The 137,724-nt window shown below is 55.6% G+C and overlaps 16 protein-coding genes and 1 non-coding gene across 17 annotated transcripts in view; 5 read left to right on the forward strand and 12 right to left on the reverse strand.

Moving 5' to 3' along the window:
* Positions 1 to 2,736: 2,736 nt before the first annotated feature.
* NCLIV_052770 (U1 like C2H2 zinc finger, related) lies at positions 2,737 to 5,731 on the reverse strand (the record flags this gene model as incomplete). The annotated part of the gene is made up of 4 exons (XM_003884831.1): positions 2,737 to 3,230; positions 3,463 to 3,551; positions 4,012 to 4,226; positions 4,697 to 5,731. 4 exons carry the CDS (start codon positions 5,729 to 5,731, stop codon positions 2,737 to 2,739), a joined length of 1,833 nt encoding a protein of 610 aa, XP_003884880.1.
* Positions 5,732 to 8,072: 2,341 nt separating this feature from the next.
* On the forward strand, positions 8,073 to 19,265 carry NCLIV_052780 (putative penicillin amidase domain-containing protein; the record flags this gene model as incomplete). Its single annotated transcript, XM_003884832.1, has 19 exons — positions 8,073 to 8,165; positions 9,054 to 9,126; positions 9,592 to 9,633; positions 10,772 to 10,992; positions 11,323 to 11,592; positions 11,994 to 12,087; positions 12,501 to 12,766; positions 13,338 to 13,464; positions 13,840 to 13,913; positions 14,266 to 14,421; positions 14,899 to 15,020; positions 15,605 to 15,689; positions 16,119 to 16,366; positions 16,804 to 16,994; positions 17,246 to 17,332; positions 17,665 to 17,913; positions 18,262 to 18,329; positions 18,875 to 18,989; positions 19,132 to 19,265. 19 exons carry the CDS (start codon positions 8,073 to 8,075, stop codon positions 19,263 to 19,265), a joined length of 2,715 nt encoding a protein of 904 aa, XP_003884881.1.
* Positions 19,266 to 27,436: 8,171 nt separating this feature from the next.
* On the reverse strand, positions 27,437 to 27,518 carry NCLIV_t120012. The gene has a single exon. It is a non-coding gene; the product is annotated as a tRNA-Ser (tRNA).
* Positions 27,519 to 30,371: 2,853 nt separating this feature from the next.
* Positions 30,372 to 33,944, forward strand: NCLIV_052790 (hypothetical protein; the record flags this gene model as incomplete). Its single annotated transcript, XM_003884833.1, has 3 exons — positions 30,372 to 32,368; positions 32,878 to 32,997; positions 33,251 to 33,944. The coding sequence occupies 3 exons, from the start codon at positions 30,372 to 30,374 to the stop codon at positions 33,942 to 33,944; spliced, it is 2,811 nt and encodes a 936-aa protein (XP_003884882.1).
* Positions 33,945 to 36,531: 2,587 nt separating this feature from the next.
* NCLIV_052800 (SRS domain-containing protein) lies at positions 36,532 to 37,984 on the reverse strand (the record flags this gene model as incomplete). The annotated part of the gene is made up of 2 exons (XM_003884834.1): positions 36,532 to 36,861; positions 37,406 to 37,984. The coding sequence occupies 2 exons, from the start codon at positions 37,982 to 37,984 to the stop codon at positions 36,532 to 36,534; spliced, it is 909 nt and encodes a 302-aa protein (XP_003884883.1).
* A 1,551-nt stretch (positions 37,985 to 39,535) lies between these two features.
* NCLIV_052810 (SRS domain-containing protein) lies at positions 39,536 to 41,207 on the reverse strand (the record flags this gene model as incomplete). Its single annotated transcript, XM_003884835.1, has 2 exons — positions 39,536 to 40,062; positions 40,655 to 41,207. 2 exons carry the CDS (start codon positions 41,205 to 41,207, stop codon positions 39,536 to 39,538), a joined length of 1,080 nt encoding a protein of 359 aa, XP_003884884.1.
* A 2,356-nt stretch (positions 41,208 to 43,563) lies between these two features.
* On the reverse strand, positions 43,564 to 45,304 carry NCLIV_052820 (SRS domain-containing protein; the record flags this gene model as incomplete). Its single annotated transcript, XM_003884836.1, has 2 exons — positions 43,564 to 44,075; positions 44,740 to 45,304. 2 exons carry the CDS (start codon positions 45,302 to 45,304, stop codon positions 43,564 to 43,566), a joined length of 1,077 nt encoding a protein of 358 aa, XP_003884885.1.
* Positions 45,305 to 47,501: 2,197 nt separating this feature from the next.
* On the reverse strand, positions 47,502 to 49,195 carry NCLIV_052830 (SRS domain-containing protein; the record flags this gene model as incomplete). Its single annotated transcript, XM_003884837.1, has 2 exons — positions 47,502 to 48,016; positions 48,631 to 49,195. 2 exons carry the CDS (start codon positions 49,193 to 49,195, stop codon positions 47,502 to 47,504), a joined length of 1,080 nt encoding a protein of 359 aa, XP_003884886.1.
* A 2,197-nt stretch (positions 49,196 to 51,392) lies between these two features.
* Positions 51,393 to 53,086, reverse strand: NCLIV_052840 (SRS domain-containing protein; the record flags this gene model as incomplete). Its single annotated transcript, XM_003884838.1, has 2 exons — positions 51,393 to 51,907; positions 52,522 to 53,086. 2 exons carry the CDS (start codon positions 53,084 to 53,086, stop codon positions 51,393 to 51,395), a joined length of 1,080 nt encoding a protein of 359 aa, XP_003884887.1.
* A 3,483-nt stretch (positions 53,087 to 56,569) lies between these two features.
* NCLIV_052850 (conserved hypothetical protein) lies at positions 56,570 to 72,674 on the forward strand (the record flags this gene model as incomplete). Its single annotated transcript, XM_003884839.1, has 6 exons — positions 56,570 to 56,652; positions 57,519 to 57,577; positions 57,704 to 57,810; positions 58,499 to 61,012; positions 61,561 to 68,310; positions 68,973 to 72,674. 6 exons carry the CDS (start codon positions 56,570 to 56,572, stop codon positions 72,672 to 72,674), a joined length of 13,215 nt encoding a protein of 4,404 aa, XP_003884888.1.
* A 2,563-nt stretch (positions 72,675 to 75,237) lies between these two features.
* NCLIV_052860 (putative flavin-containing amine oxidase domain-containing protein) lies at positions 75,238 to 86,336 on the reverse strand (the record flags this gene model as incomplete). Its single annotated transcript, XM_003884840.1, has 9 exons — positions 75,238 to 76,081; positions 76,240 to 76,758; positions 77,177 to 77,280; positions 77,814 to 77,896; positions 78,221 to 78,313; positions 78,597 to 78,783; positions 79,153 to 81,788; positions 82,060 to 82,264; positions 82,707 to 86,336. The coding sequence occupies 9 exons, from the start codon at positions 86,334 to 86,336 to the stop codon at positions 75,238 to 75,240; spliced, it is 8,301 nt and encodes a 2,766-aa protein (XP_003884889.1).
* A 2,914-nt stretch (positions 86,337 to 89,250) lies between these two features.
* On the forward strand, positions 89,251 to 103,406 carry NCLIV_052870 (conserved hypothetical protein; the record flags this gene model as incomplete). The annotated part of the gene is made up of 17 exons (XM_003884841.1): positions 89,251 to 90,492; positions 90,944 to 91,120; positions 91,507 to 91,752; positions 92,071 to 92,162; positions 92,850 to 93,018; positions 93,496 to 93,608; positions 93,706 to 93,868; positions 94,085 to 94,223; positions 94,803 to 94,966; positions 95,483 to 96,232; positions 96,509 to 97,210; positions 97,726 to 98,436; positions 98,726 to 99,355; positions 99,477 to 100,047; positions 100,460 to 100,569; positions 101,102 to 102,847; positions 103,392 to 103,406. 17 exons carry the CDS (start codon positions 89,251 to 89,253, stop codon positions 103,404 to 103,406), a joined length of 7,740 nt encoding a protein of 2,579 aa, XP_003884890.1.
* Positions 103,407 to 105,092: 1,686 nt separating this feature from the next.
* NCLIV_052880 (uncharacterized protein) lies at positions 105,093 to 105,674 on the reverse strand (the record flags this gene model as incomplete). The annotated part of the gene is made up of 1 exon (XM_003884842.1): positions 105,093 to 105,674. The coding sequence occupies one exon, from the start codon at positions 105,672 to 105,674 to the stop codon at positions 105,093 to 105,095; it is 582 nt and encodes a 193-aa protein (XP_003884891.1).
* Positions 105,675 to 107,617: 1,943 nt separating this feature from the next.
* On the reverse strand, positions 107,618 to 110,959 carry NCLIV_052890 (conserved hypothetical protein; the record flags this gene model as incomplete). The annotated part of the gene is made up of 2 exons (XM_003884843.1): positions 107,618 to 107,731; positions 108,275 to 110,959. Coding segments are annotated over 2 exons (2,799 nt in total), but the record flags the coding sequence as incomplete, so codon positions are not given.
* Positions 110,960 to 116,314: 5,355 nt separating this feature from the next.
* Positions 116,315 to 117,274, forward strand: NCLIV_052900 (conserved hypothetical protein; the record flags this gene model as incomplete). Its single annotated transcript, XM_003884844.1, has 1 exon — positions 116,315 to 117,274. The coding sequence occupies one exon, from the start codon at positions 116,315 to 116,317 to the stop codon at positions 117,272 to 117,274; it is 960 nt and encodes a 319-aa protein (XP_003884893.1).
* Positions 117,275 to 124,010: 6,736 nt separating this feature from the next.
* NCLIV_052910 (Myb1 protein, related) lies at positions 124,011 to 134,291 on the reverse strand (the record flags this gene model as incomplete). Its single annotated transcript, XM_003884845.1, has 20 exons — positions 124,011 to 124,208; positions 124,697 to 124,845; positions 125,170 to 125,348; positions 125,792 to 125,937; positions 126,117 to 126,167; positions 126,647 to 126,697; positions 126,999 to 127,334; positions 127,809 to 127,944; positions 128,465 to 128,540; positions 128,816 to 128,990; positions 129,372 to 129,487; positions 130,041 to 130,140; positions 130,448 to 130,646; positions 130,790 to 130,937; positions 131,249 to 131,321; positions 131,574 to 131,665; positions 132,274 to 132,355; positions 132,795 to 132,871; positions 133,439 to 133,614; positions 134,143 to 134,291. The coding sequence occupies 20 exons, from the start codon at positions 134,289 to 134,291 to the stop codon at positions 124,011 to 124,013; spliced, it is 2,709 nt and encodes a 902-aa protein (XP_003884894.1).
* Positions 134,292 to 137,354: 3,063 nt separating this feature from the next.
* NCLIV_052920 (conserved hypothetical protein) overlaps positions 137,355 to 137,724 on the reverse strand; it is a gene marked incomplete at both ends in the record, with an annotated part of 11,408 nt that continues 11,038 nt past the window's right edge. Inside the window, one exon of the mRNA XM_003884846.1 lies at positions 137,355 to 137,724. This exon is cut by the window's right edge and continues 666 nt beyond it. Within this exon, the coding sequence (XP_003884895.1) occupies positions 137,355 to 137,724 (370 nt within the window).

The raw sequence follows: 137,724 nt of genomic DNA on the forward strand, positions 1-137,724 counted from the left end.
CGCGATGTGACCACGTATTTGAGATGCGGCTGTACCTAGCACAACGCAGTAAAGGACCGAACCCTGTGCCCGAACAATTGCACAGCTGTCACGTGGCGAGACTCCGTAATGAGCGGCTTTTCTTCCTTCGCTAAGAGACATGCAAGTGGAAAGAAGAAAAAAAGGAGGAAAGGAAAGGTTTAAAATCCCTTCTTTTCCCTCACGAGGCAATTCATTCTTTTCTTCGTCGACGGGTCTTGGGGCTACAGACCCAGGCGGGCCGCGCTCTCACGCAGTCGTCGTCGGGGTAACGATCAGGGGAACGCAACTGCACACAGACTGCTGAAAGTTTCTAACGGTTCCCTTGCACAACACCAAACTCGACCGAAAAGAAACCATCCTCTTCCGCATAATGTTAGGGACCCAGAAGACCAAGTTACAGAACTATCTCGTCGTCAAAAAAGACTGTCTCTCTGTATTCGTTGGCTCGGTCCCACAAGCGCTACACGCCAACGGAAGATGTCTTCTGGGGGGGGTCTGACAATTTTGTCGCTTGGCCTCGGAAGTGATATCAGAATCAAATCAAATTTCTCATTTTCCTGTTGTCGTTGTAAAGTCCGTTGGTGGACAGCAGCGCCAACAATTAAATTTTCCGTCTAGCTACTCACTACCTTTCCTACAAGGCGCTGGTTCCAGTTCCACTGCAACGGCTTTATCCAGCTGTCTGAAAAGAAAGTGCTTATATCCCTCATAATCGAGCGGTTTGCTTCACCCTTATATTCTTGGTCGTGTGTGAGCTTCTCACTAGAAGAATCCTAAACTGGGAATGCGCTGAGAAGAAAGAGGCGTAGAAACACTGCATGACGGAGAAGTCCTCTAGGTCTCGGGTTCTCTAACCCGTACACCGTTTTTATCTCTCCAGTTCCTTTTTCTCTTGGAGAGCAAACAGAACTGAGCAGAAGCTAGATCTGCGTTTTGTGTTAGGGTCCGCACAGCGTCTGCATCTTACCATCTGCGCAGGGTCCTTCCTATTCACCTGTTTCTCTCTGCATTATACAGCTTTTTCGTTTTCGGCTAGTGATGGTGTAAATCATTAGAAGCAAAAGCTCTCGGGGGATCTGAAGCACGGTTAGCCACGGTCTCAACGAACGCAGCGTTCAATACGCATCCTTCACTTGAAATGGAAATTTTCGAACGGATAGTGACCCCTGTTTCTGTGCATTCTTCTTCAGTTCCTCGCTTCTTTCTGCCAAACGTCCCGGTTTTTCCGGTGGGTCGAGCTCTCACTGGGCTGAGGGCCGACTGACTTAACCGGCGACACAGCACAGTCAAACGTCTTTTCACCTCGTTTGTTCTTGTTGACGAAACCATCTCGAGTTGCTTTCTCCGTAAGAGAAGTGAACTGTCAGGCGCAACTCTCTGAACTGAGTCTATCTCTGTCTGCCCCCACCACACGTAAATAGGGTTCCTCCTGATGAGAACAGAGAGCCGCTCGTCTGGTCACCATTGAAGCGCAAGCATAGGAGCACACGAGATGCTGAGCAACTCCTCCGCCGTTTCCTTTGCACCAGCAAGGCGTTCATCTAAATCAACGATGAAATGTCCCCGGACACCTGAATCCGGATGTCCCCACCCGAAAGCGCTGCACCACCTTTTCGTGCCACGCCTGCATCTGAAACCTCTTGGCATCTGTTTCCACCCTTGAACTCGACACAGGCGAACATGCCAAATCACCTGTGCTACATCCGCCGCCTCACCGAACAGAGATTCCTTCAGACTAGCGAGAGGGGAAAAGAGCGTGAGCAGAACACTTCAGGCAGTATCAAGTCACTGGGGTTGTCTCTGCCTCTTGCAGATCAGATCACAAGGAGAGAAACAAAAGAAGAGGTGAGGCGAAACAGCGGCTGAGAGGGTGGGAAACGAGAGGGACGAGACGCTGGAGAACGAATAAAGCAGAGCAGAGAGCCTACTTATGTGTGTGAAAGAGGTAGAGACAAACCGGCAGCCACCCAGGAAAACGTTTCGAGGTTCCACGCGACCATTCACTGTCGAGCCCCTGTCTGGGCGCGTGCTTTTTGTGAATGGCAGAACTTTCCTGCTCTTTTTCCGCTCAACGGGTTGCGACGGAAGCAGGCCCACTCATCGTCGTAGAGATTCAGAAATCAACTCAAAAGCCCTTTACGCCCCGTCAACCCTATGTCGACATTTTCGCTAACTGGAGCCTTCTACTGAGTGTGTCGCGAATCAAATGAGAAACACATTGAGGGAGAAGAGGCCAGGCAGTCGCCGAACACAACTGACGCTCGGCGCGAAGAAAGGACGAAGACACAGTAAGAAACGAGACTAAAGAAGTGTGAAAAAAAGACAGTGCCATGAATGCGCAGTGATATTGAGTGACAGAAGGGGACTGCCAGCCATCCCAGGTGGTTTGCAGGCTTTTCAAATTGGTGACAGTCTGAGGTGCAGAAGGAAAAAAGTGCGAAGGAACGAAACGCAATGAGTGTCTCTCTGCGTGCGCAAATAAGCGAGGAAACAATCGAAACATCACGTTTGGGACATTTCTCTCGAAAAGAGAACCCTACGCAAATGATTTATACAAATGTCCATGACTCTGTGTACTCCAGAAGGCATGCGCCTGTGTTACATTGAAGGATCCGCAGGCATATATCCAGGCGTCTACAAAACCTGTCGTATCATTCTGTGTCATCGTTAACTCGTATTTGACTCGTGTCCCGTTTTTTGTGGAAACCCCGATTTTCAACTGCCGACAAATGACGAGGGTAAGCCCATGGCTTTGAGCATTTTTTGTTCTTCGTCTTCCTCTGGTTCGTGTTTAACGCCTTCGGCCGCCGAAGCAGCGCCCCCTGCAGTATCCTCGTCCTTATCACCGGTCTTTTTCCCATCCTCGTTTGCGCCTGCCTTCTTTTTCTTCTTCAACTTCTTCCGCATCTTCCTCTCCTCCTCCTGTTTCTGGAGCTCCTCGAGTCGTCTTTTGATCCGGTCGATATCGTCGTAGTTTTCCTCAATCACTCCAGGTGCACCGCTCGCGCCTGCTGCAGCTGCACGGCTGCCTGACCCTCGTTGAGTCGCCCCCGGAGCGTCGGAGCTCTGCTGGCCTTTCACGTCTCCGGGGCCAGAGCCCGCCTCGCCCTCGTCGTCGCCTCCCAGCTCCAGCTGCGATTGCCTCTGCATTTCTCTAAGCTTGCTGACTACGCTGCTCGGCGCCGCTCTCTCCACGCGCATTGTCATGCCTGCGGAACGGCAAGGTAACAAGATGGCAGACGTGCGTGGACAGCCGGCGAGGCTTCATGGACGAGGCTCATGCACGCCCGGTGCCTGCTCTAGATCAGAAAGAGGCGCTGAGCGTCGCTAGTCTCAGCCGAAGGAACAGCCCCAAAAAGGATGGAGAACGCCCAGGAGGCACACAGAGACAAGATAGCTCCACCCCCAAGCTCCAAAGAGACGCTTCCTTATCTTCCTCACCCAGCATCCTGTTGTGATTCCGGCCGTTGATGTGATCCATGTACGCTGCTGAATCTTTGATGAGGCACTCGCAGACGTCGCACCAAAACCTAGAGAAGCACATGAAACAAGCACTCGCTCGAGATTTCCTTGTCCGTCGGAAACACGGTGTCAGAATCCGTATAGGAACGGAACAGAGGACTTAGCCGTCGCGTCCCGGAACCTGGAGCACAATCCCAAAACCGTGTAGAACGTTCTTTCTGCTGTGTCTCCAAACATTAACAGTTAAGTGCGTAACCGCGGAATGACCTCTCTCTAGAAGGACTCTGTCCCTTCTTCGAAGTCCCCGCGAACACTTCTCATTGAGCAACTTTTCGTCCATGAAAGGCCTTTCCGGAGCCACACGGAATAAAAAATACACAAATATGTACAAGTATATATCTACATATATACATGCAGTTCCTTGTATATGTTTCTAGTGTATATACCCGTCTATGTATCCTTTTTTTGGAAACAGCTGCGGCACGTGGCCCATCTGCACTCTGTGTTTTCCCGGTCTACGGTTCTCACCCTCCCTGTTGCATGCGAGGCGTTTGAAGTGTGACGATCTTTGTTTTTCCCAGCTCCTTGGTCAGATCAATCGCAAAGTCTCTTCTCTGCAAGGCCTTGCGGTGCTCCACTGGCGGCGCGACCTTTTTCTGTTTCGGCTGGGGGAGATACGAAAGGAAATCGTCTTCTTCCTCCTTGGCCTGTGCGAGCGATTGATAGTACGCTTTATCCCAGACCTGCAGCAGCCAAAATAAATTCCCAACGGGACACAGAACAGGAGATCGAGACCAGCGCTGGACAGACATCACATCTTACGACAAAAAACAGATGAACCGCACTCCCCACGTGTTACTATCCTCGTTTCCAGCATGTTATCCCTACCCACCAACCTCCGCATAACCTCGGCGAGGCTGCTTTTCCCTCCGCGTTTCCCTCCTTTTCTTTTCCTTAGGGCTTCCCTTCCGCACGAGCTGTTGCCGTGTGTCTCTCTAGTTCCCCTTTGCAACGCCGCAGGCTCTTCGTTCTGGATTTTCTCGCGTTTCCTTGGCTAGAGGCTTGGAGGCGGACTGGGGTGGTGCTGTGTGGAATGCGAATCCGACTCTTCACCCTTTCTGCGGCCCCTATGGAGCGCCTCTCGACCGCTCACCGGTCGTCAGGTCTCTCTTCGTTTCCCGCGATTCCTGTTCTGGAGTTTCAAAGCGCTCACCTTCCGTCCGAGTTCATCCGTGCTGTTCACAGGTTCCACGTTCACTTCCGCAGTCTCTGGGCGTCTCGCATTGGTCGCCGATCCCGACTTTTCTCCCTTGGTGGAAGCAGCGGCTGAAACGATTTGGGGCGCACTCGAGACCGTTGACGGGGCCTCGGGACGCGAGAACCCCCGCGCCGCATTTCTGGAAATCGACGCGCCTGCCGCAATCGCAGCAATTGACGCGTGGGCATCTACAGCTGCTGCGGCATTGCTGACGCTGCTTCCTCCGAGAGGCCTTCCGTCCTTTGCGCGCTCTCGCTGCGCAGCTGCCGCCGCCGCAAACACACTTGCTTGTGGCTCCTCGTCTTCAGTTTCCTGCCGAGACGCAGCAGGAGGCTGAGGCGCCGGAGCAGAGAAGGCAGGTGCTGGAGGAAAGCTAGATAGAGGCCCCGAAGAAAAGTTAGAAACGCGAGGAGGCGCTGAAGAAAAGTTCGATGGAGGTGCGGGAGAAAAGCTCGACGAGGGAGGAGGCGCGGGAGAAAAGTTCGACGAGGGAGGAGGCGCGGGAGAAAAGTTCGACGAGGGAGGAGGCGCGGGAGAAAAGTTCGATGAGGGAGGAGGAGAAGGAGAAAAGTTCGATGAGGGAAAAGGAGAAGGAGAAAAGTTCGACGAAGAAGGAGGCGCGGGAGAAAAGTTCGATGAGGGAGGAGGCGCGGGAGAAAAGTTCGATGAGGGAGGAGGCGCGGGAGAAAAGTTCGATGAGGGAGGAGGCGCGGGAGAAAAGTTCGATGAGGGAGGAGGCGCGGGAGAAAAGTTCGATGAGGGAGGAGGCGCGGGAGAAAAGTTCGATGAGGAAGGAGGAGAAGGAGAACAGTTCAACAGCGAGGCAGAATGCGGCGTCAGTGTCCCTCCTGCTCGTGACGCAGCAGCTGTAGCTACGGCAGCCTGGACAGCGGCAACTGCATGTGCGGACACGCTCTTCTCTCCAGGAGTAACTGCACTCGAAGAAGATGAAGAGGCAGGTGGAGGGTTCGGGGATGAAGAGAACGCCATTGTGTATATTCCAAGGCAAAGCACACCGACGGAAGTCCGTGTTTTAAGTCGGGCGCTGCGTCTTGGCTCGTCGACGGGCCGGGAGCTCAGAGGCAAAAAGAGAGAGGTAGGAAAAACGCGGTTGGATTTCCTCAAATGAAGCGGTACGATGCGTGCAAACGTGAAGCCTTGCCGATGGTCAGTGGCGCACAGGGCTGAGCGGCAAAAAACAGTCTCACACTTGTTTCGTTGCCGCGCTGCCGGCTCCCGCCCGTTCCTGGTCGCTTGCCACCGAAGAAGTCCCACGAGGGTTAAGTTGAAGGCCTTTCCAAGTGTTTCTTTCCGGCAAAAGGTGGGAAAGAGAAATGCGCGGAAAACAAAGACAAAAGAGCAAATACGAGATCGGTTGTCTGCGCCTGTGGCCGCGAAGGGGGCAACGCGCCCCCCGAAGGGAAAACGACGAAAAGGCCCTGTCACTCTTTACAGTGAACGGAACACCAGTGGCTTCAACAGCCGCTTTCTGGGAAGACAAGATGCAACATTAAAGAGAGGAAATTTCCCGGTACCTCAGAAAACTCCCTCGTTTCCACCGCCAGGATCCGAGACTGGTGCTCGCGTGCGGGCAGCAGCCGAAAAGATCTGAGAGAAAAGGGGGAAACTGAAAGCAATATCAGGCAGAAAGGCAGCTTTCATTCGAGGTATCCAAGTGAAAATGATCCTTTGCCGTCTTCACGGAGACTGAAATCTTCTCACGGTTCGTGTCTGTCCCCTGCAAAGTCGTTCTGCTTCGCTTCTTTGCATGCGCCGCCCGTCCCTCGGCGATTCTCTTGGCACGCGTCTCGCCTGTGGCGAGGCTGTGCCGGCTTGAACGTTGCCGTCGGTCGAGTAGGCAATCGCTGTCTGCCTTTTCGTAGCTCTGTTTCTGCTTTTCTCTGAGTATGGAGTGCAGCTTTCTTGCACGTATGCTTCACTCTACAGCTACCCCTACACACAGCGTCAATCAACAAAACGACATCACAACGAGGGAAACCCGACTCCAGCTGCCTGTCATTCGCACTTCCTGCGAGACGCGGCTCGCGAAACGGCAACGGAGGGGGTCGAGAGAGCCGCCGCGCTCGCTTTTCTCGTGTTCTTTAGACTTTTCTCCAAGGTTCAGAACCCCTGCACTTAGGAGGTATAAACCAACTATCTGGGCACGTTATTCACGAGCGTTTTTCTTTGAGTCTTGTCTCGTCGGGGGAGAGGCCTCGAGCCTGTCTCGCTCTCTCGGAGCCTGCCACGCAGCGGGAGCCTCAGTCGCACGGACTTCTTCCCTCCCTGGTGTCGCAAGGGGGGGGGCGCCATCTCGCTCACAGTCAGCAGCCTCTCTCTCCTGTCTAGCTAGGTAGAAACGGTTGCATTCACCTTTGGGTGATTGGCAGAACCGTGCCTTTCTCGTTCTCCGGCCAGCTTGCTCCGATCTCGGGTTGAGACAGGCACAAGTTCCTCGATATAGCAAGCCTAGACTATCACCTGCATACGCACCACCAACGCCGGTACGGAAAGACCGGTGGACACGTACCCCCTGGCAGGTGCTCTGTTCGCTCCCCTCCGATGTCTTGTCATGCAAGTCTCCTCCACCGCCTTTTCTTTTGCGGTACCGTAGTGAACAGTCTCGTCCGAGGCGCGACAGGGACCTCAGTAGGTCTCGGATTACCGAGTTTGTTTCCGGATGAGGCGGAGGAATATTCAGCCGAAGCAGAGAAAAAGAAACAAATGAAGGCACTTGGCCTGCGAGCAGTTGCTTGCCTTCTCTCTATCCCGACCAGCTTTGCCGTGCCCAGGCGTCTCCTTGTACATGAACGTACGACTTTCTCGCGCGAAAGCCTGCGATACCCAGAGAAGTCAGAGCGGGGATGCAGACGGCGAGGAAGAAGAAGGCGCGGGGGCGCGGAGTCGGGCCTTGGCGCAGAATGGTGCGGAGCTGTCCAGTATGAGCACACATAGTTGACAACCGCAGGAGAGACTCACGTGATGGAGCGTGCTGCGCGTCTCCGCTTCGGTTGCCGGGTTTCGCGTTCCGGACCGCGCAAGAAGAAAGGTAGACGAGGTTTTATCTTTGGCCCTTAAGAAAAACGATGCATTCCTTCTTTCAGGACTACTGGCGTCCTTGCCATTCGCGGTCTTCAGCGGCCAGGTGCGTGCGTGTGTGTTGTGTGTGTGTTGTGCGTGTCTTTTCCACGTTCTCGAGCGCCAGCAATCTTGCAGGCCATCGGAAACCACGTCCTTCAGTTGAGAGAAGCTCTATAACTGTGACCGCAACTGAAGTTTGCGCTGGAGTTGTTTTTTTTTTTCATCAGAACGCCTCAGAAAGTCCCTCTTCATGGCGCGATTCGGCGGGCACGTGTTCCTCGCGTGTGGGGCGGTGAGCCTCGTGGGTTTCGCTGTCCTCGTGCAGGACTACGTCCAAAACCAAGTGAGAAAACGCCTTTTGTGGAAGGAAAGCGGAGAATCCTCGTTTCCGGCGGTCCGCCTCGTCTCCAGTAAAGCCTGGCTTGCCAAGCACGCCAGCGTGCTAGATCGAGAACTGGTGGCGAGCTCCCGACTCGATTCCTCCGACACAGACATCAAATCCCTCCCTGTGTTCGCAGACGCAGCTGGGATCAAGTCCGTACCGATTTTTAGAATAAACTGATTGTGGTTTTCTGATGAACAACGACAACGAGTCAATGACCTAACCGTCCGCGGGACTCAGTGGTTTCCTTCTCCCAATTTTTCTAATTCGCTCGTGTGCTTGGTCCTTTCCTCTGCTGACACCAAGTTTCCTGTACATAGGTCAGGAAACATAGTGGTCGACTTTCTCTCGTATCTCCTCTCCTTCTTGACCCTCCCCGTCATCCGCCAGATCTTCACTATCAATGAAACGTTCTGGAATAGCGACCACGAGGTACGCTTTTCATGCCGTTTGCAGTGTTCCTGTCTGGCTGTGGTTTTCTGCTGTCTCTGCTTCTCCTGTACCCATTCTCATTCCTCTCTTCTTCTCTTAGGCAACTCCGTAGTCTGTTTCTTTCGCCTCTCCCTTGTTTCTTGTCTCTCCTGCCTCTTGCCTTCGGTACGCTGGTCCCCCTCTTCTCCGCCTGCATCCTCCATGTACACTCTCTTTCACACCTGCCTTCTCTCAGCGTGCTGTGACCCCTCCGGCTCCGCGTTAATCGCAGTGGCAAGCGAAGCCTTCTTTTGTCTGTCGTCGGTGACTGCTCCACTCGCATCCTTCCTCAACTATAAACAGTGCCTTTTCTTTGCGCATCAATTCTTGTGTGGAAGAAAACTGCGGTACTGCGTCGTCGACTGGGCGTGTGCTCAGCTGCAAGGGATCAAAACAGGTGTAGATGTGTACCGGGATGAACATGGCATTCCATATATCTTTGGTCAAAATGGTAAGACTCTCTCCTTTCACCTTTCTTTCCCTCCAACTAATCGCCGCCCCCCCTTACGCGCGTAGAGTCTCAGCCATCACATAACAGTACATGCAAGGACTCGTCCTTCGTTGTGGAAGCGCGTAGGCACGTTCGAGAATCTGAATGCTGCAAGCCAAGAAGCTTAATGCATACTGGGGAAATGGGAGGCCTTTTTCATTTGATTTGTGCTTCTCTCTCTTGTGCCAGTTTCCCGCGGAAGAGCGATTGAAAAGGAAACAGTAGCCGCGCTTCGTCGCTGATGCATCTTGCGTCTGCGCTTGAATCTCAAGACAAAAGGAACAAATCAATCAGTGATGTCCGGAATGCTCTGCTCCTAATTATTCCGTTTTCTTCTCTTTCATCCGCAGTTTTCATTCAGAGTGGCAGAAGACGCCGGCGTTCAGAGGCAATTTTCTTATCTGGTCTGGCTGTTTTCCTTGTCAGCGGACGATGCCAGCTACGTCCAAGCTTTTATTGAATATACAGGTAACGCATGACGCCTTCACGTTCTTAAAGCCTCACGCAGAAAGATGCAGTGGTATAAATCACGGCCTTCGCCTCATGATTGAGTACGATCGCCGCAGCTTTACAAGCTCTCCTCTGGAAGGGAAAGAAAGGGGAAAAATAACTGTTAGCGGTTTGTCAGGATTTACGAATTTGACAATATGCTTTTCTATGCGTAAAAAAATCTATGCACAGGACTTCCTACACATCCATCCACAAAAAGCACCAACAGGCATCCCTGTCCAGCGTTTCACATGTGTAAATGGATGCATGCATATATATATATATATATATATATATATATATATGTACATGTGTGATGCCACCTGGTTGTTGGTATTCCTACATGAATCAGAGTATAAAGGCTAAACCGTTTGATGGCTCATGGTCGAAAGTTTTCTCTTAACTTTCGTTTTTCGAAACCACCTGCAGAGCGACCCTTCCAACTTGAGTTTTTCCGGCGCGTTGCCTCTGGCAGTCTTGCGGCGACATTAGGCGAAGACCTAGTTGCCACTGATCACATTTCCAGGTGACGACCGAAATCATGGCCCAGGTAGCGTGAAAGAGCTCTCATGCTCCTCGTTTCGCGTTTCAATTCAGTACGCTATCTCGTTCATTTTCGGTAATGGCTTCTTCAACTCGAATGACGTGATTCTTTGGTTCATTTTTTCTGTTCTAGAGCTCACAAAGTCACACCCGTTCTGCGTACCAATCGCTTCTGTCGCCCCGATTCGTTCGTTTTTCTCCAATCTCTTTCTTTTCCAGGCTCCTAGTTGACCGCGAAGCTATCGAAAAGAAACTCGAAACGATCCCACCAGACACTCTCTACAAGCTCCGTCGGCTTGCCCAAGGTGGTCAATTGTTCTTGGTGGTTTAGAATGAACAGAGAGACTCCGCAGCAGACCTGAAGATAGTGATACACCCTGGGCTTCCTTTTCGTCCCCTGGTTCTCGATATCCGTCTCTGTGAGCGGCTCTACCACTCTGGCGTGCATTACGTCGTATTCCGGGCATTTTAGTTGCTTCATTCCGGACGCTGGTTGCTGTTTAGGAACTTGATGTGGCGAGAAACGCGCCGACCAAAACGTGTGTCGTAATTTCTTGTGTCTCAACTGTTCCAGTGGTCATGGGTGCTGCTATTTCATCAGCCTGGAGCGAAGCCGCTGCGAAGCTGCCAGCGAGGCCGATCGAGTTTGCGCTTCTCGACTGGGAGCCGTACACGGCGTGGACGCCTAATGACGTTCTCCAAATTTCCGTGGCTTTCACGCTCTTCCTCAATCGAGGATTTACGGTCGATTTCTGCCGGGTGCTCCTAAAGAAGGAATTGGGTCGCTACTGGAAGGTACACACAGGCTTACATGGACATTCTGTTCAGGTGTCTTTTTCCATCTCTGTGTCTAAGCTCGCTCATCACTTGTTCCGTCTGTTTGCTCTCTTCCGTCGACCTGTCCCGCCCACAGCTCAAGCGATCTGCCTACGTCGCTCTCTGCATGCATATACTATTGAATTGCCCACGTATATAGATTTGGAAATGGTTCCCAACTTAGGTTTCCAAACGCATGGCCTTCCAAATGCTCTTTCGATTACGCCTGCCTTGCGTGTTCCTCTGTGACTCACCTTTTGCATCGCGCCCTCCTTTCGCCTTTTCTCTCCTCTTTTCCTCGACCACCAGGCCTTTGACATTCGCGTGACCGACCCGCGGATTCCATTCGTGAATTCGGAGGGAATCTTTCCTTCGCTCTTTGACCAAAACGGCTTCCGCATTTCTCTTCCCCCTGAGGAAAGAAGAGACGATGCTTGGGCTCGGCGCCGGCCGGAGCGAGACGGGGCAGAACAGAGACAGGAAGTCGGGAGTGAGGGGCCAGAAGCCGGAGAGCCTGGACATGGCGGAGGCAGTACAAGAGACGACGAGAAGGATCCTAAGATCACAGCGGGAAAATGGGTAAGCGCAGAAAAATTGAGAGCCAACAACGCGCGGGAAGAAAAGAAGAATCAAGTGACTCAGAGGCAAGAAGGAACACGATTGGAGCTGCGGATCTCTGCAAAGGCATATGCATGCAAATGAGTATGCCCGGTGATGGGACCTAGGATGTGTCGATCATGACCACCGGGCGCTGGAAACGAACTTGCGGGTTCAATCGAATCGTATGGAACAGTCTGTCATCCTCTTACCCCCCCAAGCTATACATGCATACACTTGTATATATATATATATATATATATACATTCTATATCCCCTTATAGATACGCATCCCGTGACAGGATTGCGGAGATTTCACCGTCTTGTCTGCCACATCACGGCGCATTCTCCTCTATTTCGCGACGGACGTGTCTCAATTTTAGGGAGGCAGCAACAGTTGGGCTGTGTCAGGAAAGTATACAGCATCCGGGTTTCCGATTCTCGCTGGAGACCCTCATCTGGAGGCGCATGCTCCTGGTAAGATCCGCAGGCTAGGCTTAGCATTCGATAGAGCGCAGCAACCAGAAATACGCAGAACACCTCTGTACATGGACGTTATGGAGATACGTCCGTATACGTATATACGTGCTGGCGCAGATGTCTTCATAGTTATGTACGAGTGGTTGTATGTGGACATACGAATGAAGCTCTCTACCTGTTGCTGCGTATTCAGATACATCTGCGTCTCTACGTCTTTGCATCCCTTATAGAGCTGTCTCTCGATCGTGCTCGCTTCTGTGTTACGTCTCACCGTGTCTCGCTGCTCGAGGTTTTCCCCCCGCTTCACTCGGCTTCTCCCTGTGTCCACTGCGCAGGTTTTTGGTTGCCACTCTTTCGTTCCGTCGGGCCGTCTTCTCTCTTGACGACTCACTCTGACTCTCCGCGAGCAGGAGCTGGGAGCGGAAGCAGTCGAGGCGAAGAGGAGGCGAGACAAGCAGCCGAGAAAAAAAAACCATCGCGCCTCATCGGTGCAGCCTTCGTCGGGACTGGCACGATTTTCGTCGGACACAATGGCGACTCTGCGTGGAGTCACACGATCGCGCACACAGACATTGAAGACCTTTTTCTAATCAAGTTGGATCCTTCCGGGAAGAATTACCTGTACGATGGACAGTGGATTCCTCTGCGTACGCGTGTCGAAGAGATCGCCGTGAAGGTAACAGACGCCAGAAACAAAGGAAAAATCGAGGAACCGGTGATTGTGGGGGCACCCAGGCGAGCTGCATGCCTTGACTGAGGAAAGTCAACCTTCGATCTTTCCGCGCCATAACTGTGGAAGCAGACAGCTACACACTTGCACGCGTCTAGTGAGGAGGTCACTGTATGCGTCTATCTACATCGACGTGCTAACATTGCGAGATACCAAGGACTAGAAGAGTAGTCGTGTGATGAAACGTTTCCCGTTCTGCGTGATGATGAGTTAAAGGAATTAAGGAAGAACAATTACGTGTCCGCCACTTGCATTTCCATCTTCAGTGTTTTCCTGAAGGAAGTGGCATCTTGCTACATATATATATATATATATATATATATATATATATATTATATGTATGTATGAATATAGTATACATGTTTCTGCCCCCGAGAACGCGGATGTATAAAAACTGTATACACATGATGGTACACATTTTCCGTGCACATCTAGACGTATGGTTTTGTTAGAGAACAGGGTTTGAGTTGTCCATTTTCCTTAATGCTTTGCTATTTTATCTCTCTCTTGGTTTTAGGGTGTGGCGAAGCCTGTCAAGCGTTTGCTTCGTTTCACCCACCATGGTCCACTGGTCACCGATCTGTACAAGGAGCTCCGCGAACTCGTGAAAGAGGATGAGGCGCTTGCCTTCGCTTCTGTTGCAGGTGAGTCTCGGTTTTTCTTCCAAATGCAATATAACCAACCTATTAAGGCTTTCCTCACGCGTATGCTCAGGTTTTGCGTTGCTTCTTGTTCCGTCCTTCGTGGAGTTGCCTTCCCCCTGCTGTAGGTCCGCTCCGGCGTCCTTCTCTGTAATGTGATTCTTCCCATGTCTTTGGCACTTCTCTTCCCTTTCTTTTCCTTCTTCGTAGTTCGTGTTTTTCCTCATATCAGCGCATGAGCACGCCCTCTCGTCATCTTTCCGCTTGTCTGTCGTTCCGGCGGTGTTTGTGCCCCACCGCCTTCTCACTGGGTTCTCCCTGATCTTCATGTTGACCCTTCAAGGACAACTTGTTCGGTCGCTCTTTTCTGTCCTTCAGTTCGTTCACCCGCCGCCGTCGACTTCACAGAGCAGTTGAACTCCGCGAAGAACTGGAAAGACCTTGTGACACTGGTGCGTCCCGGTCGCCGTCCCGCCGACCCTGAAGGGAAGAGCAGCTGAAGGCACAGGGCGGGAAGGGTGGGAAGAGCATTCAAATGCGAGGAAGTCGAAAAAAAAGCAGCAAACCACGCAGCTGAAAATGCCAAAAGGAAGCGCAAAAGAGAGAGACGAGGGTGCACGAGATGAACAAAAGGACGAAACTCAGGAGGAACGAAGCGGAGGCGACGAACCCAGAAGAATCCACGAACGTTGCTACAGGGACAAATGTTGTAGGCTTCCAGTGGCGCGGCAACTCGTTCTGGGTTTGCCACTTACAATGCCTCTGGTCCTCATTGTTCAAATTTCCTCTCGCTGTCCTCGTCAGGGACGTGTGAACCAGCAGATTGAGTTCGTCACAGTCTGGGCAACGAGAGAAGGGGACATTGGAGCCTCACTCACGGGAGGCGTCCCCGAACGATCCCCAGCACCAGACGGCGGAGGCGATTTCCGTGATGGATCCAAGTCGTCTTCCGACTGGAATGTGAGGCATGCCTTTGCACATCTGTTGATTATATATACGTATATGTAAAGGTATATGGACATGGTACATCGATTATGACCTAGAAGTCGAAAACTGTCTGCCTTTTCGCAACTGGGTAGAGTTATTTGTATCCCGTTTGGGCCCAAGGTGATGGACGGAAGGGGACCCGTGAACGTCGTCGCGCGAATTCTGTATCGTTCCTGAGAAAGTGAGACACACGCAGTTTTCTGTCTTTTCAACGGTGGGCTTTCTGCAGCCGCGTCCGGTTTTGTTTCTCCTCTCTGTTTTGCGTCGATCTGCCGCCTCTCTCCCCTTGGCCTGTCTTCATTTCCCCGCATTCTGTAGCTTTCCAAGGGTCGCCTGTCTCTCACCGACTGTTCGCGTTCCTTGCACCGCTGGCTGGTCGGGTTTCGACACGTTCTTTCTCTCTCATCTGCATGCAGCGGTTTCTCTGTTTCCGCTTCCGATTTTCCCCAGGGTGCGGTGCCAACCGAGACGTTGCCGCACGTCATGAACCCGCCGCAAGGCTTCGTCGCCACAGCAAACTGTCAAATCGCGCCCGACGCAGAGGACGTTCTCGGCCAGGCCTATGTTCCAGGGTGAGGCCTAGAAAGGCCGAGCTAGAGGTTCGCCGCCCCAGAGGGTGTCTGAGGTTGCTGTGTTCCGAATGCTCGCTTTGGGGGACCCTAAACTCGGGACCCGAGAAGACGAACGCCACCTCAAAGAATGGGCATCGAAGCACAAAGAAGACAAGGGGGAAAAGGGGAAAAGGGGAAGAGACGAGAGATGAGGAGACCGGAGACCGCTGCAGTTTGCTCGCGCGAGTCTTTTCCACAAATGCAGCGTCGAGGATCTCGGGGGCTTTGCCGCCGCGCAGGAACGAGATCCTTGCAGGACAGAGGACGACCCAGCTCAGAACCGGAAGCAAGGCGCCGAGCGGGGAATGGAGGGAGGGGAAAAAGAGAAGGCGAACTTACGGTCCGGAAGAAGGGGAAACGAAAACGCGCTGAAGGAACGTAGATCGCCCAGACAGGAAGGGAGAGAAAGAGGGAAAATGGAAGGCCATCAGGGGCGCGAACCTATCGGAGAATCGGCTCTGGTGTCAGCCTCATGTCCCTGTCGTCTTCATTTTTCCGACTGTTTCTCGTTAGATGCCATGCTTTGTGTGTGGGGGTTCGCACAGCAATCGAATCAGAAGAATCCACGAGAGACTCAACGCGTTGATCAAAAGGAAGAAGGTCACCGTGCAGGACATGATGGATGTGCAAGTGAGCCGCAGGAGAAGCAGAAAGGACAAAGAGAGAGTTGAGAAGAAGAGAAAAGAACGGGGAGAGAAAAGAGGAAGAAGGGAGACAAGGCGAGCAGGATCTTGCCAGGTCATGAGGCAGAGAGAGACCTAGTAGAGAGACAGCACTTTCGAGTTGCAGAACCGGACTCATACAGAGCATGCAACGTGAGTGAAAGGCGGTGAACAGAATTAAGGAGAAGCGAATTCTCCAGACATCTCTCTCACCTCTCTCTTCCTGCAACCTAACAAACATTTGGCTTCTTTCTTTCTCCCGGCACTTCCGGACGCAGATGTACCGAGGGGACCAGCCCGAGCCTGTTTCCGTCCTATGTTTTCTCCACTTTGGTTGTGATTGTCTTTTCTCATTTTCTTTGCGTCTTTTCCCTTTTTTCTCTTGCTGCGGCGCCAGCTTGATGTGGAAAGTGTGAACGGCCGGGAATTCCGAGATTATGTCCTGCGCACTGTCCTCTTCGCCTTCACCACGTCTCCTTTAGCCGACTCTGAGAAGAACGGAGAGGGGAGCAGCGAAGCCAGCAAGGCGACACAAGGAGCAAGACAAGGTGAAGAAAGAGACCATTCTTCCCACATCAGCCCCGAGGCACGGCGAGTCCAAGAGATGTGCTCCAAAGAGGGCGTAACCCAACAGGACGGAAAGCTGTAAGCGTTTTTGCGGGGGAATCGAGACACGCTCCAGAAGTGTAAGTTGAGAATGGTGCGTGCCCATGTCCAGGCATTTTCTGTGGCCGAGAGTTTGCCAAAAAGAGTGTCGTTCATCGATGTTCTGAGGCGTCGAGGCGTGAGCCCCTCTTGAGTCATAGAGGCAGCAGCGGAACACGCAGTGTGGTAACTCGTTGTTCTGTATACCTCTCGAGACGTCTCGTGCTAGAGGTACGTCGTCACATATGCAGCTTCGTTGATAGAGGCATTTGTGTCTGAAAATCCACCTTCGAATTGGGCACTCGAACGAGGGCTGGAGATTGACGCTCGCCGAGCCTGTAGACGTACGCTTGCATGAGGATGAGCGCAGTGTCGATGGGTTGTGGAGTCTGCTCCTTTCAACGCTTTTCGTTTTCCCTTCTGGTCTTCTTCCTCAGCCTGGCAGACATCTTTCGCAAGTGGGACGGGAGAATGAACGTCGAGTCGATTGGGGCGACCGTCTATGAGGTGTGGATGCAGTGGCTGCTCCAGGACCTCTTCAAGCTCCACAAATTCTCCGACCACGCTCTCTTTGTTGTTGCAGGAAAGTCTTCAGTCTTCAGGCTCGATTTAACTGTCGTGGCATTCAGTTTCTCTGTTTGATCTCACCGCCTCTCCACGGCTCCTGTCTTGTTTCGGGTTGCATACAAGTATATATATATATATATATATATATATATCAAATCTACACCAGTTCACGCAAAAATTGTAGAGCCGTACAAGTCTGTGTGTGGCACTGTTTGAGCGAGGCGTCGACGTGACTTGCTTTCTTTGCCAGGAGCTGCGCGCTTTTCGTCGCTGTCACACTCTCGGTTTGCGCCCTGTGTGTTTCTTGATCAGGAGGAGGGTTTCATTCGACCTGGCTGCCTCGCACAGAAATGCTGAATCACTGGAGGGACAATATCTTGCGTGCCCTGGAAAACAACGGTAGGGCTTCCGACCGAGAGCAAAAGGAGTCTGCCGATCTCCAAGATTTTTTTTGCGTCTTTCTCTTCAAGCGACACACCAAACCATTTAGTTCGTACCTCGATTTATGGACGGAAGTCTTCGCGTTGTCCCTCCTGACTCTTTTCTCATCCTCATCCTCTTACGGACACTTTCGAAAGACGCCCTTGAAAAACAAGTGGAGAGACGCGTCAAAACTTCCGGCGTCCAGGAGAAAAAACTGTGGGGGGCTTTGATCGCTACTATATATCTGGCTTCGTTGGTGCGTGGCGTTGCGGGCTACTTGAATGTTTTCTTGTCTGGTCCCTTTCTAGATAACTTAATTTCCGATGTCACGACGCCGGTCTCGCTTCTCTGCATGGGCGCCTCCTCGGCTCTACGGTGGCTGCGCGTACGCTACGGAGAGGCCGGGACTCTCTGGTTCTGGGGCTCCGTCCGAGCCCGCTTTTTCACCCACGCGCTCGGCGAGGCAGTTCCTCTGCTGCGGCACACTGCGTCCATCGGTCCGCTGAGGTGGGGAGGCAATTACGGGACAATTCGAGCTCACCACAATGAACCGCATGGTAAGGATCGGGCACAGTGCCCGCACAGTGCGCGGAAGAACGAGGAACGGCAGCCGTCCGGCAAGAACGGCGGATGTGGCGTCAAGAGGCGAGAGCAGGAAAGGCGAAGAATGAAGAGGCAACAGACAACGAACGAGAATGGGCCAAGTCAAAAGGTTAACAACGATCTTGACGACGAGGATAGCGACAAGCGGTGGAGAAAGAAGATGAAAGGGACAGACTTCTCGGCTCATGTACTTGATTGCCACACAAGCTTGCGTGTCTTGGTGTTTCTGTAGATATACACAGAAGGATGCAGATGTACTAGAGTTTCCTTGTCGCTGTGTGTGTGTGTGTGTGTGTGTGCAGTCCTAAGTCACGAGACGCCCCGGGAAAGTCAATACACGAAAGGGCTCGATACTCCAACTTTTCGCATGGTGAGGGAGGCGAAGGACTGAGCGGCAAAGAGGCTCACTGACGCGAAGGCACAGAAATATAGTTCTGCTAAAAAAAGTCCGTGTAACCTCCTTGTGTGACAGAAGTGGAAAGGTAGCAAGAACTGCAAATACTGGCAAAGAGCCCAGGCACGGCTCACGCACGTTCGCGGATACACGCCGATTTCCGATTATACCAGCATGTGAGGATGCAGACGTGAACAGCATTCCTCAGGGCGGTACGTCCTTTTATTCACCTGTGGCTGGGAGCTTGCCCATCAAGAGTTCTCTGAGAGTCCACAAAGACGCATGACATGAAGCTAAATGTTCTTGCTTGGTCATGCATAGAAGCGTAATTATGCAGATATCTAGAAGCTTGTATATTTGTATGTAGTTATATATACATGTAGATAGATAGATGTGGAAATGGTAGACTATACTGGCATTAGTGACGCTCCAATAGAAGGCCACAACAAAGTCCAAGTGCGGAGATTGATCGACGCGTGCGGACACGAATTGTGTCGAAGTTCAGACTCCTGTTTGTGCAGGTTGTCGATACAGGAGACTTCACGAACTGCTACTGGGCCTTTTCACCGGGGGTCTCTGGGTGGGTCGGCAGTCGCCACTACAGTGATATGGCGCAGTCCATGGCAGAAGGATCAGGTGCGGAACGAAAAAAACAGAGAGGACTCTTCCAATCGTTTTTTCGGTTCGGTTACTGTTTCTCTTAGTGTCTTTCCCTCTGTTTCGCCACCTTGTTTGGCATCGGGTTTCTGCATTGCTTGTCTGCTTACTGTTCCTTCAGAATTCATGCTTCCGATGCTGTGGACGGACGAGCAGATCGCTGGTGCTGCCGTCACGCACGCTCGGTTTCTCCCTGTGGGCTTTAAGGCACCCAGACGCACAGAAGTCGACCGCCGAAAAGAGACGGAATTATAGAAGGGACACACAAGAGGGAAGAACACAACAGTCGACGGTGGAGACGAAGGCGAGGAAGAGAAGAGGGACGGGGACGCAGAATTGAAAAAAGAAGGAACGGGGTGGAGAAATTTTTGAGGAACTGAAAGACACTAGCTGCCAATTGTACTTGATGCGGTCGGGATGCATCCTCATGGTAAGTGCTTCGCAGCGGTGACTCCTCCTTGCTTCTGCTAATGGGGCTTCTTCGTTTTTTCGGTTTTTTGGGAAGAAGAGCAGGAACTGAACCCAAGCGGCCTTGCGTATATAATAGGAGTGATAACACTAATCCACGTATTTAACGTCCATTGCCTCTCCTCGCGCAGCAGCACAAAGAAGCCTCGTTTTTTTTCCAGTTCACCTTTCATGTGATGTTGCCAGTGTGCGCCTTTAGAGTAGATACCAATGTTCACGGGGTATTTCTTGTTCTTTGGGATTAGCGTCGCTTGTTAACCACTACTGGTAGATCGTGTGCCTGTCGAGGAGCGTGTTTACTTGTGCGGGAAGACTATATGTCCGCGCGACAGGGCCTGACATCAGGTTATTCTCTGCCGTATCGAGGGCACATGTTTACTTTACAATCCATGTTCGTCGACAACAAAAACAGGTTTTCAAGTTCTTTCCTCGCTGCTGCTGTAAAGGGCACGACGGACGTTTCAGTTCCGGCTACAAACTGGGTAGCCTTGCATGCATACGCAACTACATACAGATATAGAGTGATAGTTGCATAAAATACGTGGAACATGCAAAGACGCTGAATGCCTATATGTGTATTTATACGCGTACACAGCAAAGTGTACATGCAGATATATTTTGTGCCACAGGTATATACACCTGTGGACAGACAGAATCCTGGTAGGGTCTGTGTCTTTCATGCAGATAAGCACACATGCTTTGCTGGGATGCGCGTGCCTGAACTCGCATCGCCCCAGGTGTTAAAACCGAAATCTTTCCTTCTCGTCCAAAGAAGAGCTTTAAGTTTTTTCAACCGGTGGAACTCCGGCTTGAGGAACGAAACACTCCTCGGTCGCCCTCCTAGACGCCACAAGGCACCCTCATCGTCCACAAACCCGGACACAAAGAGAGGCTGTTTCGGAAAGAGGGGACACGAACACGTCCCCAGAAGACCGCACAGAAAGAGTCAGTAGCCCGGGAGGACTCTTACAGCGGGGACAAAGCAGGGAAGACACGTTCGAACAAAAAAAGATATCGGACGCCGGATTACAGTAGAAAATCGGAGGCACCCTCCACAATGGGGAATTGCATAGGTCGCTCAACTTCTCTTTTCCCCCCTTCCCGGTTTGTGTCAGTGAGTTGTCTACTTATCTCTTCACAGTCTCAAGCGGCCCGCTCATTTCGTTGGAGTTCGCCTCCCATCGTCCCTCGTTTCTTCGCCTCCCTGGCATAGGCTTAAAGAAGGAAACCGCCATCATGTGCTCAGGGCGGATCTCGTCCATCAAGACGCGTCGAAACACGAGGGACAGCGGCGGTAGAATTCCGCGCAGTTTGCTTTAAAAGTCAAGACGTCTCCGAGTTCCCCTTTCTGGGCAGCCCCTTCGTCCCCCCCTTTGTGATCCAGAGTAGAAACACCGAGAAGACCTGAATTTCGTGCTTCTTGACCTGCAGCAGCAAGGGTCGATCTCTCTTTCCTGTGTAGCAGCCACTCGCTCGTCCCGGAGCCGCATTCAGGAAAGCAAGATACGTCATAAATATTGCGAGCAATGCCTGCCTTCCCGTGGCGCTTACTTTGCTTTTTTTTGAGGCCTCCAGACAACACAGAGACCACGACCCAAATTGACTGCATGCTTGGCCACGTGTACGCCCCGTTACCGCCTGTTAGTCTGAATCGTGCGCGTGTCGTCTTGTTCACGGACATCCACAAAACTCCAAAGAAAACACACTGATAGGCACTCGATCGTCCCTCCCAGTCTGTGCTGTCCCAGGGCCCAATCTGTCCACAGACAAACAAACGCCCCGACAGGTGTAGCCTCTCTGTTATCTTGCTTCCTCGTGGCTGCCCTCGCATTTCGTCGAAAAACATAAAAGGAAAATTGTCACCCTTTCCCAAGCTTCACCCTCATTTCGGTACTCGCCCTGACCCCGTCCTTTAGGCTTCGCTTCAGACGAAGACACTCCCAGATTCTAGTTTGCTGTTTCCCCTCCACTGGACTGTGTACATCTTTGCCTTCTGAATAAAAACAACAACATGCGTGCTCCTCTCCTTCGTTACCTGTTCCGCTGCCCACAGTCTGTTCTCTCCCTCAAACGTTCCTCTACCTTTCCCCTCCTCTTCTCCCTCTTATCGACTCTCTCCTCTCTCTACGCACAAAACAATGATATGCATATATATGACGAGGCAGACATATATATATATATATATATATATATATATGCATGTTTACACGAACTAAAACTGCCGAATGTGCACGTGGCTGTGGATTCACCTGTGCACGTGCGTAACACATGAGCATGTATACTTTTGTGTGTTCAGTCTCTCTAGCCGCAGGTAAGCCCCTGGACTGGTCTTGCAATGTGGCGTGCCTTTGTCCGTTGTCTCCGAGCAGTTTCCCAGAGTTGGCGAGCCCTCTAAGGTCTTCCTGTCCCTGGCAAAGACGGCTGCCGGTCTTCACGCTGCGCATCAAGCACCAGCAGCTGTCCTTTGCTTCCAGAACACAGAGAGAGCGTCGATGGAGCAACCTCTCGCTCTGCATGCGGATGGACCCGACGCCCAGACGAGGGAGGATCCCCGAAACGGGGGGGATCGTCGTCGCTGCCGCGAATTCGGATGCGAGTTTTTGAAAGACGGAACGGGGAGAGAAGGGCGAAGCGGAGAGGCGAAAAGAAAGAGACGTCTTCGAGAGGAAGAAACCCGTGGAGGCAGATGAGCAACTGGGGAGGCATACGAGAAGGAAGACAGGGGTGTGGAAAAAGCTAGGACAGACGAAGCCGCCGAACGCGAGACGGAAGAAGAGACAGAGAGGAAGGGAGAGAAGGACCAGCGTGCAGGGCTGACGCTCCTGGCCTGCCGCCCTTCTTTGCCATACCAGAAGACGAAACGCTTCGTTCTCGAACAGACGAAACCTCGACTCGCGGGACTGCCGTCTCTTTCTCCCCTTCCCTCATCGTTTATGGCTGCTCGCCGCTTTTTGGCGCTTCGTTTCTGTCTCGCCACCCTTTCCTCTCTGAGAATTTCCTGTCTCTTGGTCGCCTTTACCCGGCCGCGCAACGTACCCTTTCGCCCGTGTTGTTCTTTCTTCTTTCCCGGCGTTCCTGCTGCCTTCGTCTCGCGTGTGCTTCCTTTTCTGCGCCTCCCCCGCACCGCCTGCAGTAACACCCTCTGTCGGTGTCCCTGCCTCATGTTTCTTCCCCGGTGATTTTTCGGAGACAGGCAGAAGAGGCGATGCCGCTGCAGACGACAGAGTCGAACGAGACGACCGTTTCTTGGCAGGTGAATGCCCTTGCTGTGTCGCGGTAGTGCCTTCCTTCTCAGGGCGTGTGTCCACTCCCGACTCTTTCCCATGTTTTCCTTTGCTTCCCCACTCTGCCTTCGTCTGCTCCGAGATGCACAGAGACGCCTCTGGGTTTTCCTTCACCGTCGTCGGTTCCTCGTGCTGTCGCTCGGCCCCCGCGGTCACTTTTTTTACTGCCTCCACTCCTCTCTCTGGTTCTCTCGGCTTCCTGTCGCTCTCCACTTCCACCTTCAGGGAAGACTCTCGGCCCTGCGTTGCGCGCGACTCTTTCACTGCCGACAGACCACCTGAAGACGAACGAGGCCGCTCAACAGGTGAAGAAGATGCAGAACCAGGAGAGGAAGGATACGCAGAACCACGAGGCGACGCAGAACCAGGAGAGGAACGAGAAGAAAGAGCGGCAGCGGGGGCGGAAGAGGCCCGCGACGGTTCTGTACTAGCGGAAGTAGAAAGACGCGTTTTGCTATGTGAAGCCGGGGCAGACGAACGCGGGGAAGAGAGAGAAGCAGCTAACCGAGACACAGAGTCCCTAGAGGGAGGGGAAGCGAGCGGAGACGATGAGGTGTCTGTTTTCGCATTCCCGCTCTCCAGGCGACTCTCCGCGGCCGAAACCGAACTTGCAGCTGGCTGAGAAGGTCCGCCGCAGGTCGCAACGGGAGTATCAGCCACAAGCGGGCTCCGTTGCCACGGGTCGATGTCTTTGTGAAGTCCGAGGTGCCTCTCGTAGCGAATCGTCAGCAGTTGCGCGAGGTAGTGCCGCGCTTCCTTCAGGAAGTGCGGCTTATATTCCGTGCTGTACGCGCGTTTCAATAGCTCCAGACGGGCAATCTCCTGCCGCGTCAAAAGAATCTCCTGACAAATCCGGGAAGAGCAGCAGCGCAAAAACAAACTGCCAGTTGCAGCAAAAAGAGGGGAAAGAAAAGAGACACAACGCGCAGCTCTCACGCGCCTCTCCTCGCGGATGGAGAGTCCATTCTACATTCGGATCCAAGTGAGCGTCTAGCGAACAAACAGACGAAGCGTTCACGCTTTTGGCTTCGCAGACAGAAAAGATCGCGTCCCGAGCGACGAACCGCTTCTTTCCCTCAAAAAAAAGAAAGGGACACAAACAGAGTGCGACTGCAATACAAACAGGAAAGGAACCGACTCAGTCTTGCTGTGAGTGGACCTACAATTCTCTCTCTCTCTCTCTCTATATATATATATATATAGATATATATATATATATATATATATGGAGACCAGCACATACCATTGTTGACATTATATATATATATATATATATATATATATATATATACGCGTGCATACGCGTTTCGATGTCTGTGCAAATAGATATTATATATATATATATATATATATATATATATGCATACAACTGGGCACGTTTGCTTTTCCTTGGTCGCGTGTGTATATAATGCCGCGTTCTTCTTCTCTCTCGGTCATGTCGTTTTAGATGTGTGCCTGCATTTGCCGTTTCGTGACTTCTCTCGTTCCTTCCGTCCTCTCCTCCTCTCTGCTTCTTCTCCCTCTTCGTCTTCCCCTTCTCCATCTCCTCTGTGATTCGACGAGAAGAAAAATCGCTGTCTTGTCTCGTGACGCATCGCCGGACAAGAACACTTTTTTCGCTCTCTCTGCCTTTTGTTCTTACGCGTTCAATTTCCGGAGTAGACAGCTCCCGTATTTCTTTCCCTTTCCGCACTTTCATTTCAATCGAGCCGAGCCCCAGTCTTTTTCGTGCACTGGCAAAGGCGGTCCGTCCTTGCCAGTCTTCTCCGGGCTGCTGAAGGGGCCAGTGTCTCCGTCGGCGTTTCTCCTCCCGAGTCTGTCCTCTGCCTGTCTCGGACACAATTTGAAGCTTTACCACGAGAGACGAAGGCGAGTCTGTGTGTCTCGCGGAGTCGCCTAGCTCTCCCCAGTGCATCCCGGCATTCCCATCTCCGAGGAGCGCGATGACTGGGACTCCAAGGTCGTCTAGTCTTGTGTTCTTCTGGAAGCCTCGTGAGGGCGAGGAGAGCACTGAAGCGTACGTGGACGAATGAAGCCTATTGTTTCCAGAAGCCAAGCGCTGGAGAAAAATCGTCCGCGAGTGGTGCAGAGAATAGTTTGCGTGTATCTCGGGCGTCGACTGGGAAATGACCGCTGGAGAGGACGCCGCACTCTCACACACTGGCGGGCCAGTTACTCCTGCTGAGGTGTATGTACAGTTCGTCCACCTCGATAACGTCGGCGTCACACCTGACTCCGCGGCTTTTCGAGGAACGAGGAACCCCAACGGAGCACGTGGCCGTCTTTGCCACACGCGCGATGCGGAGACAGATGCCTTCGTGTGTCGATGAGGACGACTTTGATTTGCATGCGCACCCTCTTGGCACATGAATGGAAGTTCCCCCAAGCCGCTCCCGCGCACATCTGCGCATGCGTCCTTCTGCGCCTCCTGCTGTATCCCCCGGTCTTGTGCCTCTCTGCCATGGCCGTCACTCAGAGAGGGCAGTCCTGTCCGCTTCCTCACCGGAGACCAGGAACTCGTAGACAGCGCGAGAGAAGACGAAGGAGACGACGCAGAAGAGGAGGGAGAAGATGAAGTGGGCAGAACCGGGGGCCTGCTCACAGGGCAGAGTGAGACTGGCACAGAGAGAGACGCCGCGGTGGACTGAAGAGGCAAGCGAGAAGATGGGGAGGGACGCGCGCACGGCCCAAAGCGGGTCCCCGAAAGTTCGGCTCTGTCTCCATTTGAAGGGTGCACGGTGTCAACAGAAGGCAGTGCGAGAGGAGTCAGTCTCCGAGAAGCGGGGAACGAATGCGCCTCGACGCAGGAAAGGCAGATGAGGAAAGTGGCAAGAAGAGAAAACGGGGACACGGAGGCGAAGAGAGAAAGAAAAAAGGAGACACCGCAGAGGCACACAGAAGGGCGCTGCTCGGCCCTTCTGCCGCGCAGAGGATTCGCCGCCATTCAGCTCTGGACATGCGCCTCTCTCCAGTGACCACAGAGCAACGGAGAGACTCCGTTGCCGCGGGAGGAACGCGACATATGGAAGATTTCCTCTGCGGCAAGGAGAAGAAACGCGGAAAATTTCCTACGCGCCCACAGGACGGCAAGATCACCGCTCATGCGAGACGGGGGGGAGTGGAGGGGGAAAAACAGGGTGCCTTGCAGAGACAGTGCGTTTGTAGGAGACCAGTCGAGTAGAAGACGACGACCTCGTCGAAGAAAGAGATCCGAGGATCATCGCCAAAAACGCGGAAGATTTTCGGAGCTCTGTGTGTGCAGATGCAGGCGGCGCAGACCGGGGGTCACAGACGGAAGGGAAAGAGATTTGACTCGGCGACGGGGAGAGACTCTCCCCCGCTAACTTTCCTCGAACGGAAACGGGAAGACGGAAAAATACCTTTTTTGGTGCCTAAACGAAAACGAGACGGCGAGAAAGGGGATTGACGGGGCGAAGAGAACCTGTGCTGGTAGACGAGGCGGCGGAAGATACGGCGAACACGCATCTGTCCCTGACGACTCACCGCCCTGCGTTCGCGTTTTGACCACCTCTCACAAAAGTGAAGGACATTCTTCGCTCTAAAAAAAGACGAAAGGGTCATCTGTTCAATCCACTTTGCGTCGGTGAGACTACAGAGGTACGGGAGAACTTCTGTCAACGTTTTTCTCGCGCGCCTACTGACACCCGCCTCCCAGTTCAGGCGCCTTTGCACACCCGCTCATTCGGATTACCTTAGATGGGAAATAGATGGGAGGTGGATGCCTTCATCTGCTTCCTATAAAAAATAAATTAGAATATTTCCGTGGGTCAACTCACCGTCTAACTGCTGTCTTCTGCTTGTTCGATGTTTTCCGTCGTTCGTCAGTTGTCTCCAGCTATGCAAATAAGATTCTAGCTGTACCCTTCATCAGCGCACAAGGATACCTGGTAGTGTCCGTTGAGGGTTTCGTCCCTGGTAGAGAAGCCAGCACAAGCAGTCTGACAAAATCCACAGTGATCTCCTGTTGTCGTATCGCGTCCAGCTTGTCGTTTAGATTCTCGCCTCAAGCACTGACTCGGGGCTGTCCGCTGCGGGCGGAGTTCCTCGGCGATGTTCCGGGTTTCCATTCTGCGAAGCGCAGCAGGTTTCCAGAACTCGACAGATTCGTGGTCAATGACAGGACCCCACGAACCGAGACTCGGGAAGGGGAAACACAGACACACAACACAGAGGCGAGAAAAGCAAGACAAACAAAAAGTTGGGAAGGGTTGCGAAAATACAGCCCGTCCACGCTGCGGTACGCACGTAACAGAGCTACGAACAGATAACCGCGAACCATGTGCGCCTTATTGGGGCGGGTTGGCCCTGAAAGAGAGACAATGTGCCAAGGCAGAAACAGCCATCCCCTATACTGACTTGAAGGCAATTTCGATGCTGCTTACACGTTTTACATTGTGAAAACAAGGCCATGAAATTCATGGATGGAGTCTTCCTCCGTAGTTGATTTTTGGTCAAGACGCTGTGGTGGGTCTAGAACTCCAGGGCTGCAGTCGCTCGAGCGACGTCGCCGCCCTCGCGAATAATTCAAGATCGAGACCGAAAATGCAAAGTCTCCGACCAAAAGATATGTGAACATTCAACATATTGATTAATCGCACGTTTTTTTTTCCAATTTTCTTATAAAAGAGAAGCACGCTACTGAAATTTCAAGTACGACGGCTGCAGGGTTCGAACCTGCGCGGGCACAGCCCATTGGATTTCAAGTCCAACTCCTTAACCACTCGGACAAACCGCCAGAAGACAAGCCGGTGCCTCTGGCCGTTATGTTTCTGTCTTGTCTTCTTAGGTCGTTTCTAAAGAAACCCTCTGCATCCTCCCGACTAGAGCAAGAGCATCTGATTTGTCAAGTTTTTGAGTAAAGTACATGCAATTCCTTGCTGCAGAAAAATCCACAGCTTGTGTGGCAAGGATCCAGCGGCACTTGGCTGTACAGTTCTTTTCACCGCACGCGTCACCGGAGTTACAAGCGACAAGTGCAACTCGACAAGCTGTCACGGGGCTCGTTTGCGGAAGTGTTTGTGGAAGACACCAATGTGAAAAGTTCTTGTCCGAGGCTGCTTTGACTGTTGGAACACCAAGGCGGTGACGAGGTCCTCACATGCTCGTACGTACTGGTGAATTATGAATGACTGGCTCTGGTAGGGTAAGTCAAATCCATAAGATAGCTCCTTCCTTCGCATGCCCTGATGAATATTCCACGTAATTCTGCCGTATACCTGTTGTGAGGTTGGATGTGATGCGACTACGCTAGTTAAGTGCACGGTCATTCCGCCTCAGTTCGGTGCAAATGCTTCATTGATTGGGCCTTGAGAGGGATACAGGGTATATTTATCTATCGAAGGTTGGCTCTGGTGTCCCGTCATACTATAGAGATCACGTGGGTTTCGGTACTTTGAGATCATACCAACGGAGACAAGGGATTGTGTTTCACAGAAAGGGATGATTCGCCATGAAGTTAGCGTCTAGCGGGGTCGTGGTGTACAGCAATCACACGAGTTGCATGTCTGTATCTCATAACTGGAGTCATATTCAGTATCCTCTGTTCCATTTCCACAATAGCTATCATCTTTACTATGTCCTGCTAACAACATAGAACTAGGACCCAGAGAGACTGGAAAACAGAGATGTACGAGGTCAACGATGTCAGGCCTTCTGTCCACGTAAACTCCTGGACGCACGTGGGAGCACCTTTTCTCGATGAAGCCCTAGCTGTACAGGGATTTGTCGGAATCGCTGCAAACTCCTCTTCAACTCGGTGGAATCACACACCGTCGACCCCACAGAGGACCTCGCTGCCTCAATTATCCAAATCGCTTTCGCAGTGGACGGCTACAGGGCGTGGATTTTTGCTTGGGGAAGAAGGGGGGGGGGGGGGGGTGGGGCATTTCCCAAGTCGTACATTCAGGCACCGGCTTGGGATTCTTCCCCTTTGCTTTACCCAGGCTCGCCGTGATGCCAGTCGTCAAAAAAAAAGAGTCCTTCGCAGACCAGAGAAAGGAAACAAACACGACCTTGAGCACGACAGTGGCTAGTCTGCTGATGGAGAGACGTGCTGTTGAGTGTAGCTGAAGGGAACTCACACGATCCACTCTTGCCCATGCCAGAGCTCTCGATAACAGTCTATCAAGACTCGGGAGAGAGAGAAGGGAACGCATCAGAACCGCACCCCTTCATGGCCTGACAAGAGCCCACTGTCAGTACTAAAAGGAATCTCTGGGATTGGCCCCTTCCGCAATTTGTGGCGTGTCGATAACACTGTACCTGGACGCGCGTGAGACAAGCTGTCAGTTGCACTTAACATGAATGTGTCACGGCGGGGGAGACTGTGGAACGGCAGGGCACGGTTTCTGCTTCCTTGCGAGTATCTAAAGAAACGGGCCGACAGAGAAGGCGAAAGGACAGTCCCGGTGTCTTGCGACAACGAAAAAAGAAGAGATGCAGGGTTGAAGTTTGTCGGGTCCCATCCGCTTCCCGAAAATAAGCCGTGGCAACCGACACCTGAGAGCCCTCGATGTTCCAGAGGCGGGATGTGTCGGATGACACACGAAGGGGAAGAGAGTCGGAAGCAAATATCCTTTGTTCTCAGAAAGACGCTCCCAGGAAAACTCGGTGCATGTCGATAACAAAAGGAGGAATCATCTTCAATAACGGAAGGAGATAAGCTTTCTGTGCGGTGTGCAGCGAGGGAACTTCGCCCGCCTCGACGCCTCCCCCAGCGGTGTTTATGCCCCGAGGCAGCCCTGCAGATGTAACTGGTTCGTTCGCTTGTTAAACGGTAACGTTTCTCGATTCTCGCTGTCCCGTCTTGTGCACAGCCACCGTTGAGGCTTTTCCGAGTTTTCTCGGACCGGTGAACGTCTGAAAGAAGAGACGTCAATTTGGCTGGTGACGCCGAAACAGACGCGACATCTGAAGGCGAGGAGCTAGCAGAACACCCAAACTTCCGAGTCGGCTGTGTTACGAGGTCTGCGTGTCAGGTCATGCGGATGTCGCACACCGGTGTGAGGCCAAACTTTGTCTTTTTTCGGCGCAAAAGTTTCGCCAAGACACAGATACACTTCGAAAGGTGGAGGTCTTCACTTGACTGAGGACATGTTTCTCTCTCACTTCTTTCCACGCTACCGTCTGTTGCTTCTTCGATCGCGTGTGTCGCTTTTTCGTCCACCGGCCGCATTCTCGAGTCTTTCCTGTCCCTCTTTCTACCTTTCTCTTTCGTCTACGGTGCCAAGAGAACCCTCCTCTCTCGTTGGCTTCCTGAGAAAGCGTCACGTTGTTAGTGTCGTCTCTGTTGTGAGAACCAGGCATGCCAGACAACCCGCAAGCGGAACGGAACGAAGCGTCCCTTTTTATCAGGCGAGAGACAGCCCGGATATCTTATTTGTTTTTTTGGAGACCCCGGGCTACACTGGAGAGCGACGACTTCGGATCAGAACTGTTCTGTGAGGTTCGTTCCACCGAGAAAGACGCGTCTTTCGGCTAGTTGGTCACAGGGGCATATGGAATTTGCCCGTTCGGTTCCCCGTCACTCCGAGCTTTCCTCTGGCCGAGGTTTTCCGAACTTCTGCCGCCGTCTTTCCCTTCTCTCGCCATGTCGTCTCCGTCAGTTTTTTCGGAGGGAGGGGCGAGTGCGCCTCAGACCGGCGTGGGCTCCTGTCCAGCAGACACCTCCTTTCTCGTCGGCGAAGACGACGACGGGTTGCCTCCTCTCACTGTCTCTGAAGTTTCCCGCCTGTTTGAAGCTCTCACGGCACTTCCCCTTGGCGATCAAGCGAAACAAGTGCTTGCGACGAGACGGTCAGATGAGGAACCGTCTTCGGGTCTCTGCTCCGAATCGCTCTCGGCGTCTTCTCCGTTTCTTCGCCGCATCCTCTGGCCGCGATACCTTGGCCTGTTGGAGGGGGCCGAACCTTCTGCCTGGGCTGCGCAGGTGGACCTTCACAGAAAAAAATATTTCCAGCTGCGAGAAGAACAGAAGCTGAGCGCAAAGAGGCTGACCGCGCTTGATCCGCAGAAGTTCCACCCTCTAGCGTCAACGGCAGATAACCCTTGGAGTCAGAAGCAACAAAACGACAGTTTGATGGAGGAAATCTGGAAAGACATCGAGCGCACCTTCGCGGACCGCACGCTCTTCTGTCGGGACTCCACGCGAAAAGCTCTCCAGCGCATCCTCTTCACGTGGAGTCGGCAGAACCCGGACGTGTCGTATAAACAGGGAATGAATGAACTTCTCGCGATCTTTTTCCTCGTTTGCGTCAGAGAACAAGTGCCTGTGTCTTCCGACTCCGGCTCTTTCCCAGAGAATGTGTCGCCACATGTGCGCGTCCTTCTTTCTGCGAACGCGACCGACATCGAAGCCGACGCGTTCTCGCTCTTCAACGCCCTCATGAACGACTTTCTGATGCGCGCCGCATACATCCCGCCCCCCGCTGCGCCCAAACCGGTCGCCTCTCCCATGGGAAATATCCTGGGCAAAGGAGCCGCTGGAGCCCTGGGAGGACTTGTGGGTACGACCTCTCCGGCTCCGCAGACCCACCAGTCAGCGATTTTGTGGCGCTGCAGCCACATCTTCCATTCGCTCCTGCGGAAAGCCGACAGCACGCTGTATGAACACCTCGTCGGGGTGGATATACAGCCGCAGCTGTTTCTTCTTCGCTGGCTCCGACTCCTCTTCAGCCGGGAGTTCCACGTTCAAGACACGATCTTCATCTGGGACGCCATCTTCGCCGACGCCTACCTGCGCAACCGAGCCTCTGCAGCTGCCTCTTCCTCGCCTTCTGTCTCGTCTTCGTCTGGATCGGCCATTCCATCCAGAGAAGGCACAGATCTCCTGAGCAGTGGCCGCGCGTCGCTTGCCTCCGGAGCTTCGCCGCCGGGCGAAGGGTCGTCTTCTGGACCTTCCTATGTCCCTGAGAGACTGGGAGCCTCTGCGTCTTCTCGGCTTCCCCTAACCGATTACTTTGCGCTGGCCATGCTCGTGTTTGTTCGTGAAAACCTCTTGGCCAGCGACGAGACGCTGTGCCTCCGACGTCTGCTCAAGTTTCCCCCCATCGAGTCCCTCCAGCCGCTCATTCTCCTGGCCCTTTCCCTCCGCTCGCCGCAAAAGCCCAGAGTCCTTGCTGTGTCCAAGCCACCTGGCTCTTCCCCATCGTCTTCGCGCCACGCGTCTTCTCTTCTTGAAGACGGACCGCACAAACCACCTCATCACTCCCCCGCATCTGCCTTTGAAGAAGGGAGAGACGTAGATGGAACCGGCGTGAAGGGACCTCGGAACTTCCCCTCATCGTCGCGCGCGCGGCACTCGTCGTCGACAGAGGCTCCCCACAACGTCTCTGCTTCGACGCCTGTCCCTTCTCTCAACTGCGGTCGGGCTCTGCCCCCAACCCGCGGGGACTTGTACCACGTAACGACACCCCAGGCAGCAAGTGGCGCGTCCCCCACTCAGACGGCAGGCCCCGAGAAGGCTGAGCCGCATCACATGCAACAGGCACAGGCGAAGCAGCGGTCGGGGTCGGGAGGTGAAGAAGGAAGCAGTACAGAACACCGGGCGCTGCCGCGCGTCGGGGTCTCAGTCGGAAACAGAGACAGGTATACAGTAAGACAGCAGGAAGAGACACAGAGGCCGAGGGGACGAATCATCAAGTCGGCAGTATCAAGGGCAGTATCAAGCGAGTCAAAGAAGACAGAAGATCTGTGGGCGGGAAAAAGAAGGAGGTGGTGGGGGACACATGGAGCGGAGACAGGCAGACGGTGAGAAGGGTAAATAAAGGTCGCGTGGGGGAGCGTGGAAAGAAGGGACAGCAAAGACTGTAGGATCCTCGGCAATACCATACGTTTACATGACTGAATACGGAGAGAAACGTGTATTACATTCTTTATACTTCTACCGGTGTACATTCTTGTGTGGATACAGATTTGCACTTACGGGTATTCCTGCCTGTGATAAGGACACTTTTTTTCTCAGTGGAGCGGGAAGGCCCCCGCATGGCTCTTCTTTTTTATTTCCGCAGTGGCGCGAGGGGAATGAGGCGCATGGTGCATTCCGTTTTTCCTTCGCTGTCATGTTGCCTTTTTCTTCGCTGTTCTTTGTCCTTCAGCAGTGAAGCCAGCGTCGATGGAGTGTTACTTGGACGCCACGTCGAAGACATTGTGGCGACCCTCAAGGCGGCAGCGGTCTCAGAGGCAGCTGCGGCAGCCGAGGGATCCCCCAGTGGGCGGTGAGAAAAAACCATCTTGTCCCTGTGAACCGTTTCGTTGCCCCCTTTCGTAGATTTTTCTTGTTATCCTTGGCATGCGTTTTCCTGAAAGCACCTGGTTTCGGTCTAACTGAGTGTCTGCGATGTTGCCGCATTATGCCCCTCGAGAGCGACTGGTCTCTCTCTAGAACTGTCCGGTCTCTGCTCTTCTGCGGCCGGTGGGCACTGTCAGGCGCTTCGGTTTCCCATCCCTTTTCTGGAATTGTGCCTGCAGTTCATCGTCGTCTTCTTCCGCTCCCTCCCCTTCGTGTGCCCGATCCTTCTCCACCCAGGTTGCGCTGTCTTCCGCAATCTCTCGTTTGAGTCTTCTGCAACGTATTCTTGTCGGCGAATTGCCGTACAGTCCGTCTTTGTTCATGGCAGAGGAGGAGGCGTTGCTGTCCGTTTCGTCGCCCGCAAGGGCTCTTTCGGCACAGGAGAAACGCCCACAGCCTTCCCGCGCATCTCAGCTGCCTTCAGGGGCGTCTCGCGCCTTCAGAGATTCCTCAGACGGTTTTGTTGATGAGGGCAGACAAAGCCGCTTTGTGGCGGCTCGCGCAGAAAGGCAGCCGAGCGAAAAGAGAAGAGACGGAGAAATCAGGGTAAGCGAGGAACAGAGACTGCCTGATGAACAGTTTTATCGCGGCCGAGGTGAGTACCGAGAACCGGACGCACGCGAGTGTGAAAAGGCGCATGGAGTTCGCGGTTTCGGCACCGGCGTAACGCGAGGGAGGAATGGGGATGACGAGGACGGAAACAAAGGAGGTACCTTCTTCTCTCCTTCCTCGCTGCCTGTTGTTGGAGACTCGCACCGCAATTTTGCTCATGCCAATAATAGCCATAACGCAAGCTATTCGCCAGACGGCGGTCTGGAGGCGGGATCACATGATGGACGCGTTTCAGGCGGTATACGAGCAACGGTCCTATAGAGAAAGGGAGATAGCAGAGATAGAGCGTTCCTAATGCAGATGGAGTAGGCGCGGCAGGAAAAAAGGGGTACGACACAAAAGGAGCGCAAGAAACAGGGCGAGATGGTCGTCGAAAAAGTTTCCTACCAGGAGTTCAGAAGAGGAGACAGAGACGAGAGATCCTAGGGGCGACTGTTTTAAGAACGATGAAAAGACGGGATTTGACGGAAAGTGCAGGCGCCCTTGAATCTGTGCCACTGAGTTTTTTCCGGCAACTGTGTTAGACATGGCATCCTTTTTACAGACTCCTTCTTCACTTAAACTTCATTTACGTTTCTACGCCATCTGTTTCTGTCGCTCTGAATTTGTCGAGGTTGTGTGTATGTTGTGTGTAAGCGGGAGCGTCTTCTCACTCTCCATTTTCGTATCTGCGCCTCCCTCTGAACAGCGTCGCATGATACACTACTTCGAGACACTGGCGAAGCCCATCAGAGGGGCGAATCCGAGAGAGATAAGACGGGGAATAGCGATGAAGAAGGCAACGAAACGGAAACGGTGTTTATCGCTGTTTTGAGTTTTAGCTGTTTTTCCTATGGCACCATCTCCCAGCCTCAATTTTCCGACTCGCTGCTACAGAAGGAGAAAGGAAGAACAGGACAATGAAACAGAAACACCGAGAAGCGGCTTTGCTCGTCTTCAGTGCTTGAGCAAGAAAAAGAAAGCAGGACGTATAGGCCTGGACCCTGCAGGAAAAACGCTGTTCTTCGTTTTTGTGTATTTTTGGATGAACCCCGCCCTAGCGCAAGCGAATTAAGAAATGCAGTGGAAAAGACAGAAAAAGTCGAACTGGCGGTGCTCGGTGTTTCACGACATATTGAAAGGAGGCCACTCGGCCACGTTTCTTCATTTGCCCTGATTCAGACCAGCACTGCCGGCATCCGATGTGAATACGTGGAAAGCCTGAATATATTTGTAGACGCAGAGTAGCACGTCGTCGCGTTACTCGGCCTGCGTCATCTCCAGCAGTGAGGACATCTCCTTGCCGTGTTCGGAAACAGACAAGGGAGATCGGGGTGTAGTTCCGCGGCTGTTGTGTCGAGGTTATACCGGAAAACCAAACATATATATATATATATATATATATATATATCCTGAGGTTCCATCTGGCCATTCATCCCAGTTATCCGGCGGTGAGGGCCAGTCTGTAGTCAGAACCGACACGACCTGAACGCTGGCCTGCGTTTTCCACGGATCCGTTGCGCGGTGCTCCATTGGACTGATGGCAAACCTAAACAATGCACGCGAGAGACTTCCGAACTTTGGAAGTAATTCTTATCCGTGGGGTCTGGGCGCTACCTCGGTGCAGGAACAACAAAACTACTCCCGACTTCAAAAAGCTTTTTATGCAATAGCGAATAAACAGCGGTCGGCGCGTGCTCCGAGTCCGGAAACTGCGTTCGATGATGTACGAGGTTCGGTGCTGCTGACGGCTGTAGGCCTTTGCCGTTGTCTACATCTGGGTATATAAACACATGCAGATTGACTGCCACTCTTGCGGTAACCTGTAACGCCCTTGTTGCCAGCTGATTACTGCAACCGCTTGATGCGAAGTGAGCGCCCTTCTTTCAGCGGTTCCAGCTCGATGTGTCCCCGATGTGCGGTATGGCGACTGAGTGGTCCGGAATGCCTTGCAGTCACTGCCCGAAGTTGATGTTAACTGAGGGCACATATTCCATTCGCTCTAGAACTTCCGAACAACTCCTGGTGCCATGGCCTTCAACAATTGGTATTAGCTGCTCTGATAGAAACAGATATTCGGAGCCGTTGCTTTTCTTGCTCAAAATTTGTCGGCAGACAGGACTCGCTCGGAGTTTTGCAAGGATCGAGAACCGCGCCGGCGTATCTCTCAAAGAGATCGACACCTTGGGGAGCACGGTGACAATCAATGCATACCTTGTTCAGAATCAAATTTGTCTCGTGCCTGGAAGACGGAGACCGTCTTGTCTCCATTACATGCGAGGCTGCAGCCCTCTCTTTCCACGACCGTGTTGTTCTTCTAACTACTGCAATACATGCACGAAAACGCATCCCGTCACCGACGTTTGATGTGTCTCCGGCTTGTATCCAGGTTGATGGGGAAGCGTGTACGTCACGAAGACGTAGTGGTCCACAAGACTGTCAACCTGAACGTCTTGTCTTGTGTGGCAGGGATTTGTGGAAGCCGTTTGCGGGCACTTGTAGGCTGGAGGCACCTTTGAGAGGGAGGAAGCAGAATGCAACACGGGGCTCTGGAATCCGAAAAACGTTTCGTTCCCAGGGATAGCGTACCGCGACAGGCAGCGAGAACTGCCGCCTCACACCATTATGATCACAATGCTCGCCTACACACCAATATGTCTTTTTATGCAGCAGTCTAAATCGGATGAATCAGAGTCTACATGACCAACGCGGGGGGAAGAGACTGTTTCTCCGTCTATACGGTTGGATTTACGGCGAGAGCAGAGGAAAGGAGAAAGGCACATGCTGTGAGCAAAAGGCCTGCGGTATGGTCTGTTGCACATCTCGCCGAATTTTCATACGATTTTGGTACGACGTCGATCCGCATTTTTCACTCCGTGCCGGACTTTTGTTGCGCCTGTTTTCCGTCGGTAGAATCGATGTTACACTTGTAGCACAGGCTGACAGGAGCATCTGTTGGAAACTTTGAGACCTCTAACGTGTAGGCGACAGCAGAATTCTCTGAAGCGGAACGGCCTACTACGAGAGTAGCACCCAAACCGAGTTGCGTGAGGCTCTCTTCTTTGGAACATTCTTCTCCATTGAAAGCATTCTCGATATTTCCGGGCAACAAGTCCCCAATGTCACCACACCGAAATGATACCTTATTAGACGTGGAAGTAAGGGTGGTGACTGGCACGGTCCGACCAATGGTACACTCCTCTGAAAAAAGCAAACAAACATCACAGCTTTTGATGAAGGAGAGAAGACGTACATCCAAATAAACAGGGAAGAAAGGAAGTGAAAAGAAGTAAAAACCGGTACAGCCTTGTGAACGTATTACTGGGGGAAGAACCCACAAAAGCGTAGGTAGGACAGAAAATGAGATTAAGGGTTGAAGCACGATTGAAGAAGGAAACGATTCTACATCTTACCAGCAAGTGGCCTCATGCAGGAAGAGTTGAAGCACCTGATGCACAATTTCCGTCATGACCGTCGTTTCTGAGTACTGTGCGAGACGAAACATGAACTAGAGTCCTTTCCGCCTGTCATGGGACATGGTGGGGCACTACTGAGAAAGCGCCTTGAGTCACGAAGTTGCACACGAAAGCCGCCTCATGCTACGATGCTGCTGAGCGTTCTGGAGGCGATTCAAAATGTTCGAATCTTGGTAGAGAGCACAGGGCCGGAACAATTCAGGACAAAGAGCACAATGGTGGAGCATAGCTGAGTGTCGCAATGTCGGGCCGCGGAAACAAGGGTACCAGGTTGGTATCTTGCTCACTTTCTGATTCTTTATCGGATGCAGGCTTCGAACCGAATGCTGCAACCAGAACCGTGCACGTTGTGTCCGTTGTTTCAGTAGCAGTTTTTGCACCTCCTGAACCTGTATCTTCAGACTGAGCCTTTGTTGCCTTGCAGAGGAAATATAGGTTTTTGGAGCTCTCAAGTTCTCGTGTCATCTGTAATGTGTAGGTCTTGGACTCTTGTGTCTTCTTGCGTCCATTTTCAACCTCTGCTGAAAGTCTAAATGAATCACCCAACGTGGCTTGTCGGGTGCACGACGAATCCTCACAAAACTTTGTCAGTTGTCCACCTGCTTCGCCTGGTTCACCTGGGAACAGAACTGAGCCTTCCGGACACTTGAACTTGGCTGTTGTCTTTGTATCCTTCAGCGGCAGCTGAACCAACACCGCGTCGTCCCGCCCGCATACGGCTAGAATAGAATCGTCCGTGGCCGCCGCCCCGACTTTGGATAAACAGAGCACGCCGACAAGCACGATTCCGACTGCATATCGGAGGCCTCTCAAGGCCTGAAAGCCTCCAGACGCCTTGTTTGACATGCTGACGAACCAAGAACTTTCCCGGTGACCAGTTAATTGCGGGATGCGGAAGATATCTCTCCTGGAGAAGCGAACTCTCCGCACTGTCTTCTCTGTACCTGACACCTCCAACGATCAGAGGACGCGACACGATATCCAATGAATCTGAGTCACTTTTAGTCTCTCTCTCCAGTGAATCAGGATAAAATCACGTTGTTCCGTAGATGGACACAAAATCTCGAACCAGGACTGGTTCACTGGTGCATTCATGAAGGGAAGGAGTCCCCTGTAGGACGCCCCCGGGGGGTTGGTGCAAAAACTGAATCAGCAAGGAGGCTGACTTCCCAGACGGAATTCAGGCCTGTCGCCCGTCGGTCCCTAGCGGCTAATTTTGCCCCGTGGAGGGCAGGATCTCAATCTCTTTAGATGTAGAGTCACAGGCTGACTGGTTTCACTGCATTAGGGCAAAGGCATTGTTTAAAAGGGAGTGGAGTGTATTTTTAAGCATGACAATGCATATATTCACGTGTATTTCCACATGCTTGTGTGTAGGTCTACGTGAAATCAACCCGGATTGATCCGGAGCAGTGTGCTCGGGCGCGCTCGTCTAAATTCGCCGTGGCCGAGTAGCGTGATTGTCCCTTTGCGGCATCCTCCCGCACGAAGCCGGAGATTATCCCTAGCAAGAAAGGCCACTTCTGCCCTCACACACACGCGAGTGACCCAAGAACGATGGATCTGTAACCAGACTCCCATTTAGAGCACGGAAGAGCGCCACCGCTGTCGGCTATTTCGCCCAACACCATCGTTTGCGGCGCCGCACTCACTTGAGGACGGGGGTGACCTCACAGCGACTCGGCCGGACTGTATGCCGAACGTCACACGGTGGCACCGTAGATCTAATTGATTGGGGAAAGTAAGTTTGGGCAAGCCCATGGCCTGGTGGAATATTGTGCAACCTAGCCACGAACCTGTGTGTTTCTTTGTGTTAACGGCCTACGTCCCAGATATCAAGGACCCCTAGCCACCGTAAGGTATCGTTCACGTGAACACTGTGCAGTTCAACCTCCCACCGAGTTGGATTGCCGGAAGTAGTGCTTCGTTGTTCGGCGTGTGAGAGAGAAAAATTGTTGGGAGATCTGCAAGAAGGGCTAAGAGAAAGCGCCGACATCTCTCAAGCGGTGTTCGGCTCCTCTGGGGCCAACGTAACACTAAACACACAAAATGTACACAATCAAATACGTCACTTGCCTTCCAGGGGAAGGAGGGCGTCTTGCTTCAGATAGTTACGGTTCTCCAGCACGATCAAAAACCATAATGTGCGTCGAACTCTAGTCCGCTACGGATACGGAAACGCGTCCATCGCCGACGTAGCAGGTCTCTTCGACGTTGATCCTGGTCACAAATGGTGACGACTAGAACGTCATGTCTTCTGGCAGAGTGGAAGATCTGCAGATAATTTTCGCCGGCACGTGGAGAAGAAAGGAGACTATGAGAGGCGGGCCAAATAGCACGAGGTTCCCCAAGGTAACAGACACGTCCCTCAGGACCATCAGGGCCAGCGAAAACTGCTCACTCGCCAAGACCGCCAAAGTGCATTAGGGCTTCGTTCAGGCCGAGAGCTGCGGTGAGGACGATGACACCGGATAGAACAAAGTTGACTCCAGTATGTTCCGTTGCATCGCTTGTAGCAGGCTCATCATCGTCAGGTTTGTCATCGCCCGTTTCAGAATCAGGTGCCACATTAATCACAACTTTACACTCGGAAGCCGTTGTGTCACCGGCAGGATCTTTCTGCTTGCTTGGCTGGTGACACTTGTAGCAGACCCGGGCGGAGTCGGGTCCTGCTGGAAACTCCGATACCTCCAAGGTGTATGCAGGAACCTTTGCAGCGTCTTTTGAAGCCGATTTTCCTTCTAGGAGAGTCGCACGCAAACCGAGAGTAGCAAGGCTCGTTTCTGTTGAGCACGGTTCCCCTGCGAACGCATTTTCGAAATTCACAGGCGACAGCGTACCGCCGTCTCCGCACCGGAACGTGACCTTGTTGGACGTGGAGTTGAGGGTGACATCCTCCAGGCTGCTGCCGAGCGTACAGACCCCTGAGACAACAAAAGGTAAAGGGAAGAGACCAATTTTTAGATTCAAGCAGGGACGTGAATTGATGAATAAACAGGAAGACGCCAGACTAAAACGAAAGAGGACACAGTCCCACATTGTGGCGATTCGCTGTGGAGAGGAAAAGCAGGGGATCGCGAGGGAGCGCGACGACTGAAATTGCAGCATTTGAATGGACGATATGGTGAGACGGGCAGTAGACGCACGGGGGGAGAACTCCATCTTTTTTTGTAGAAATGAGTTGAATCACGCCGGAAAGCACGCTAGATGGACAACTGCCACGGGTGTTTTCTTGAGTATTGGCGAAGCAGAGTCGCAACAGGGGGATTCATTTCCACCTGCCTTGGGTGGTCCTTCGACACGAGTCAGCAAGTTCCTTGAGTAAAGGCACGCTGCAGTCACGGTTTACTGGAAACCATGTGTTTTGCAAATGAGTCGGGATGGTCAAACCTAGATTGACTTAAGCTGGAAAGGAACTCCTCAAAATGAACAACCAGCTGATTGGTGCGATCTAGCTGAGTTTCGCAAGATTGGAATGTCCAAGCACAAGCCGTTTTTGGGTGACTTGAGGCTCACTTTCTGATGCTGCATCGGAGAGGGCTTGTGCGCCGTAGACGGCGACCTGAATTATGCAACTTGTTGACTTGTCAGACGAGGTTTCTGCCGTTTCTTCCCGCTCCTCCTCGGGGGCCGCCGCTGTCGATTTGCACAGGAAATATAGAGTTTGTGACTTCTCTGGCTGTCTCGTCAGTGTGAGCGTGTAGGTTGGTGATTCTCCCGTTCTCAGGCTCTTTAGATGTGAACTACCCGTAGCCCCTGGTTGTTGCGACAGATTATACGACTCGCCCAAGTCGACTTCCTGTCGGCACATCGAATCCACGCAAAACTTGTTGTTGTTGTCCGACACCGTTGGGTACAGACTTGAATTCTGGGCACACTTGAACTTGACCGATTTCGTTGTCTCCTTGAGTGCGAGTGAAACGACGGCCGCGCTCGATTCGCAGGGGACAACCTCAAGGTCGGCCGCTACTCCGCGTCTGGATAAACAGACGAACAAGACAATCGCAAGTGCAACGGCATACCGAATGCCTCTCAAGGCCTGGAAATTTCTGAACGCTCTGCTCGGCATTCTGATGAACCAGGAAACTCTTCATGCGATTGCGTGTGTCGGAAGGTTTTTTGTTATCCTTGTGTAGGCAGGGCCCGGAGAGGTGTTTCCCCGCTACCGGCCACCTCAGCAGGTCACAAGATGAGAGAGAGTATCTGGAAATTTGACACGATTCTAGTCTCTCCTCAACGAAGCGAGAGAAATCCATGTGACTGAATAGCTGGACAAAAACGTTGCAGCTTGACAAGGAGGGCTCTACTGTCGTTCGCTGGGGCAGGAGGGTGGCGGGGAAGACGCCCCCCGCGGTTCGTCAGTTGCAGATCCACGCGGTGTGCCGAGCAGAGAACCTGAAGCATGCGCCCGTCGGCGCGCAAAAGGAACGGCTGTGCTGTCCACGGAACGTCTTCGAGTCAGAAATAGGTTGCACGACGGAAAACGTAGGTCTACTCGTAAGAGGCAGGAGGCGGACTCAAGTGGGAATCACGGAGATAAACAATCAACACGGGTCCGACCGCAGGCTAAATCAAGTACCGGCGGGAGTCGGACCGGGATCGCTAGCACCAGATGCTGACCCTTGGGATTCAGACCCCAGGTCCTCTTAAGATGCAAAGGTAGCGACCAACGACTCCAACTCGACTGTGGAAGTAAACGTCCAGAGACAAATTAAGTGCTCCTTGTCTCGAAGAAGACAGTGCACACTGCGTGTGTACTTCCCTGAACGTACGCAGAAGCTAACTGGGAAACCGCATGGGCCAGATAAAACCTGAAAAATGTGCCCGCCCCGCATCCTAATACTGCCGCTCAGAGTGGCAATCATTCAAGGTGCAGATCCGCTTATGTGGTGCACAGAACACGAAACATATGTGCAGAAACCCTCACAAGGGAACTGTAGTCTTCGTACCACGGCATGGTGTGTGCGCCACTGGGAAGTGAGGCCTAGCCACTCGACAAATTCCCGTCCAAGGAAATTACAACAACTGACCAAGCTTGGCAAGTGGCGTGTTATACGCGAACTGAAGTGGAAACCCAGAGAGAGACACGTTTAACACAGAAGCGGAGCTCAGCGACCGAATGAGGGTTTCAAGTACATCGGGCCACGGTGGCTACCGGGCGATGTTGACCCATGGAATTCGGGTTGTGAGTCGCGGTAGAATGGAGAACAACTGCTAACGGACTGGCTAAAGTGGAGTATGAACTTAATAATAATCACAGGAATTTGTTGCGCCGTGTGCCTCTCGAATAGCACATGTGACGGACGATTATCCGTCTACACATGGTCCGAATCTGGCAGCTTCGTCCTATGATCTAGCTCGCTCCGATCTACTGACGCCTGTGGATATTTGCCCTGTCCGGCATAGAATTGTCAAATAATCCACCGTTGCCTTCTTGAAATCATCAACGCTCTCGTTGCACACCGGTTTGCTCAGCTCCATCGCTCGCGACGCCTGACTCCCTCAGGGACTGCCTTGACCCCGCAGCGACTCGGGCCCTTTTGTAGGCCAAAATCCAGACGATTTCATTATGGACCTTATTCCTCGGGGGGGAGAAACATGGGAAAGGGACGTCTTGGTGGAATCTTGTTCGCCCTAGATACGAATAGGCTTCAACTACTTATTTTCGAGGCCAACCTTCCAGTCCGCCAAGGACGCCTAGCCATCGAACTAACGCCTTCCACTTGAATAGTGTGTGGACAAATGCGACAGGGCGGGTTCGTGTGAAAAGTGCGCTATTTCTCAACAGATGTCAACAGAGAGGACGTGTCAGGAGAGTTGTAAGAATGACTGAGAAGGCCACCGATTGCTGGAAAAAAGTGTTGAACGAGTTTTGGGGCGAACGTGGGACACAACGCATACCTTGCTCAGAATCAAATACATTCCCGGACTGGCAGACGCAGGATGGCGTCTCACCTCCTCTGGTTGCAACTTTCCCACCCGTTCCAAAACTATGGTTCGAATCTACAGAATCACGGGGAAGGAGGTAACGTCATCCCGTCAGCGCTATCTCAGTCGTCTTGGTCGTCAGCCACGATAGGGAGCGAGCGCATCACGAAGGTGGAGCGGTCCGCATGTTGCCATGTCGAGCTTGACGTGTTGTGACGGATGAGAGAATTGCAAAAGGCTTTTGCGTGGGCACTTGCATACAGTAGGAGACTTCGACAAGTGGGATCAAATGACACACGGATGGACGGAGGGAGGAATAACTGCTCTTCTCCAGGGGTCTCGGGTCAGCAGGAGTAGCGAAAACAGCCGTCACTCTCATAGAAAAGTATCTATCATGCTGCATTTCTGCGCAACCTATTCGCGTTCCTAGGATATGGAGAAATGCATACGAACAACGTCAACAGGAGCACGGAGTGAGTCGAGCATTGCTGCGCCTTCTACACAGCTTGGCTCAAGGCAAGCACAGAGGACAGCAAAAGGACGCCAACACAAACGATGTTGTGCTTGGGAAGGTCACTTGCATCGCCTGCCGGAGGCTTTCCATCCATTTGCCCGTCCTCTTCATTATCACCTTCGGTTTGGGATTTTGGTTCAACGTTGATTCTAATCGTACACTCATCGGCAGACGAAAGCGCTGCAGGGCGATCTACCTGAGACAGCCTTTTACATTTGTAACACAGCCTAACGCGGCTTGAACCAGCTGGAAACTCGGAGACCTCCAAAGCGTAGGCGGGACCCTTTGCTGTCTCATCGGATGATTCCCCCTCTACGCGAAACGCAGCCAAACCGAGACTGGCAAGACTTACTTCTTCTGTACATGCTTCGCCTTCGAATGCATTCTCGAAATTCAATGGCCACACGAATCCTTTGTCACCGCATCGAAACGTGACCTTGTTTGATTTCGGGTTGAGGGTGACCTCCTTCATGGTGTTGCCGAACTCACACACCTCTGAGGTAATATGCAGAACAAGAAACAGTCCGGTGTGCATTTCCAAGCAAGGAGGCGAATTCGCCAATAACCATGGGGAAGAGTCGAGTATTATCCATACATACCAGGCGTAAAAAGCGTTCATCGAGAAGACAGACTGAAGCAAATAGGTTCAATCAGGCTGGTTCTGTGGCATTAGGTTCGGCAGAGGAAATAACGGAGATCAAAGAGAACCGTGGCCGCAGCCGAAATGGCAACATTTCGATGGACGATACAGTGAGGTGGTAAATAGAGAAGAGAGAGAGGAATTCGGTCGCGTCGGAGCGAACAAATTACAGACAGCACAAGGAGAAGAGACGTTGAATCGGCAGTTCCTCCCACCAATGTCATCTCTGGACTACTACTGGAGCAGGGTCGTGACACGGATTTTCCAGCTTTCATGGGAGTTCCCACTGCAGTCGTCAGAAAACTTCGTTAATCAAGACATACTACAACCAGCGGTTACCTAAAGCCACGCTGCTGGCATGCGTAGTGCAAGCGAGTCAGGATGTCAGAACCTCTATCGCTCTAAACTGGGTACCAACCCTTCAAAACTGAGCAGACAACGAAGCGGTGACGCCTAGCATAGCTCCATATGGCTCGATTTCAACAAGCTGCCTCTACAGTGACTTGAATCGAGGCTCACTTTCTGATGCGGCGTCGGACAGGGGTTTTCTACTGAAAACAGCCACCTGAAACGTGCAAGTTGATTCCATAGTGTCAGAAGTGCTTCTTGCCTCTGTTGTAGCAAGAGATTCGGTCGCCCTGTCCTGTGTTGACTTGCAAAGGAAATAAAGGGTTGTTGGAAACTCTGGCTGTGTAAGTACTACGAGTTCGTACACCTTTGTTTGTGCTCCTGCTGACACGGGCACTACTCGGTCGTCTCCAGCTTCCGCCTCTCGAAGAGTATACGCAGTGCCCAACTCCGCTTGATTTGTACAGGACGAATTCCGACAGAAGGTTTTGAAATTCCCATCTGACGCAGTTGGAAACAAAGATGAACCTTCCGGGCATTTGAAAAAGAAAGGGATGCCTTCCAGTGGCCACACCGGAAGAAAATTTGTCTCTGGCGGACACGTCACAGGCTCTTTCGCCGAGGTCTCCCCCCTGCATCCTGAGAGGAACACGAAGCCGACCACAATCGAAACCCCAAATGTACACCGAAGGCCTCTCCAGACCTGAGACCCTCCAAATGCACAGACAGGCATCATAAAAACCTGAAAAAGCTTGCGGCAATCCGCTGCTTAATGATGCACACTGTTTTCACCTTCGGAAAGCGCGTCCCGGGGCGGTGTTTGATCCTGGCTTCTCCCCTCCAAGCACAACATCAAAGGATGCAACACTGTTTCCAGCAGGGCCGATACGCCTTAAATTCTTCACCGAGATATCCAAAGAAAACCGTTTTTTTCGTGGCCGGAGAAAACATCACATCTTGACCAGATTGCATCAACAGCCGACCACCACTCTCGGCAACGCCATTTGCTGCTCCAGACGGCCCCCTGCGGCTCGTTGCAGATGGCGGGTCCCCGCGATGTGATACGCAGAACTCGGAAAAGACAAGTTTGTGCGGTAGCGCGTAACAAAGGGAGCTCTGGGCTTTCCGCTAGGTCGCTCGCTTCGTGCGTTACTGGGGGGCTTGGCGGAGAAACCCCCCGGCAACTTCCAGTACAGAAATATTACCGCAACGTAAAAATTACATTTACCAGTAGCATATCATACACGCACACGAATAGGAAATGCAGACAGTCCGAAGGAATACGGATTCGGAGCTCAGTGACCGAATTGACGCTTCAAGTGAATCAATTGGTCCAGGATGTCTGCCTGGCAGTGTCCACCGGCGGGATTCGGCCCGTGGGCCGTGCTATAGGAATGGAGAAAAGATGCTGGTGGCGTATTTCAGTCGGATTAGAATCTTAATGTCGGACACAAGAATTAGTTGAGGTGAGTCAGGGTCAGACAGTTCTGGGGCGATTGTGGATTCCTGCGTTTGTTTGTGAAGGCTTACCGTGCTAATATGCCTTCACACCCAGGCTGCGGGGTACGTGCTGAACCCTTACCTCCTCTCGTCGGCGCTGAGTGGCAGGCTTCATTCTAAAACGACGGTCTCAATAAGCGTCTGAATTTCCCCAGTCTAGAACAGTCGTGTTGGGACGTCACTCTGAGTCGAGCGCTCAATGACCGCTGCCTCTGGAATTCGACAGGATCTCGAACATTTGCTCGGAACATAGCGGCGAAATGACCACCAACGCCGCGGAATACCAGCAGAAAGCCTTAAATCGCTGAAACGTCTGTTTTGTCGAATAATATATCGGATGGACGATTATCCGACAAGGAGACCTCCGAGTCTGTCAACTGTGACCCAGGGTATAGTTTGTTCGGATGCGCTAACGCCTGTGGCCCTTCGCCTTGCTCGACATTGACTTGTCGGTTCACTGCGCCTCCGAGAATTATCAGCGCTCTCCCTACCCGCCGGTTCCTTCATTGCCCTCGATCACACCCCATGCCGAAATCGGTGACGGGCGTTACTACGCAGCAGCTCTACTTGTTTTTCGTGGGATAAATGTCAGACGATGGCCCCGTGGATCCGTGCGTTCGGTGAGATGAAGTGCGGAGAGAAGGGTAAGGTCTGGTGGAATCTGGTCGGACCTTGCCACGAACTCTTTTTTTTATTTACTTCGGGGCCTGGGTACCATGCCACCAAGGACACCCGGGCAGCACACACGGCTCCACCCACTTCAACATTTTTTTTAACAACGTTGACTGAGTTGGTTTGTCGCAAGCAGTGCTTTGTTGGGCGCGGTGTGTTGACAAGAGTAATTGCGAGTTTTGCAAGGACTGAGGAACCCGCCGATGTCTCTCAAAACGAACAAATTCAGGGCGAACCTGGAACTCAATGCGCACCTTGTTCAGAATCAAACTCGCGCCCTTCCTGCAGCTGCAGGTGGGCGTCTCGGCTCCGAAAGCTGCGTTTTCGCACCAGGTTCCAGAACTATGTTCTGCTTCCAAGTGTACAAATGCCGATATGGAACGTCGTCGCGTCTCCCGACATCTCGAGCGCCTGTGACTATCATCCCGGCTGATGTACCGCCACGCGCCCCAAGCAAGATTGGTCCTATGGTCACCACGATGGCCTCCTCGTCTCTTGATAGAGAGGGTATCGCAGATGTTTTGTAGCTCCACTTGTAGAAGAGAGAATTTCTTGCGAGGCGCCAGCAAATGACGCAATGATGGAATGAGGGAGATTGACTTCGCTTGTTCTGCGGTCCAGGACAACTACGTGCAGGGAGAACTGTCGCCTCACACCAATAGGATCACACGGTCCATCTACACGCCTACGCACTTGCCAGTGGCCTAGTGCAGACAAAGCAGTTTCTCGAACAAAAAGCGAAGCAGACAGAGATGTTCAGCTCACAGGGCGTGCTTAATTGCGACGGCACAGGAGAGGAAGGTGCCGCAGGCAATAATTAAACTGTGAGTTGCAAGACCTATGGTATCGCCAGTCGAAGGTTGGTCACCGCTTGTGGGAGGCCTGTCATCACCTGGTTTACCATCTTCTGTCTCGGACTTGGGAGCCACATTGATTAGCACTTTACAGACATCTGACTCCGATTTCTGTTCGATCTCTTGCTCAGGTGGCTTGGTATACTTGTAGCACAGCTGGACGGGGCCAGTGCCTGTTGGAAACTCGGAGACCTCCAAAGTATAGGCGGGAGCCTTTGCTGTCTCATCGGATGATTCCCCCTCTACGCGAAACGCACCCAAACCGAGACTGGCAAGACTTACTTCTTCTGTACATGCTTCGCCTTTGAACGCATTCTCGAAATTCAATGGCCACACGACTCCGGTGTCACCGCATCGAAACGTGACCTTGTTTGATTTCGGGTTGAGGGTGATCTTCATGGTGTTGCCGAACTCACACACCTCTGAGGTAATATGCAGAACAAGAAACAGTCCGGTGTGCATTTCCAAGCAAGGAGGCGAATTCGCCAATAACCATGGAGAAGACAGACTGAAACAAATAGGTTCAATCAGGCTGGTTCTGTGGCATTAGGTTCGGCAGAGGAAATAGCGGAGATCAAAGAGAACCGTGGCCGCAGCCGAAATGGCGACATTTCGATGGACGATACAGTGAGGTGGTAAATAGAGAAGAGAGAGAGGAATTCGGTCGCGTCGGAGCGAACAAATTACAGACAGCACAAGGAGAAGAGACGTTGAATCGGCAGTTCCTCCCACCAATGTCATCTCTGGACTACTACTGGAGCAGGGTCGTGACACGGATTTTCCAGCTTTCATGGGAGTTCCCACTACAGTCGTCAGAAAACTTCGTTAATCAAGACATACTACAACCAGCGGTTACCTAAAGCCACGCTGCTGGCATGCGTAGTGCAAGCGAGTCAGGATGTCAGAACCTCTATCGCTCTAAACTGGGTACCAACCCTTCAAAACTGAGCAGACAGCGAAGCGGTGACGCCTAGCATAGCTCCATATGGCTCGATTTCAACAAGCTGCCTCTACAGTGACTTGAATCGAGGCTCACTTTCTGATGCGGCGTCGGACAGGGGTTTTCTACTGAAAACAGCCACCTGAAACGTGCAAGTTGATTCCATAGTGTCAGAAGTGCTTCTTGCCTCTGTTGTAGCAAGAGATTCGGTCGCCCTGTCCTGTGTTGACTTGCAAAGGAAATAAAGGGTTGTTGGAAACTCTGGCTCTGTATGTACTTCGAGCTCGTACACCTTTGTTTGTGCTCCCGCTGGCGCGGGCACTACTCGTTCGTCTCCAGCTGCCGCCTCTTGAAGAGTAGTATACACAGTGTCCAACTCCGCTTGATTTGTACAGGACGAATTCCGACAGAAGGTTTTAAACTTCCCATCTGACGCAGTTGGAAACAAAGATGAACCTTCCGGGCATTTGAAAAAGAAAGGGATGCCTTCCACTGTCCACACCGGAAGAAAATTTGTCGTTGGCGGACACGTCACAGGCTCTTTCGCCGAGGTCTCCCCCCTGCATGAGAGGAACACGAAGCCGACCACAATCGAAACCCCAAATGCACACCGAAGGCCTCTCCAGACCTGAGACCCTCCAAATGCACAGACAGGCATCATAAAAACCTGAAAAAGCTTGCGGCAATCCGCTGCTTAATGATGCACACTGTTTTCACCTTCGGAAAGCGCGTCCCGGGGCGGTGTTTGATCCTGGCTTCTCCCCTCCAAGCACAACATCAAAGGATGCAACACTGTTTCCAGCAGGGCCGATACGCCTTAAATTCTTCACCGAGATATCCAAAGAAAACCGTTTTTTTCGTGGCAGGAGAAAACATCACATCTTGACCAGATTGCATCAACAGCCGACCACCACTCTCGGCAACGCCATTTGCTGCTCCAGACGGCCCCCTGCGGCTCGTTGCAGATGGCGGGTCCCCGCGATGTGATACGCAGAACTCGGAAAAGACAAGTTTGTGCGGTAGCGCGTAACAAAGGGAGCTCTGGGCTTTCCGCTAGGTCGCTCGCTTCGTGCGTTACTGGGGGGCTTGGCGGAGAAACCCCCCGGCAACTTCCAGTACAGAAATATTACCGCAACGTAAAAATTACATTTACCAGTAGCATATCATACACGCACACGAATGGGAAATGCAGACAGTCCGAAGGAATACGGATTCGGAGCTCAGTGACCGAATTGACGCTTCAAGTGAATCAATTGGTCCAGGATGTCTGCCTGGCAGTGTCCACCGGCGGGATTCGGCCCGTGGGTCGTGCTATAGGAATGGAGAAAAGATGCTGGTGGCGTATTTCAGTCGGATTAGAATCTTAATGTCGGACACAAGAATTAGTTGAGGTGAGTCAGGGTCAGACAGTTCTGGGGCGATTGTGGATTCCTGCGTTTGTTTGTGAAGGCTTACCGTGCTAATATGCCTTCACACCCAGGCTGCGGGGTACGTGCTGAACCCTTACCTCCTCTCGTCGGCGCTGAGTGGCAGGCTTCATTCTAAAACGACGGTCTCAATAAGCGTCTGAATTTCCCCAGTCTAGAACAGTCGTGTTGGGACGTCACTCTGAGTCGAGCGCTCAATGACCGCTGCCTCTGGAATTCGACAGGATCTCGAACATTTGCTCGGAACATAGCGGCGAAATGACCACCAACGCCGCGGAATACCAGCAGAAAGCCTTAAATCGCTGAAACGTCTGTTTTGTCGAATAATATATCGGATGGACGATTATCCGACAAGGAGACCTCCGAGTCTGTCAACTGTGACCCAGGGTATAGTTTGTTCGGATGCGCTAACGCCTGTGGCCCTTCGCCTTGCTCGACATTGACTTGTCGGTTCACTGCGCCTCAGAGAATTATCAGCGCTCTCCCTACCCGCCGGTTCCTTCATTGCCCTCGATCACACCCCATGCCGAAATCGGTGACGGGCGTTACTACGCAGCAGCTCTACTTGTTTTTCGTGGGATAAATGTCAGACGATGGCCCCGTGGATCCGTGCGTTCGGTGAGATGAAGTGCGGAGAGAAGGGTAAGGTCTGGTGGAATCTGGTCGGACCTTGCCACGAACTCTTTTTTTTATTTACTTCGGGGCCTGGGTACCATGCCACCAAGGACACCCGGGCAGCACACACGGCTCCACCCACTTCAACATTTTTTTTAACAACGTTGACTGAGTTGGTTTGTCGCAAGCAGTGCTTTGTTGGGCGCGGTGTGTTGACAAGAGTAATTGCGAGTTTTGCAAGGACTGAGGAACCCGCCGATGTCTCTCAAAACGAACAAATTCAGGGCGAACCTGGAACTCAATGCGCACCTTGTTCAGAATCAAACTCGCGCCCTTCCTGCAGCTGCAGGTGGGCGTCTCGGCTCCGAAAGCTGCGTTTTCGCACCAGGTTCCAGAACTATGTTCTGCTTCCAAGTGTACAAATGCCGATATGGAACGTCGTCGCGTCTCCCGACATCTCGAGCGCCTGTGACTATCATCCCGGCTGATGTACCGCCACGCGCCCCAAGCAAGATTGGTCCTATGGTCACCACGATGGCCTCCTCGTCTCTTGATAGAGAGGGTATCGCAGATGTTTTGTAGCTCCACTTGTAGAAGAGAGAATTTCTTGCGAGGCGCCAGCAAATGACGCAATGATGGAATGAGGGAGATTGACTTCGCTTGTTCTGCGGTCCAGGACAACTACGTGCAGGGAGAACTGTCGCCTCACACCAATAGGATCACACGGTCCATCTACACGCCTACGCACTTGCCAGTGGCCTAGTGCAGACAAAGCAGTTTCTCGAACAAAAAGCGAAGCAGACAGAGATGTTCAGCTCACAGGGCGTGCTTAATTGCGACGGCACAGGAGAGGAAGGTGCCGCAGGCAATAATTAAACTGTGAGTTGCAAGACCTATGGTATCGCCAGTCGAAGGTTGGTCACCGCTTGTGGGAGGCCTGTCATCACCTGGTTTACCATCTTCGGTCTCGGACTTGGGAGCCACATTGATTAGCACTTTACAGACATCTGACTCCGATTTCTGTTCGGTCTCCTGCTCAGGTGTCTTGGTATACTTGTAGCACAGCTGGACGGGGCCAGTGCCTGTTGGAAACTCGGAGACCTCCAAAGTATAGGCGGGAGCCTTTGCTCTCTGATCGGATGATTCCCCCTCTACGCGAAACGCACCCAAACCGAGACTGGCAAGACTTACTTCTTCTGTACATGCTTCGCCTTTGAACGCATTCTCGAAATTCAATGGCCACACGAATCCGTTGTCACCGCATCGAAACGTGACCTTGTTTGATTTCGGGTTGAGGGTGATCTTCATGGTGTTGCCGAACTCACACACCTCTGAGGTAATATGCAGAACAAGAAACAGTCCGGTGTGCATTTCCAAGCAAGGAGGCGAATTCGCCAATAACCATGGAGAAGACAGACTGAAACAAATAGGTTCAATCAGGTTGGTTCTGTGGCATTAGGTTCGGCAGAGGAAATAGCGGAGATCAAAGAGAACCGTGGCCGCAGCCGAAATGGCGACATTTCGATGGACGATACAGTGAGGTGGTAAATAGAGAAGAGAGAGAGGAATTCGGTCGCGTCGGAGCGAACAAATTACAGACAGCACAAGGAGAAGAGACGTTGAATCGGCAGTTCCTCCCACCAATGTCATCTCTGGACTACTACTGGAGCAGGGTCGTGACACGGATTTTCCAGCTTTCATGGGAGTTCCCACTACAGTCGTCAGAAAACTCCGTTAATCAAGACATACTACAACCAGCGGTTACCTAAAGCCACGCTGCTGGCATGCGTAGTGCAAGCGAGTCAGGATGTCAGAACCTCTATCGCTCTAAACTGGGTACCAACCCTTCAAAACTGAGCAGACAGCGAAGCGGTGACGCCTAGCATAGCTCCATATGGCTCGATTTCAACAAGCTGCCTCTACAGTGACTTGAATCGAGGCTCACTTTCTGATGCGGCGTCGGACAGGGGTTTTCTACTGAAAACAGCCACCTGAAACGTGCAAGTTGATTCCATAGTGTCAGAAGTGCTTCTTGCCTCTGTTGTAGCAAGAGATGCGGTCGCCTTGTCCTGTGTTGACTTGCAAAGGAAATAAAGGGTTGTTGGAAACTCTGGCTGTGTAAGTACTACGAGCTCGTACACCTTTGTTTGTGCTCCTGCTGACGCGGGCTCTAGTGGGTCTTCTCCAGCTTCCGCCTCTCGAAGAGCATACGCAGTGCCCAGCGCCGCTTGATTTGTACAGGACGAATTCCGACAGAATGTTTTAAACTTCCCACCTGATGCAGCTGGAACCAAAGATGAGCCTTCCGGACACTTAAACAACAGTGGATATTGTGGGGGCAGCGACAGCGGAAGAAGAGGGAACTCCGACGTGCACGTCAAAACCGGCGGATCCTTCGGCGGCTCCCCACTGCATCCTGGCCAGCACAAAAGCCCGACAACGGTCGCGACAAAAACTGCACGTCGAAGGCCGCTCAAGACCTGAACACCTCCAAATACGTTAATCGACATTATCACAAACCAGGGAACTCTTCCAGCAATTTGTTTATTGAGGAACGCGGTTTTCTCTGTTGTACAACGCCTCCCGGCGAACTGTCTGGAGCGTATCTGCTCCGTCGTAGCATCAAACGGTGCAGCGCGGTTTTCATGGGATTCAGTATGCTTCAAACCCCCCTCTTGCGAACGGTTATTGAACCAAATTTATTTACAGACGTTCAAAATCTCATCACATCTTGACCAGATTGCATCAACAGCCGACCACTCTCGGCAACGCCCTTTGCTGCTCCAGAAAGCCCCCTGAGATTCGTTGCAGATGGCGGATCCCCGCGATGTTATGCGCAGAACTCCGAAAAGACTAGTTTGTGGGGGAGCGCGGAACAAGGGGAGCTCTGGTTTTCCCGCCCGGTCACTCGCTTCGTGCGTTACGGGGGTTGCGCGCAGTCTTGTGTGGATGTCGAGTTAGAGAAAAGTGTGGTTGTCGACAGAAAGATTCCTCTTGTAGACAGGCAAGCGACGAGTAGCGGGAAACCGAGAAGGATTTCGCTCAGTTGCAGTCTTCTCGAGGCGCACTGGTTCCCGGCGCGACGCCGGGCCGGGTGGCAGATTCCCGGCTTCCACTGAAGGACGCAGCAACTGCGTTTTAAAGCAGTGTAAGCCACCAACGGAATTAGTCGGATTAGGGAAGTACGGACACAGCAGGTGGGAATTATCTGAACTGCGTGGGGAAAGGGAGAATGTGATGACATGCGTGTATCTTCGTAGTCGCTCGCGGTCCCAATTCGATCGGAAAAAACCGCATGTCTGAGGCAAGAGATGGTCCCTCCCCTGTACCCCTCCTTTGAGGTCGGCGTTGACTGTCTGGTTCCTGCCAGAGAAGGGTGATTCATTGCTCATTCCTAGCAGGTGACTTAGGGTCATCCAAGGCAGATGTTCTGCGCTTCCGGCAGCGCACAGCAGCGAGTTCTTACCACCGTCGGTGATTTCGACCGGTCGTACCTCAACGGTGCAACCGTGGGCACCTCATAGCCGTTGCCCCAGCGTACAGCAACTGATACAGGGGATGCAAGCTCCTCGCACTACAAGAGATGTCTGTGCCACACTTGCTCTGGCTTCGATCTCGACTTAACCTGTCGGTGTGGCAACTGGAACGTTGCACAGATGGGGAGAACCTGGCAGAGAGATAGGAGCGTCAAACTCGGGGCAGGCAGCGACTTAGATGAACGCTGAAGGAAGAGCGTCACGGATGTGATCTTGTCTGTAGTTCACGCGTTTCGTCCACTGCCATCCGCTTTCATCTCATCAGCGCCTGAAACTCAGGCTCTGCACGACCTTTTTGGAGTATTCTCCGTGCGTAGCGACTCTGAAGGAAACGTCGCGGTACACATCAACAGGTGTTTCAGATCCTTGAGCGACGTGTCCGACACAGGCAAAACGGGCACTCGCGTGTAAATGCACCTGGGGTCGGGAACAGTTTCCTCATTACATGAAACGCCCGCTGTAGTCGAGGGGTAGAACCATAGTCAAAGACAGGCCGTTGCACGTAAATCCGGTTCCCCTGGCCTGTCTTAGGAATCGCCTCGACACGTGTCACGATTGACAAGCGCCTTCGATGGCACTCTGACGTTAGCGCCTCGTTTTGGGCTTGCGACTATTTTGTCGTCACTGACAACTGCCTAGCTTAGGACGCTCGAGAAAATGAGATTGTTTTATGGTTGGCATAGATGTGATCTTTACGTTCTTAATGCCCGGTTTGTATCGAGGACATGGTAACTCCTTTGTGTCAATCTATATTGTGGGTGCCGAAGTCGCTTTCCCAAGAACTAACGCGATCTGCTTGGAAGTGTCCGTGTCAACCTTGAAATCCGGTGCATTTGGCGTGGGCACCCACAGTGAGATTTACGTGTCATTTGAAAGCAACACCTGCTACCAAGTTTCTACCAGTTGGTATTTCTTTCCGATGATCATGAGTAGCCAAAGCGTAGAACCGGGCGCCGTCGAGCACGATCCCATGATATGTTTTCTGGCCCAAACCGAAGACGAACGCCCCGCATCAAATGGAGGTCGCCGACAATGAGCGTCACATACAAAGAGCCATAGAAGATCCTCAACCGCACGCACAGCAATGGAGACAACGACATGGTTCCGCGCACCTGGGACGGACGTCTCCGCGCGGATGATTGCAAAAAGTCCCAAAACCACAGGGCTATGAAAGGGGTGCCAGCGATGCACGCAGCACACACACACACACATGACAGCGTAGAAGGAACTCCGGGGGGTGTGGCGGCGTATACACGGCGAATATGGAAAGGCTCTCTCCTTACGGGCCGTTCCCGCTGCCTACCAAGGTATTCCGGAGTCAGCGGGAATAGGCAGACTAGCTGCAACGCCCTCAAAAATCAGTGGCGCACGTGTACAATTCACTGCGACGTTTCCGGGAACCATGTGGGAACCAGTCTACAAATATCTGCTATTCACTTCAGCAGAGCGCACTGCCCTGAGGAACAATGAGCGCTCTGGACCAGCGCGTACCAATAATCCGGGCGTTTTGTGTCGGGGGACTAGATTTTGTTACGGGGACTGCAACAGCGGGTCCTCTCTAGAAAAACATCTAGCACCACTTTTGCCCATTACCCGCAGGCGTTCTGACGGCCGAAAGAGTCCATTTTTTGTGCTGTGATCGCAAATGCAATGAACAATTTTTACCATGCTTGTCTTATCTGGGACGAACCTAATGGCCGATTGCTCTCCCCTACTGCTGTCGTAGGTTTGAATTCTTCCGTATCAGGTTGGGCAGATTTCTTCGTTAGCAACGGCTAGCGTCTGCCCATGCGTATCTTCGGTGTACCTCCACTCAGTGTCGTAGCATAAATGGGAACCTCACATTCTTGAAACAGACAGGTCAGTGACACTCTCCGCGCCCCTTCTAACTGCTCGTACTTGCCTAAACACCACACTTTCTACTGCGTCCCTATGCTGACCGTCAGTTTGCTATCCAGTTCCGTGTCCAAATGGACACACGTGTTTGTGTCAGCGCATGCACTGTTGGACGTCACTTACCCTCCATAGCTGGGGATGACAACCCGAAAGTGGAAATAATAGAACGGAGACACGCTGTACATGCAGCCTATGAGGGTATGCATGGAGAGATGCGCCTCACAAACGCCACCACTTTTTGAGGGTGGCAACACACCATTTCTAGACTTCACCGGACTCGGCTTCTTTTATCTACAGCTGAAGACATATGTATTCGCCATCTATCAGTACACTTCCACACAGGCACTGAGAGAATGAAACGGAGATACGACCGCCGAAAGCAGGAGAGAAAGCGTTTCCATTGCTTTTTTCACACCTTCGCGGCGCTTCTTGTCGGATGCGCATCTACCGCGAGGCAGCGCAGCAGACACCCAGACTCTGAGCTGGAGAGGAAGAAATAGCAGCGAACGTGGTGACAGGACACAACCTGATATCATCTCGGAATCCCGGAACATAGCGGGCATGGGTCCCTCGTCCTTACAATCTTCTTTATTTCTTTCGATCCTCTTCCATTCCGACGCTTCTGTTCTTGCGGCTGTTGGCCGGTGAGGAAGAAGACAAGGGGGCTTCAACCAGGAACCCTGGCGTGGTCTCCCTTGATTCGTGTCGGATGTCCCGCCTATTTTTTTGACATTCTTGCAGTGTTCCACCCTCCAATTGAATAGACAATGCTTTCGTTATGAGTCCGACTGGAGAGACCGCGACAAGCTGCAAAATAAAAAAAAGAGCATGCGAGCGGGGGAGGAAAGGCTCTATGGCCCCATGTTGCTCGTGTGCATGCTGCGGTGTGAAGTTCCTCCAGATGCAGAAGTGGAGGGCAGGAAAAGAGAGAGCGAACAAGACAATACTGGCGGTTGGAAAGAGAGCGAGAGGACGTTTCCTTTTTTTTCTTTACACCCACATTTTTGTTTCCGTCTGCTTCTTCCGTCCTCGTCTCCTTCGCCTTTGCTCCCTTTTTCCCGACGGTCCTTGAAAACGGGAATTTCCCAAAAGTATAAAGAGCTCGCCTTCCCGCTACCGCAAAAAGGCACGCGGGTGTCTCCTCTGGCACCCGCACAGGCGTTTCCTCTTCTCCAGTCCACTTCTCCTTCTCGTCGTTTTCTCTTCTTGCATCGTCTTTCCAAGTCTTTGCCTTGTTCTAGGGCTACCCTCCTCCCATTGTGCGCAGCGGAGAACCACTTCCACTTCCCTCGTTGCTTTCTCCTCCCACTGTCTCTGCCTTCCATTCATTCCCTTCCTCCCGTCCGGCTTCCTCCCTTGCTCTCGGTTTTCCTCTCTGGTCTCTTTTCGTCTCTGGATCGACCCGTCGTCGCTCCGGCCGCCTTTTCCCCTGTGGATGCGACTCCCGCACCAAGTTGGCTACTTTTACAATCTTCAGCCTGTTAACTTCCACTGTTCACTTGCGTTGCAGCTCCGCTGGGGACGGCGTCCGTCCTCCGGAAAATGGCGGTCTCGCAGCAGCACGCCTCGGTGAGTGGTGCACGCCTGGATGTCCCTCCGTGTCTCCTGACCGTGCGCTCGTTCTGGTTCTCTAACTCTCTGTAGACGTGCGCGCGAGATATCAAGAACTTCTCGCCTCTGGTTCGCCTTCCTCAGGGCCCGGTTCTGAAGACCAGGTCGTCTGCAGCACGAGAGAGAGAGGCCCCGCGGCCTCTCTCGGGCTCTCCGAGATGACCCACCGGCGCGCGATCTCCCGCCAGGAAGTGAGCACGCGACTTTCGCGTTTTCTCTCCTGAAGGGCGAACGGCGAACGGGCACCCTCGAATCGCCTCCCTTCGCAACATGACGCGCTCTCCTCAGCCAGAAGCGAGCCTCTCTCGGCCACGCCATGAAGCGGCTTCTTCCCTTGCGTCTGCCGCTCCGCCATCTTCGACTTCTTCTGCGACCCCTTCTTCCTCCCGCCTGCTCGATGAGAAAAGCTTTCCATGCTGGGTTGTCTCCGAGGGCGTCTTTCGTCCCGTAGGCTTACAGAAGCGCGCCTGCTTGCGGCGTGAGGCAGCTGGCGACATCGCGAGCGATCACACCAGGTTCGAGCATCGACTTCGTTCTCTCTCTTCTTCTCCGTCTCCCAGAGAGACCGACGCCGACGTCGCCTTGTCCGACCCTCAGTGCCTTTTCCAGATTCTCCGACAGAAAGCACGTATTTCGCCTTCTCTCGTCTCCTCTCTGGCTCGATTCTTGAACGGTTTTCCTTCCTTCTCTGTCTCTCCTCCCGCGTCACCTGACTTGCGTCCGCGTGAGACAGGAGAGAGGGAAGAGCGGGATTCTCAAGCGCACGCACACACGGAGGCGCAGCCCCTCTCGGGCGTAGCTTTCTGTCTCGCAGGGACGAGAACACTGAGCAGTGGAGAACGGGAAGAGCAGGCAAAACGCGCGTCGATTTTTTCCCAGAACAGACCAACATGGATCGCTGCAGCGTCCCCGAAGGTGCTGCAGCGCGTTCAGCTGTCCCTTCTCTCTTTGTACCAGTCTCCGAGCAACGTTCCCTTGTTTGTCTCCGCGTCGCGAGGGGATTCGAAGGACGTGAGAAGACGCCTGGCTGACTGGATTGCGAGCACAGCCGAGAAAAGCACTCTCTTCCGCTTCACGTTGTCTGACCAGAAATGCAGAAATGGCCTCTCTGTCGACGCCGAACTCCTGGTGGATGTACAGGGGAATCAAGTTCTGATTTCGTCGTCGCCTCGCTGCTTGCCTCAGACGCTGCAAACGCGGGCGCGGCCGATCCACGCGGCCTTTCTGGTTCTCGGAGGCGCACCGGTTTCTTGTTTCTTTTCCCGCGACCAGGACAGAGAGACGGAAGAACAGACCCCAACACCAAGTGGAGAGACGGTCGTCGCCGTCTTGCAGGGGGAAACTGGGCACTTGCCCCACGGGCTCCTGGAGTTTTTCCCCTGCCAAAGGTCGCCCAACTCTGGCGAGTTTTCTGCTTCCGCGACGGTGAGCAGGCGCCTGACGCTCCCTCTTCCGTACTTCCCCAAAACCTTCTGGGGTGTATATACACCTCAAGGCGAATGCGGAGCAGTCGTTCTCGCGGAACGGCCCCGCGATGGACACGCGCGGCCTCACGCTCTTCCTCACCCCCTGTCCCTCGCTTGCTCTTCTTCCTCGTTTGTAGCCTTTAGTGTGACTTCGCCGTCAGGACGCTTCGAACCGAGGCCCCTACTGTTCACGTGTTGCCGCTGCTGCGTCGTGGGCCGCGCCTCTGTGCCTGGCAAGGCCACCCCGCGAAGGCGGAGCGCCGAGCATGAGCGCGGCTCGGATCTGAGGCACGTGCAGCGAGTGGGGGCGGGGGAAACCTCGACCCGAGACCGCATGCGCTTGGGTGCGGGATCCGCCGAAAAGGAGAACGAGGGAGAAAGCGGGGACATGGAGGCAGAAGACGCAGAGGAAGAGCCGTTTGAAGGCGCTCGACGCCCTGCGTTCGCACGCAGGTGCGGCTCGACGTGCGCGGAAGAGGAGGAGAAACAGCGTGCGTCGGAGGCGAGCGAGACAGAGGAAGACTTGGAGCAACCCGAGAAGCGCACAGTGGCGTGGGTATCCTTCCTCAATCTTCCTCCGACTGCCCCGGCTGGCCGCTCGCTCGGCGACGCGCCTTCGCCGTCTCTGGAAGTCTTGTGGGTCTGCGACCGTCCCGAGGTCTCTCTCTGTCTCGCGTACGCCGTGGAAACACGCCGATGTGTGGTGTGTCTCCTTTTCGGGCGCGGCTCTGCAGCCGTAAGCGCGGGACACTGGCGTCTCCGAAGGGCCCAAGCTGCGGTTGGCGAAGGCCGCCCGCCACCAGCGCGGCCTCACGCGGCCTCGCCGTTCCATGAGCAACTTGAGACGCGGCTCTTCCTCTCTGCGCCTTCTCTCCACGCCCTGCAGTTGACTTCCTTCCTGCTTCCTGGCGACGAACAAGAAACGGTGGGCGAATCCGCGGGGCCGGAAACTGAGGCAGCAGCGAGCGAGCGAAGCAAAGAGGGAGACAGAGACCCGAGACGGCGAGGACTGCTGCCGACGTTCCTTTTTTCCCCGCCTCCTCAACTCCTTCTTCTCCCTACCCGCTCTATCCGCCCCTCGCGGTGGAACAAGAGAAAAAAGGGACGAAAGGACACAGGAGCACGAAGAGAAGAAGAAGCCGCGGAACCCCAGGGAGAAAGAGAGCAGGCTGAGGGCGAATGGGAGGCGTCGAGACAGATGAGCTGTGGTAAAGGACGGAGAACGGCAGGAGACAGGCCTCTTGCGGCGCGTCGTTTGCCTCGACCGACGCAGCCGGAGAGACGCGCCGCGTCACGGCCATGTCAAGAGAGACTAAGGCTGGCTCTTCTCGATGAGAGAACCGACACACTTGTTCTCGTCCCCCTCCCACCTGCTTCCTCGCTTTCCTCCGATTCGCCATTTTCCTCTGCTGCCGCCTCCTGTTCTCCCCCTTGTTTGCATTTAAACCCTGGCGACCTCGAGCGCATCGAAGACGTTGTTGGATTCGTCGCGCTCTCGCCCGACCAGACTGACCAGGCGGAAGGCTCGCCCATCTCTCTCCCGGCCTCTCATCTTCACTCCCGCCGAGTCAAAGCGTCTTCAGAACGGTCACCGCTTCTCTCTTTCTCCTGTCCAACCGGGCCTGCGCCTTCTCTTCCTTCTTACCTGCTGGTGCTTCATCGAGGCGGGCTCCTCGCACTATATGCGGGGGCCTCTCTTCTCTCCTTTCTGCGGCTGCGTTCGCCGCTCGCCCTTTCGCCGTCTCTGCACGAGTTGCCTGTTCGACCGCAACGCGACACGCGGCCTGACTACAGCCACGGGGCGTTGCTTGTGTGCTCTTCTCTGGCCGCTTCGTCCTCCCGAAAAACGGAGAAACGCGAGAGCGAAAGACAAACGTTCCCCGTCGCTCTCAGCAACCCTGTGGCCAACCGATTCAACTTGACGATTGTAAGTCTGGAAGCCCAGAACCCATCCGTTTTCGCCTCGCAACAGCTAGACTCAGCGGGACTTGGGCTTGAAAACGAACGCGCTTGCGTGTCTGGGAAATGCCGTGCACCTAAAAGGTTTGGAGCCCTACCCACACACACACACACAAAAGGCCCACTGGGGTGGTGTCCAGCAAGAGCAAAGGGGTCATTTTTATCTCATCGGTGTGGAGTCGTGTTCAGTCTTCTGGCCGGCTGGGCCTACCTGAGAAAGGCGTTTCGCGGTATGTATTGAAATGCGAAGAAATCTCTAAATTATGCGTTCATGCACTTTTTTGTGTGTGTAGGTGAGTTTCGAGGCGAGTCGTTGTCCCGGCGTAGCCGGTTTTTTCCTGGCTGCTTTGCTGTCCCTGCTGACCTCGCAGATGGCGTTGTCAACGCTGTCGTCGATCGTTCTGCATCCGCGTTCACCTGCACACCTACATCTCCTGTCGACTCTGCCTTTTCGTGTCTCCGTCGGTTTGCCAGGTCTATCCCCGCTGTGTGTCTGGGTTCCTGATCCCCCTGCAGCTTCGTCCCCCCGCAAGCATCTGCCCCGGACGTGAAGACGCGTCCCCGTCGGCTTCCTTGTCGCGTTTTGTCTCTTCGCGCGGTTCGCCGACTGTCCGCTCACTTCCTTCGGCCTCTTCCGGCCTGTCAACAGTTCGCTGCGCTGTGCAGCTGGGCCCCGCGCACCCCCTGCTTTCTCATGTCACGACGAGGCTTCTGTCTCGACTGCCTCCTCGCGGCGCCCTGAGGCTGCTGCGCGCCCTCTTTCTCTGGTGCTTGAATCCACGTGCCTTGGCGGCGTTGACCGAGCACGAGAACCGCGATTTCGAGCCCCTGCGAAGCTGCCGTCTCGCCACTTTGGCTTCTCAATTTGTCTCTTCCCCAGACGCGTCTTCCGGCCCTTTGTCTCCGTCGCTCTTGCGGCAGATAGCGGCGAGTCTGCCGGCGGCCGGGGCGTCTGAGAGGTCTGTCGCGGAGCTGGAGTGGCGGGCCTTTTGTCTCCTGCTGCTTGCCGAGTCGCTGCCCGAGGCGTTTCTCGCGTCGTCTCGCTCTCCGTCTTCTCCGGCGCCGCGGGCACTCCCTTCCGCATCCGTGTGCAGAGACTCGAGGTTTCTCGTTTCACACGGAAACGCCGCCTTCGCTGCTGCACACGCCGTCGCACAGCGCCTGCGCGAGGCCGAGCGAGATCAACTCGGAGAAGTCGACGAGGGAGAAGAAGAGGGAGAGGGAGAGGGGGGTGGATGCGCCGCGAGAGGCGGGGAAGAGGGAGAGGCGAGACGGCTGCAGCTGGGGAGAATGAGGCGTGGAGCGAACGAGGGAGAACACGCGGCGGTTTGTTTGCCGGGAAAAAGGAGACGGTCCGAGGCCTGTCCACGCAGCGAGGGGGAAGACGTTTCCAGAGGGCGACGCGTGGACGGCAGAGGACGAGGGGCAGAGACAGGACGAAGCGCAGGTTATTTGGACGAGACCAGCGCGATTCAGCATCAACCGGAGGCGAGTCGAAGCGCCGACCTCGAAGACGCGGGAGAGCAGACACAGCGCGTCGCGCCGAACGGCGAGGCCGCCGACAACGCCGCCTCGCCAGAGGACGCTCCCTTTCGTTTCTCGCCTTCCGTCTTCTCGGCCTCTTACAGCCGGCAACAGTGTGTGCGGCAAGCAGCCGACATGCTGCTCAGAGACGCGACGCGCGAGAGCAGGAACGCAGAACGCCGAGCGCGAGAGGTCCAGGAAGAGAGGGAAGCTGCCGGAGAGACCGATGAAGAGGGTGGCAAGGCGAAGAAGAGGAAAACAGAGACGCAGAGGCTGGACGCTGTTGTGCGTCGCTTCGCTTGCAGCCCGTTCCTCGGGCCTCTCGTCGAGGATCTTCTGGAGGAAGAGGAGGGAACCGAAAGTCGCTCGCCCCTGTCGCTTTCTGCTCCCGACTGTCCGTCGCCGTCGCTCCTCCGCTGTCCACGAGAGCCTTCTGTAGCTTTTGCCAGTTATTCTGTGTCTCCGGCCCCGCTCGCGTCGTCTGCTTCCCCGCGAGGCCGATCGCCAGCAGCGGGCGCTGCGCTGACTCCGCCTTCTTTCCGCCTCGCTCCGTTTCTTCCTCAGATCTTTTTGACTCTGCACGAGGTCCTCCAGGACTTGTCTCTCTTGCAGGAGACCGGAGAGCTTCAGCGCTCGCTCGCCTGTCTCCTTCTTCTCCTGTCTCGCGCTCTTCTTCTCCCTGCCTTCGCCTCGTTCTACGCCACTCACTACCTCTCGGTGGAGGAGGCCCGACGGCTCGAGGCGCTCTTCGTCCCTCGGCACTCGCCAGACGGCCCGGCCGACGAGAGCGGTACAGAGACAGCCAAGGTGTCGGCACGACGGAGACACGAGGAGGCGGAAACAGGCGAGGACGAAATGCGGCCCGTGCAAGAGGCGGCGGAACCCCGTGTCGCCAGAGGAGCAAGAGAGATCTGCATGGAGAGCGCGGAAGAAGAAAGGGAGAAGGAAGCGAGACTGAAAAATCCAGCTGAAGCCGAGCGACGAGACGAGGACGACGAGGAAGACGAGCGAGGAGACGAGGGAGGAGACGAGGGAGACGAGCGAGGAGACGAGGGAGACGAGCGAGGAGACGAGGGAGGAGACGAGGGAGACGAGCGAGGAGACGAGGGAGACGAGCACGAAGAAGAACAAGAGGAAATGGAAGGCGCTGCTCTCCTGACGGAGATGCGAAGGGGGACGAAAGTCCTCTCCGTCCACCAAGCTCTCGAGACGCTCTTTTCCTCGCCTTCGGACTCCGACTGTCGCGCGGACCTTCAGACCCAAACTGCGGAGACACGGAAAAACAGGAAAGGCTGCTCGCTTCCGTCCACAGTGCCTTTTTCTTCGTCGCCCCCGTCGCCGGCTGCGCTCTCCTCGGTCGCCTCTTCCGGTCCCCAGGCGCCGGACCGTTCGTTCGGCTTCACTCCCGGGAAACGGTTGGAAGCTGCCCTCTCCCGACTTGAGCGTCGGCGGCGTCTGATGGGGAGTCTCTCAAAGGAGACACCTGTCTCCTCCGTCGCAGCTGAAGGGGGAGGTGTGGGGTTTGGCGGAGAGACCGAGAGGAGGCGGGCCACCGCAGAGCCGTCCGGTTCCGCTCCCTCTTCTCTGTCTTTGTCGGAGAAAGAAAACATTGAGGAGGAACAGCGGCAGCACGCGGAGAACTACCTTTTTTTCCTTCAAAAAACTAGGCTTGGGGAAGGGAAAGAAGAACAGACACACATTCGTCGGAACGTGTCTCCTCCAGTTTCTCTCTCTTCCGCGTCACGTTCCACCATCAGCTCCTCTGTCTCTTTTGATTCTTCGTCTTTCACGCGGTCGTCCAGTCCTCCTCCCTGTTCCCCTTTCTCGCCGTTCACTCTTTCGTCTGCCTATTCTTCTTCCGCTCCTTCGGAAGACGCGACTGGATGCGGTCCGGCTGCGGACGGGCGAGCGTTCGACCGTTCTCTTTCTGCCACCGTCCTCGAGATGTTTCGAGATCTTCAGACAGCGCGGGTGAGGAAGAGGCGATTTGTCGCTGCGTCGCCTTCCCCAGGAGTCTCGACACATGAGCCGACTCAGAGGGAGACTTCGACTGAGAAAACAGAGCGTTCCCTGCGCCTCCCGCTCGCGAAGTCTCTTCATTCCAGCTCGAGGGAAGACGCAAAACCGTATCTCCAACAGGTTTCTCTCTTGACTCGTTCCTCCCGTTCCTCCTTTTCCTCCGCGTGTCGCTCGTCAACGCCTTCGTCACCGCTATCTTCCGTTCTTGCGTCTCCATCTTCTTTCGGGCCTTGTCTCCGTGAGGAGCGGGTATGCACGGCGACTTGCTTGTCTCTTTCGAGGGAAGAGAGAAGCAAGGACCGGGAGAAGAAAACGCGTGCGGCATGGCGCCTGATCCGACGCCTGCAGGCTCGCCTGGATGCCGGAACACTCTCGTGTCTTGTACCCTGTCTCAAACTGCTGTTTTCTGAGATCTTCGACTTTCTGTCTTCTTCCGCCTCCGACCTTCTGGGCACGCGCGCGATGCTCCTTGGGGAGAGGAAGGAACGGAGCCGAGACAGAAAGGTGAAGAGGGGGACGGGTGGCTATCAGCGCCTTGGCCCGCATGCCCAGCGCGCCGCGCGGCCCTGGCGCGAGTTCCCAGAGGAAGGAGAAAGGGACGAGGCGTTCGTCAAAGCAGTCATGCTCGTCGGCCGGGCGGACCTCGCCGCGAACGCGCGGCTGCTTCTCCCGTCCGTCTCGTCTCCGCCTCAAGCGTTTCTCGCCCTCGGAGGCGAAATGGTGGTGCCGGAACCGAAGGTGCCGAGGGCGGCAGACCGCCACGGAGGACAGGCCGCGCCCCAGGATCGCTCGCCGGGGATCGCCAGTCGCCGAGCGGTGTGCCCGCGTCTCGACGCGTCCAGCCGTGCGCCTCCGGTCGGGTCTTGCTCTGTCTCTGCGCCTGTCCGGGATCTCCGCGAGTTGCTGCACTTTGAGGCCTCGGGGCAGTCGGCAGGCACTTCGGGTTTTTCTGTCGCACCTCGCGAAGTGGACTGGGCCCCGGCTTCGCCCCTCGGCGAGAAAGGCGTCCTCAGTCGCTGGGGCGGGGTCGCGCCCCACATGGAGACGTGGTTGGCCGCTCGCGGGGATCTGCGACCGCAGCTGTGTCTCGTCGCCTCGGCCCTCGACAGCTCTTCGCTGCGCCTGATTGATTCGCGACTCTCCCCGCAAGCTGCTGACGTCGTCGAGACCCTACGAGAAAGCCAGGTCCTCGCGCTTGCGCCTCCGTTCCCCGGTCCAGCCTTTGCGTCGGCGACTGCCTCGCCGCTCCGCGAGCCTTCCGCGTCTGCCTTTCTCGCCTTCTCTTCGTCGCTCGTGCGGGGCGTTGCCGCCCCGCCAGCTGGGGCCAGAAGGGGCGGTGCGCCGGGGCCCGACGACGACGGCCGGAGCACCGCGGTCCCCCTTCTCCAGAAACTGTCTCCTCTCGACGCGGCCCTCGCCCTCGCCAGCCGCGACCGCGGCGTGGCCCTGCAGCAGGCCTTGGCCGTGGGGCGCGGAGCCCTGACCCTCGGCGCGCTCGGCCGATGGGACGATGGAGACAGGCAGCGCGAGAGTCTCCCGCTGTCTCTTCTCGACGTCCCACCGCTGGAGCTGCGCGTCGTCCTCGCGCCGTACGCTCTCGTCGCGAAGGACGAGGAGGCCTTGGGGGAAGAAGAAACAGGCACGCGAAGGCGAGATGAAGAGCGCGGCAGACGAGGTAGGCGCGAAGAGAGAAACGGCTGCAGGCTGTCCTCAGACGACGACGCTTCTGACGGGTCGGAAGGGGACGGTTCCCGGCGAGCGTTCTCGCCCAGATCGGATCTCTTCGACTCACCCTTGGCGTCTCGAGCCTCGCAGCGAACCGTCCCTTCTTTCTCAACCGCTCCGCTCGCCCCACCCACCAGCCTCTTTGCCGCCGCTTCCTCGGAACCCCAGAGGCAAGCGGGGCATCGCACAGGACCGCATGCCTCGCCGATTTCCTTCGTCTCTCTCCCTGCGCAGCTGATTAGCAGAGACCCGCAGAGACAGCCGCCGGAACGCGACGCCTGGGCGCAATTCCACAATGGCTGCTCCGCAGGCTTAACTCTCTTTCCGGTGTCGGGGAGACCGACGGCTGCGGAGATCAACTCTCTTTTTTCGGTTTCTGTGTCTGCGGCGACGTCGCGCCAGTTGCGCACTCGCTGGCCCGGAAGGACGCGGAGTGGGGACTCGTCGGGGGACTCTGGACACGACCAGACGCCGGGGAGAGCCGAGGCTGAGGGACAGCCTACGAGGCAGAGAAGTGTCGGAACGCATGCGTCTGCGCTGTCTGATGCGGCGGTCGCCTCGGGAGAACAAGAGGGGGGTAGACAGCGAGGTCCCGACCAGGGCGTCGCTCCCGCCTTTCCCTCGCCCTTTTCACCCTCGCCGGGTTCGGGAGACATCCCGAAACTGCATCGCGGGAAAGACGCGCTCTCTCACCACGAACAGCTCGTCGCCTTCCTCAGGCGACACGGCGAAGCGTATGGGCCGCACGAGTTCGGCGGACTGCTTCTCGCTCTCGGCTTGGCAGGGTTTTTCCGGCCCCGCGAAGGAAGGAAGGAAGACATGCAAAATCTGTCGCTGAGGCTCCTGTGGGACGCATTCGATCGCGAGACCGTCCAGACTGGGCTCCTGCTCGGCCTCGCCAGCAGCGCTGTGGGGTCGCGGTCTTCCTCGCTGCTCCAGCTTTGCGTGGCGCACTTGCCGTACACGCTCGTCGGGAAATTCATTGAAATCGAGATGAAGCCCGCGCCGCAGTGCGCCGCGCTTCTCGCCCTCGGGCTCGTCTTTGCAGGCAGCCAAAGCGCATGCATTTCTGCGCTGCTGCTCCACCACCTGCTTCGCTCGCCGTGCCTCCTCTCCGACAAACAAGGCCTCGACCGCGATGCCTACGCGCTCTCGACGGCCTGGGCCCTCGGCCTGATCTGGCTCGGTCACGCACGCGGCGGCAAGAGCGTGCGGGGCGAAAAACGAAGGGGTGAGACCGGTCGAACCCCCCGCGGTCGCTCGGGGGACAGCGAGGGGGAAGAAGCCTCGAGGGCGGGGGAAGCGACGCACCCACGAGGCGCGATGGAGGCGTGGCCACATGGTGAACATGGCACGCTCGAGACGAACTCAGACACCAGGTCGACGCGGACGGCGAGACGCGGAAGGCGAGACGCGGAGGCCGAGGAAAAACAACCGCTGTCTTTCTTCTGGAGAGAACTGGTGACGCTGGCCAACTTGAACACGTCGCGGCCGTGGGGATCGTTTTACCGGGAACCCTTGACAGCGAAAGTCGCCTCGCTGCGCCAGGTGTCCCGCGCGCCTTCCACTCGGTTCTCGCTCTTCTCGCCCTCCACCGAGCGCGGCGCTCGAGCACCCAGCGACCTCCCTCTGCTGCAGGAGACCTGGTTCCCCTCGCCGGCTGCCGCCGCTTTCGACGGCGTCGGGAGGGAGCGAGGCGAGGCGATTCCGCGTGTGGGCGGCGAGCTCCCTGGCGAGACTCGGGAGGCCGAGCCGGCGGCGTCTTTCGCGTTTCTCTTCGAGAAAGGCGACGACGGCGCCTCGTCCTTCTCGAACCACGCCCATCGAAGCAACCTGCACTGGGGGTGTTTGAATGCGAGCGAAGTTTCCGCGCCCGCAGCGCTGGCCCTCGGCTTGGCCTTCCTCGACAGTGACAACGACGAGATTCGGCGAGGCCTGCGAATCCCGAAAGATGCAGACCAGCTCAAAGACATCCTTCCCCATGTTCTCCTCTGCAAGGTACGCTGCATTTCCCAGGCGTTCTTCTCTCGCAACTGGTCTGCGTCTGCGACGCTGGCGACAAGTCTCGAAGGACCTCGCAGAGCCTTTGCAGACGTATCTGCTCTCTCCTGTCTCGCGTGCCGCCTCTCGCTTCCTTTTCTACCTAAAAACATGCGTGCCTGAATCCCCACGCCGCTCGCTTCACACCGGCCCTCCCGTCCGCATGTCCGTCTTTTTCTCCCGGTCCTGTGCCTGCTCTTTTCTCTTGCCTTTCTGCCCCTCCTGCTGTCTCTCGAACTCGACGGGAGGCTTTTCTCTGGGCCCGCATCTGCCACGCGCTCTCTGTTTCCTTCAACCTATTCTTTTTTCCGGTCTCTCTCTCTCTCTCTCTCTGCGCCGATCCCATTCGTCCCCGCCTCATTTAGACCTGTCCGTCCACGTCCGTCGCCTGCTATATCTCATGCAGCTTTTTGTCCCGTGCGCGTCAATACCGCGACTGGCCCCGCTCCCTCTGTGGTCTTTTGTGCCCCGCTGGACGTTGCGCGCCTCTCCTCTTCGCCGACGGATGCACTCCTCTCACTCTCCGTTCGCTCCGTCTGTCTTTGGGCCGCTTGCGCGTCTTGCCTCGTGTTTTCTGGAACGTGAACTTCCCTGGGATCCCCGCCGACGCTGTCCTACAGGTCCTCGCTCGCGCGCTCATCTCGTGGTCGGCGATTGTGCCTTCGCATCGGTGGATCGCCGCGCAGATTCCCCCGCCGCTGCGCGTTCTGCCGTCCGACTCGACCGACGCTGTTCGCACTGCTCTGCCTTTCCTCCGCGTCGTCTGTCCCCGCACCCACCGCATTCGCCCCGTCGAGCAGGCGCCGCGGGCCTCTGGGGACCGACGCGGCGACATGCGTGGCGACACCGACAGTGGACACGGGAGACAGGGACGGAGACAGCGAGCGGCTGCGGCTTCAGCGTACCGCGACAGGGCGCGGGAAGGAAACCGCGTGGAGAGGACGCGAAGACGCGCGAGCGAGCGGGAGGACAAAAGGCATCGGCCCAGCGCGCCTGCGAGTTCGGCTTCCTTCCCCTTCTCGTCGGCAGCAAAGTACCGCGTGTATGCTCTGGCCGGCGCTCTGTGGGCGCTCGGGCTTCGATACGCCGGAACAAACAGCCGGTGCTGTCTCCACCTTCTGCTGCGGTATCTCGACTATCTGCGGGGGCCTGGTTTCGGCAGGTCTTCGCTCGCTTGCCGGGGACGTCACGTCGCCAGCAGAAGGCGAGGAGATTGTAGGCCACCCCAGAACGAACAAGAGCCACAGCGAGAAAGGAACCTCCCTGAGGAAGATGTGGACATGCACGCAGATGGCAGGCCTGACTCCCTCGCTGGAAGCGCCGTTTCCGACGCCCTCGGGGGGTCCTGTGCTTCGGCCTCGCCTGTCGCCCGCGGCTGGGCCTTCTCGCGTCTCCTCTCGCGGTCCCAGTGCGCGCTCTTTCGCGCGCTTCCTGCCCGGTTCTCTCTGCCCCTACCCGAGTCTCCCCAGTTGGCCTTCGCCTCCGCTGCAGCGTACCTCGACGAGGAAGCGCGCGATCTCTGCGTCCTCGTTTGCTGTCTCGCACTGGCCTGCGTCGCCGCGGGCTCCTGCAGCTCCGAAGTCCTTTCGTGTCTCTTCGCGGAGCGCCGTCTCCGGCTCTCTCGCCCCCGTCCGGAGACAGCTGGAGGCGCGGCCGCGGTCGCGGCTGCCGCGGCGGCGGCGGCGGCGGAGGCAGCTGCGGGGCTGGCCAGCGGCGACACGGCGAGAGCGACGGCGGCGGCGGAGACAGCGGCTTCGTGTGCACGGGCCGCGGAAGAGAACCAAATGCATGCGCAGTACGGCGCCTGCCTCCTGATCCACCAGGCGATTGGGCTCGTGTGCATGTCGGGAGGCCGCCGGAGTTTCGCAGACTCGCTCTTCACGCCCGCGGTTCTCCTGATGGCCTTGTTCCCGCTGAAGCCTCCCACCGACGCGGCGGACCAGAGCAGCCATCTGCAAGCGGCGAGGCACATCTGGGTCCTGGCAACCGAGTGGAGACACGTCGCCCCGGTGGACGTGGAGACAGGCAAGCGCGTCAGCCTGCCCGTCACGCTCCTCGTCAAGCGCGCTGGCGATCTGCACGGGCGTCCGGAGCGGAAACGCGTGAAAAAAGTGCAAGTGTGGCTTCCCGGCCAGCTGCCTTCCCCCCGGCGGATTTTGCATCTGGAAGTCGCTGGCGACCGACACTTGCCGCTCGTGCTTCGCCGCTTGAAAGCGGCAGAGCCTGTGGAGGCGTCGGACGCGACCTCGCGCGAAGCGTGTGGCCGCCGCGGTTGGTACTCACGAGGACACCATTTGGAGCCCGACGCGCCGCCCTGTCTCTTTTCGCGCCTCCTGCATTTAGGCGGGTTCTTCGTCAAGAAAAACCCCGTCGCCGGAGCCTACGAGGCCCAGCCAGTTTCGTGTCAACGCAGGCAGGCGGCGCCTTCGCGTGTCGCGCGGAAATGGGTAGCCCTCCCCCGACCCGACCCGTCCTACTCCGCGTCCCTCTCCAGGCTTCTCCTCAGCCACGTGGAACGGCTCGAACGCTGGAGACACGGAGAGGAAGGAGAGGAAGAAGAGCGAAGCGGATGCGGAACGGACCTGTTCAGCAACGACACAGATGGCTCTCCGTTGACGGCCGCGGAGAAGCGGCGCTTTGGAGCCCGAGGGACACCGTCCCCAGGAGACAGAGGCGCGGCGCTCTTGGCTGCTCTCGAGCAGGCTTTGCCGGCTGTCGCTGTGGACGACTGGGGCGACGGTGGAGCCGCAGATCGAACTTTCGGAGGCGACAGAACAGAACGCGTGCATCCTGTTTCTGACTTCTCGTTCCGCGCAGACGTCGGGGACGAGCGCAGCGACGAGCGGGAGAAAGCGGCGGAAATGCTCCGCTGGAGAGACTGTCTCTGTGCGGGCCCTGTCTCTGTGGCCGCGGGCCGGGGGCGCGACTCTGTCAACGGATTTCCCTCGCTCCTTCCTCTTCGTTCTCGTGGAGACAAAAATCTCGAGAGCGTGCACGGGCTCGCCACGCACGGAGACAGTCCTGGGCGGGGCGTGCTCGCCTTCGACGCCCGGAAAAAAACCCCGACTGATTCGTCGTCTTTTTTTTGCGAACTCGCGGCCGCGCTAGCTGCAGTCAGTTCCTCCTCAGAGCTCCCCTTGGGGCCGTTCGTCCGTCACGAGCAGAGGGTAGAGCAGGAAAAAGCACGAGTCTTGCGTCTGGAGAAGAAGCAAAACGCGCGGCGGCTGCGCGTTCTCTCCGACCTCTTGACCGTTTTCAGTCGGCAGAGCCTGCCGCCTCCCAGTGCAGTTCTCGCTTCGCGTTTCCTTGGTAAATTCCTCGCGTTCTTCCGACCTTCTCCAGCTTCGTCTGCCTCGTCGCTTTCTCTTCCTCCGCCCTTCGGACCAGAGACGGCGTGCCGTTTGTCGCTCTCTCCGCCGACTCCGGCCTCCCGCCCTTGCGCGTCCTCGCTCTGGCGACCGCGCGAGAACGGCGGGCGGGGCGGCGAGTTCCCTGCGAGCAGTGGATGGCTGGGCTCGAACCCCGTCCACGGCAGCGTCGCCAGTTCCCCGTCTCTGCTTTCTCTCTGTTTGGGGGAGGTAGGCGTTGTCTACTACGCTTCCACGGCCGCGACGTTTCTCCGGCTGATAGGAGGCAGTGTGCGAGGCGAGTTCACTTGCGAAGAAGCCCGTGAAGTGAGGGGACGGGGACCAGGAGACAGCGAGGAGAGGGCGAGGCAGATAGAGACGAAGCGCGAGCAGAAGGCGCAGGAGACACTGGCGCCGAAGGACGAGCGCGAGACAGAGAAAAAATGGAGAACGGGAGGAAACACGGATTTGCAAAGAAGGAAGAGGGCGACCTGGTGCTCCGAGTCTACGGCGGCGAGCGACGCGGAGTGGACAGTGGAGACACAAAGCTCGAGTCGCCACGCAGGAGCGGAAGCAGACCGAGAAAAAGAGACGGTTTCGATCGCCGACGCCTTCTCGTCGTTTCTCGTGGTCCACCGCCTCCCTCTCCTCGATGACTGGCTTCGGTTTGTCCGCTGGGCCGTGAGGCGGAGGAGCTCTGATATGCGCGCCTTGTCCCTCTCGGCTCCTGCAAGGAGGAGGGCCGGAACGAAAGGGAGACGCGAAGGCAACGAGATGAGGGCGTTGCCGTCAGAGCCCGCATACACCGAAGCAGAGACGGAAGCATGGAGACAAGGCGACCGCGCGCACACGCCGCGCGCGTGCCAGCAGGCGCTCCATCTTGCACACCTCGCAGCGCCCAGTGCAACGGTGGAGGGGAAACGCCTCTTGGCCGACGCTCTGATGGAGGCGAACAAGTTGGTTGCATTGCTCTAATTGTGACGCTCACGTCCCCACTGGCCGGAGATTCAGAGAACGGATGTCTGCGGAAGACCGTTCCGTGAACGAGAGACAAGAGCAGAGGTGAAACGCAGAGACAGGGACAAGAGGGAGACAAAAAGAGACAGGAGAAACAGAGAGGAAGAAGACAGGAGAGACACTCACTGGGTTGGTGTTCTTCCAGCTTTGCGTAGTCTTTTGGCTCTTTCCGTTGTCCCGTTTTGCATGCTGTCATCGTTTCGCTTCTTGTCGGTTGCCTCCCGTCTCGCTGCGTCTGTCGTATTCGTCGTTTCGCCATCGCGCGGCATCTCCAGTGGAGAACGGGGGTCGGCCGCCCGCCGTGGACCATTCTCGCGTCACCTGTACACACGGTTGGTCCCTGCCGAGAATAACTGTCTTCACAAAAATTTGCACGCTTCATTTTTTTCTCGGATGACAGCATGCAGAGACGCGTTTCCTCTCTTCTTTCCGTCTTTTCCTCGCCACTTAGTGGACGATCCGACTCTGGAAATGCACTATAGCGCGCACTTTTCGTTTCCCTTTCGTTCCCCTAAGAACCCCTTATCACGCTCGCCTGGTCGCCACCAAACACTCTGGCCCGAGAGCAGGCACGCCCCCTCAGAGACAGCGAGAGGGAGACACGAGAACACACGCAGCGAGAAAACCATGCCGATAACGTGTAGGCAGAGCTCGTGGGTGCTCCGAACCGTGGGACGAGTCTCGTCTCAGGTCCCACGGAAAAAACGGGTTCCTTTCTACCTCAGGAAAACTGTCTTTGCACCACCACACAAAAAACTCTATGCACATCGCCATCACCTACGGACATCTCTATATCGATCTGGATTCGAGTATCTGTATTTGTGGATGTGAAGGTACCTACACTGCCTTTCACGAGGTTAACTTCGATAGTTCCGCGAGGGAACAGCACAGTCCAAGGAATGCTGATGGCAGGAGGGTCACCTGCGAAACTGCCAAGAAGTCGTCCGTCTCGCCCCAGAATGGGGACAGACAACAAAGGAAACAGCTTCCACAGGACGTCTGGAGACAGAGAGACACAGGCCGCACTCGTGTGTGTGTGTGTGTGTGCACATGATGATTGGTCGGCCGTGTGCTGTTGCCATTTTTGCTTTGTATGCATACAAATCCATATATATGTACATATATATACATATATATATATATATACATATATATAGATATATATAAATGCAAATTCACATGAAGACGCATATGTTTGTGCAAGTAGGTATGCGCTTATCAGCAACTTGTGTATGTGTGCATATCTAGACTAAATCCGCGGCATATGTGGGATTCGCACGCCTGTTTTTTCTGTGCTCGACCGGCATCCTAAGGGCGTGGGGAAAGAAGGAACAGTGGCAGGCGCTTCCACGGATTTTATCTGGAGGGAGGGATGCGCCGGCGAAAGGTCGCGGGGCGAGAGCCTCGATATTCCCACGGCTGTGGGCGGCAACCGGCGTGATTCCTTGAAGGGAGCGAGAACGCAGTTTCGTTCGTCGGAGGACCATGCCGGTCTCCACAATAAAACGAGATGCCTGGCACAACGGCAAGACTCCGTGGCATACCGGCGCGCGCAGGATACGGTTACAGAACTCGCAGTGGACACATTGATGTCCACATCTGCGGTTTCGCATAAAAGCTAAGACGAAGAACGCCCCTCTGTGAAGATACATGTTTTACATACATTTTGCGGATGCATAAAAACAGGAATATTGCTATGTGCGGACGGAGAGTTTCCGACCTCGATGCACACGCATCTGCCGCCCCGCGCGCCAGAGTGACGTCTTGTCCTTTGCGTAAAGGGATTCCGTTTGGGTGACAATCGAAGAGAGACATTATAGGACCTAAGAGACTGACTAGGACTCCAGGTATTTGTGGTGCATACCTCCGCGCCCGAGACGGCTGCGAGGCGCAGAGAGACGGGGATCTTTCCGAGCAAAAAAATCTGTCTTCTCGCGGCTCACCGGGTTCCACCAGGCCCAGGCACACCGGCGTGGAAAACTGGCGAAGGCTCGAGAGAACCCACGATTCGCCTGTCGGGGGGGGCTGGCGCCGAAACACAGCGTCTCTTTTCTTGCTCTCGTCCGCCGCCCGAGGAGTGTCTCTCCCGAAACAGACGCAAGCGGATTTCGGCAGGCCAGCACGCCGCCAAACGTTCGGCGACCTCCGCCGTCCTGAGATGTGAGTCTTCCCTCCTGCCTCTCAGACGCCCCGGTTTTCTCAGATGTTGGTCGGACTCCCCTCTCACCTTCTCCGCTCTCCGTTCGTTGCGCCTTTTTTCGCTTCTGCTTCTGTGCTCTCCCCACCCAGCCTGCTGTCTCGCCAAACCTTTTCGCCTTTTCCTTAACGCCTGTTCTCCTCCCGCCTCGCCTCCGTGGCGTGCGCACGGGCACGAGCTTGGACGAGCACCTTCCTGGTTTGTAAGTGCCGACAGCAACTACCTATCTAAAAATATGAATATATATATATATATATGAATAGACATATATATATATATATATATATGTATACTTGTGCATTCCTCGGACCGTTTCGGCACCCCTCACGGGTCTTCGCCGAGGTCGATCACCGTCGCGTTCCGGTCTTTTCGCTCTTGGCGTCTGCGCTTCATCTCGCTGTCTTCGCGGAGGCTTTCCACTGCGCGTTCCAGGCGGCTCAGCAGACAGTGGAGCTTGCGGCTGAGATGGTTTCTCCTCTCAGATTGCATGCGCGAACTGCCCCAGTCCTTCTCCGGCTGCTTCGCGTCTTCGCACAGAATCGTCCCTCGCTGAGGGAAAGCAGGCACCGAAGCCGGCGGAGAAGCCAGCGCAGAGTGTCGCGAGAAATGCGGCCGACTGAAACTCCGGCCCGTAGGAGGAGAGGCTGCATGCAGCGAAGACAGAGAAGAGAGTGAAGCCGCGAGGAAGGGCGGAAGGCCTCGGTCCTCGGCTCCAGGGATTCGGAGAACGCGCCGCACACCCTCCTCGGAGGCGTCGTCGTCATCTGAGATGATGACGCACGGATGCTCTTCGGGCTCCATGCGTTTCTTCTCTGCCGCTCCACTCCCGGGCGACCGTGCGACGCGCTTCTCGCTGAGCCCTGCGCGCGGCGCGGCGCCTCCAGGAAACTCGCGCCGAGTGCGCAGGCCTGCAGCGAGAAGGACGGAGGCGGCGACGGACGCGGAGGCGCCCGTGGCGACGTGTGCCAGCGCCGCACTCTGTTCGGCCTTCATCGTCTCTTCCTCGCGTTCCCGTCTCCGCGTCTCCTCGTCCGCCTCGCGTGTCTCCGCAGTCTCTGCGACCTCGTCAAGGCCCGCGGGAGGCGGAACGGAGAGGTTCGTTTTCTCCGGCCCGAGAGTCAGCAAGTGCTGGTGTGCAGGACAGAAGAGAGGGCGAAGCGCCGACGCTCTGCACAGACAGAGAGGCGGGCGGAGCGCACACAGACCTCGGTGTGCGAAAGAGGAGCGCAATGGACACGCACGCGCGCAACCGGCTGAGAGAGAGAGGATCCTGCGGACACCCAGAGTCCCCCCACGGTTTACCGCCTTCCTCGGTTTCCCGCTTACGTGTCGTATTTCGGCCAAGACAATTCACGCTGCGCACAGGGGAGATGGAGCGCTGCCCTGCATGTGGATGCTGCGCAGGGAATGTTTGCGCCGGGTTGGCCGCAACAGGCACAAGCTGTGAGCGCCGCAACCAAAATCGCACGGCTGATGTTACACCAGCGACTGCCTTCGTTGTCGCTGACGATGCCTGGCGTGTAGTAGCTGCAGTCTTCGTGGACCGCGAAGCGGAGACAGAAGCCGCTGCTCGCCCCGTTCCGCTCGAGAGGCGCGAAACAAGGGCTCTCTTCGTCTCGACGCTTCGCGAGCGAAACGCGCGCCGCCTCGCCACCGTCCCTAGCGCCAGGACCGTCACACAAAGACGAAGAAGCGGACGAGGAGGGATTCGAGGAGGGATTTGAGCAGGGAGAAGAGGACGGAGGGAAAGGAATGGAGACACATCCGACGAAGGGGCGTTGGAAGGTTTGAGCTTCCCCGCAGAAGGCGCACCGAATGCCGGCGGCGAACCACTCCTCGCGCTCTCTGAACGCCGAGACAGGAACGAAGAGAAAGGAGATGAGGCGAGAGGTAGGGCACACGAGAGAGACCAATGCGACTTAGAGAGAAAGAATGGAGAGAGACGACACACAGACAAAGAAAAGAGGAGAAAGAACGGGAAGAGAGAGAGAGGAGGACAAATGAAGCGACGAAGACAGGAAAGGGACCAGAGGCGGAAGAGCAGGAAACGGAGGGAAGGGGAGAAGCCTACAGAGCGAAGAGGCAGACGACCGTAGCGAGGGCGACAGCGACACAAAACGCGAGAAGACCGGGGGGAGGAAACGGAATGAGCCGCGGGAAAAAGGCTGTTCCGCGAAAACAACGGCAAGGTGCGAGGGGAGAGGAAGCTCTCGACAGAAGAGGGAGACAAGCTGGATTTCGTCTTGCGGCGGTCCCCACGTACGCTGCAGTCGGGCCTTCGATGCAGTCCTCGTAGTAGCTCGGCGCCGCTTCCATTTCGTTCAGATCGACAGAGAACCACAGCCCCTCTTCAGTGTTTTGAAACCACTGAGACAAAGCGCCAGAGGCAACAAACAAGAGACGATGCAAAACACACACGAGAAAGAAGAGAGCAAAACGGGACGCGGTTCAGGAGACGGTGAGAGAGAGAAGCAAGACGAAGCCAGGAGGGACAGGACCGGTAACGGCGTGCATTCGAGCACAGCCACACAGAACGCCCTCGCTGGCACGCTGAAGAGAGGCGACCCGAAGAGCCCAAATGAAAAGACGTTGCAGGCGCCTTCATGCTTGTTTTCTGTTTCGTCTCTGTGTCTCTTCTTCGGCCTTCCGCGGGTTTGGTTTCGCTTCTTCGTTCGACTCGTCAGCCGATCTGGGTGTACCTCCCCTGCGCGCGCTATGCTGCATCTGGTACAGCCCTTTCGCTTCGTTTGCCGACACTTCCCGGCTTCGCACGCCCTTTCCAGTCTCTGCAATCATCTCGAGTATCTCCCCTCCACGCAGCCCGCCGGCGCCTGCCTGGCTGCCCCTCCCCCTTTCCTTTTCCCGACCTTTCTCTGCCGAGAGAAGCGCGTGTGACGCACCTTGAGGAAAGCATGTCTCTCCATGAGGCCTGTCGCCCAGTCGATGATGCGTGTCGCCTCTCGCCGGCCGCTGAGACACGCGCCTGCCGCAGACGACACGCCAGGGAGCGAGAAAGAAGAGTAGAGAAGACGACAAAGAGAAGAAGAGAAAGAAGAAGAGAAAGAGAAGACGACAAAAAGAGAAGAGAAAGAGAGAAGGGAACAGAGAGAAAGAACGAGAGAGGATGGAGAGAAGAAAAAGAGAACAAAAAAAGCCCGGCGAACATGTGACTGTGTGCGACGTGGGGTGGGACCCGTGCAAGGGACACCAGGGGCATGGGAGGGAACGACGAACGCGACAGAGACAGAAGCGCGGTCATCTCTCTGTAGGCGATCTTTCGTCGATGAAGAGACAAGGCTTCACTTACCGTGAACAGTGCTCGGATACGGCCGAATCGTGTGTTCGCCAGCAAAGAGCAGTCGATGGTGCACCGGATAGGAAAGGAGATCATAGTCTCTTCCTGCGGAAAACACAAATACACCACTCTTGCCTCGCTCCAGCGCAGACACCTGATCCTTCGCTGCGTGATGCGTCGCCCTTCTCGTTCCTTTTTCGCCGCCCTCTTCGCTTCTCAGTTCTGGAGAGAGAAACCTCTGGCTAGTGTTCGCGTCTCGCCGTTTCCCTCGCGTTTTCTGTTCCGTCCAGCCTTTGGCGTTTTCGTCCCTTGCACGCCTTGACTAAACAGAGAGCCCGGGCAGTCTCCAACTCGCCCATGCGCGAGTGTGTTTGCTTTTTCGCTTCACCTGTAGTGCCAGGCGGAAGGTACGAGTAACTCCCCCGGGCGAACGGGTCTTTGCCCCAGCGCGACACGAAGGCCTTGATCGGCGCTTCGATTCGCCCTTTGTGGATTTCAATCAGAACGCGCAGCGCCTCGCACACGATCTCCTCCTTCGGCTTCTTCTCCGACAAAAAGGAAAACGTTCCTGGAACCTGCCACGCGCGACAGCAGGACACGGCGCTGACAGATGGACACTTACGTCTACATCTATCTATCTATATCTACCTATATCGATAAATATATATATATATATATCTATAAATATATATATATATATATATAGGTAGATAGATGGGTGCGTGTGCATGCACAGACAAGACGACATCTATGTGCATATGACTGCATGGCTGAAAATGGACTCTGACGTTTCTCTCTTGAGGCGTCCCTGAAATTGAGTAAGTCCTTTTCAAGAGAGGATCAGGAGGGAGAAGTTGAACCTCGCGCTTGGTTTGTCGAGCTGTTTCGTTTTCAAGGGCTGACCCTCGACTCCGGGAGAAACGCGTCGGCTCTGGTTCTCTTACCAGAATGAGAATAATCGGTTTCGGGTGGAGGTAGACGAGCTGCGCATATCTCCCTTTTTCCCGGGAGGCCCAGCCGCGTTGTCTGGGGACTGCCTTGACTCGCTTTTTCTTCTGCGTTCTGCGTCGCTTCCGCGCGTTGCGCCCCTCTGAGTCCGAGGACTTGTTCGGCTCTATCAGATCGCGTTTTCGCCTTCCCGATCGCCGCGTCCTGGCGTTCTCGGCGTCGCGTTCGTCCCTCGAGCCCGCGCGCCCCGCAGCGTCGCTCGAGGCGGCCTCGTTGGATGCTTCCTCTCGGCGCCTCCTGCCGCTGCGCCCGCCGCCCTTCTCGCCGCCGCGGCCGCCTTTCCCGCTCTTTGGGTTCTCACAGCGCCGCAGCGCAGTCCGATTCTGAGACGCATACCACGGGGAAGAAAAGGCAGGAAAACCGAAAGAAGAGGGAGGAGACGACAAGGTGCACGAGGGAGAAGCGGAAGAGCTCGACGCGGCGTCCGCAAGGGTGGCGGCGGAGGACGATGACGCAGACGGGAGAGGGGAAGTGACAGCCGTCGAAGAAGATGAACCAAGGACTGCGTGCGGCAGAGAGGGCGAGGCGAATGAAGCGGGCGGGGCCGAAGCAGCCGAGGCAGGGAGAGAAGAGGGACCGAGGGAGGGACGCGGGTCGGAGACCGAAGAACCACTGGAGCTCGGTAGGGCGGAGGCGTCGACGCTCGCGTCAGAGGAGACAGCGCGAGACGCAGGCTCCAGAGAGATCGGGAGGGAAGACACTCGACCCGCGCATGGAGGCGACGATCGGGGGCACGGAGACGCCAGTGAACCGTCGGTTCGCGTCTCCAAAATAATGCAGCAGTCGTCTCCGTCTTCGATCCCTCTTCCTTCGTCGTCTGTTTGGTTTCTGGCGTCATTTTCCTGTTCATCTGGGGCGGCTTCGATCTCCTCTCTCCCGTCCTTCGAGTCTCTCCTGTCCCAAGAACCCCCTGCGTCGGGTGTTTCGCCCGGCTCACGCTCCTCTTCTGTCTCTTTCTCGGCCCTCTCGCCGCCTGCCTTCGTCCCTATGTGGTCACTGGACTTTGCCTCGTCTCGCGGCTGCGCGTCCCCGCCTCGACCGTCTTTTCCTTCCTCTTCTCCTGCGCTTGCTCCCAGTCCTCTCTCCTGCATGGCCTGCGCGGCTGTCTCTCCGGCTTCCTCCTGGCCTTCTTCTCCGTCTTCGTCTTCATTCAGCCAGAACGGGGTCTCAAAGACCAGCGCCACTTTGTTCATGTTTCCCATGCCCACGATTTTGATCGCCTCGCGCTTCCACTCCGGCAAGGGCGGATCGAAGGCCACGACGCCGCGCCGGCTTTTGCACCGATCCTTCGACAGCTCGAACCACGAGGTGGGCGAGGCGGCCGAAGCTGCGGAAACCGCGCAGGCGGCAGATGCTTGGGCACAGACTTCCGCCTTCACGTCGGCGAGTCGGTTGTCTTCTTGCGCGTCTGCCTTCGCTCCTTCACCCTCGTTCGCCGCCGAGGAGCGCCGCGCGTCCCCTGCATTCCGGTTTCCTGGAGGCTGTTCACCCGCCGCGCCGACGTCCTCCACTTTCGCCTTCCGCCCCCGGCCTTCCTTGGAAGAAATGAGGAAAGGGAGAATGTCGGGGGGAAGTGTAAAGTCCACCGGGACGTCATGGAGTGTGTCTGCTAAGCTTTCATCTTCGCAGTCAAGTTCGCCTTCCTGGCCTTTCGGCTTGCCGCCTGCAGCGGCCCGAGCGTCCGCACGCTCGACACGGCTGAGACCCGCATGCTCCCCGCCACTCTCCGCCACGCCCACAGAAGAGACAGAAGACGAGAACGACGAGGCAGAGAGCGAAGCTGCGGCTGCGAAATCCTTGTCTTCGGTCTCAGAAACCTCGACACTGTCTCCGGCGTCCCCGCTTTTGACGTCTCCCTGCGCATCCCGCCGTCCGTGTGCCTCGCCTGCTCCTCGCCTCGCAGAAGACGAAGCTTCTGGGGAAGCAGGAAGAGGGCTGCTGTCGGTTTCGCCCTGGGGAGTTCCGGCGCCCTCTGAGTCGGACGTCGACGAGACGATTGGCGAGTGGCCCGCAGTCGCGCCTGCCTGGACGAAGCCCGACAAGGCCAGCGGACGGGCAAAGTGGAAGTCGGCGGAGAGAAGAAGCGACGCGTGGGAAGAGCCAAGAAGTCTTTCTGAGTCGTCCCCGAGGGCGACCGCGCCCTGGAGACCGTCTCCTTTCTGCAAGGAGACGGACCCTGTCGAGCCGAGGCCTGCAGCGCCTCGCAGGTCGCCGCCTCTCGTCTTTGGCTCAAAGCCGCACAAGTCGACGACGGCTTTGCAGTCCCGCGCGTTCGTTCGTCCGTCGCCGTTCTCTCGCTCGTCTTCCACCCCGTCTTCATCGCTGTCTTCAACTCGCCACGCTTCCTCCTCTGTACCGCGCCCTTCCCCTCGCGTCTCCCCCCCTGTCTCGATGTCTCTGTTCTCCGTTCGCTTCTCGCTCTCGACCTCGGCGCCGCCTCGAGGCAGGGAGAAGCCCGAAAGCGCGCGCGACGAAAGGAGACCGGACTGGGGCGGCGGGACCGCGGGGCTGCGGCCCACGAGTTGCGCCTGTGCGCTGAGTTCGTACGCGTTCACCGACGCCTTCAAAACGCCTGAGAGACCGTCCACACACGGACGCGAAGGGACGGCAGAGCACGTGAACAAGAGGTGCGAGACGCGCAGACGCGCGACAACGATTAAGGCGTGATCTTGAAAACACGAGAAGAGAGAGGGAGAAACGAAATGAGCGAAGCAGCGAGGCAAGAAGACGAGCGCGTGCTAGGACTGCCAGGAGAGAGAACAACGGATAGAACAAAGGAGAGAACGAAGCGAACAAAGGAGAAAAGAGAGAAGACTCTTTTGGTCGCCGTCTGTTTCGCCTACCGAGCGGCAGCGTGATGATGCAAAAGTCGAAGAGCGGCGAAACGGTCCCGTTTTCAAATGCCAAGGTTACACCGGAGTCGCCGTAGGAAATGCGCGAGACCACGTGCTGGAGACGAATGTCCAGATCCCGCGTTAGCACCTCCACCGCCGCCTTGTAGCCTTCCCAAATAAGCACATGTTGACCCTGGAACGCCGTCAGGTCGTCCTGAACGGAAAACAGAAGACCGAACGCCCCCAAAGAATCTGCGCGCGCCTCCGTTAGAAGCTTTACGCCTTTAAAGAAATGCTGGAGCGAGAGGGGGGGGGGGGGGGGGAGGCACAGGCAAGGCATCGCTGGGATGCAGGCGAATCGCGGGTGAGACGTGCGACCGAAACCGCTGAGAGAGAACCACGAAGGCGCGTGCCGCTCCCCGCGCGCCGCAGGGCTGGCGTTGAGAGGAAAGAGAACGGAGATTTTGGTCGGGCCTCGGCGTCCTCCTGTCTCACGCCACATGCACTTGTCATGGCGGTCGCAAAAGCAGAAGTGAAAACGACACCAAAGAAACAGACCGACGGCCCCTGACGCCTGCGTTCGTCCCGACGCCCGCGCATGTCTCGTCTCCATTCCAGGGTCACGTCGCTTCCTGTCTCGCGCCTTCTCTTCCTACCTGGTCCCAGCAGATTAACGAGAGGTCATCTACGTCGGCTCCTGCAGAATATTCCAAGTTGTTCAAATGCCACATCAGGAGTCTCCCCTCGACGCAGTCGCCTTCGTGTCGGAGCTCGTCGGCGTCGGCCTCGGGACTCTCGAGGCACTGTCGCTCCGCCGTCTCTTTCGCCCGTTGCGGCCCCGCGACTGGAACCCTGGTGCGTCGCTTTCTCCCGCCCTTCCGCTCGTCGCGCGGTCGACAGGCTTCCCGTTTTCTCGTGCGAATCGCGTCTCGCATCTTTGCGTTCAAAACCCCGCCGAGCGACTGGAACAGCAGCTGTCTCTGGTCCACGTTCGCGCCGCTCCGCCCTCCGGGCCACTGCCTCCAGTTTTTTTGCTCCTCGTCGCGCTGTGCAGAACAGTCAGCCTCTCGCTGGTGCCGCTGGTGTGCGGCGTACGCCCAGGCGTCAACCGCTTCGTCCACGCGCTCGCCTGTCGCTTCGTCAAAGAGCGCCTCCTCCGCTTCCGTGACGATTTCCAGATCCGCCGCGGCCTCGCCCGCGCCAGGCCGCGGCGGCTTTCCGGACTTCTTGCTCGCCTTGGCCGAACCGCCCGCGCCTGGCCAGCTCGGCGCAGCCTGGGCGAGACCGTCGGCGGCGCCGGCGCCCTTTGCGGCTCCAAACGGATGCAAGTTGTGCGCGAGGCAAATCGCATGCACTGGATTGTCGTCGATGCCGTGGATCCACGACGCTCCCAAGTCGATGCCGGGAATCACAGAGACACGCGAAGATGCAGGCGACGGCGCAGGCAGGGCCGACGAAACAAACGAGGAAGAAGAGGAAGAAGAGGAGGAAGCGAAAGAAGAGGAGGAAGCGAAAGAAGAGGAGGAAGCGAAAGAAGAGGAGGAAGCGGAAGAAGAGGAAGAAGCGGAAGAAGAGGAAGAAGAGGAAGCGCCTCGAGTCTCAGTTGGTATTTCGGTGACCTCGAGACTTTCGTCGAGAGGCGCCTCTCGATCTGATCCCCTCGACGCTGCGAGTGCCTCGCCTTCCCGGCCTGCCTTCGCCTTTCCGCGCTCCACCTGTCGCTCCTCTCTCGCTTCGTTCTCTTCGCTTCGTCTTCTTCCGCTCGCCCCTTTCTCTCCGTTCTCCTCCCCTCCTGCGGCGGAGTCGGCGTCTGCCGTCTCGCCCGGTTCTGTCTCCGTGGAAGCTGTGGGCTCGGCCGGCTTTTCACACCCCGCGGCGCTCTGGTGCGTGACTGTCGCACTGCAGCAGCGACCGCCGACGCGGTTTCGCGCCTCGTAGACGACGACGCATTTTACGCCCGCGTCTCGGAGTTCTCGCGCCGCGCTGATTCCGGCCATCCCCGCGCCGATCACGGCGACTCTCAGGTGTTTCTTCCCGCGCAAAAAACTCTGTCGCTTCTTCTCCGCAGTCCGAGAGACCCGCAGGTGCCGAAAGGAGAGCCAAGACTCCAGCCGCGAGTATCCGGGCGCCGGCGCGCACGCGGACCCGGAACAGACGCACGACGCAGGAAGTGCAGAAAACAGAGGCTCGGACAAACGCCCCGGACCAGGAAGCTCAGAGGCAACAGAAGAAACGGAAGACGGACACAACGAAGAGGCAGAAGAGGCAGAAAGAGAGGAAACCGACACAGATGAGGAGGAACAGGAAGAAGAGGAAGAACACGAAGAAGACGAGGAAGAAGACGAGGAAGAAGACGAGGAAGAAGACGAGGAAGAAGACGAGGAAGAAGGTTTTGACGAGAGCGCGGGATTCGCTCCCGAGGCTCGGCGCGTCGAGCGGAGGGTTCGACTAGAACCGCCTTGGCGCGTCCCGTCGTTGTCGACGCGTGCAGAGCGAGAAGTGAAGGAAGCGCCTTCTGAGGGGCCGGGCGTCGAAGGCCTCGAGGTTCTCTCCGTTTCGCCGCCTTCGCGTCGGCCCGTCACGGGGGGAGAGTCCGTTTCCGCTTCTCGCTCGGCCTCTTGGGGGTCCGAACCGAGGCGGAGGCGTTGCCGAGCAGCAGACGCTGGCGCCGGCGCAAAACCCCCGCTGGCAGCGTCGCCCGCGGCTTCGGATTCCCCATGACGCTTTGCAGGTGCGTCCGGCCTGCGAGATGCTTCAGCGTCGGATCGCTCCTCGCCGTCAGAGACAACAATCACTTCGCTCGAGGGGGAAGCGCGAGACGGCAGGCCGTTCCGTTGTTCCGCTCGCAGGGTGGGAGAAACCGCATGCGCGCGCTCTGCCGCGGAACTGTCCTCGAGAGAGAGCCCCCAGCGCGGGGCGACGGGCGGAAAAGCAGCGAAGCCTGGTGAGTCTGAAGGCGGGGCTGCTGAACCGACGGCGGGCGCGGGCGCGGAAGAAGGGAGACTCGAAACGGAGAGGCGGGACCCGCCCACCGGCCGAGAAGTCGCGATAGCGGAGAAGGCAGAAGCGACGGAAGGCGAGACGGGAGCGGTTGCAGAAGACACGGACGATTCACTCGCCGGACGAGGAGGCGCCCGCGGAGCCGCGCGCCCTCGTCCGCGAGCTTCCTGGCTACCATGTTCCTTCTCCTCGTCGGAGGAAGAGAGAGACGAGAGGCTCTGGAGAGAAGCCGAGCGTCGCCGTCCTGCGTCCCACGGTGGCCCTGCATGCACCACGACGTCGACGGAAGCGGAGTCGTCTTCAGAGAAAGAAAAGGAAGAGACGCCCGGAGCGCGAGGATCCACAGAAGCTGATGTCGCGAAAGCGGACTGGAACGTGGTGTACGAGGCGCTGTACGGCGAGAGGTCCGCGCAACACGGCGAGCTCAGTGCAGATAGAGAGGCCGACGGATCGGCATAACGCGACTGCGGAAAGACGCTGCGGATCTCAGGCGCAGACACTGCCCCTGGCGCTCCGCGCGCGTGGAACGCAGAAGACGACAGCGATGAAGAAGAGAGGAAAGAGTCACCACGGGCGAGGCGGGAAGCCGGGTGCCGCGAACGGCTTTGGGGCGCTCTCCCGCGACAGTCGCTTCGCCGCCCGTGGACGAAGCCCGAGAGCGCCGGGGAACTCGCAGATGCATGTCCGCGCGAAATGTGGGAGGACAGCCCCTCAGGAAGGGGAAGCAGTCCGCTGTCCGACGGCGCACTGCGGCGAGATGGCGGCCTCGTGGGCAACGGAAGAAGAGGCGCATTCGCATGCGCTCGCCCGTCTCTCCCGCTTTCCTCTCGCCTTGCGGCGTTTCTCCCTTCTTGGACGCCCCATCGCGACGAGCGATACGCAGCACTGCGGCCCGCGTCGTTCTCCGCATGCGCCGAGAACTCTCTCCCGTGAGGAGACGCATGCCACGAAGAAGCGAGAGACGGAGCGTGTGAAGCAGAAGACGGAGACAACGGGGTGCACTGAACAGGGTAGTACGAGACGGGACGTGAATCAGATTGAGGTGCGCAGGAAGGCACTGCGAAGGAAGGCGTCAGGCCGACACACTGAACGAGCGTTCCTGGCTGTGAGAAGACGAGAGGGCGAGGCGCGCCGCCACCCAGCGGGGGTGCGAGAGACGAGTAGGAAGGATGCGGGACGAGAGCGGGAAGAAAGGACGGGGCGGCAGCGGGCGACGACTGAGGGTGTGCAGGCGCAGCTGAAGGATAAAGGGTGTAGGGATCCTGTCCGTGGCGATAGGGCTCCATTTGCCGTACAAGGGGATAGCGACACGGCGAACGCACTGAGAGTCCGACTCCGAAGGCGAGGCGAGCCGCGCGCGGGCTAGCGAGAGACAGCCCGGTCGGCGGCAGGGAGGCAGGCGTGGACAGCGGAGGCCTTTGCCGGAGACAGGCGAAGCTCTCTCGGAGACAAAAGAAGGGGGAGACTGGAGCCTGGAAGACGGCACAGTGGGGACGACGCTGAGTACCGACGGTCGCTGCGACCTGCGGAGAAAGGCTGCGAGGCAGAGAACGGCAGGGAGAGTCTCTCTGGAGGGAGGACGCCTGAGACTGCTCCTCGTGACGGCAGGGAGAGGCGGTGGTGGTGTCTCGCCTGCGGATCCTCTGGCGCCTGCAAAGGAGAGGGAACTGGGAAGGGAGAAGATTCTTTTCGCCCGCCGGCGAGGCGAGAGAGACGCAGAGACCGAGGGGCGGAGGTGAGGAGAGAGGCGCTCCAGCGAGGAACGAAAACGGGACGGATTGGCAAGACGAAGGCGCGAGAACGCTCAGGACAAGGACAGGCGGAGCGGTTGCTGTCGCGAGAAAGCGACGATCCAGGAGAGGGGAGAGAGGTATAGGAGCCGAGGGAAAGGCGGAACGCAGCAGAGAGGAACCGGAGAGGAAGAAAAAAGCGAGGGGAACGACGACACAGCTGGGAGAGACACAGAACAAACGACGTCGCATTACACTGGGGCAAACGTCTGTCCCTGACGAAGAAGCGTCGCTCGGAGGCGTTGAAGGGAGATTTCCGCCTTCCTCATTTCTCCGGAGGAAACTTCCCGCCTTCAACGAGACGGCTCTTCTTTAAAAGTGCACGTCGCCCGAGTCGGAGGAACAAGGGCGCACGCCAAGTGGCCATAACGCTCCACACCGGTGTGCACCTAAACTACATTTACAAGGCGACGAGGACCGAGTGCACGTGCACTACATTTTCTCCCGTCGCTCCTGGAGTGTACATACACCTCGTTCTCGACGCGGCGAGCGCTCAGTGGCTGCTTAGGTCACAGCGTGGCCGTCGCCTTTTTTCGCGTTGAGTCACCGTTCGTCCTTTCGCATATCCAGGCACGTCGACATGTCGTCACGCACACACAGATTCACAGGTGTTGGTGTGCACGGGCGCCGACGGGACAGAGACACTTATACACAAGAAAGTACACAAGCATCGATCTAGGTTTCTGCGCCTCAGCACGTGCTGTACAGAGCCGTCCGCGCTGGGCCGTCTCACGCAGAAAGAACCTGTATGGAAGCGCGGACGAGCGTCAGCCTCGCACACGCCCGTGTTTCGCGCGGAGGCGCTGCGAAACGGGAAGAGCCAGAAACACGAGGCGGCTGGAAGCGAGGCCGTCGTCCTCGGAGGAGGGCTGGACGCAGCTCCGCTGTCCGCTGGCGCGCAGTTTTTCCTTTGCGAGGTCGAAAGACGAGGTGATCAGCGACCAGGCCGAAGGATACCGAGAGAGGGTGACGCGAGAGGGGCGGGCGCGGAACGGCATCCCCCCCCTCTGAAACGCGTGTAGGCTTCACGACGCGAGGGGAAGGCCTCGGGATTCTGCGGGGTGGAAGGCCGAAACTCTGGACTCAGTCGCGATTGTCCGGCGTTTCTCCGTTTCGCGCTCGGCCCTTCGTTCCCGGTAGTTTCCTTGGACGAGGCTCCGGCTCAGAAGCCACGGCGAAGAGCGCTCTTTTCGAGAACGCTCTTTCCTCGCGTTTCGAGTTCTCCAGCGGGGCCGTCCGACTTGCCGCGTTCGTGGCGTCTTGTGCACATTTTCGGGGTTTACCAGCGCAGAGCTGCACACGCGAGGCGACCTGCAGACTCAGCGTGTGTCTTCCCTTCTCCCTTTTTGCCTTCTCCGATTCTGTGCGTGAGTCTGTCTCTTTGCATTTTGCCTCCGAGAACGGCGCGCGAGGCGGGGAAGAACCGGTGAGACGGAGCGCAGCAGCGGGCGGATCGCCAGAAGGAATCAACTCGGGGTCTACTGTCTCTGCGCCTAGCCGTTTCGATTTCTCTTTCCTTTTGTCTCCTTTTTGGGCAAGGCACACGCACAGTCGGTACATGGGGGGCGGGGGAGGCGTCCCGATTTTTCGGAGAGACAGCGGGGAAAGGAAGGCTCACCGCGGGAGTGCAGAGACAGCGAGTTGCAAAAAAACCCTCCCGCGAATACAGACATGCGTTTCTCTCGATGTGTCTGTGCACGTGCCACTCTGTGGCCGCCGTCACACACACGCAAAAAACTTCCGGCGAGCTGTCGCCCTCTCTTGAGCGAAGAAACGCGAAACGCGTGGTCGTGGTGTGCTGTGTCGCGGTGCGCAGGTGTATATACAGAGCGCATGTAGAAAATGCACATCGAGACACGACCGGCGAAGGCGAAAATCGGCAAAATCGACGTGGCCAGAGACACCCTGAGTCGTGCCGGGTGATTTCCACATACTCGCCTTCTGTGGAAACCGTCGCTTTTCCTTTTTCTCTCTTTCTCCTCGCTTTCCTCTCGCCACCTCCCTTGTCTTGCCCCCCCCCCCGCGTCCACGGCAGCCCACCAGGGGTAGCCGCGAGACACTGCCCACCTTTTCTTCCTGATCCCGTGGTGTGCCTCCTCTCTTTTCTCTTCCTTGATCTCTTTCTGGTTCTCTCTCTGGTTCTCTTTCTGGTTCTCCTTCTTCCCTTTTCCTCCTTTTCCTCCTCGCGTCCTCTCTCTCTTCTTCGTCCGTTTCCGCTTTGCTGTTCTCTCCGCCTCTGCGCCGCTCATCCGGCTCAGACCGCCGTCGGCCCGTCCACTTTTCTTTCCTCTGTCCTTCCTTCTCCGCTTTTCCAGCTTCGCCTTGTTTTCTCGATCTTCTGCCTCGCGCGTTCCCTCTCTGCTCTCTTCCTCCCTCAACGCCTGCATCTTTCTTTCCTCCCTCGACAACGATGTCGCTCTTCGGTTCTTCGCCGGGGCGCTCGTCGGACAGCGACGACGACCGTTCGCTTCGCTCTCCCTCGCGCGCCTCTTCCGCTGGGCTCTCGGATCCTGAAGACGCGCAGCGCTCGGCAGGCAATGAGCGAGAGGACGCCTCCTCCCTCCGTGAGGAGGCTGCCAAGTTCCTCTGGGGGGGGTCTGAGGACGAGAAGGAAGACGAGGGCGAGAACGACTTGCTCGACGCGGACGACTACATCCAGGCGTCTTCCTCCTCCGCCGCAAAGCTGACGGCTCAGCCTGGCTTCTCGGCTGACGGCGAAGACGAGACGTTCGATGAAGAAGTGCCGTACGCCCCGCGGTTGCTGCTCAAGGACGCGGAGGCTCGAAGTCGGAAGGAAAAACTCCTCTTCGCCGCCTTCAACTCTCTCACACACACAGAAGTCCTCCTCTCGCACGCGGCCGACCTAGCCACTCACGTCTCGCGTGTACATACAGCGGGTCAAGGCAGCGAAGGCGCCTCGCTGCAAGCTGTCCCGCGCCTCTCCGACGAGCACAGACGCCGACGGAGTCTGTCGGCGGCCCCGCACGCCCCGCGGCTGTCTCTCTCAAGTCGCAAGTCGTGGGAAGCCGAACAGGACGCGGAGAAGCGCCCCGTGATCGGCAGGCCTTCCCGGTCTCCTCGGTCTTCGCAAACGCTCGATCAGGCCAGCCGACCGCCCGCGTTTTCCGAGGCGCACTCGGACGCAAGCGCGCAGCCGCACCCTTTGCGCGCTTCCTTCTCGTCGCGCTCCTCCTCCGCGTCCGGAGGCGAGACAGGCAAAGCCCCCGCAGCGGGACAGCTCGCGCCAAAAATGATGAAAGTGATGCGCGAAATCTTCGGAAAACGGAAACCTGTGGGGCGCTTCGGAGGGTATGGACAGCTTGCCGCGGGTCGGCGCGACGGCCACGCAGCGAAGCCGAATGCGGCTGCAGCGTCTCAGGCGGGATATCCGACGCCTTCCCCTCCACCGGCGACTTCAGACCCCGTCGCGCAAAAACCGCTCGCGTCTCCGCCCGTCCTCGCACAGGCCGGGCAAAAGGTGTCGGTGACTGTCACCGACGAAGCGGTGCGGCAACTCAAGGACATCAATCTTCTGTTGAAGCGCGAAGGCTGCGCAGGCAGCTTGAGACGCCAGAGAGCGCAGGAGCTCTACGACTTTGAAGATGGCCACATGCTCTACCAACATCCGCGGTTCTGCGCCACTGCGATCTTTGTAAGCCCCCCGCTGGAAGCAGAAAGACACATCCTTCCAAAAACGCGCGAGGCTGCCGAGGACGCCCCTGCGCCTGAGGCTGTCGCCCGCGCCGAGCCTCGCTCGCTGAGAAGAGCGGAGCGCAGAGGAGAGGAGGCGAGACTGTTTTCACCGGTGCCTTCCCACTCGAGATGCATGTGTGCACGTGCCTCTCGCCTGGGCGGATGTGCTTGTCTGCGTCTTCGTACTTGCCCGTCTGTTTTTCCTTCTCCGCGCTGACTCGCAATCTTCTCCTCGCCTCGGGCTCCCCTTCCGTTTCTCCAGCTGCATCTCTCCGGCCAGTTCCTGTCCCCCTCGTCTGCTCAGAGCCCCCGTCTTGCCGTCTGCGTTTCTCTTGCTCGAGGCGCCCTCCCGTCCCTTGTTTTTCATCCCGCCTTCACTCCGTTTTTGTGCTGTGCCTCGCGTGTCGCAGCGCGAGAACCTCGTCGCTCGCCGCCTCGCGCCTCTCTGGACCGCCATCGCTGCGCGCTACGATGCCGTCGAAGGCTCCGACGACGCACAGCAAATCGAACAGCAACAGCACCTCCTCGTCCAGCTTCTCCGCTGTCTTGCATTCCTCGCTGCGGCGCCGCCTCTCGATTGGATTCAGGTAAACCCGTTTTGATTTCTGCACTCAACGCAGCTCTACGAAGCTCGAAACACAGACACCGAGCACTCCGCAGGCCTTCTCGGCTTTCCATAGTTCTTTCTCAGTCCATTGGTCTCTCTCCGTCCCGTGGCGGTGTTCACAACTGACAAAGAGCGTGCAAATGCTTCCTTTCTTTCCGGGAGAGACTGCACATTTTCGCCGCCACCCGTCTCTGCATTTCTGGGACTGGATGGCCCTTGCTCCAGTTGCGTATTCGCCGCGCGAAAGAGACGCTTGTGCCGTTCGAGAGCTCGCCGTCGCGGCGGCGTGCGAGGTGGGAAACGTGGAAGAGACAGCGCGAACGTGGGTCCAGCTTTTCGTTCCTTTCTTTGTCCCGGTCTGTGCAGTACTGGATGAAGTTTGCGCCGTGGTTGGACGACTTGAAGCGGACAGACGATTTCCGGAAGAAGGAGAAAAAACGGATCGAAGAGCTCCGCGCGAGGCGTCGCAGGCTCGGCCTCCCACCCTCTGAGGCGGAGAAGGAGACCGAGGAGAAGTTCTTCCGAGACGAGGAGCTGCATCGAGATCCACCCGTCCAGGAGGAAAGACGCCTGCGAAGCCACATCATTATGAAATACTACCGAGGCATGCAGGTGAGGACATGCACGGCGGCCAGAGTGCTCCGGTGGTAAGATATGAGAGGGTGTCTAATGGAAGATGTACACCGCATGTGGAAGGGTGATCCCGATAATCACGAAGAAGCACATATTACCTATATACCCAAACACTAACCCATCCGCTGACTCCATGCCGAGTCATAAAGGGTTGGCGAATCACCAGTCGGGTCTCCACGGCTCGAGTCTCAGCAAAACCCTCCCCGCGACGAGCGGGACGTTCTCAGCCGTCTCCGGTGTCTCCTTTTTGCCGTTCGCCACACCATCTCCGTACCGGTTTTGCTGTGTGCTTTCCAGGATGCCAAGAAAGCCCTGTGCTGTCCCGCCCTGTGGCAACTGCTGGCGTCGGTGTTTGTTGACAAACAAGACTTCGTCGACCGCGGAGGCAGGTGGGACGAAAAGCGGAACGAGGACACGAAAAACACTGGGACTCTCTTTCTCGACACTTTGGGGTTTTCCCGCGTTCTCGTCTCGGTTCTCTCTGCCGCGCGAGGCGTCTCCGTTCACTCGGGTAGATCTGTGCAGACAGGAGGAGTTACCAGCTTTGCGGGCCGTTTCTTCGAAACTGTCCTTCTCGCTGTAGGTCAACTTCTTTGTACCGATCGCTATTCGAGGTCTTTTTTGTAAGTCGTCTTTCAAGGCCGAACGCCCTCGTTTCCCGAGTACCATCTTTGTGCTGCGGTCGTACAAACACCCGTCTGTAGATCGCACACGCACGTCTGCCGATGGTCTCGCACGACTCAGATCTCCGGGCTGCTGGGCTTCGACGGAGACGGGAGCGGACAGGAAGCTGGAAAGACCGCCTTGGCTCTGCTTTCCAGAACGGAGTGCGTGTGTACCCACCCGAGGCGAGAAGCCGTCGACGCGACTCGCGAAGAAAAGAGCGAGTGTTATTGTCCGGAACTCAGTCGCGCCTCGACGCCAGAGCGACGGGACGCGTACGCGTCTCAGCCTTTTCCTCGACGGGATGGTCTCGCTCTGTTCCTCGCGCGCCTCTTCTGGCTGTTTCGCTTTCTCGTCTTCTCTTGCGTCTCCCGCTTGACACGCTGGGCCTTTGCGCTTCCGGTTCCTCTCAGAACGGCGGAGCAGCAACGTCGCTTGGACGGGCTGGCCGCGGAGCGCGAGGCGCTGTACAAGCGAGAGAAAGAAATGAAGAGTCGCCTGCGGGAACTGGAAGAAGAGAACGCGCAAGAGATGGATGGCGCGGCAGACAGCCTGCCGAAGCATCGTCTGAAGCGTGCGTCGGTGAGTGTTGAAACAGTCACGCCGAGCAAAGAGAAGCACAGGGAGCGGGGCAACCCGCGGCGTGCCTGACGCGGAAAAGGAAACCTAAAAGGCGGAGAATGAGAATCGAAAGCTGGGACATAACTCGACTCCGCAACAGCAAAAAGGTGCGACACCATGTGGGACACTCACACCTGCGAGCAAGAGAAGATTCTGTCCATGCCTACAAACAAATACATATGCAGATATATATACATATATATATATATATATATATATGCATGTCGATTCATATGTATACCTGTACTTGGTGGCTTCATATATATATATATATATATAAAGAACAGGTTGAAAGGGGCGAAATAATTATTTGAATGGAGGTATCTGTAGGTCAGAGCAACGCGGGGCAGCGGATCTTTTCGGGCGTGTTGCTGGCGACAGTGTGTCTGCTTCTGCATGGGTGTTTGTCTTTGTCTCTGTTTTTTCTGTCGGATTTAGGTTGGCGCGAAGGCGGCGCTGGAGGAGGAAATGCGGGCACTGAAGAGCGAGATGGAGGCGCTTCGCGAGGACATTTTTGAGATCACTGAGACTCTCCACGACCTCAATCGAGCGTAAGGTCTTTTCTTCCGTTCTGCCGTTGCTGTTTCTCCACAGGTGCCTCGCTTCTTTCCACGGTTTTCTTCTCGTCCACTGGCTCTGGACTTTCAGGAACCGCGAAGAGCTCGAGAAGGCCGAAGCACTCATCGACAATCTGCGCATGCTCGTGTGCGCCGTCTTCCTCATGCCGCCCTCCCTCCCCAAGTCTGTTGCCATGACGCCTGGCAGTCAACTCTCTCTCGTCATCGCGATGCTCCAACAGAGGAAAGAAAAAGTAGGAAAAGAGGGATTTCTCTGCGTGCGTTTTCTGCGGCACAACAGCCTGGCCGTGTCTTGGGTTGTCAGCCGCTCCTCCCGCGATCCGAGTCCGTTTTCCTCTCTTTCTTCTTTCGAAGTCTCCCCTCTCGTCCCGTTCTCGCCGTTCGCCCCGCTTTCAGGTGTCTCGTTCTCCGACTATTAAGAGCCGTTTTGCCCTGTTTTCCGTTGTCAGGCTCTCGCCCTCTCCCCGCTCCATCCTGGAGGCTTCAGTTTAATGCACCTTTTCCTTCGAGACACTCAGTCCGATCTGTTCAGCAGAATGCAGAAGGCGTTTTCTCTCGTCGAACTCGCCTCCTCCTCCAATCCTCAAGGTAGCCTCGAGGCGGGCCGACGCTCTGCCGCCCTTCCCTTCAAAAACCCGTCTCACCCGCCCGTCCCTACACTCCATCTATCCAGATGCCCCTATACATATATCGAGACGCGTCTACACGTTTAAGTCCTCCTCCGTCTCCGTTTATGCGATCGGCTTCCAAATCGCTGGAGACATGCATCTACATAGGTTCTCGCGGGGCTGATGCGTGATATCGCCTACTCCATAATGGGGCGTGAGTATTTATATATATATATATATATATATAATAATTCCCTGTGCACATATGGGCGTGTCTATTCTCTGTGTCCATACGTCATTTTCCCTGCTTTGGTGAACACACATGCGTATCCGTCTGTGCCTAGGCACTGTCCTGTCCCTCATCTGGTTTCGTCGGTCTCCATGCATGCAACCACGTAAAGAAGTGTATATATGCGTATGTGCCGACATATATATATATATATATGTATATCAGCTAACTGTCAATCAAGCATGTAAAGTTTAGGTCTTCCATGGGCGTCTTTTGACAGACGACGCTATATGCATGGGACGCGCGATTTCGTTTTCTTTTTCTTTTCAGAGCAGGAGTTTTACGACATTGAGAAGATGACGGGAGGTTTGGGACGGTGGGCCGTGACGCACGTGCATGCAGAATTGATGGAGAGAATCTGGATGGTTCTCCGCACCGTCCACGGCCTCGTCTCGGCCGTCCCGCCTCTCGCCTTCGCAGAGCTGGTCGCCGAGGTACATCCCGGACAGAAAGGCGAAGAGAACGGGGGGCCGTGTTTGCCATCTCCACATGCAAACTACACGCGAAAACTGCTCCTCTACCTAAATACATATATACACATATAGATGTATATGTATATGTATATATGTGTGTATATATATGTATATATATATATATATATGGGCATGTGGTTTACACACGTACGTCGGCACATTTTTGAAAAGCGCCTGCTGGGAAGCGGCCTCGTTTGTGCGACAAGCGACTGAACGTTTCGGAAGAGAACCACACAGCCGCAGGTTGCATAGATTTGCTCCAGTCAACTCACTCCAGAGGCATCTCGACCGCTTTTACTCAATAAACAAAGACATACGTGGATATACACATGCGCAGGCATGCATATATATATATATATATATATATATCTGCCTGTACATGTATATATATGTATTTGTGTGTATATATGTATCCTTGGTTCTGTATGTTTGTCTCGCTGATGTGTTCATCCGATCCTTTTCCTTGGCTTTCTTCAGATCACGGCGGGCGTTCCTTCTTCGTCTTCCGCCCCTCAGCCTGGGCCTTCTCGGGCTGCGGGGCGTTCGCGGTTCGCCGCCTGCAACCTCCAGAAGACGTCCCACGAGTACATCCAGTTTCTCTCTCGGCTGGATCCCCTGAAGGCGCGGCAGGTGCTGCTGGCCGAGCGCGTCGTTGCGGCCGAGCAGCGAAATCGCAAAGTTGCGCAGGTGCGCGTCTTCCGCGACCAGAATCGCTTCGTGAACTACGAACGCCTCTTCCTCTTCCGCTCCCTGGCGTTGCGACCGCTCGACCTCGAGGAAGAGATCGGGGAAGGCCTGGAAGGACACGATCAGTCGCCGGGAAAGGAGACGCCGACGTCCGCACGCGTCGCCACGGCAGACGGGGGCGATGTGCGGTCCGACGCGGGCGAGGCAGGCGAGAAAGCGCGGAACGCCGTCTCCTCTTCCGCTGCGTCTTCGGGCGCAGTGCGGTCGGCGACGGCCAGGCACGGCCCTCCCGCCGCGTTCGCTTCCAAGGCTGCCTGGCTGAAGACGGCGTTGTCGAGGGAGGATCTCCGTTCGTTGCAGAAATTGATTTCTGGGTTCTTGGGTATCGACGAGCAGTTCACGGCGCCGGTTAACCCGGAGACCCACGAAAACGACATGTACTGCGGTCGGTTCTACTCGCTCGCGTTCCTCGTCGAAGCAGCGATCAAAGAACTCCTCAGAGAAGTCGACACCGACTATCACTGTCCCTGGGATGCAGAGGTGAGAGAACAGCCAAGCAGAAAGCGGGAAGGCGAGACAAGAAAGGGGCGAGGCAAGGAAAAAGACAAGGGGAATCAGGCGCCGTGTGCAGGGCGGGCAGTGCGTCTCTCACTTCAACTCGTGGTTGTCCGAGAGGCAGAAAAGAGGTTCGCAGAGGCTGCGACGAGGCCTAGCGACAGCCGCGCACCTTCTCCGAGGGTGTCTCGGTTTTTCGCGCTGTCCTTCCCTTGTTTCGTAACGCCTTCTCTCTGTCGTTTTCTGTGTTTTTGTGTTCAGCTGCTGCTCAACCTGATTTCTTGGATTTTCGCGTACCAAGTGACCTACTTCAAGGCGGTGAATCGGCTGCGCCTGGCCCGCCGGTCTTCGGCCCCGCTTCTGGACCGCATCGACATGATTTTCTGCTTGCAAGGCTTTGAGACGGCGCTGATTCAGGACTACCTCGTCGGGCTCTTCCACCGCGCCGTGTTTGTTTTGTCGCTGTCGCGCGGGTCGAGGCCGCTCCTGCTCTCCTGTCTGCAGTGTCTCCGACAGCTTCTGCGCCTTCTTCAGGTCCACGTGAACTCGAAGAAGACGGAGATCGTCGACGCCGTGAAGACACAACTCGCCTCCTGGATCAAGCGCGGGGTGATCGGGACGCTCGCCCACGTCATGAAGACGTTCAAAGGCTCTTCCTTCGAGGCGGACGTCTTCCTGTACGCTCTGGAAATCGTCCTCATCTTCGCCTCGCTCCTCCAAGCAGTCGGCGGGAGAATCGAAGTCGTCGGCCTCCCGCGCAGAGGCCTCGGCATGCAGCGAAGAGGCGGTCGCAGCCGCGGGAGCCTCCTGATGGACGACGAAGACGGACCAGGTCCAGATGGGGCCTTCCCTGGAGATGCCGGAGACGCCCCGGGCCTTCCCACAGGCTCCAGGGAAGTCTCCGTCGACGACGTTGTCAGAGAGTTCCTCAGAGGCGAGATCGTGCACCAGGCGATGCAAATCGTAGGTCCAAAAGGCCAGCGCAAAGGGGGGGGGGGGGGCAGCGAAAAGACCCGAAAAAGAAAGCCGTGCGTATACACACAAGTGAACGGTCCATCGTCGACCCGCAGAACAGACACAAACCTGCTTTCCTAGGTGGAGGGGTATACAGAGGGGGAAGTCAAGGGAAAAAGTGAAGACGAGGATATCGATTTTTCTCGAAGAGACAGCGATGGCGGCCTCTCCCTGTCCCTAATAGTGCCGGCCTATATTCGGGCCTCTTCTTGATGGTTTCCATAAATCACACGCAACTGCACCGAGGGATGCGTTCGCTTGCGTCTCTCTTTTCTTTCTTGTATCCTCGGCTCTCGCTGTCCCTTTCTATCTCTCTCTATCTCCTTCCTTCTATCTCTCTTTTTTTCTCTCTCTCTTGCTCTTCCTCTTTCTTTCCCTTTCTCGTTCTCGCGGTCTCTTTCTATCTCTTTCTAGCTCGCTCGTTCTCTCTCTTTCTGTCTCTTTCTGTCTCTTGCACTGCTTAGCTGGCGCACTACTCCACGAACGCGGTCGCGGTGAATTCTGCAGTGATTTCCTTTTTCGAGTTAATTCTTTCGTACAAGCACGGACAGCCGGAGAACGCGGCGTTCTTCTTCGACGTCTCCTACTTCCTCGTGTTCCGAAACATGTTGAACGACCGCGCGGCGCGCACAGACCCGCGGGTCTCGTGGATCCTCAACTTCGCAGAAGACATCGTGGAGCGCTTCTTCTTCCTCTGGGGCGGAGACGATGCAGAGACAGGGCGAGACGCAGAGACGGGGCCGGGGGACGGGGTCGGATCGGACAAGAGACAGGACGCGAGCGCGGTGGGCGAGTCTGTTCCGCGGGAAGAAGGCCAGGCCAGCGCGGCTGAGGGGCAAAATGGCAACGCCTTTCTCCCCTTGGAGTTGCTGTTTTCGAAGAAGAAGACGGGGCGCGCAGGATTCGACAACTCGCCGGCGGACGTCTTTTGCCCGACCTCGGAAGGTTCCTTCGCCTCGCTGTTCTCCAACTACCGCACAGGCTCCGACGCGCTGCTCCTCGCGGCGATGGAGGAACAGCTCAAGACGCACGGTTTCGTGGCTCCACTCGACGCAGCCGCAGAGTGTCGCAGAAACCTCGGCGACGACTTGGGCTTTGCGGGCCGAGACGCCGCGAACAAATTCGACAAGCACGAAGACGAACTCCTCATTCGCGAATTCCTCACGTACAGAGACGTAGGTTCAGTGCGCGACGCCACAGAATCGGAAGGGTGCGGGGAAGAGAAGCGACAGCCGAGAAGCGCGCGCCCGAAAAACCCGCGGCACCCCAGCGAGCCGCCGCATGCGAAACGAGCCCGATGGGCGTCCGTCTCCTTCTTGGCGTGCGCGGCCGGAGGTCGTGTTTTCCGATTCCCGCTCGCGATCCCCGTGCGAATCCGGAAACCCGCTCTGCCCCTCTCGTCTCTCGTGTTTCTGAGTCTCTCTGTCCATTTGTCTGTGGATGCGGTTTCTCTCTCTGTTGCAGATCAACAACTGGGACCAGTACATTGCGACAACGCTGGGGAAGACGGCGCGCGCAGTTCGGAAGCGGCTGCAGCAACTGCGTCTGACGAATCCAGAGCTTTTCCCTTCGGACTTCTCTCCGGACGAAGACGCGCTCCTCTCTTCGCGCCGAACCTCCGTCGACGCGGGAGCGCCTGCCGCGTCGCCCGCCTCTGCAGTGCCTCCGCTGCTGGCCGCCGTGCAGACCCTCTGGGAGCGTTTCTTGGCTTCGCGTTTGCCGAGCGAACAGGAGCCGCCCAGTTTCTCCCGATTCCTCCAGAGCCTCGCTGATAACTTCGCAGACGCCTGTCGCCTCAGGGAAGTGTTGCGCATGGACGCGCTGAGCGAAGCGAGCGAGGCGGGGCGCGCGAGCGGCGTCTGGGAAGCGGTGGCTGTAGAAGAGCCGCTGGAGGGCGGCGAGGCCGCAGTCGAGCTGCTGGCCAGCGCGGAGTTCGCGCGGCTGATGCAGGCGATGGGCGCAGAGAGGCGCGAAGGCCGAAAGGACGCAGGCGCGCCGGACGAGGGCGTGTGGCGAATTCCCGCCGAACACCCGCAAGAAATCCTCGAAGCCGCCGTCAAGAAACTCAAGGAACTCGTCGCGCTCGACCACGAGGTAGGCGTCAGAAAGACTGGGGAGAAGCGAGGAAAGGGGCGAACTTCCGGTCCCGTCGTCCGGGGGGGGGTCTTGCCCTGTCTCCTTTCATTTCTCGCGTTTCGCGCCTGTCTCGCTTCAGGAACTCGCCGCACTCGCCGCCCAGCACATGCAGCGCGAACGTCAGCGAGACGAAGTCCGCGCAAACCGGTTGAAGCGGCGCCCGTTCGTGTTCAATTCTGCCTCTCTCGCCGAGGCGCTCTTGAACTTCCGATTCTTCCTCCAGGGTCTCGAGGACGAACAGGCGAGAAGGGCAAGCGCCGACGTGGGGGACGAACGGGGAGAGGCTGGCTTTGAGGCAGGGCGACGCGGCGAAGGCGGAGGCCTTTTTGCTTCCGAGACGCCCGCAGAGCGTGGCGACGGCGCGCGCACGGGCGAGCCTGCAGATTCTGTGTGTAGCCTTTCAGGCGTTTTCCGCGACAAGTCGGCAGACGCCATCCTCACCGACCTCCTCACAGTCTTCAAGAGTCTCTCGGCGAAGCTCTTGGCGAGGCGCGAAGCCGGCGAAGAGCCGGAAGACAAGGAACGGGACGCACTCGAACTGAGAGTGGAGCAGTTCGCCTGGTTCGCTTGCGAGAGCATTGGAGAATCCACACAGCTCCGAAGGACTCTCGCTGTCATGGGATGCTTCCGCGACTTCCCAGGCGCACAAGGTTAGGATCGGAAAACGTCGCAAACGTCGAAACGGGAAACACGGTTTCGGACACCCCCGGCTGTGTCGACAGGTCGGCGGGGTGCTCGGCGTTTCGGCGATAGGTATCGCTTTTCGCGGTTCTAGGAAAGGCGAGAGGATGCCGGAGACGAAAACATGCGGTTTCGCCGACGCGCTCTGTCGTCGCTCGGTTGGACTCTCAGAGTTGTCCTCAGGGGGGACCATCGATCGTTTGCCTCACGGAGACAGCGACGCTTCCCGGCTGCGAGCTCAGAGTGTTGTCTTCACGCTCTCCCTTTCGCGACGGTCGCCGCGGCTTTCTCTTCTGCATCAGACAGTCTGCCTCTTTCCCCACTCGAGCGCCTTGGCGCCTCGCTGCCACCTTTTTTCTGTGTGTGGTGTTTGCGACTCAGACGAAGAAGGCGACGCGCAGATTCTCTGGCAAGTGCCCTTGGATGTCGATGCTGAAATCTTCGACGACCGTGTAGATGCCTTCGCAAACTTCGCTGCCAAAGGTCTCGACGTAAGTCCTCCGACGTCTGCGGGGCTTCCCCAGCCTGGTAGCCTCGACCTGCCTCACGCGTGCGTGCAGTGATATACCTATGTTTTTTCGCACAAATGCACATGCATGTGTACCTATATATACAGTTATACATATATATATATATATATATATAGCTGCATGTATATTTACACTCAATTCTGTAGGTGACCCTTTCTGTCCTGGTTTGTAGCTGTACCTCGGGGAATATGTAAATATAGTTATTGATGTATACCGGCTCCTATGGCAAACATGATAAATTCCGACCTTTGCTGGATGAAAACGGGGTGTTTTGTGTTCTTGTATCTGTATCTGTGCGCTTTAAAAAGTCGGCAGGTTTCTTTTGTCGCCTCCTGAACCGCGGCGTAGCGCTCTCGCCTCCACAGTACACCGCAAAGGGCTGTGCATATATATATATATATATATATATATATACATGGATGCGCGTTTTTCTCTCTGGGGTGTCTGCATCGCGGGAATGGAAGTATGTGCGTTTCTTTCTGTGGCTTGTCAGGAACTGGAGATGCTTGTCCAAGGGGTTCGCGGCGACCAGGTGGGGCGGAGCCGGCGGGACGAAGACGAGGAGACGTGGGACGACGAGGCCGTTTCTGCCCAGGCTTCTTCGCAAGGGAGGAGCAAGAAGCACGAGAGTCGCGGTGGCCGCGAGCACGGGAAGAAGGGTTGTTCGCCTTCGCGCCGCAAAAAGAAAGACAAGAGAGACAAGCGCAGTCGCCCGCTGCTGCTGACTCTGGAGAAGCTGAAGAAGGCAGCGGCTTCGGGTTCAGGTCTTCTCCCGGAGAAGCCGTCGACACGCCACCGCTACCTCCTGGCGTCGAAGTTGTTTTTGTGGAGAGAGTTTTTGGAAAGCGACGAAATCAACCGAGAGTTGCTCCACGGCGACCGGCCGCTCCAGAGACTCCTCGCCTGTCTCCGGCAGTGGAACACGGAGAGACTTGCGGTGCTCGAACGCGCTGCGGAAGAGGCGGGCGACAGCGACGAGGAGGCCGCGATCGTTCGCCGGAACCGGGTGCCGCACCTCGTTCTGACGGCCTGCAGGGAGCAGGAAGAAGAAGTCGCCTTCTCTGCTTCCGCGGCGGAGGGCGGTGAGGACGGGGACATGGACGAGGATGCAGAGGGTGGAGAGCGAAAAGGGCGGCCCGCAGCGGGCGAAGAGACAGAAGAGGCAGGCGTGCGCTTTCGAGTCTTTCGAGGGGTTCTCCCGAACGTCGCAGCCGGCCTGTGGGTGTGTGCCGCACTGGGCGGGAAGCCTGTGGAAATGTCTGAGAACCGCGAGTTCCTCTGGCGGGCTGAGGAGCGCTACCTCCCTGCTTCCTGGCTCCGCAAGCAGCTGCGGATTCTCGAGTTAGTTCTCCTGAACCCTCACATGCAGACGGCGGCGGGCGTCCAGGTCGAGCTCGGGTTGATCCGCGAGGCCATGGAGCGGGAAGAAGCCCAGAGGCAGGAAGAAGAAGCGGAGAGGCAGGAGGAAGAGGAGCGTCGCCTGGACGAAAATGGGAGGCCTGCAGAGGACGATGCGGAGACAGCGGACGGAAGGGGCGACGCGGGGAGGAGTCGAGAGCAGGAACGGAAGCAGAAGGTAAAGCGCCGAGAGGAAGACGGTATGGGAGACGACCAGAGCGTTTCGGCCGATAAGAAGCACGAGGGAGTGGCCAAGAGCAAAACGTCGGAACAGGCCGTGGAAGAGGGCGGAGAGGCGCCAGAGGAAGACGACTTCGACTTGGTTCCCGAACCCGACGAGCCGGCAGATCCGACGTGTTCTCTCTCGCCTAGGAAGGAGACGGAAGAGCACTCCGACTTGGATGAAGACTACGAGATGTTTCTTGAGCCTTCGGACGCGGCACTGTCGGACGACGCGTTGTTCGACGTGTGGGATGTGGTGGGGAGTGGGGACGAAGGAGACGAACCGGAGCGCGGTTCACGCGGGGCCAGAGACGAGGGCGCTGATGGCGCAGATCTGCTGACGTGCCTCATTGACGATCTCCAGAGCTTCCAGAAGCGCCGTTCGCCGTCGGCGAAGAAGCCAAGTGGAGACGGTCAGCGCCAAAAGAAAAGAGGGAGAGAGACCGTCGAGAGCGGCGCTCCGGAAGCCTCGGAGAGAACTGCATACGAAGCTGATGCAGGCGACAAAGAAAATGCAGTGCACAACGTTGCGGAGAGGAAAACGAGAACAGGCGGAGATATTGACAGAGTGAAGCGGCTCATGCGAAGCCTGGATACGACCTTCGCAGAGTTAGAACAGGTATGCAGGAGTCGACTGCAACAGAGCGCACATCAAAAGAGATACAGACCGTGTGTGTGTCTGTCGCTGGAGAGAGACGAACAGGTGAGACCGGAGCGAAAGCTCATGGCGGCGCTTGTATTGCAGCCTCGCTCGCGACGGCGGCGTCGTTCTCTGTATCTGCTCGAGGCGTCTCTCGAAATGCTGATCTCTATGAGCGTGTCCTTCCGCGTGGCCGTACGTGGGCGCAAACATATATATTAGGTATACGGGATCTGTGCATATCTGTAGAGATGCAAACGAGAGACGTAAGGCAGGAACTTCAAAACAAAGTTACGGATTAGCGTTTACTTACGCTGACACGCCGGTAGCGCGTTACGGGGAAATGGGAAAGCCACCAAAAGAGGGGTAGCAGCAACGAGATGTCAGCGTCGCTGTTACAGAGCGGTTCGCGTAGAGCAAAGAAAAGAGACGTGTCTGTAGAAGCAGTGTGGGTTGGCGAACGTGTATAGTATTCAGTCATCTAGCCGTTGGGTTTCGCTGGCGTTTCGTCGCTTGCCCTCAGGTCCAGGAAAGCTAAACCTCACACCGCCCCCCTCCAAGCAACGATGGCGCTCTCCGGAGAGCGCGAGAAAGTGAACGTGCGAGAGGAGCAAAGAAAGCAGAGGTTGCGACTCGGATTAGTCCCGTCTTTTCGAGCGAGGACAGCGATCAGGGGCAACGTAGTCTGTTCGCATAGATGAGAACACTTTTGGACGGGTGTTTTGTCCTAGACTGTACAGTTTATGGATGTACATATCTATGTATGTTTTATGTGCTCGTTACAGTTTCGAAGGAACTCCCTCACACCAAGAAAAGCGATCACCGCCGGCGTGTCTGAAGCGTGTGTTGGGGTGGAGGCGCGTTTCGCACGTCTCCAAAACGGTCGGCTTTTATGCGTATCGTTGCCCATTTGTTTTTCGAAAGGCGGCGGGGCGCTCCCCGTGGATATATATATATATATATATATACTCTTACATAAATATATATACATATATATATATATATATATATATCCTTCGCTAATAGACTCCGCGGTTGAGCTGCACCAACACGGCAGTGATCACGAATTGTCACGTCAACGTCCACCCCCCCTGGGGATCCGGACCACAGTTCGGGTGTCTACAGTCCTTGACCGAGTGGCGAAACCTGCGACTGACGCCGTCACACGCCTCTTTTTCAGGAGTGCGGGAATGTGTTTGTGTACATAGACTCGCAGAACACGTAGCGCACTCACCTGTACAGAAACACTTTCGAGCCTCGGGGTCGGGGCATCGTACCCTCTCACTTCTCTACGTATCTGCACTTGTACAGTCTCACCGGGCGCGTTTTCACGCGGAAGTCTCTAGAAGTTGCTATTCTGGTGGCCCGTCCAACACCGGCTAAGGTTTCTCGGCTGTAGCTCCTCGCCCCTTTACGACGAGCGGGTCGAGGAGAATCGTCGGCATGTGCGCGCAGGGTGTTCACTTCGGTTTCGCTCCCACCGCGTTACGTCCTCCATTGTTTCCTTCTACGGGACGAGGTTGTGGGTTTGGTTCTGAATACGGACTCGAAAGATGGGTTACACACGACACGCGGAATCTATTAATCAAAGCCCCACACAGACGGGTGGGTATTCTTATACGCACATGCTGGCCATCGGAACGCAACGGACGAAGCTTCCCTCCTTCTGTAAGTGCATTTCGCTTCTCTCCACCCTGGCCTGTCTCTCGCTTCACACGCCCCCCCCCCCCCCCCCCCTGGCGCGTATTCGCCGGAACGTCACTATGGCAACGCGCACGCTTTTCGAGGCCGGACTTGGATCTGACATCGGAGCTTCGTCCACGGGCTCTTTGCAGGCGAATTTCGCTTTCGGTGGCCCAGCACACCTTCTGCTAAACGTGTTTCTCTGCTCGACTCTGTTTCATTCTAATGATCACCCGGACCGCGTCACGCGACTCTCCGGCTCCGCCGCTTCTGCCTGACGAGGGACACATACACCGTGTCTCTCTCGGGCGACGTGCAGAACTCGAGCTGTCTCGCCACCGACTCTCCCACAAGTGCATTCTCCAAACTTTGCCGTTCCTCCCCGCTTGTGACGGTCTGGCTGTGTCGCAGCCATTTCTCGGCGCCGACTGTCACAGAGTTCCCCGCGACTCGCACCTACACACTCCGGGTGTATCTGTTTGTTCAATACGCATATTGGTCAGTTGACCCCGCGCCGTTTCCATTTGGTCCCCCGGCGTTCCTATTTTTCCTCCCCGCCGTTTTCATTTTCCCCCCCCTCACGTGGAGCTCCCGATCGGCGTCTCGAAAACTTCCAAAGAAGTGCCGCAACTACTGCCGCTATCACCGCTGTCCCAATGACTCTGTGACGTGCCTGCTGCCGTTTCGCCACTGTAGACGGGACCGCCGACCGCACCGGAACAGGTTTCGGAGCATCGTCAGCTTCTTCCATTCTCTCTTGCTGTACCTGTACCTGACTGGGTGCCGCGCGTTCCTCCGTATCAATCGTCACGCTGGAAGGCTGAACATCAGTCTCAACCTCAGCGGCTTCTTCTTCCGCTTCCGCGTTCCCCTTGTCACGACTGCCTGCTAACTCGGAAGAGTTGACATACTCTTCAGAGGTTCCCACGGCGACTGGCGGCTCACCGTACGACGTGTATCCCCGTCGATTTGCCTCCACGGATTCAACCGGATCGGCTGCGTCGGCGGCTCCCGTGGAGCTGAGAGGCACGCCCATGAAGGCCACAAGCGTCACCGCCAACATGACGACGGTCAGAGGAGAAAAGGCACGCCTCCGCCTTGCGAGGGTTCTATTGTTCGCCATTTCTCGAGAGCACGAAGAAAGCGCAATTTTATGCGAGCAGAGTACCACCCGAGCCTGCCTTCTCACTGTTTAGCCCTCGCGGTCCCAGCGCTCGACAACACGCAGCCTGACAGCCTGAAATGCCGATATAACTCTAAACATTCAGCAAAACCACGCTGCAGACACTTGGGTGGCTGCCTTGCCGATATAACTCTAATCATTCAGCAAAACCACGCTGCAGACATTTGGGTGGCTGCCTTTCCCGCTCAACACGTGTTCAGTCACGCGAAAGCAAGTTTCAAGAAACTAGCCAGTGGAAACTTTTGCGAGACGCGCGGCCCACACTCTGGTTTCCGGTCCGTCTCTTTCGCGTCGCTTGGGGGAAACCGAATGCGACGGACTGCCGACAAAGACAAGCAGCCTACCGCTGCGTGTCGTGTGGTGGTCTCCCGAGAGAGCTCTTCCAACAGAGAGGGTACCAGTCGGTGCACGCGTAATATGAGAATTTTTGTAACGCGATGGACACCGATCATTGCACAAGTGGATGTGAGATGCGCGTCTGTTTTTGCTGGTCGGTGAGGGGAGACGAAACCCACACGTGGCACATCCGAAAGGCCAGACAGGGAGGCAGTGTTCGAAAAAAAAAAACGAGGTTGTTACAACCGCCGGAAAGCTGTCCGAAAACTGAACATGCTGTTCGGTCCCACCTACAACGCCAGGCGGAGGACGACAGCCCGTGAAGACAAGTTTTCGACGTGCGTTCGCAGCCTTTGTGCGTGTGAAGCAGGTACGCAGATCAAAGCATCCAAGGCGGCCGTGTCTTTTTTTTACTGCGAACTCGCTTGTCTCCCGCTGCAGCGGTCCGCGGGGATGCTCTCCGCGCTTCACTTCCGCACGGCATAAGCGACTTCTTTCTCCAGGCATTTGATAGGAGATATACCGAGTTTCGGAGCAAGGTTTTTCCTGAACCGAGACTTGTATGGAGGAAAGTCGCGCAAAGCGACTCAGCAACGCATGTTTGCCGTTTACACGCGAAAAAACCACAAACAAATGCGAGAGTTCAACGGCATCGGCCTACCGCCAGGACCGGCTGGCGTGCTGCGGCGGCGCATTGCCCACCTTCGTCACAGAACAGAGAGTTCCCCGCGACTGCCGGAGAAAACCTACGAGAGATGCGTATCGTTACACACGGCGACAACGGCCATCCGGTTTGCAGAGAGGGAAAAAAGAACTCCCGAACGCGGGGAACTGTAGCATTTGAAGCGGGACAATGGAAAAATACCGCAACACACAGTGTCTCCACATGTGATGTTTTTTTGGGAAATGACGTGTACAGTTGCTTCGCTTTCAGACACAGCGCCGAACTCCCTGTAGTGTACAGTGAGAACGCGCGCGCCTCTTTGGAGGTGATATGTTACACGGGAATCAGTGATCCTGAATTTCGACAGTCTCGGCGCGCACGGCAGTGGGTAGCCCTCTGTGTTCCCCCCGGTAAAAAGTCGAGTGCACCGAGAGAGAGGGGAAACCCCGAACGAGGGGAGCGGTGATCTTCAAATACGAGTGATCTGGTAATGCACTTGGCACGGTTTCCATTAGCAAACCATCTCGGCTTCCTTTTCAACGTGCAGGCACTTACATATCGGAAGAGACGCGCGGAACCTCTCGTCACACGCTCAGCTGCGCGGCTTCCTGGTCGCAAAGTAAGGAGGGTGAATCTACGTTTCTCGGATGATTTGCTACAAAACTAGCGACGGAAGGAGGAAGCCGATGTTCTTCCGAGAGTGCATCTGTGCAAAAATATCCCTTTTCTCTCGGCGTATCTTTCTGAATCTCTCCGTCCCCGCCTTTTCTGTGGGAGTCTCCGCCGCGCTCTCTTAAGCTCCTTCGCTGACGGCGGTTGACGCACAACGCGAGCAACACGGAGACGAAGGGCAAACGCGAAGAAAAGAGGGGAACCTGATCACCTCTGAGAACCGATGACGCCCGTCGGTGAGGTAGTTTTTCGCCTTCTTCTCAAGTTGAAAGAGGACTATGTCCCACGTACTCTCCAGCAGCGACTCCTTGCTCCCGAAAAACGCCTGCGAGATGAAAAGATACAGGGAAAACGCGTCAAAAACGGGCCACGAACACCCTGCGGTCCCTCGGTTATGCAATAGGCAAACACGCATCGCCTACAGCGCGGGATATGTGCAAATGCTTACACAAAGATCTGCGTATCTGTGAACCAGCCAGTTCGCCTCTGTGCCCACCAAATAACGTTAACTCATACGCAGACGAATAACATCCGCGAAAGCCGCTTGTGGGGGCACCGGACCCATGGGAGCCTACGGATCCGGTAAACCAAGACAGTCGACATCGAAGCCAGCAGTCCAACTCGAAACGTCTACACTCCCCAGAAAACGCTTACAAAAATAACCGTCACGCCATGTGCACACGGAGCGCAGCTGATTGACATATCCAGGTAGACTTCGGGTTTCTGGCCGTGGCCCCCAAGTTCGCGGTAAATACTCGAAACGTTAGCCCCCCGGCAGGACACGCACACACACGTCGACATGTGAAACCAGGTCGCTTGACGAGGCTCAAAAGCGAAGTCACACGCGCAAATAGGAGTTACGTCTTACACTCTGGTAGAAGTGTTTAATTGCTTCTCTTGTCTTGGGGTCCGAACGGTGGGAGGCAAGGGTTACATGGTCTCCCGCTTTCATCCGAAAATGAACTTTCGCTGCGTCACGGAGATGCTCTTTCAGGCGAATGAGAGTCCTCGACAAACACGTGCTGGAGAGACAGAGAACAACGTAGCCGTCTTCCGTGCTCATCACCACGCTGTCTTCAGTCCTGGCAAGCCTTTCCTTCTCTCCCTGGTCTGCCTCTCCACGTCGCACATGGGAGCTCGCGACTCCTCGCTTGCCGTTTCGCAAGCAGCCTCCATCTCGCCGTTCTCCACCTGTGCTCGTGCGGTCTTGCTCCTTCCGTTCGTGCCAGTCAGGACGATTCGCGTGGCGTTTTCCCACATGCAGTTCTTCTTCTTCGCCCTCGGGTCTTCGCTCGGCGCCTTCTTCCCGCTCCTGCGATCCGCCCTTGTTCTCGCCTGCCGGCCTGTGGGGTCTGCGAGGCGATTGCGAGTCCGCAACCCACCTGAGTAAGGTCCCAGGGCGCGACAGATGATGCGGAAAGCCGGACGCACCCGTTTCCGCGTCCTGGATATCTGCAGGCGAGAGCGCGGACAGAGCAGACATCGGAGATGTCAAGGCATCATGCGAAGACGCGACGGACGAGAAGGAAGGAGTGAGAGACGACAGGAGAGACCGCGCAGTAGTCGGCGCGGCTTTGCCGACGGCTGAAGGATCACCGGTGAAGCCGTCTCCGTGCCTAATGGCCATGTCAACGTTGCGCGGATCGAAAGAGGAATCGTCAGGAAGAGTAGTCGCCGAGGAAGACGCGCCAGCAGCCGGCGGTGAAGGTGCGTTCACGGCCTGAGATTCTTCTCGTGCATTTGGTTCAGCCGGCGACGCACTGGCGTCTCCCGCGACTCCTGGGACCGCACATCCTTCCGCAGTTGCACGCGGTGCGCGCTCACCCCGATCAGGACATGTGGAGCTCCGAATGAGGTGGAGAGTTCGTTCGGATCTCAGGCGCCGCACGACGCGCTCGTTGGGAAGACACTTGTCTTCTCTTTGGCAGCGATCCACGGAGACACAACCCAGAGAGCATCTTGGTTTCCTCGCTCCCTCTCTCCCGGACGCTCCTTTCTCTTCTCTCGGCGTCGAGGGAAAGGACTTCGGATAGACTGCCTGCACGGCCTTGGGGCCTGCGTCCGGTTCCTCCCCGGCCTCCGCGTTGGCTGTCTCCCCTCTCTCTTCTCTTTCTGGCAGCCCCGCCTCTCGACTCCCCCCTCCCGCACGAACAAGAAGCGTCCGCTCGCCGGCTTCTCCGCTTTCCCCGCCTTCTGTGGATGATGCGGCGTGAGGCGCCCGCTCTTCCCGCGTCCTCTCCCCGCTCAGCGTCTCTTCCCCGCCAGCCCCACCTCGTTCGCTCGCGGTCCAGGCTTCTGTCCCTGACGCAGTCTCCGCGAGAGTCTCGCGGAAAAGCGAGATGAGAGACTGCTTCACTGCGTCGATGTCTGCGCACGTGAAGAAGCCGGAGAGTGAGCAGTGCGGCGGATAACAGTGCGCGGGGTCGGGCCCCCAAATTTCGGCGACTTTTCGTGCGCGGTCGTCCAGGATGCGATGGAGAGGAGACGCAGGCGACGGCTCCAGATACAGTATGTACGGCCCTCCACCGGCCTCAGCCGGCTCTGGCCTCCCGGACGACGAAGCAGACGACGAGGAAGATGGAGACGGACAGGACGTTGACGAGGACGAGAATGAGGTGGACACGGGCGAGGGAGGCGAAGAGGAGGAGGCGAAGGAAGGACGAGGCAAATACAGGCCAGAGGAGAAGAGAGGCAGTCGCGGAGCTTTCAAGAAAGCCGAGAGACGCAGAGACGAAGTTTGGACCTCCTCACCGAGGAAGGCGCCGTTCTGCGCGCCAACATCTTGATCTTCAATCGGCTGTGGAACTCGAAGCAGCGGCACTTCCCTCTTCGTTCCGATGCAGGGCTGAGACCAAGATCGCCTCTGACAGGATCCACCGACACAGAGGTCGTGTCTGTGGAGGGGAGCGCACGCGAAGCGCCAGCGCCAGCCTACCTGCGTGGCATTCAATCGCCCAGCTTCTTCGGCGCCGTAGTCGCCTCCGCCTTGTCGCTTGGCAGCGCCGACTTCATCCTGGCCAGTGTGTGTCACCCCGCCGCGTGTCTCTCCTCTTCTCTGCGCGAGTCTCGGCTCGCCGGTGTCGCCCGCTCTGCGCGAGGCCGCCGACGACCTCGCCCAGAGGCGGAAATGTTCTCGTTCTTTCCTCTCGGCCTCGCTTTCCAGCTTCGCCGCCAGGTGGCTAGAGAAGGAGGGAAGAGGGTGCGTAGCCGAGAGGGAACCGGCCCCGTCGCCCGACTCCAGACCCCCCCACAGAGCTGCGTTTGCGGACGACCGAGGCGCGGAGGGCGCATGCGCGAGACAGTGGAGGGCGGGAGCGCGCAGAGAGGCGACGGCCTGATACTCAACGGGAAAGGTATGCGTGAGGTACGCGGCACACGTGGAAGAAGTCGCTTGCGAAGACAAAGACGTCGGCAGAGATGACACGGTGCGCGGCTCGTATGCGAAACACGACTCTGCAGCGCCTTCAGCTGAGCATGCGGTATGTTTCGATGCGACAGCGTCGACGAATCCATGTCCCCACTCCTCCCTTGCTTCCGCCCGAGAGGCAGCCATGTTGATTTGGAAGAGAGAAGAGAGAGAAGCGCGTCCTCCCTCTTCTCGCCTTCCCGGGTTTCGTTTGGAGCTAAAGCCTAAATCATCGATCGCAAGGCGATCATACGTGCACACCGGCAGACGAAGCAAACATGAATGGGAAACCAGGAATCACTGAACGCCACGCAGTCTCCGTTCGCGCGGACCCCAGACAGAGGACATGCAAGACGCCACGGGTAACGCCGGCTTTCTCTCGTACAGCATCTTCCACGCTCCGCCCAGAAACCGCCGCGCGCCACCGTCGGTCACGGTTTGTGTGTGCAGGCGCCGTGACTCTGCACGCGCGAATGCATGCGAGGGCGCACAGGAAACACAGGGCTGTGAACGAATGTCCACTGAAAAAAGGTGCGCGTTTGGGCGAGAAACGGCGGGGGCCCGCGAGGAAGACAGCGGGAGGCGCTGTGAGGACCGACTCGACCCCCGCCGAGTGTGAACACTGACAACAACCGCGTTTCTCCGGAGAGAGCGCGGAACCGAAAAGAGAGACACGGTCGTCAGGCACCCTGCTGGAAGACGCGTTCACCTGCGCATTCAGGCAAGAAATGCGTCGCACAAACGCATGTTTGGCGCTGTGGATTCTCTGGCCAGTTCGCAGCCTGGACTGAGATTCCGAGAAAAACGGGAAGGCGAAGGCGCGGGCGGCTCAGCTTTCGGCGAAAGCTGTCCATCAACAGAGGTAGAAAGATCGACGGCGGAAGAGAAAACGGGGACACGGAAGGAGAAAAGGCGCACGAGAGAGAGAGCGAGAGCGGAGAAGACAGCCAGGAGACGAAACGAAGAAGAGGGCGCGCATAGACGGCTGAAGATTTGCGGGTGGTGAGAGGCAGCGCGCAGGACCGAAAGCGACCGGGGAACGGGGCAAGAGATGTTTGAAGAATCTACACGCGCAGTTCGTCTCCGGAACGTCGAAAGAATTGAAGTCAGCGGACGATGGGAAAAGAAGACTCCGTCGCCACATAAACCCCTCCTCGTCCAGGTTCTCCGTCACGAGAGGTCAACGCACGCCATCTCGCTCCTCAGTTTTCTGCGCGGCATCGCTGGGATCTTCCAAGCGCCGCCGACACACCGGGGAAAGCACAACAGGCGTTGGTGGTTGAGGGATCTGAACGTCGGCGGACTGAAATCTCGAAAGAAGCTTCAAGTCTTCCCTCTTCTTTCCTTGTTCCTCTCCTCTTTGTGCGGCAAAAAGCGGTCCCTTGTCGCGATAGAGGCAGACAGCAAATGCGATTGCACACTGAAAAAAAGACCCAGTGTCCACGCCCCATCCTTTCTGGACAGGCGGCCTCGAGGAAAGCGAGGAGATAAACTCTAGATTTAGCATTCATCTACAGATACGGTTTTCGTTTTGTCGGCGCCGTCTGCTAGAAGCAAACACACTTTCGCCGTTGCTGGTATGCGGTTCTTCCGTGCGGGCCCCACGCACGGATCCGCTCTCAGGATTTCCCTCGCGCAAGTCCCTCCTTGCACGCCTGGGTTCTACGCCGCAATGTGTGTCTCTAAAAGGCGGAACTTGAGAGCGTTCCGGCGTGAGAAGAGCGGGCGACCGAAGAGAGAGCGGGAGAGGACAGAGATGCGGAGACACGGGTGGGCATCTTATCCAGAGAGAGGAAACGGAGCGAGACAAGAGGAACGAATAAAGTCGAGACAGGAAATCTTCAGATCTTCGCTCCCCTTACTCTTCCAGGCCCCCTCGAACGGCAAAGGACGCAGAGCGTTTGCCATCGCTGCTGAGCGGCGGCAGCACAGGAGAGGCAGTGGGGCGAGGGCGACAGGGGACAAGGAGGGGCTGGGGAAAATTCCGAGACAGGTAGGTGCGCCCCCAAAGGCAAAGTACGACCTTCCAATGTGTCCGGGAGAAAAAACTGTGTGGCTGACATGGAAATCTACACTGGAAAACATTTCCCCTCACTCTGGCATCGCGGCGACTGGAGAGAAAAAAGCACAGCGCGAAGGGCAGAAGGGGAAACGAAAACGACGAAAAAACGAGGATGTGATATGGAAACGAAGGGAACGCCCTCGTCACACCAAAAGAACTTTGCGACGAAAGACGGGAGGTAAGAACCTCCTGCTCATTTGAAACAAAACTCGAGAAAAGTAGAGGCTAGCCCTCTCTCCTCGCCTGACCATCGTCTGCTCCATAGACCTGCGAAAAACAGCAGCTTGTCCGGTCGGGCAAGCAAGAAAAATCGGCAGTAAGGAAACGCGGGAGGCAAAGAAAACGGGGATGGGGAGTCTCTCGGGGGGATCAAAACAAGCTTCACGAGTTCAAGGAGAAATGTACGTGAAAAAAAGGGGCACAAAGAATATCTACGTCTCTCTCCGCGCGTGGCGTGGTCGATGTGCACAGCTGCTTCGGACAGGAATGAGACGAACAGGAGTGACAGCTGAAGGTGAGCGAAGCATAGACACACGCATGCGCGCACATTTCGTATATAAATGCACATACTCGTACATTTTCTGTGGCTTTTCTGCTGTCTCTCACTTCCTTTCTCAGCAAATATTTTCTCCATGTGTTTGTCCCCACAACTGCAGTGTTTTCTGCGGCGGACAAGGCAATCTGTCAGGTATCATTTTGATATCCACATATGTACCCAATCTAGATATCCGAGACAGATATATGTTTCGTAGGGGTTAAAAGGGTCAACAAGGGTTCATTTCAATCGCCATGCACGCTGCTGTACAGAGGCGAATGAGAACACAGGCTTGGTTCGGCGGAGGGAGTGGTTCGCGCCAGGTGTTCTGTGCTCGGCCCCTCTGGCGGCGAAAGGCATTATCATGCCCCCTCAAGCGTATGTAAAACCCGGCACGATATGGCGGCTCTGTATTTGGTTCCTACTTTATCGGCCATTTAATCGGAATTAACGGAGAGGACAGAACCATGGCAGGCAGTGGATACCGGAGGTTCTCCAAAACGAAGGCACCAGGGACAGCAAGAAGAAGACTACACTGTGGACGGGCTGTGCCTTCGCTACGCGAAGTGTTGACGGTTTTAGTCTGAGTTCATTGAGTGCGGGCTTCGGAAAAGTTCACAACACCGTGGGTCGGTCAGTCAGCTTTGTATGAGGTCGAGGCACTGGATATCGGCGCTGGGATCACAGAAAAAAAGCCGCGAGAGGGAGGGCAGTGCTGGCAGCCAAGTGTTCTAAGCGAACGCCGCAGGTCCCAGGAGGAGCGAACGAAGGGTTTGAACGAGGAGAAAAGCCGTGAAGACGCTTCCAGAGACGTTCAGTCGTCAACTCCAACAGATCCATCTGTGGGGGTTCACGTATCGGCACAATGGTCGTAGCACTTCAATGAGGTCCGCACCGTGCACTCTTTTTTGCGGACGGACTGAGCCTTAGAACAGCCTGGAATCCTCTACAGTACTCTGGTGACACATCATTATCCATGGTACGCTTTCTCTCGAATCGCTGCCTAACAAAAAGTCGCGGCGCCCTTCTGACATTAGGCGCGTAACAATACAAGAAAGATGTGGCAGAGTGGGACGTGATGGACACCTGCTTATATAGATTTCTATATATGCGGCAAACGAAGATTTCATTCTGATGTGCCCCCGTGAGAATCACGCGCGAAACAGGCGTGCCAACTCTTTGGTGATGGAGAGCCTTGGTATGTAGTAGTCCTGCAGTGCATGGGTTGCTCCACTGCGTATCCACGGACCAAGCAAGTAGGAACCCACTCGCTGAGCTCTAGTCGCCGCATTCCTCGTACTCCGCCACGCACACTGCCTCCCGTTCAGGATCCACGGGGTTCCCTCGTTTTTTGAGAGCTGGTCCAGTGGAGGTTCGCCCAGATGGCTGCACTCGTAGTGCTAAACAGTGGTTTTGTCAAAACGAAAAGCACGGAAAACAGCCTGATCACGCGGTGCTCCTCGTAGAGGTGGTTGGCACCCTGCCTGACTGACCCGGAGCTTCCTTTCCACAAGTTCTCTTTGAAATTTCCTTCATGAGCCTTTTCCGCCTGTAAAGGTGTGTTTCCTGGTCTAGCTAAATGACGCCTCTGCTTCTTAGCTTCTACACGGTCGGTTCCTGACACCAAAACTCTCGAATCTCCGTCGGAAAACAGATTTCTGTGAGACACGTAGACGTTTGAGCTCCCCGACGAACGAAACTAAGAAGAGTAAATTAGAGGAAATGAAATAAAAATCACTGGAGGACATGCTGTGGGTCTCTATGTTGTCTACAAGGACGTCCGCCTACTACACACCTACTGCGCTTGAATGCTTCGCAGCAGCCGCGTAAGGTCCACGAAGGACCGCAGCGTCAGCTTAATGTCCGTCCTGACTTTCTACATCCTTTCTAATATCTCCCAGACCGGTATTTTGTCGGCCGACCTTCATACAGACCTCGTTTTTCCCTGATTCCTCTTCTGAGGCCGAGAGCCTTGGGAGTTCGGTTTGTGGATGCAGAACGGATTTCCAAGTGTCGTTCGCAAGTATTTCTGGAGTCGCGAGTTGTCGAGTGTGACTCGCATCGGTGAGAGGCCACCTTCAACGTATCCTGTTCTAACTGATTTCGGTTGCTTGCGTCGATGGATGACAAGAGGAAGCTGTGGATTGCCACAAACTATTTCCCATACAGACGCTGCATGTAACTGCACCAGCTCGGTGACTCCACGCGTCTCTGAACATATACCCGCCTAACCGTAGCGGGTCAAAGTCTCGCTGGAACTCGAAGCGCGTTGACGCACGCTAGACATCAACGCTACAGGCAGTTTGTTTACTTTGAGCGTAACGTTTTCCGACTGTCTGTCCCAGACTGTCCAAGCGTCACAGTGCGCATAAGGTTTTTTTCTCTACAAACAGTAATAGAGAGGTTTTCCTCAACGAGCCGTTCACACACACGACCGTGTTGGCCACCGAGTCTCGAGACTTGTCAACTGTGGTTCCCCATGTCGGTGCTGCAGGCGCGTGGTCGCCGGTGGCTCACGTGACACAGAGGCGAAAGCAGGTTGCTAGTTTACTCGGCTCTGTATTCCATTTCCCGTAACCTTCTTCACTGGCAACTGCTCCACCAAGATTTTTGACGCCTTCAATCGATTCGGGTGGGTGGAAGCTCATTCGTCTCTGTCAAGCATCGCTCTCCATAGGAACGCCGCATCGTATCGTGAACTAGGGCGATTCTTGGCAGTTTTTGGTTTACCCAGTTATTCTCCGCCGGAATGAATCGTGCTCGTTGAGCTTGCGCGATTAAACGTTGCCCGTACTAGTGCTACCGTTAAAAGAGGCTGCAGGCATTGTTGGTCTTCGCCAGTCTGTGTGTTCCCAGCCCCCTCGTCGGGTCCACTCGGTAATATTGCTATTGCTTCGGGAACAGGATGGTGAGTGGGGCTGTCGATGTGAGTGTTGGCCGTAGGAGGCGAGGATCTTCCGGAGGGAGTTCGTACTGCTGCTCAGAACGGGGGCCAGGCGATTACCGTCCAGCGCTAGTTGCTGTGGCTGCTGCACTGACGCTTGTTGGGATGGCTACACTTCTGGGGGCAAAGCGGCTTTTCGCTGGCGACGAGGGCGGCAGAAGGCTGACAGTGTACAGACTTTTCGGTCGTTTTGCCGAACATAATCGCCGCCATGTGAGAGTGCACCACCCTCGAGTGGGCTTCGTGAGTGAAGAAGACCCTTTCCCAAGAGAGACGCAGGTTGCAAATGAACGCCGTACCTCGAGTGAGCAGCCATCGTCACACTTGCCTGCCACGCGTGAAATGGCCCCAGCTGCTCCAGTTGGTGGCGCCTTTGAACTTGACCCAAATGAAGCGGAAGCGCAGAAGCAGCGACAGACCAGAGAGGGGGGAAAAGACGCAGCCGCAACAAATGCTACTTTTGAGCGACAACCGCCCTCTGATATGTGGCATCATCCTCACGATAAACATTCCACGGAGACCCAGCTCATGCCCGTGGGCGCCCTCGGAGAGGCACAGGCGTTCGCATGGGGTCAACAGGGAAAACGACGTCCACTTTTGTTTTATATCCTTATGGCATTGGCAGGTGCGAAATGTTTGAAGCATATTTTTCAGCTGCAGGGTAGCGTTGACCCTGCCGCGCCGTCTGGGCCGTCCCCTCTGGCTGATATGGGACCGGAAATCCTATCTCTCGTATTGCCTGATTTCACCAACTCTAGCGGCAGGATGCTTCTCGACAGACCGTTTTTTTCCCTGCCGATCGACATCCCGAGTCGAGAATCCACCCCTAGTACACAGGCGATGATCTCTCCAACAGCTCCTGGACCAGCTTCAGTCAGCATGGAGACTCCAGGGCCGTCACGAAGGGCGAGCGTATCATGAAAGGAAGCGTGTATTGACCTCCAGAGATGGAACACTTTCGTTTCTTTTGTCGTCCATCATGAAGCGTCCTGGTGAAGTTGATGTCATTTGGCATTGATTTCTGCAGTAGAGGGCTTGCCGTATCGTGGCACATGACGATTGCTGGCGTGGGGGATAATTTCTGTGCAAGGAATCGGTGCCTATCAAATTTAAGAAACCCCTTTTTCCTAACCTCCTTAGCGCTTGACGCTGAGGACGTCGATAAATTGAAAGCTTATCCTGATAGTTCAACAGGGTGGCCCCCGGCGTGCCGCGCAGCGACTGCACGGTACGGTCTCACCGTCAAAGGCGCTGACGAGGCCGTGGTCATATTTTTTTTTGTTCCCTGTGCGTAAGTATGTAGGTGAATATGCTGTCTGTAATTCGTCTTTTTGACGGAGGCGAGGACAGATATGGTCAAAATGGTAAGGTGACCCTTCCTTTGCTTGGCTATGGGTAGGGGCAAGCAGGTTCACCTGTGACCGCTTCGTGGAACTTGAGCTTTTTTTCGTCGCTAATAGACGGACGCACAATGTATTGGTTCAGTTGCTCCTTGGGGATGAACGTGCGCCGCACCATCAGCGTCTACCCAAAAGCCGGGACACTCACTGGGAGTGAGTAGCGAGAGCTCCACCGTTCTTGTGGTACCACTTTCATTAGGGTTACACAAACGTGTGGAGTGAAGCTGTTGTATGAGCGGAATGGACGATAGCCAGTGGGATAACGAAAACGCGCAGACTCTACAGGTCTTCAACGTGACGGCACTAGGAAGCAGTATCGCCTTAAGCGTTTCTTCGGAGTTTGTACTATAACTAATTGCAACTTACACGCACAAAAAGACACTTCTTACACGTGGCAGTAGTGCTTCTGGTGCACCGTTGAACAGTAGAACCGGTCTTCGACTACGGTCCACAGGAGAGCCATACAAGGTTCTCCGAATTATATCGATTTTTAGGGCATTGTTGGGAACACCTTTAGTAAGGTCGTTACCCATTGGAGGAGTCACAAAGGAATTGCCAAACACTTCCGTAGAAAGAGCCTCAAGGAGGCGATGAAATGCCTCACTTCGCCCCTCTCTTCCTCACCCAGTCATGCTCTTTTTATGCATCGTGAACGATAGGGCAGTGCTCGCTGAACACTTCTTGCCAGGTTTGGGTCTGTACTAAGACATCCTTTGCACCACCGTAATCGGGGCCGTCAAGCTGGTACTCGCTCAGAATAGATGAAATTGTCAGGCCGAGAAAAAGTTCATGTGGCATACCGGCACTCTCAGCGGGAGCCGGAACGGCGTAGGAATTGCAAGCAACCCTGGAAGGTTCACAGAATTGGGTCAATTGCTTCCAACCGCTGACAAAAAGTGTGGCTACGGAAACCCGAGATTGCTTTCGTCTCAAGCGTGTGGCAGTTTCTCTGACGGGTAAATCTGATGAGCATTGAACTTCCTGTGCTGAGCATTGAACTTCCTGTGCTGTGTGCTCTCGCCTGCCACACTGGTTCGCTGTGTGACAGACTGCGTCAACGCACAGGGAGAAAGACATACGTAAACCTCCGCGATCCAGAACTGTCCTGGAGGGCTTCGCATTGGTTTTATACCGACAGTAGTACTTCGCATATTTGGTGGAGCACTGAAAGAATTCCCCGAACACATTTTCGACCTCTTGTTAATACATCGTGTCGGTGTGTCTTCTTCGCTAAGGATGTTTAACATCGTGTGTTTCTTCCGTGACGAAGGACCTTAAGAATTGCCAGATGCGGCAAGAACCAAGAAATTCAAGAATCGACAACATGCTGTCGTGATGATTCTGCCATCTGCTCGCCGGATGTGCTTGAAGCGACTGCTTGCATTCTGAAACGATGCTCTCGGCCGAATGTTCTTGGTCTGGTACGTTACTCATGGTCACAACGGGACACAACGCAGCGCGGCGGCATCGCTAGACATGAAGTGTCAGTGCGTGTTGGAAATAGAGAGGGGCCACGTACACACACACATTTGTTACAAAGGGCAGACTGTCTATCTCTTCGATATACTCTTAAGGTGGTTCATGGGTGACTGCCGAACCGTTCGTGACGACAGGGGAGTCACAGGTCATTTTGTTTCTTGAGGGCAAAAGCGTCTAGAGTTATCGTTTACGACACCGCGTCTTGTGCGTGCCCTACTGGTACGCCACTTCATATCTCTGCTTATCCAGTGTACGACTCTTGACGCGTTGAATGTGTCGCCTGTGGCTAGTCCTCACAGGAACACCCTGCAAACCGGAATGATGCTCACTCTGCCAATTCTTGCAGACACAAACCGAATTCCCCGTCTGACGCTGGGCGGGTGATTCTCAAAAGGAACGTTCTAGACCACTCATTTTTACTCCATAATCGGTGTGCATCACACCACCACCAATTCCCCCCACAGTCCATGCGCGTCCCAGACCACTGAGGCTCGCTCCGCCAGTTCCTGCAGACACAAGCCGAACTCCCCGTCTGACGCTGGGCGGGTGATTCTCAAAAGGAACGTTCTAGACCATTCATTTTTATTCCGTAATCGCTTTGCATCACACCACCACCAACTCACCCCGCAGTCCTTGCGCGTCGCAGAATCGGCCCTCCCAATTAGGCGCGTCTCGGCGACACGTCCGTGTTTTCAAATCGCATTGTGGATTGCTTCTTTGCGTATATGCAGTGCTTCGTGGTGGAATGCATGTCCTTTAGAGTCCTGGTTTTCCCTTGGATCGGCGATGACCCACTGGTGGTGAAAACTTTGGATTCAGATACGACGAAACCTACATTGATCTGTGGCGCTCGCGTCAATCTGGCTAGCAACTTACGCCGGGCCATCATCGCGTGCAAAACACTGATGATCAATATTCGTCGGCCCTACAGTAGGTAAGCGTTGCTGCATTCAGCCTATCAAACAACGTCCCCCTTCCCCTCAACCGTTCAATAATGGAGACTACCATCACGCCAACCCTTTCAGGTGGCATGGCAACCCCGTCAGGCGGCACACAGCCGCCTGCACCGCCTCCCGTCGACCTCGCCACATTCTACCCGCACCTCGAGTCGTTGGCGTTGCAAAACGGTGTTTCGAGAAAGCGGCGCTTAGTGTGTACGGAGAAGAGCAAGAAGTTACATCCGTTATTCCGGTGGGTCGGATATATGGTGGTGCTCACTTGCGTCATTTTGGCTGGAATCTACGCAGCGAAACATCTAAGGCGTGACTCGTCAAACTCAGTTCAGGGGGGGGGAGGAGCCTTGGCAATTCGGGGTGATCCGCCCGGTGGTGCCACCAATGATGATTTGGGGCCTTCTACAGGGACGCCGCTGACTAGCGCCTACGCGCTGCCATGTCAGCCGGTAAGGATTCTGAGAGTGAAACGTTCAGAATGCGAGAGGAGGCAGGTTTGCGTTCCCTGCTCCATGTACGCGCCGGTAGATCGAAACACCGAGGTCGGCAACACAGTAGGCGGCGGTTGCACGAAACCTCGTCGAGTTCAAGTGGCAACAGCAGCCACGAGAAGCACCCCCAAACCAGAACGTTTTCGAGCGCAACAGAAACGAGCCTGCACAATGTCAATCGCTCGGGAACACCAGGTACACAACTACAAAATAACAATACGATAACCATGAGTCTTATTTTCCTCGGAGGGAGCGATTCAGTGCATGAACCTTCCGCTCAGCCCATTGAGGGTAGCCAGCCTCCAACGATCCCCGTCCCCCTGACCCCGATGAAAATAACAACTCTCGGACCACTTCCCTGGATACTTACTGGTACGACACCACCGCCACAGACACCAAAGACATCAACGACCGTCACCAGCAACAGCGGATATACAACAGAGCCTACCTCGCCAGTAAAGCGCCCTAACGGGCCCCCTCACGGCTTCGTCCGTCAAAACGCCATAGTGGAGGAAAGACAGTTAACGAAGCCCGAAAGCGAACCGCCAGCATCGACGCCAAGCCCTCAACACTTTGGAGGGGGGTCAGAGTTCACACCTTCAAGTGGCTCCCCGCGGCTGCCTACACAAGAAACTCCAACTGCCCCACCGGCAAGCCTTTCTGCCGGCGCCAGTGGCGGTTCTACACCACCTGCGTCGCAGGCTTCACCCAGTGGATCGCCAGTGCACAGCCTCAGGTCAACGGAACCGGGCACCGCAGGTTCTTCTGATCCAAAACCTCACGGAACCTCTGATCAGCAGCAGCGTGCAGAGTCGTTCAACCCATTATTACAGGGAATACCGGAGGCGCCGGAAATCCAGCCGCTCCTTTCGCTTTCCCAACAGGAAACTCTCCCTGTGCAAGGGCCTCCGACTTTGGCCGGACCGCAGCAGACTCCCCAGTGGATGATGCAAGACGCAACTCGCGCAAGGCATCTCCCTCCCTCACAACCTGAATCCGATAGGTAACACGCGGCATCTCCGCATACTCTTCCATCCTACCTTGTCAATGGTGCGCCACCTGAGTCAGAAACACGCGGCCCAGAAAATCACCAGGAAGCACACGAACCGGTTGAGGACACTTTCGTAACCCATCGTGACCTCAGTTCCCCCCTTGCCGGGGCCAGTTCTCCTTCCAGTCATCCTCATTCTTGAGTGCCCCAAGCGTTAGGTTATGCTGTGAACGAAGGCAGCGAGGCACGCGACCACAGGAGGTGAGAAGGGTGAAAAGATACCTACCGAGCGCAGGCGAACGTTCCGTGTCGATAGGCAGGCGAGGGCACCATCGGCAGCATCCGCGGAGGACACAGCAGTCAAACGACCAGTCATGGATTTGTGAGATCCATCACGTTTGGTCCTCAAGGGAGGTCAACATAGGTTTTCCTCCCAGTCGCAAAAAGACGTTGGCAGTCAGCAAGGCTGCAGGGACTGTTCTCCAATCTACTTCTCGAGGCAGAGGATGTGGAGGAGGAAGTTGCTGCCGCGACTACCCTGGGTTTAGGGCAGACATGAGGACTACCGGCAATTTCTCCATATCCCTCGCTGCCACTGCCTCGTCTCCAGCGCACGCCAGTGCCACAGCTAGGACGTTCCTTGAGTGTTCCTGAAGAGCCTCCCGATTAGAGTTCAGACGCCGGCAAGGAGACGTGAGGAACGGGGTCCGGGGGATGAAGATTGCTTCAGTACTATCGCTCATGATTTATTCTGACCTGTGAAGACGAAGCCTACGCCCCACCTCAGCTATCTGGAGGTTTAGCAACGACCGTTGGGATGATTCAGCAGCGGACCGAGACGGTTTTACCCCTCGATCAGCAAACTCCATCATGCACCGGCTGTCTGACCTAATTGGCCTTGCGCCTGTGGGTCGCGATCTCATTTCCTCATCGTACCGCTGTACATGTCTTCCCAGCGTCTAGTCTGTAGTGTCGTTTCCCTCACGTTTTTACGCCCTGTGGTGGTTCAGCGTGTCTCCAACAAGCCGACGTTCTGTGAAGATATTTGCACATTAGGGCGTTGTCCATTACATGATGGAAATGTATTTACCCCCCCAAATCATCAATCCAGAAACAGCAACAAAGGCTTTTTCCAGGGATTGGTCTTGGTCTCCGTCTTCATGATCGGGATACATTCTTGCAGCCGAAACCCCTTGCGAACCTCCCCTTTTCTGGGGGGAAAGCGCTGTACCAGCAGTCCACTGGGGTTGTGTTGTGTTACCTACATAACTCGAATGTCCTGTCGCAGTGCCGAGGAGACGCAAGGCTGAGGTTCAACCGCGAAAATGTGACTGCTAAATGCGACGCCCACAGGGATATGACAGTGTCGTGGCCTGCTCACGCTTGTGCTATTTGTGGCATTGAGGGCTTTCGTGCCTTCGTAGAGCAGAATCAGCCTGATGTGCAGGCTGACACTCGACTTTCCTTAAATTACCCCGCGAACTGTCGCATGTATGTCTGCAACAAGAGCTACCTTTAACCGCACATCTGACCGTTATACCGCCAACAAAAGAACAGCCTCGTTTCCACTGGCGCGCGTGTGAGCACACAGTGAAAGATAAAGTTCTTATAATGCTGGCCTTGCTGAACTGGTGCGTTTGCGATGTCGACGACGCGTAGCCGGGGGCTCGAGTGCGTGAGTGTAGCGAGGCAGCGGCCCTAGACACCTATTTCTGTTCCAGTCCGACAAAGTGCGGTTGCGACACAGACAAACCGAACCAGATAGAAGCGGAGCCAGGGAAGAAGCAACTGTCGCACAGACCGGTACGGATGGTGAAAGGAAGCACAAGCACGTGAAGAAACGTGAGACAGAGCGTCCCATAGACAGCCACAGAAGAAAGAATCCGTCAGACGGAGAAAAACGGGCTACCGCAGCACACGCAACACAGGCGTTCTTCCACGTGGGAACAGCAGACGAAGAAGACGGGAAAGAAACTTCTCCCTCGGTTGTGCAGTTTCCTCTTTACCGCCTCCACTTCTCTCTTCTTTCTTGGTTTTTCTGGGTCCCGAATTCTTCATCCTTCTCCCCCACGTGACTCTCCATCGCTTCTGGAATTGCCGCGCGGTTCGTTTCCTATTCGTGCTCTGCTGCTTCTCTCTGCGCCCTGAGCATGCGTCTTTCCGCAGTACGAATGCACGAGTGCTTTTTCAGTCGACTCTTTGATTTTTCTCGGCGTTTTGCTTTGCACCATCTTGTCCGTTACCCTTTTTTGGTCGCTTCTCTCTCTCCGGATTTTCGCCTGTTCCGCCTTTTGCACCCACTCCTCTCTTCCGACACCCTTCGCTGCCGCCTGTCTGTCCTGTCTAAGCACTCGCCGCCTGCTCTTGGGCCCCGTGGTTCATTCTTTCGTCTGCCGATGCCTGAGCTTCCTTCTTCCGCTCCTCGCTCGCTCCATTTGGCGTTGCCTCCGAAACAGGAAGACTTGAAGCGGAGCTGAGAGCAGACGCAGCGAGGCGAGCCTGGAGTTCTTCCTTCTGCCGCTGCAGCGCTGCATAGCGTCTCTGTTGCCATACAAACAAGGAGAGACGCAGGAAGGAAACCACAGAAATGAACGATTGAGGCTACTCGCACGCACAACAAGGACTGACGTGGGAGAGACAAAGCCCTTCGCTCGTGTTTCTCCAGCTGAGCAAAAACCACACATGCGGTGTTAAAAGTAATACCATCCAAAACCGGTGGTTCGTTAGTATTTATGTCATCAACAATGAAATATCAATAACGATGAAACGTATTTGATTAACATAACAACATACACGACTACGCACACAGAGGGCCGCAGCGAAGCGGTAGACGCACCAGAGGAGACGACGGACGACATGCGAGAGAACAACACGAGCAGCGCAGCATACCTCGAATTGACAGAAGGAATCGCGGAGAAAGAAACTGTGTACACGTGTGCGATTTGAGCATAAATGCGTAACGGATGAGGTCCATCGATGGGGAAAGGCGACTGATCGTGAACTGGCAACATAAGACAAATCTTCTCTACCTGCATCCACAGGTGCTTCTCTCTTTCCTTTAACACCAGTGCCTGCTGGTCTTGTTTCCTCTTCTCGATCGCAGGAAGCTCGCGGTCTCGCAGAGCCTGAAAGGAAGCCAGCGTGGCTGCCTGCAGCTCAAAATCTTTGTACGTCTCCTCTGAAGAAAGAAAAAACACAACCATAAACGCACACGCACATATATATTTAGTGTAATATATATATATATATTTATATATATATATATATATATTTCGACATTTTGCGGAACAGACTTCCCTCTCGTGTGATCACATTTGTCTCCCTCGGCTATCTTTGCTCCCCGTGCCCGCAGACCGACCCTGACGGTACGAGAGCATGTACAAATGTGCATCCGCACATTTTTTTCACGAGTCGGTCAGACTGAATCATGACAGAGAGCCCCGACTGCTCTGTTGGGGGATGTCCATTTACCGCGTTGGAACCGCGTTTTCTGCCTTCTTACCCAGTCGTTCAATCAGATTCGCCGCCTTCGTCTCGTAGCCCTTCGTGAGAACAGCGTATTTTTTCTCCGCCTTCTTTGCACGGTTCGCCGTGGCCTCGACCAGCTTCTTCAGGTCGTCGAAGTGGCGTTTCAGAGCCTCTACGCGTTCACCTCCCGAAAGCGATTGGTACAGAACGAATCTGAGAAAAAGGCAAGGCAAACCCTCGCTGCTCGAAATCCCTCCTGCGCCGCCGACGGGAACGTGCGGGGCACGAGTACGCGTCAGAAAACACACTCTTTCTCTCGGTCGAATTTACAAGACTGCGAAACGCATCTTAAGAGAGAGAGGTGCGCGGATTCAACCCATTACATACACACGGGCACCTCTCTTCACTAGACATGTGGACGCACGTGGAGCTACGCAGCGACGGCCACTGATTCGCATACTCACGAGGCTCGCAGGCACCAACCGACATATATCGACGATCCCGACGCGCAAAAAGATACGGCATTCTCGACCCAGGCGGCCAGAATATATATATATATATATATATGCAACAAACATAAATATATATATATATATATATGTATGTATAGATGCGTGCGTATTTTCAGGTGCACACATGGTGGCGAGAAACCTCACTTCTTGGCGGTTGGCGAGAAGATGAATGCGTCCTGGGCGTCCTCGAAAACCCTCGTCACTCGGTCGCGGTCGAGACGCCCGTCTGTTCCGACTTCGCTCTGGAGCTGCATCAGCTTCACCTCGCACCGCAGCATCTCCCGCGCCTCCTGGGGCCGAGCAGGCGAGAGACACGCAACGCACACAGGAGACATGCGACAGACCCAGGAAAGACGCACTCGCATCCACACACAACACACACACACGTATCCACACACACGTATCCACACATACACACACACACATACACAACACATCGAGGTTTTCGTCGCAAACAGTTGCAGCTTACATGGAGCAGTGCATCATCCAGTTTCTCGAGCTCCGGAACGGACGACGGCGCCTGCACGGACCAAGAGCGCAAAAAGAAGGGACTCAAAAGCGAGTTCTTCGTCTCACCAAACATCTCGCTGCCGATCTGTACATTATTGATGCACACGGCGTCCACATGTGCGCGCCTCCCCAACAGTGCAACGGCCCAACGTACATACGGCGTACGTACACTCGGTCGATGTGTTATTCCACGTCACCCCGATGGGAGCAAACACGTCTCTATCCAAGTAGATGTTTATCTATACACACTGTATCCCGCGAAAGGCCAGCTGGAGGGTAAGGCAATGACCCACAGAGAGAGCTAGATCCACCGCTTGAGCCCGGGGCCTGCGCAGGTGAACGAGAAAATGCACGTCTAGCACATGAATATATTCAGAGAAACGGTAGAGTACACAGCCGCATACCCATATGTATGCACATACATGCCTATATCTGTACATATATATATATATGAATGCGTGAACGGTGAGGAGAAAGACGTGGTCGTACCTTGCCGCCCTTGACGGGATGCTTGAGGGCGTCGTTGGCGAGAAGCGTCATCTGAGGGAAAGGCAGGTGCGCATCAAAAGTTCTCCACCAAGCAAATGGACACGAATCCCATCCACGTTTGCTGCATGCAGAGAGGATGCGGGAGGACGCGATAGGCCCACACATGTCGCTGTCCATGCTACACGAACAGTTGACCTATGGACTGCCCTGAGTTTCGTTCTTCTCTTCATCCTCGGTGGTACAACAAGAGTAGTTACGAGTAATGCAGGTATGGATATTGCACAAATGTCGAAACCGGGGTCTCGACACGTAGAGCTCGCAGCGAAAGTTCCAGCGTGTGTGTGGGACTTACGACTTCTTCGTTGATCAACTTTTCCGCCTCCTTAAGTCCACGTGCGACCTCCGCTGCCTTGGCTTTCTTTCTCTCCGTGCGCTGCGCGTCTCCCTTTTTGGCGAGCGCGCCGTCTTCCTCGGCTTCCCTCTGCATAATGATCGCCTGGACGTGCTTCTCGTCGTCAAAAGACAGCGGCAAGCCGCCGGCGCTGCCTCGCGAAAACGACGCGTCGGGAAGGAGGAGAGGACGCGGCAAGTGCCATTGTACCGCCTGCGACTGCCGACGCCACTCCGCCTCTCGCGCAGCCTCCGCCGCCGCTCGCTGGCGCTCCAAAACATCTTCCATGTCTTCTTCCTGGGCGACAAAACAACAGAACCCGCACCTGTGAGAAGCCGAGGAACCGACTGCCCTGCCCACCGATGCACAGCGCGTCTCTCCACACCCCTTTGAAGAAAGACCCGAACTTTTACGCTCGCAGCCTGATTCCCACGAGGCCATGTGAGCTACTCGCCGACGCACCTATCTACACTGAAGCCTCGTCGTGCACCACAAAGACGTACACACATGCAGATGTGCACGTCAGCGGATGAGATTGAGAGACGCCTACTTTGAAGCGTCTCGCGGAGTGTCGAGCATGAGCCGTACGAGACGCGTCGCCTCTGCTCCGCGCGAGATCAGTTTTTTCTCGGATCTACCTCGATCTATTGGGTTGCACGGTGTATAGACGCATGCGTGAGTAGACATCAACTGTCGAGCATAAGGTGAAGCGCGTGCACACAGAAACAGAGAGAAAGCTGTTTACGCCTGAAAATCTGTTGACTTGCTTACTTGGTCGTAGGCCATCCCGCCGTCTTCGGTCGCGAGGTCCTCTTCAGTCGGCAAGGCGTGTTCAATTTCGTTTTGCGGTTCAGGCAACGAGGACAGAGACGATCGCACGTGGAACTGCGCGAGCGACAACCGTGCTCTGGAGCAGAGAGAAACGAGGAAAAAGGGCCGAGGGAAGTGCACACGAAGCAGACAACGATGCGCCCTGACACGGAGTGGGAACTGGAAAAAGAAAACGCGCCGGAGATAGCTGCTTGTCTGATCCTCGGAGGGGCGTTCTTCTCGAAACCTATCGCGTGGGCGTGTGACGGGGACCTCATTTCGCACAACGGCTTTGAGCGAGTTGACCTCGAAAGTCACGCATGCAATCGCACCTTTCTCGGCATACGCCGCAGAGGTTCCAGCGAGGAGCAACGCTTCAAGAGAAACACACCGTTGACCTCTATAGTGTTGACGCTCGAGTGTTCAGTCTTTAGCGCGGAGAAAAAACTACGCATGCGGCACAGATCTCTATGGACGCGCATGTCTACATATGTCCATAGACTTGGCCCCTTGTCTATACCGGGGAATATGCATCGCATCATGCGGATTTACCAAGAGGACACAAAGGCATACGACACAGTGACAAACGTTCTTCCTGAAAAGATGGAAGCGCATACTTTGCCCCCATGCCGCCGCTTTCTGCTTCTGACTCATCGGCGTCACCAGCCGTCATGCCGAGCTCGCTGCGTCCACCTAGAGAAAACGGAACACAGAAGGAAGCGGCGCCAAGGCGATGGTCTCCGCTTCCTCTTTGGAAGAAAAGACAGGAAAAAGCAACGAGGGTATCTAGGAACCCAGCTCTGTGTCTCTGTGCCTCTTTCGAAAACGCGGAGAGATGCGAGAGAGGGAGACTACCGCGACAGCAACGCGTCTCGGCTCTTCTTCTCCACCCTCCCGAAAACGCCGCTCGCTGTTTCTTTCTAGATGCCTTCCGTCGTTCATCCGCCCTTTCCCTCTCCCCGTCGTACCAAGAGTTCGTGGCGTGGCCAAAGAAGAAGCGGCGTCAGCCGCCCTCCTGTGTTTGTACGCCTCAGCGAGGAGGTTCGGCGTCTTCTGCCCCGCCACACTCGCCGTGCCGGGGGCGCCGCTGAAGGAAATCTTCCCACTCAGGCCGGTTTCGTGAAGCTGCAAGTTCTCCCCGCCCTGAGGAACCACAGCGAGCCAGCGGAGAGGCAGGAACGCGTGACCGAGAGCCAGAGACGTGCCCGAGGCGGCAAGCTCAGAAGCGAGGACTCCGCGAGAAAACAGACGGAAAACACCCGGAGCAGCGGATGCGTGGTGGGCGAGCAGGCCGAGAGAGAGACGAAGAGACGAAGGCGGACGGCCAGACGGGGAAAAACGGGGGAAAACGACGACACGGAACAGCGACGAGAGGAAACGACGGACACCGGAACAGAGATGCATGCAGCCGACGACGCGGACTGCGCGCGAAAGTCGTTCTCGTTCTCGCGCGATCTCCCACAGAAACAGAGACGCGAGGCGAAGCAGGGCCTGAAAAGGCAACCCCGGAAAAGCGAGACATACCTCGAGAGGTGTCGATTGATTGATCGTCATAACGGCGTTCGCCGCCTCCATGAGAATCACATCCTCCCGCCGAGGCGTCCGAGCTGCTGAAGACGTCGCCCCGGTCATCGGAGTTCCTGAACGAAAGAAACAACGCGAGTCAGAAACCGAGCCGCCCATGCATGCAAAACTTTGCCTCTCTAGAGATTTTCGGAATCGCCCACACCCCATCACCTCTTGCTCCGACTACCTAAATTGTACATATGTATATATGTATATATATATATATATACATGTATATATATGTATATATATATATATATATATGTGCGTATGTGTATCTAGAATATATAGAACGGACGCTATAGAGGTGCCCACATAATCGTGCGCACGATATGCATATACATGTAACAAATGCATGCGCATATGCATACGCGTATGTTGAGTAGGGGCCTAGTGTGTCGTTGCTACCTGCCGACCGCTGAGGATGAGGCCGAGAGCAAGCGCACGAGCGAGGCGAAGCTGTGTCGAGAAGACGTGTATGCCTCTTGCACTGTCCTGTGACTCCCCTGACAGTGGGAGGCGACTGAAAGAACGCGGGAAAAGGGGGGGAGAGAAAAGCGCCCCTCAAAAACGGCGAGAGGTTCAGACTTGTGTCAAGCGAAGAAGACGCGCGTCTTCCCGACGTACCTAGCGCAACGCTGTTCGACGCCAAGAGGCGGTTCGTCGGCACCTCGCCGGCTGCGCCTGAGAGTGCGGAGGCTTCAGCTCCCAAGCGAACGATTTCCTCCTGGCAGAAGGCGAGCGCAAAAGAAAACACGGAAGGCCCGTAGGGAGGCGTTTTCGGCGTGTCATCCCTGAGGGATCTACGTTTATTGTCTGAGACTCGAAGAAACGCGGGACACGGCCCAGCCAGGCGACACCGGCTCGCCAGTCCGCAGCGATTTTTTGGAGAGGAAAAAGAGACACATATCCTCGCGCCGTGTGCGGGCGCATGCGCGGTGGCTGCAGCACCTAGGGAAAGGGAGAAAAAGAACGGTCGCCGCAAAGTCGAACGACTCTCCGGAAAACGGAGAGAAACGAACAGTCTCCCTCACCAGTTCATGCGCTTGCAACGCGGGCGCCGGGAGATGCAGTTTTTGTTTCTTTTTCATCATGTCGAGTTTGTTTTTCTCCTCCAGCTGCTGCAAATACGCCGGTAGGTTCTCTTCTTGCAGGCGCTTCAATTTGCGCGCATCTTCGCGTCGCAGCTTCATCTCTTCCTGCGCCCGCATCGTACCCTCGAGTTGCTGGAGGCTGCGCAAACGGACACACGAAACGCGCAAAGGGTCGGGAAAAAGCGAAAACGGCGGGGGAAACCAGAACGCAAGAAGCGAGAGAGAAGACAAACCCGCAGCAGGAAAAGCAGCGAGAAGGCAGGAGACACACGCGAGACGAACCTAATGTTAGCGAAGTTGAGATTTCCTTCCGGCGTCTCCTCCGCGCCGACCGCGTGAAAGCCGGGAGGCGGCTTCTCCTCAAAGGGAATGTCCACGCCGTAGTCCATCTCTCTCCTCCTCTTGTGGGAGCGCAGCGAGGTGATTAAACCTGAGAAGCGAGGAAGCGAGGGACAGCAGTGGGAGAAAACGAAGAACGTGTCAAGCAGTCTACATCCCTCTTTACGTCTCATGGAACGGAGAGGCGAGGTCGCGGCGGCACAAAAAGAGTGAAGATCAGAGCTAGACCACACATTCCCACAGAAGTGGATATTGAAGAATCCAACCGAGAAAAAAAACGCAGGCCGCATGCCCGTGAAAAGACGCGAAGCGGGCCGAGCGAGGCGTAAACCACGGAGAAACTGAAGAAAAACTGAGAAGAACACGGGGGAAGCCGCAAAGAGAGAGAGAGAGCGCCCTCACCTGCAGCCTTCATCTCCCGCCTCTTTTGGAGAGAGGCCAACCGCCGCGCTTCCTCCAATTGCTTCTCGCGTGCCTGGCCACGAACGCACGCAAACGCAAAGAAAAACACACTCTGGTGGTTTGGTCTCTCATTTTCGTGTCTTTCCTGCCCTCAGCGTGTCTTCTTTCCTCCGTCCTTCTCTTCTGCTCGCCGCTCTTTTCGTCCTCAAAAGTTCCGCTCCCCCTTCGCTCGCGCCGCTCTCTCTCTCGCCTCGCTCCATATGCATCCCAACCGCTTCTGATGCCTCCTCTTCTTCCTGCGTGCAGGTTGCCCATCTTCCCTCACTTTCCTCTTCGCCTTCTTTCCTCGCGTGTTAGCCAGGCGCGCGCGGGCCTCCTGCAGCATCTCCTTTTCGTCATCTTGCATATCGATTGCATCTGCATGCACAGGCGGGGAAACGCGAGCAAAAGAGGCGAACCCAGCGACATGAGAAGCGAAGAAAAACAACTAAAGGCCAGAGAGCGAAGAACCCAAGACAACGGATCTGAAAACCACGCGAGTCTCCTCCCTTCGTGGAGCTGAAGGAACCGTCTCTCTCGGTCTCCCGCCGTCCTCCTCGAAGTTTCATCTCGCGTTTTGGACGCGCAAAAGCGTCTCTTCGGCCTATGCATCTTCTTCTCTTCCTTCCAACGCGCCTGCGCCTCGCTCTTAGCTTATCCCTCTGACCCGACTTTGTTTCCTCTCTTCACCTTTTTCCCGCCTCTACGCGAACACACGCCTTTCCCTTCAACATCTGTTCGAAGAAACAGGCCTTCTCTCCTTGTTCCCTTCCAAGTCAAAAACGTGTCCTCGTGTGTGAATCCCCGAACGAGTTCTGGCCCCGGCGCGCACGCACTGCCACTTGAATCTGCCTTTTTGTCTTTAGATAAAACCCAGCCTCTTTCAACGTGGAGATAAATGAGCACATGGATATCCTCGTGGACGCGAAGATCGCCTATCTCCATGCACGGCGCCCACACACTGCGACGAGGCACGCCACCCTCACCTGCTCGAGAAGGCTTCGTCTCTGGATGAGGATCGATTTCTCCCGGCCTCAGACGTCGCGGGTCGTCGAATCGTCCCCGCCCCTGAGAAGTACACAGACGAAACGCGCTTTCGGCTACGCAACGACCGCAGAAAAGCGAAACCGACCCTACTCCCCAAATCCCTCTCTGCTCATCCAGGCACACGCCTCTCTGTGTGAGGACTGTACATACACACACATATAGTGTCGCATGGGTAGGCTACGAAACGTCCCCGGGCATTCAAACGCTCCAAATGGATTTAAAAGCTACGCCCAAGAGACATGAAACAACGGACTGTCAACTGCAAAAGGCGTAGACCAAAGAAACACACAACGCCGCAATACAAAGACAGGTATACATATACATATATATATGTATATACATAAATAACGTAACATATATATATATATATACATAACGTGAAACATATATATATATATATATGGCACATTTACGCGGACAGAAACTGCCCTTGTCTCTTGTGTCTCTTCTTTCGTCCTACCGCGGAGCCTTTTGCTTGCCGCGCAGCTGCAGGCACCAGCGATTTCTTGGGCTTCCCGTCGTCCTCCTCATCGTTTCCTGAAGCAGGGACTCAAAAGGAAGTCACCGAGAACGTGCGGAACCCGACACCCGAAGTCGCTTCTTCACGTGTCCAGCGAGATTGCTTCCAACACATCGCGGAATCCGCGTGTGCACGCGTCAACGTACAAGAACTCTATGTACAATGCAGTTTAATTGTCTGTGGGCATCGAAGGCGCGACTGTGAGAGTCACACGTTCCCCGCTCGCTCAGTGGACCCACATCGAAAGCAAACATCTTACGAGACACACATGCACATATATATTTATATATAAAATATATAAGTATATACAGTATGTAAATTATTAAAGCATATGTTCTGCATTTCTATCACAGGGCTATCAAAGGCTACTCCCTCTAGCTGGTTGCATACCCTCAGTCGACATACATGGTTGTGTGTACACGGGGCTTTCGACGCGTAGTCCGTTTTCTCTACGGACACGCAGCTACAGGTAAATCGCTAGAAAGAGCCGTAAAACGACGGTAAAACACAGAGAAATGCAATTACAAATATGCGTATGGCTGAGTATGAACAGAGCTGGATGTCCAGCAGGCAAACGGTAATACCTTGAGCCTGGTCGAGCAGTTTTTCGTAGTGTTCAAGACACTGATGCGCAGTTCGGCCGACGATTGGTGCGATGGTTCTCCACTGCGTCGGGAAGAGTTTCGCAAGGTGAAGCAGTTTCTCCTCTTCGTCGCGCGTCCATTCGGTCTTCTTCACGCTCGGATCCAACCACTCGTACCTGAGCGAAACCAGAGCGGTGTGCGGAGACACGCGGACACGCGCCAAGTCGCACGGCCACAGGCGCGGAAGGCAGAAGAACGGAAACCAGGCGCGAGGACTCAACGCGGAACGAAAGATGAAGAAAACAAAGAAAAGAATGAGGAGAGAACAAGAAGAGATGAGGAGAGAACAAGAAGAGAACGAGGAGAGAACAAGAAGAGATGAGGAGAGAACAAGAAGAGATGAGGAGAGGACAGGAATCAAACAATCGGAGAACAGGGAGAGAACAAGAAGAGTGTTTGGAGCGAAGGATAGGCCCAGAGGGAGACATCAAGGGGGGAGAGAAGAACGAGGGGAAGAAAGCCTGGCGCGAAGAAGAGGAGGGACCCAAGAGATCACGTCTTGAGTCAGCTTGTGAAGCGTCTTAATGGGGGGGATGCAAGAAAGATGCAGATGAGTGTGCTTGTGTTCCCGCGTTTTTGTCTTTAGAGGGATGCCGCAAGCCGAACGAGAGAGCGGCCGAGGGTTTGACACGCGCAAGTCTCACCATCTTGCCTTGCATTGCTTCGCCGATTTCCGAACCAGCAGCGACGCGACTCGAGACCAGTTGTTGATTCCATACTTCATGACAGCGGCCTTCAACACCTCATCCTCGCTGTTCTTCCACACGCCACCCTTCACGAAGATTCTCACCATTTTGCCGACTTTTTTAAAGCGCTTCTCGGACAGAGAGTATATATATATATATATAGCCGCGAACCCGACTCCACAAACCCCAGTGGCGGTGTCTGTTTACTCTCGCAAAGTGGAGGGCAAAAAGGAGAGCAGCGCGAACTCTTTGTGCAGGCAGACAGGCGAGAAGGACGAAACACTTTCCCTTCAGGGGGAAAAACGAGACAGAGCGCGCGCCTCCACACGCACTCGGCCGTCCTCGCCCCTCCCCGCTCCTTCAGGGAGGCAGCGAGCGCCAGCTACCATACACAGGAGCGCCGCGAGAGAACGGGGACCCGCAGAGAAAAGAGCGTCCAGCGGAAGCGAGAGACGCGAAAAGCAAAGAGAGAGCGAGAAGAGGAAGCAGGCACTACGAGAAGACCAGACTGGCGACGGCACGAAGCGCATCACCGAGCGTTTCCATCAGAGCGCGGGGAAGGAAAAGAGGCGGAGAGACTGGAAAAAAGAGCCGGGAGAAGACAGGCGCAGCCGGGACGGAGAGAACCCGTGGAGGTTCCACGGAAGGAAACTTTGCCCCGCGGCGGGGACGGGAAAAGGCCGTACCGTGGAAACAACTTGAAAAAGCACGGGAAAAGCGCGGACGAGAGACAGGAAGTGCGAAGGGAGTGACGACCAAAGAAGACAAAAAAGGGAAAGGAAAACGGGGAAAACGCAGACTTTGGGAAACGCGAATTCGGGGGCGTGTTTGTGTCGTTTTGAAACGAGGACAGAGAGCACGGAATATTTTTTTGCATGCAGGAAAAGAGAGAGGCTCAAACGCGCCGCGTCTTTTCCCTCTCTCCTTCTTGGGGCGGGATTTCTGACGGAAGGCCGTCGCCCTCACATGCCTACGCTTGCGCTCACCTGAAAAGGGCTTTCGCTTTTTCTCCAGTATTTCTTCTTTATATTTACCGGAGAGAAAGACTGCTGTCTCCCCCCTCCACGCTCTGGAACCACATGAACAACGCGAGTAAGAGAGACACACGACACACGGCCTCAGCCAGACGCCTCAAAAAAGGATACGCTTAGAAGACGCCAAAAAACCGGAAAGGGAGAAACAGCAAGAAACGACGTTTTAAGACAAAGTTGAAAGAGCGAACCAACCAAGGCGTTGCGGGATACAGTAGCCGGCAGAGAACCAGCCCCTGTTTTTTCAATTGCCAGAAGGGGTACAGTAGTTCCGGAAAAATGAATGAGGATGTGTTAAATTAGGTGACGCTGTAACACTGGTAAGCTTTAATATTTCTAAAAAATTACTAGGTTTTCACCATGTCGCCACTTTTCCGGGGAGCAGCGAATGGAAAGGAACTGAAAGAAGAGAAAAGCGTGGAAACCGTTGGTTCAGTTTATGCATATGCATGCTGTGTTGTAAAAGGGTCAAGTCCTACAGAGAAACCAAGAATTGCTTTTTTATCCAGTGACTAAAACGTACTCGAGATATGCTCAATATGTGTGAAACGAGATAAAAAAACGTATCTATCTGTATATATATATATATATATATATGTCTGTGGCCATATCTATATGTGTTGCATATATATAAATGTGTATGCATTAACAATGAATCATGTTGAATTTAAGGTGAATTTTCGAAGATATACATGCAAGGTGGACGTGATCTTGAGGCGTGGGCGAGATGGTTTCTAGAAACACAGCGGAGAACAAAGGAAGCGTGCTACGGACTGGAAAGCTTGCAACAGATGTGTCGCCTCACGAAGGAGAAAGAGACTAACGTTTGCCGCACATCCTGCGATGGACTGCGCGAGATATAGCACTAGCGAGACAGCCGGACTGACAGTCATCGAGCGGGAAAATGCAAATGCGGCGCAGTCACCAGACTAGAGCAGGACAAGTTGGGGGCATATGGAGCTTGAAGAGATCGTAAAAGAACTGTTTTTTCCCCAACGCGGAGACTCCGCATTCGGCGACGTGAACAGAGACAATGTTGCCGCCCGCGAACGGACGATGTCTTTGCCCGCCCCTCGGGAAGGGCTACACAAGGGAGAAACGCGCCTGCTGATACACATCCATTCATCTCTCTCTCTGCATTCATGGGCATACATAAAGATATGATTCACATCCATCTGTCTGCATCTGTGCATTCATGGACATAGAGAGAGATATCTTCAAGGTGTCTGATGCTTGCTTGGTTTGCGCCGCTCTTTTCTTTCATCTACCAGAGATCAGGCAGATGTGACAGTGGACGCAACTCGTACAAATGCTCCCACGTGACAGTGAAGAGTTCCGGTGACCCAAACGGTCTTTTCCAGTCCTGTTTTTTCCCTCTCTGCTGTTCCTTAAGGGATAACACTACTCAAGTCTTTACGGCGCGTATTCCTCCATTTTCAACCGCGCACCCAGGCAACAGCTATATATATGTACATAAATGTGAATATGCGTGTATATATATATATATATATATATATATGTTTATACCTGCATCTACAAAGGTTCCTCCCTTAGGCTGCGCAGTAGCTCTGTCAGTTTTCTACAGGGGGAACATACACACGATTGCAGTGCTCAGGGTTTCCCTTGACAACGAAACAGAGAAAGGGTTTTCCGTTGGTGTCCCACTGGCTCCCACTTCTTGTTGGCGGTCGCCAGGGGAGGAGAAATGAGGAGGAAACCTCCGAACAATCGAGTCCAACGGGGCGCAGATGTCCCCTAAGAAAAAAGACTATCCACTGCCAGAAAATCCAAACTGTCGCCGTCGTATACATATATGAAGGCATCCGCGGGTCGAGATACATGGGTACCTATACTAACGATATATGCATATATATATATATATATATATATATGTATATATATATATATATATATATATATCCATGTGTATGTATTCCCCTTCACGTCCACCCCGTTTGTCGTCTCTCCCGCGTCGGCGTGTCGGCGTGTTTCCTCTGTAGGAATTGGGGTCTAGATCGCTTTGGGGGTAGTGTTTCTCGGCGCGATGCCGAACTCCGTTCGGAGATGTCTCTCTTCCGCGCTCTGAACCAGACACGCGTTCTCTTCTTGAAACCGCGTCTGTTTTTCTCCTTCGAAGATCTAAGAGGGAAAGTCGCCCAGAGCGAGAGCCTGCTGGAGCACAGTTTCCGCTTTCTGAAACCGACTGGCGGTCGTTGCGAGCACCTCAGAGGCGAAGACAATCACGCCCGCGGCGCTTCGGCAATCCCTGCGCTCTTCGTCGCCCGCGTTTCCCTTTGTCCGGTCTGCGGCGCGGCGGGGTTCGCGTCCTTCGCGAGCGCCCCGCTCCGCTTTTGTTTCTCTCTCGCGGTGCGCCACTCGACTCCAGAGAACGACTAGCTGCTGGGCCAGCCCGAGCAGCTCTGCACGCAGAAGAACCAGGAGCGCCGCTCGTCCCCGTCCTTCGCGCACCCGCTGCCCAGCCTCCAATCCGGATTCTGCCCCGCCAGGC

The sequence above is a fragment of the Neospora caninum genome, chromosome X (assembly GCF_000208865.1).
Source record: "Neospora caninum Liverpool complete genome, chromosome X".
Lineage (NCBI taxonomy): Eukaryota > Apicomplexa > Conoidasida > Eucoccidiorida > Sarcocystidae > Neospora > Neospora caninum.